General features: G+C 51.1%; 1 protein-coding gene and 15 non-coding genes across 16 annotated transcripts in view; 5 read left to right on the forward strand and 11 right to left on the reverse strand.

Annotated features, from left to right (window-relative positions):
• Window positions 1–8176: 8176 nt before the first annotated feature.
• TRNAS-UGA (transfer RNA serine (anticodon UGA)) lies at window positions 8177–8258 on the reverse strand. Its single transcript has one exon. It is a non-coding gene; the product is annotated as a tRNA-Ser (tRNA).
• Window positions 8259–24498: 16240 nt separating this feature from the next.
• Window positions 24499–24694, reverse strand: LOC127041365 (U2 spliceosomal RNA). Its single transcript, XR_007771649.1, has one exon. It is a non-coding gene; the product is annotated as a U2 spliceosomal RNA (small nuclear RNA).
• Window positions 24695–26689: 1995 nt separating this feature from the next.
• On the reverse strand, window positions 26690–26804 carry LOC127041383 (U5 spliceosomal RNA). The gene has a single exon (XR_007771667.1). It is a non-coding gene; the product is annotated as a U5 spliceosomal RNA (small nuclear RNA).
• A 5154-nt stretch (window positions 26805–31958) lies between these two features.
• On the reverse strand, window positions 31959–32032 carry TRNAN-GUU (transfer RNA asparagine (anticodon GUU)). The gene has a single exon. It is a non-coding gene; the product is annotated as a tRNA-Asn (tRNA).
• Window positions 32033–39853: 7821 nt separating this feature from the next.
• TRNAQ-CUG (transfer RNA glutamine (anticodon CUG)) lies at window positions 39854–39925 on the reverse strand. The gene has a single exon. It is a non-coding gene; the product is annotated as a tRNA-Gln (tRNA).
• Window positions 39926–42693: 2768 nt separating this feature from the next.
• TRNAF-AAA (transfer RNA phenylalanine (anticodon AAA)) lies at window positions 42694–42766 on the forward strand. The gene has a single exon. It is a non-coding gene; the product is annotated as a tRNA-Phe (tRNA).
• Window positions 42767–45175: 2409 nt separating this feature from the next.
• TRNAT-UGU (transfer RNA threonine (anticodon UGU)) lies at window positions 45176–45249 on the reverse strand. The gene has a single exon. It is a non-coding gene; the product is annotated as a tRNA-Thr (tRNA).
• Window positions 45250–45984: 735 nt separating this feature from the next.
• Window positions 45985–46058, forward strand: TRNAT-UGU (transfer RNA threonine (anticodon UGU)). The gene has a single exon. It is a non-coding gene; the product is annotated as a tRNA-Thr (tRNA).
• A 7739-nt stretch (window positions 46059–53797) lies between these two features.
• TRNAG-UCC (transfer RNA glycine (anticodon UCC)) lies at window positions 53798–53869 on the forward strand. The gene has a single exon. It is a non-coding gene; the product is annotated as a tRNA-Gly (tRNA).
• Window positions 53870–56493: 2624 nt separating this feature from the next.
• TRNAS-AGA (transfer RNA serine (anticodon AGA)) lies at window positions 56494–56575 on the forward strand. The gene has a single exon. It is a non-coding gene; the product is annotated as a tRNA-Ser (tRNA).
• An 18140-nt stretch (window positions 56576–74715) lies between these two features.
• On the reverse strand, window positions 74716–74787 carry TRNAC-GCA (transfer RNA cysteine (anticodon GCA)). Its single transcript has one exon. It is a non-coding gene; the product is annotated as a tRNA-Cys (tRNA).
• An 11398-nt stretch (window positions 74788–86185) lies between these two features.
• TRNAS-GCU (transfer RNA serine (anticodon GCU)) lies at window positions 86186–86267 on the forward strand. Its single transcript has one exon. It is a non-coding gene; the product is annotated as a tRNA-Ser (tRNA).
• A 15513-nt stretch (window positions 86268–101780) lies between these two features.
• Window positions 101781–101852, reverse strand: TRNAA-UGC (transfer RNA alanine (anticodon UGC)). Its single transcript has one exon. It is a non-coding gene; the product is annotated as a tRNA-Ala (tRNA).
• A 1264-nt stretch (window positions 101853–103116) lies between these two features.
• Window positions 103117–103188, reverse strand: TRNAE-UUC (transfer RNA glutamic acid (anticodon UUC)). The gene has a single exon. It is a non-coding gene; the product is annotated as a tRNA-Glu (tRNA).
• Window positions 103189–112322: 9134 nt separating this feature from the next.
• TRNAS-AGA (transfer RNA serine (anticodon AGA)) lies at window positions 112323–112404 on the reverse strand. Its single transcript has one exon. It is a non-coding gene; the product is annotated as a tRNA-Ser (tRNA).
• A 13156-nt stretch (window positions 112405–125560) lies between these two features.
• Window positions 125561–141040, reverse strand: part of LOC127041330 (zinc finger protein 436-like) — a 17351-nt gene continuing 1871 nt past the window's right edge. Inside the window, exons 3-7 of the mRNA XM_050935556.1 lie at window positions 140914–141029; window positions 140581–140613; window positions 136172–136260; window positions 133391–133517; window positions 125561–126759 (exon numbers count right to left, since the gene is read on the reverse strand). Of these exons, the coding sequence (XP_050791513.1) occupies window positions 125798–126759; window positions 133391–133517; window positions 136172–136260; window positions 140581–140613; window positions 140914–141029 (1327 nt within the window). The 3' untranslated portion in view covers window positions 125561–125797. The remainder of the gene's footprint in view (window positions 126760–133390; window positions 133518–136171; window positions 136261–140580; window positions 140614–140913; window positions 141030–141040) is intronic.

A 141040-nucleotide genomic window follows, 5' to 3' on the forward strand; every position in this document is an offset into this window, starting at 1 on the left:
TTTGTTCCAGCTGCTGGGTAAATACCACAACATTAAAGAAACCAACGGTACCAAGTCCTGCAGCGTCACCTGTGGGGTTTCCACAAGAGCATCCATGCTGAGGAGCCAGTCAGCATGTGACTGTGTGACCGGATCAAATGACAGCTGGCTGAGTTCCAGGAGATGAGGCTGCAGCTGGCCGATATGAGCGGGAGCACTGAGTGAAGGGAGAGGCAGCTCCCCTAACATTTTTGTTGCCTGCAGGGAATGGAGACAAAGCAGGGGGATGTGGGGACTCAGGGCAGGACCTGCGGATCTGATAGTGCAGGACCACAGTCGATGGAGGAGGAGAGAGAGTCCCGCAAGAGGAAGCTGCTAGTGGGAAGCAATAAGTGCAGGGTACAAACCAGCCAGCTGAGTGTCACAGGTGTCTAGAAAATGAAATGGCAGCAGGTCCCATGGTGTAATGGGCAGCACTCAGAACTTTGGATCCTGGAATCTGAGTTTAAATCTCAGTGGGGCCTACTGGAGCAATGCTGGTTTCCTGCAAAGCCATGGAGCTCAATGTGCTTGGCTCCCCTCTCTCATGGTGAACTGGAGTGAGTTTTTTCCCTCCTGCTGGGTGACTGATGCCCACTGGAGATAGGTCTTTGGTCCGGCCGGTTCAATGGGCTGGCTGCTATAGGTTGGGGTCCTTAACACTCTGGCTGGAGAGCCCTGCGCGTTGACCATATGGTTGTTTCTCGTTGCTTCACCTGATGTCCACAACTTTGGTCCCTGCAGCTGCCACACTCTTCCTCTTGCCCACATGGCATTCAAAGGAAGGAGTGCCAGGGCCAGGCTTCATAGTCAGGTCTAGGCAAGAGGGAGGAAGAGTCCCAGGCTGGAGCCCAACACACCTTTCCTGCTCTGGGCACCTAGAGCAGAGGCGGCTGGTGCTGACAGCTCCAAGGGAAGGCTTAAAAGCCACAGAGCAACCGAGGGCAGGGCAAGAGGAGGAGATAACCATGCCTATGTGTGGCCAGCAGACTGCCACAAAGACACCCGGCCAGCCTGCTCTCTGCCATGCCAAACCCCCACTGAAGGCCACCCACAGACCAGCATTCGTTCTGCGGCCAGCATCACAAGGTGGTTGGAAAGCAGGTGGGGCCTCTGACCGTTCCCACTCAAGGGGCTCCTTTTGGCAGTGGGGCAAGAGATATTTTCCCCAAGAGGCTCTTTCCCAGCTGCTGAGAAGCACAGAAGTACCTGGTTTTGCTCTTGCGGTGAAAGGGGTTAATACGTTTAGGTGGCCTGGCTAGCTCAGCTGGCAACACCTCTGGCTCTTACTCTGAAGGTTGAAGTTACAATTCCCTGTCTGGGTCCTTGGGGCTCCTCTTCAACAATACAACACACAATCTGCCTAAGCCCCCACCCAGTAACCTGGGGAAACTAGCCCTGGCCACTGGGTGCCTCTAAGAGGCAATACTTTCCCCATTCACAACCACTGAGTGTAGAAAAGAAACTTTAAGAAAAAGGAGGAAACTCCACCACAATGAGGATTCATAAAACAACACTATGAGCAAAACACCTGCCCCCCAGTGTGCTGGGCAGTGGCCTTTTGGCCCGGGCTCTTAAATCCAGACACCAAAAGCTCTGTGGATGTGCCCCTCCCTTCACTGCACCTCACCCACAGCTACTGTCCTGGGTCAATGAAAACCCAGAGTTCACCTCTTACCTCCTGGGAGAATAGCCCCTTTCTCCTTCCGCTGTCTGGCCACATTGCCGGTCACTTGCCGTTCCACCTTGTCACCGCTCTCCTGGCCACCCTCTCTGCTCTGAGACATCTTGTGGTCCCACCAGGAGTGGAACACGCTCCCTAAAAGCAGGGCCACCCAGAGGATTTGGGGGCCTGGGGCAAAGCGGGGTAGTGGACATAAAAAAAGGGGCCACCCCCTGTGGCTCTTGTACTTATTGGGTGGCGTCCGAGTCTTCAGTGGCATCGGGTCCTTCACTCACTCCGTGTCTTTGGCAGCACTGAAGGACCCGCCACGGAAGTGCATCCAAAGACCCGGACCACTGCCGGGTGAGTAAAATTTAAAAAGGCGCCTCTAGCCAGGGAAGGAATTCTCGGCCAGGGCTTGCGGGGCCCAGGGTCCAGGGCAAATTTGCTGTTCACGGATTTGTGCAAAGGAAATTGTGTCTCTGTGAGAAACTGAGGAGGGAAATGAAACGTCCACATGGTGGCCCAATGCTCTAGGGAATGTGGGTAAAGGACTCGGGCTGAGAAATGATTTAACAGGGGTTTGTTTCAATGTATTGCCCTGATTAAAATTTATGGCTAAAATCTATGGTTAAAAGGCAGCCATTGTTGTTAGTACTTGTATCTGTGTAAGGACACCCCAGTGGGTGTCAAGTCCATTGCCTTCACCAGGGGCAGTTGATTATTTTATCGAGGTACAAATTTCTTGGTCAAGGCCTAGACTCCAGAGAAAACAGTACACTGATGATAAGAAGAGGTATATAAAAAGATTTTGCAGCCACCATGGGCATAACTATGATGTGTCATGTTTCACTCTTTATACCTGGCGCCACCTCCTTTCCCTTTAGCCTTGTAGTTGACCAAGGGCAAAGCGAAACATCTCCTCAGATACCAGGGAGTGTTTATGTCCATCCCTGCGAGCTACACAAGGATTTGATGTTGCTGCTTTCAGTCCTCTGGCTCTGCCGGGATAAGGAACAATTCAGGCTGTCACTGAACAGAAGGAGGAAGATCAGTTTTTGTCAGGGAGAGGGACGCCTCCTCTTAAAGGTGTTTGTCTGCCTGGCAGTCAAGGTCTTGCCCGTGGGGCTCCAGCAGTTTTGGGACTGGGTCACTCCCTTGGCCCCACCTGCCACCCCCCAGGCGCTCCCCATAAGGGGCCCTGGCAGTGCAGCGAAGCTGAGCAGTGTCTGCCTGCTCGCTCCAGTGGCTGCCGGCCCCTCCCAGAGTCTGCATGCCCTCCTTCTACACCCCCTCAGCCCCCAAACTCCCTCCCACAGCCTGCACCCCCCTCCACACATGCCTGCCCCGACTCCCTCCCACAGCCTGCACCTCCTCCCTCCTTCTACACCCCCTCCTGCCTGCCCCCAAACTCCCTCCCAAAGCCTGCACCCCCACCCCTCCTCCTGTTCCCCCTGCCCCAGCCCAGAGCCTGCACCCAGCACCCAAACTCCCAGAGCCATAACAAGGAATTTTTGTGACTGAGGCAAGGGCCGCCTCCAGGCTCTTTGGTGGCAGGTCCCTGAGTCCCTGTTGGAGGGAAGGACCTGCTGCCCAATTGCCTCCTCTGCTTCATTCATCCTTTGATGGCAATTCGGCAGCGGGTCCCTGAGTCCCTCTCGGAGAGAAGGACCCACTGTCAAATTGCTACCGAAGAAGCAGTAGCGGTAGAGCTGCCACCGAAGCGCCGCTGATCGTGGTAGAGCTGTGCCCCTCCGCTTTGCGCACCCGAGACAAGTGCCTCACTCTCCTAGCCCTTGTTATAGCGCTGCAAACTCCATCCCAGAGCCTGCACCCCAGAACTCCTCCCCCACCCAAACTGTCTCCCAGAGACCAGCCTCTCACCCCTTCTGCACCCAAACTCCCCCTAGAGCCTGCATCCCTCCTGCATCCCAGTCCCCAACCCCAGCCCAGGGCCTGAACCCTGGACCTCCTCCCCACACCCAAACTCCCTCCTAGAGCCTTAGGCAGTTGAGGGGCAGAGTTTTGGGGGGCAGGTTCTGAGCGGTATGAGTGACATTATTGAACCACTGGGAGGATTGGAGGATTGGCACTGGCCCTAAGGTAAATTGAGGTTGAGGCCCTGCTTTAAGGTATTGGAGCAATGCTGGAGAGACTGACGGGCATGGAGCTGGGGAGCTGTGTGTGCTCCAAGGAGAGCTGTTGTTATGCTCTGGTGACACAGAGCGGGGGTGGGAGTTTGTAAGCTGTGGTGTTTGTATAGAGAGAAAGTTACTAACCCCCAGGTTCAAAGCTGTTCCTACTCTGAGCTATACATGACACTCTCTGTTGAGAGTATAGATCAGTGGGTGAATGTTCCTATGCAGGATAATGGCTTCCTAGTTCCCATCCAAGTTATTCCCTTGAAAAACTTTTTCGAATGAAAATCGATTTCCAGACCCATCTCCAGTATGTTCAGGAGTTTGCTGAATGGAGGCAGGGGGATTGAGATGAATTTAAACACTCAGCATTTTCCTGTTCAAATGAATAAAGACCTTGCAGAGCTGTCCTGCAGCTGAATTCAGTTCCAGTCCTCGGCGTCTCTAAGAGGGACACTGTATCTGAGGCATGTGGGACACCTCTGGGATGATGACAGGTGAAAAAATGCTGGATTCAATGAAAGATGAGACCATAGGAGAGGAAGGTGAACGACAGCACCACACAGGGTCATAACACTGAGACATGGGGCTTCACTGTCACTGCCCCTGTGTTTTCCATCATTTATATCCTAAGGAACACACCCTCCCCCTCCCCCACACACTGTCACACACAACCTTCTCCCCTTGAGCCCAATCCAACCCTCCCCTTCTCCCACACACACTCCATGGGACACAGCCTCTCGGTGACTCACCCAGATGGGGGCTTGTCTCTGCATCTCCCCAGCAGGGGAGCAGAGAGCCAAAAGGGCCCCAGGAGACCAATGGAGCTAGGCAGGACTAGAAAAGACTTCCCTTCCCTTCTCTTCTCAAGAGTCTTGTTAATCTCACCCATGGGACATTCCAGCACCAGGTGGGTTCAAAGCACCAACCTTCCTCTCAGCAATGGAAGGGGGGACCAGCTCTATCACACAGAAGGAGACTCCCCACCTCTGCTGCTGCCATTCTGCAGCCATTAATATGGATTTGTTTTAGCTAATGCAACCCCCTCAACCCCTAATCCAGCCATGAATCAAGGAGACAAGACTCTCAATCAGGCAGTAGAGGTGCAATGGGTTAGTGCGCCAGAACTAATAGTAGCAGTGCTGAGTGGAGTGATGCTGAAGCTGTGAGTTCAAACCTCCCATGGAGCACTAGCTTTCTTTAAGCAAATGGGTTCTGCCAATCAGTTTGCCCTACAGAAAATACAATTACAGCTCAGAAGACACCGAGGTCCCCTTGCTTTACAGAGAGCAGGGCAGATTCCACAGATCTACCAGGCTCTGCTCTCCACCAGCTGCCTGTGTCAGCAGGGGTCAAGCAGAGCCCAGAGCACTGCCCCTGACTCACCCTCAATCTTTGCTCCCCAAACCACCTTTGTGCTCACCCTCTTTGCTGTGAGACTCAAACTCTGCCTGGCTTTCTGTATGTTGATGTGGTTTTCGTCTGTCGTGTTGATGTGCATGTGGGTCCTGTGTGATTTTGGTGGATGCCTGGCATAGTTTTCTGAGCGTGTGTGTATGACTTTTGCATGCAGATTGGTTTTTTGCTTACTATTCTTTTGGTATGTGGGTTTTGTGCTTTCTTGTTGTGGGCTTTTGCTGTATTTTTTGGTGTGGATTTGTTCTTTCTATGTTTTGTGTGGCTTTCCCTTTTGTGTATATGGCTCTGTGCGCTGTGTGGGTTTGGTTTTTGTCATGTCTGTGTGGGTCTGTGCAGTGTGTGATTTTCTCTTTCTCTCTGTGTGTGTTTGTCTCTCTGTTTATATCTTCATGTGTAAATTCACTGGAACTTTTCAAAATCTCCACAGTTTTGCCAATTTTCACCAGGAATTTTTTTCCATTAACAAATTCTTACTTGTTCTCTACCAGTTGGTGACCATTGCCCCAGGGGCCTGTCAGTCTCAGGGTCCTGATTTCCCATTGACCCTTCCCCCTTCTATTGGGACTGGGAACGAGCCAACCAAAAACCCCACTAAGTTTTAGTAAAGAGCCAACAGTCCCTTACACGAGCCAGCCCCGTGAGGGTCACTGATGGCCAGAGAAGGCAGCATAAGCTGGTCCAATGGTGTAATAGGCAACACTCAGGACTCTAAATCCTGCAGTCTGAGTTCAAATGTCGGTGGGACCTTGTGCTGGTTTGTGGTAAAGCCCTGGAGCTCAAAGTGCTCAATTTCCCTGTCTCCAGTTGTTTAAGAGTAAGTCTTTTCCCTCCTGCTGGGTGACTCACACTCACTGGAGCCAGGTCTTTGGTTGGGATGGCTGCAATGGATTGGGGTGTAGAGGTGGCTATGGCTGCCTGTAATCCTGTGGTTTGACCTGGTTGGGATTCTTACTGCTTCACCTGATGCCCACAAGTTTGGCCCTTGTGCTTCCTGCCACACCTTTCCTCTGACCCACACGGCGCTTGAAGAAAGGAGTGCTAGGGCCGGGATTAATAGTCAGGGCTTGGCAGGAGGGAGGTGGAGCCCAGCCTGAAGCCCCTCACACCTTCCCTCCTCCGCACACCTAGAGCAGAGGCGGCTGGTGCTGACAACTCCAAGGGAAGGTTTATAAGCCACAGAGCAACTGAAGGTGGGGCAAGAGGAGGGGAGGACCATGCCTATGCATGGCCAGCAGACAGCCACAAAGACCCCCAGCCAGGCTGCTTCCTGCCATGCCAAACACCCACTGAATGCGACCCGCAGACCAGCGTGCAGGGCAGCTGCTGATGCTCTGTGGCCAACATAAGAAGAAGGTAGGAAAGCAGGACCAGTCCCCTGGTGTGGCCTCTGTCTGTTCCTACTCACAGTGCTCACTTTTGCAGTGGGGCAGGAGATTTTACCCCAAGAGGCTTTTCCCCAGCTGGCAAGACGCAGAGAAACACCCAGGCTCCCAAGATGCTATTTACCAACCCCCCTCAAGCAGAGGGACAGGCACACACTTTGAAGAGGGAAATTGCTCTACATGCTAGCCCGGGCAGCCGCCCATTTTCTTTGGCAAGTCAGGAATGGCAAAGGCTAGACTGGAAGGACTTGGGGCTCCTGCCCCAGCCTTTGTGACATCCAACCCCAACTCCTTCCCGGGGCTCTAGCTGAAGCCAGAGCATTGGCCTGAGCAGCCAAGAAGAGGTTCCAGCTCTGAAGGAAGCAGGACTTTCAGCACGAAGGTAAAACTGTAGCAACACAACCATGAAGAGACTTAACCCCTCAATCTCCTGATCTTAAGTCAGACACCTTAAGCATTAGGCCACATGGTCAGGGGAGAAAAGCCTCCTCCAAGCACTTCTTTAGAAAAGGCAGACACTGTGTTTCTCGGGTCTTCTACTGAGCGAGGCCGAGACTCTCTGGGCACAAGATGTAGAGTTCCCAGTGACACGTGAGAATTAATTCTATGGAGCCAGGTGCAGGACTTTGGCAGGGAGGCTCAGGCATGGGGGAGTGGGGTGCAGTGAACAGGCTGGCTGTCTAGGTGAGGAGATTTAGTGATCCTCAGGTGCAGGAGGTAGGAAGAGGAGGAGGAATTGGCAGTGGCCGTGGAGAAGAAGAGGAGGGGTGGAGGCTTTTAGCAAGCCTGGCTAGTTCAGTCAGTAGAGCGTCTGGCTCTTAATGGGAGAGGCCAGGGTTTGAGCTGCTGTCCAGGGAATCAGCTTTTAAGTTGCCTTGTGTGCCAGGAGCCAAATGATTCCTGATGGTGCCCAGAGCCATGGGTGGGCCAGAGAGGCTGAGACTTGTGGCACCTGCCCTGTGGCAGGGATCCTGGCAGCTCAGACTCAGGGAAGGCTTCTGCACTCAGAGCCGCTGACTTTGAGAGTTCCCGGGCAGTGCTCAATGCCTGCTTCACCTCAAGCCTTGCCCGCAAACCATCAAATCTCTTCCCAACCCACCCTGCCCCACTTCTTTCTCTCCTCACTCCTCCAGCACACCCCATCAATGGCCGGCGGGAGGCACTGAAGGAGAAGAGGAGGAGCTTGTCAGCCAGGCCTGCTAACAGGTGGGAGGTGCAGGGGCAGTGGTGTTTGCTGGGCACCTTTTTTTTTAACTCTGTTGGTTCTGCAGCCCTGTAGCACCCATGGAGTCGCTGACTTGGCTCCTTTCACACGCTAGAGAGAGGAGCAAAATCAGGGCTATGGCTGATCTATGGGGCATCAGGTGAGCAGCAGCATAGGCTTCAGGTGCTGAGAGTTTGCCTGACACCTCAGGGACACAGTGCAAGGTGGTGTCCCAGGGATCTCTATGAAAGGAGTAGAACAGGACTCACTTGGTTGGGGAGAGAATTGAGAGTGCCTCAGGAGGTTGTAGAGAGGTATTGCCCGGGTTAGAGACGGGCTAAAATACTGGCCTTGCTGTGAGCAGGATTTGAACCTGCACAGGTGAACCTTATTAGATTTCAATTCCAACACCTTAACCACTCAGCCATCATAGCTGTGAGTACAAAACTGCCCCACTGCCAGAGAAACTGGTAAAGAAGCACAATGCTCAGGCGTGAAGTCATCTGAACTACAGAATTCCCACCGCAAACCTGGCTCCCAAAGCACAGGGGGGATTTTGGGTTTGTTCTCCTTGCTTAGCCATGTGCAGTCACACAGAGAACACGTTTAAAAGTCTCCCCTCCCACAAAGCGGGAATGGGAAATGATTCTCAACTTGAAGCTTAATGTGAATGAGGATGTCTGGGCCACAGGGCCAGGGACTGGCCTTTGCTATAGAAACCAGTGACATGTGGAACCAGGCTAAGGAAAATGTTTCCTGGAGTCAGTAACTGGAATAGCAGCAGTATTGTGCAGAGAAATGTCTCACAATAGGAGTCAGCGCACTAGTGGTTCAGTAGCAGAAGTCACAGATACAGAGCAGGGAGGTCTGTGGATCGGGAGTGAGGGGCACTGGCAGAGCAGTGAGAGGGGAGCCCAGGGCTGGGATAACAGGGGCTGTGGGTCAGGACAGGCAGTTCTGCGCAGAGTGTTCAGAGGCGCCCTGTATCTGCCCTTTCTCTGCACCGTCCCTGCTCCCAGAATGCACCAGGCCCTGGACTGAACTCTTCTCCGGCACGCTGAGCTGGTTTCGTTTGCTGTGATCCTGTTGGATGGGTGGGGGGGAAGTGACAGTCCCAGCCCAGAGCCAACGCCCCCCTGTCACCGAGCACCCTTGGCCCCGGATCCACCCAGCCTAGTAGAGAACTCAGCAGGGCAGGTCAGCCAGGAGCTGTGCCCTGCCAGGCACTCAGGGGCATCTACCCTGCAGCTGGGGGATCTCCCCAGCGTGGCCATGGGAGCTCACGCACTAATGGGGTAGCGGCAGCAGCCACGTGGTGGGTTGGGCTGGTGACCCGGGTCCATCTCCTGGGGTTGGCTGGGTTCATGCTCAGGCGACTGGCCCCAGTCACCGGCCGAGCCCCCCAGCCACGCTGCTGCTGTTAGCGCTCTAGCCTTGGGTGGAAGCTGCTGGCTGGCTGGACTCTGAGGTTGTATCCCGCACTAGGGGAAACCCTCCGGCCTGGAGATTCGTTGCCGAGATTTCTGGGAGCTGCCCATCCCCATGGCTTGTGTGGCTGCCCCCCGGGGCCCAGCAATGGCTCTGGAGGGCGAGTCGTGTCACCTGGGGGGAGGTGATCCAAGCAGTGGGCAGCCGGGGGGTCTGACTTACTGATAAAATTGGTCTCTTCACTCCATGGTGCTCGGCGGCCTGAGTCCATACTGACACCTCCCAGGAACAGGTCAGGGTTGAATGGGGTTAGAATTTCCCTCCAAAGTGATCTTAGGATCTGATCCTGCAAGTCCCCCATGTACCTAGTACAGAATGGGTCCAGGCACCTCACCCACTCCAGTGCTGGTGTGTACAGCAGAGAATTGGAAGCGGCAAATCAGGGGGTCATATAAAGAGACTAGAAATACAAGAAGTTACTTTTGAAAGGAGAAAAGAAAAAGATGACATTCCCGAGCTGTTTAATAGGGCGAACTGCCCCTTGCAGGCTGCGAAGGGAAATCTCAGGGGTTGTGTTCACCTGTTCCCAGGGCTGTGTCCTCAAGACAGATTTGTGGGAGAAAGGAAATCACCATCGAGAGAGGAGTTGGGCTCAGTGTGGATTTTTGTGCTTTGGCAGGAAATTTAGGACCTGGGACTGGAGCCTTAAAGAGGGAGCGGGTGAAGGCTCCCCTCTGCTTTCAGGCTGAAGGAATACTGGGTTTGGTCAGTCCATCCGGGGGGTCATATCGCTCCCAGGCAAAGAGAGGAGGAGAACTTCCCCCACAATGACACATGCGGATCCTGGAGAAGAAGAAAGAGACAAGAGACCAGCAGCAGGTGAAGGTGACTGAGGAGGGGAATCCCTTGTGCATGTTACAGAGCACTTGGGAAGCTGTGGCCATTCAAACACACTGAGCTTTACTAATGAGCAATGCCAGACTGCTGTGACTCGGAGAAGGGTTTAGGTGTCATAATGGACAAACAACTCAGCATGAAATCCCCGTGCGATGCTGTGGTTGTCCTTCGATGTACAGACAGGAGAACAGTGACTAGATATCGGGCACTAGTGTTATCTCTGTGTACAACATTGTTCAGACCAACACTGGACTCTTGCACACAGTCATCTTGGCCACATTTTAAGATGAAGAATGAAAAATTGGATGAGGGGCAGAGAAGAGAAAAAAAAGTGCTGAAAAGTTGCCTTCCAGTGCAAGATAAGAGCTCAGTCTGCTCAGTTTATCACAGAGAAGACCAAGAGATCACTTGATGACAGTGTGTAAATCCCCTCCCAAAGAGAAAATTCTTGGTACTGAAGGGTTCTTTAACCTAGCAGCAAAAGGCAGAACAAGAACCAGTGGCTGGAAGTTAATGGCAGAGAAATTAAAATGAGAAATAAGGGACACATTTGCAATCTGGTGGTTAAACATTGGAACAAAGTACCCAGGGCTATGATGGATTCTCCACCCCACATGGGAGTGGCAAGAGGGGACGGGAGGGCTGAAGAAAGTGCTCTCGGGTGAGAGAGAACACCATTTGTCTCCGGTGCTTGGCTGGTGGCCTTGCTCTCATGCTCAGGGTCTCCCTGATTTCCATTGCTGGGGTCAGGAAGAAATTTCCCCCAGCTCACACTGGCAGGGATGTTGGAGTTTTTGTCATCCTCTGTGGCATGGGGCACAAGTCACTTGCCCAGATCAGCTGGGTACATCTCACCAAATCCATTCCAGTGCAGGGGCCTCCAGTATTGGTACCCCCTGCCTCTCCTATGCTCCGTCTGTGGCACACAACAGGATATTTTCCTAAGGGCTGGAATATTTTGGTTTAATCCCGGTGGTTGGGCTCAGTGCAGGGGTGACTTTGTGGCCTGTCACGTGCATGGGGGTTAGACAGGATTATTTAGTTGTCTTGACTGGCCTTAAAATCTAGACATGGATGTTCTGGCTACAATGTTGCAGTGTCTGACTCGTGGTCTATCCAGCTCCCAGGGGCCTCGTTCCAATCGAATTCCAGGCCAGGATTCAGAGACTGGCAGCTGCAGGGCAAGGCAATGGGGGCTGGTGGGAGTCACTTTGGGGCTGTCACTAGCCACAGAAAACAAAACCTCTCCCAAAATCCCGACTGCTGCCCATCAGGGCATCTGGCCATAGAGAAGCCGGGTCAGCGCCCCCCGTGGAAGGAATCGGGGGGATGGAAACCCCCAGGATGGGGAGTTGTGTGTTTCAGCCGTGTTAGTATCACTCAAACACATGCACAGTACCCACACGCAGAGCCAGTTCATGCTGTAAAACCCCCAGACCCACGAGGGACGTGTTAATCTCAGCACAAGTTCTGCTTTAACCCATTAGAAATAACCCTGTAATTATTGTGGCGTCTCAGTGCCAGAGGAAGCCAAACCCCTGAGCTGTCAGTAGAGGGCCAGGTGTAGCTTCACTGGACACTGTCAGTGCTTCGGCAGCGAGGCCTTGTACGTGCTGGCCCTGGTAGCTCAGACACATGGCTAGGGAAAGGGGAAGGTTACACACATCCCCAGCCGGAGCCCTCACCCCTTCCTGCACCCCAACCCCCTGCCCAGCCTGGAGCCCCTTCCTGTACCCTGAACCCCTCATTTCTGCCCTTCATCCCCTGTTAGAGCCCTCACTCCCACCCGCATCCTTACCCCCCTGCCCCAGCCCAGAGCCCCTTCCCATGCCCTGAACCCCTCACTCCTGGCCTTCACCCCCCTTTAGAGCTGCTGTGTCACTCTACTGGCTCTTTACCTCCAGCACCCACACTTGCCTTGCGAGCTCTAGCGCTGGCAGGCAGATGCGCACGCTGCTAGGCAGCAACCTTGGTAACAGCAGACATGTGTCTCTGTGGCGCAATAGGTCTTTGTGTTTTGCTGTTAATCGAAAGGATGGTGGTTTGAGCTCCCCTAGGGATGGCGGTAACCCCTTGCTCCTCAAGACCTGCTGGGAGCCTCAAAGGCCACCTTAAACCCATCTCTCTTGGCCTCAGTGGTTTCAGCTCAGGCCCAAAGACTGTGCTGGATGCAACTCAGAAATCCATCTCCCAGCACCCATGCCGGAGGCTCAGGCTTAATCCTCAAAGTTGAACGCAAAACCTTCAGCCAGGCGTGTTTTGCTCCATTCTTGCCTCCGCCCAAGAGGCAATGGAGAAATGTAGGAGAAATGCCTGCTAGAAGACGCCTCCCTCCCACTTCTCTGTAGGCTGTGACATTATTAATATCAACTGGGACCATATAGATCATTGCTGCCACCACTATTATATATTTTCAACAAATATTGTGCAAAAGTTGTCATGTGAGGTGTCTGTGACAAGGTTATGATTTGCTGGTTATAATTATACTAGCTGTATGTGTGTACCATTTTTGTATCTGAAGTTATGAATATGGGCTATGTACTTGTATCTCAAATGGATTTGATTTCAAGTAGCCTCAGTGATGCATTTGGTCAGCTTGTTGAAAAAGGACTATTCTCAGTAAGTGCCCAATCAAGAAACGCTTCACTGACAATGGACTTTGGAAAATGCCAATCCACATCTGAGCTTTCCTGGGAACATTCAAACTAACATGTAAACAATGGCGACGGCCTGCAAATTGAATCATGCATGGACATGTGACCTGCCCATGTGACTCCAGACTCCATCTTGCTGCTTTCTTTTTCCTATGTCAGCCCTAGGACCAATTCTATTCAACTTATTCATAAATGATTTGGAGAAAGGGGTAAACAGTGAGGTGGCAAAGTTCACAGACGATACTAAACTGCTCAAGATAGTTAAGACCAAAGCAGACTGCGAAGAACTTCAAAAAGATCTCAGAAAACTAAGTGATTGGGCAATAAAATGGCAAATGAAATTTAAGGTGGATAAATGTCACGTTGGGAAAACATAACCCCAACTATACATACAATATGATGGGGGCTAATTTAGCTACAACTAATCAGGAAAGAGATCTTGGAGTCATCATGGATAGTTCTCTGAAGACGTAGCAATGAATTGACACATATGACCCCAAGATGAGATCATTAATACACTAACCTGAGGAGAAGGACACTCCAACACTAGTAGGGAGAGGAAATACAAAAAGGGAAGAGGGGAGAAACCCCTACTGAACATGCATTACACCTAGCGATGGCAGCAGAACAGATTATCGGCTACACAACCCAAGAACGGGATCTGCATGTTGCTGCAGACAGATCAGTGAAAAGCTCCCCTCAACTCACAGCTGCCAGCAAAAAAGTTAACATCAAGTTAGTATTCATAAGGAATGGGCTGGAGAATAACACCAAGTATTGATGTAAGCAGAGTCAGGATGAGTGCTACCCTGACATCTGGTGGTGAATTGTAGGGAATGTGGAAAGAATTCCAAGAATTTCAAAGAATGGGGAAAGATTTGCATTGGCATCCACCCTCCACTTAGCATAAGCCCACAGCAGACTGGGATGGTTATTTTAACAGCTCTGGGATCTCCAATTTCTTTGTTATTGGGGCAGGAAAAAAAAAGTTTGTCACCCTGATTGTGAATGGGGAGCTGTGGGACTGCTTTCTGCTTTGAGAGATGACTCAACCTCAGTTGGGTGGTACTTGCTAAACATGGGACATGGATTCCAAGTCCCCATGATGGAGAGAGATTGGGGAGTGGTGTGGGTTCACTTGTGAGGGTCTGGCACACCAATTTGCACATCCTCTTTTCTCCACTGTGGAATGTCAGAGTTGATGTTTTATTCCCTTAAGAATCTGGATACAGGTTACTGAGCTGAATTCACTTTTGGCTAATAGTGCATTAGCACTGGGGCTTCTCTACTATGAACTGAAATTACTGAATGGACAGTACTGAGTACTGTGCTAACTAGTGGGGGAGCCTGAAGCTATACTGTGGAACAGAGCAGCTGGTGGAGTGGAGCAATTTGTGGGGATGGTTAGAGCTGATCACAGGACAGCTGGTGGCGTAGCTGTGGGATGGGTGGAGTGGCCCACAGAGCGAGCGGAGCTGAGCAGTTTGCAGGGAGAACTGGAGCAGCTCATGGAGCAGAGCAGCTGGTGGAGCGAAGCAGTTTGTGAAGATGGCTGGCGGAGCAGAGTGGAGCGGCTGGTAAAGCGGAGCAGTTCGTGGAGAAGGCGGGAGCAGAACCCACGGAAAGGCAGGGCAGTTGGCCCCGGACCACGTAAGGTGCCCCTTTCTACCCAGGCTGGGGGGAGGGACCTCTGCAGATAGACTCTCGAACTTTGGGGCTGCACTGACCCAGGACAGAGACTTTTGGATTGTGGGACTTTTGGGACTGTGGGTGATTTTGGGGTTGCTGGACTCAAGGGCCCAGGAAAGAGGACACAGCCCAATTTCCTGGGGTGGGTCTTTGCTCACGGTTTGGTCTATGAACTCTAGTTGAGGTGTTTTCCCAATTTAGTGTTTGTTGTTTATCTCATGTATTAAACCTTTTCTGCTACACTGAGACTCTGTGCTTGCGAGAGGGGAAGCATTGCCTCTTTGAGGCACCTAGGGGTGTGTGTAAGATTTTCCCAGGTCACTGGGTGGGGGCTCGAGCTGGTTTGGCATTGGGTTATTGAAACGGAACCCCTGGATACTGAACGCGGCCCTTGTTGCTGCCAACTCAGAGGGGTAGCAGGGTTACATATACAAACCAAGGGGGAAGCCTCCAATACCCTGGGACCACCCTGCCTACTACAGCGCTGCACACAGGATATTTTATATGTATCTTTGAGAACTGGGGAAGAAATGGGTCTAAAAAGAAACATTTGCTAATGAGAGAAAACCACCCGAACATAAAGATATTTTATGTTAAGTGAGAGTAATTGGACAGTGGAAGTTCAATTAACAGACAGCAATAATTCCCCTTCCCACCCCCACCCACCCACCATTCACATGGCAGCAGGGAGCCCTTTGAGGAGGTGCTTTAAGAGGGTATGTGAGGGGAGTGTGGAGCAGGAAAACTTCCTGGCAGTGGGAAGGAGGCAGAAGCAGGGGCAGGCAGGTGACTGGCACTTGGGGGTAGCAGTAGCCAGGACTGCATAAGCTTGTGCTGGACAGTCTCCACTGCGGCCTTTTTCCTCCTGTCCCCTTCCTCGCCAGCAGAGAATGGCCACCCCAGCCCACCCTAGAGGCAGCTGTGTCTGAGGGCTCTGCAAACTGCATCCATTAAGCCCCTTCTCCTTTGGGGAATGATTCAGGACAATTTCTCAAAGAAAGGAAGAAAATTTGCTGCAGGACAAACGGGTGTGAAAATATCCCAAATCTGAGATTGTTAAATTAACATTGGAGAATTAAAGAGAAAATGGGGCAAAATCTGTAAAGGAGACTAGAGAAAGTGTCAATAATTTCTCCAGCAGCACCGACCCCTCATAGAGCCCTTGCTGCGAAACTTCCTCTCTCTGACGCCTGGCCATGGTGGAACTGGTGACCCAGTGAAGCTGACTTGAGGCTGATGCAAGGTAAGCAAAGCTGAACCAGCTGCCCAGGGTACGGGGTTGGAAGTCAGAATGGGGGGGTGGGCCTGGGTTCCCCTACGTCAGTGGTTCTCAAACAGGGGTACATGTACCCCGAGGGTACGCAGAGAACTTCCATCAACGCATCTAGTTAATTGCCTCATTTTACCACAGGCTACAGAAAAAGCACCAGCAAAGTCTGTATGAACTGACATCCCCGCACAGAGTGACTCGTACACATGGCTCTGTGCCCCAGTCACTGACAGGGGAGCGCAGGGCTCACACCCCTGGGGTGTATGGATAATTCTCAGGTACAAGCAGACGGTTGCCAGCCACGCGCAGTCCCCGGGCGTGGGGACAGGCAGCTGTTTCCAGATCGGACACTCGGGGCCCACAAGTGACCTGCTGCCGGACACCAGCTCCTGGACTTGCCCCTTGGGCAGGAGACCCCCCCCAGCCCCTCCCCCACTCTACCCCCTAATCTCCCCTGGCTGGGGGGAGAACCCAGGAGTCCTGGCTCCCAGCCCTGCCCACCCCCGTGTTTCCATAGGGCTCCACCCAACGCCCCCCCCCGAGCGGGGCAGCCCCCGCGGGGCACATCGGGGCGGCACAGACGAGCCCAGGGGAGGAGCAGGCGCCCGGCAGCCCCCACCGCACTGGGGGGCGCCGCGCTACGGGGGGCGGGGCCAGGCCGAGACCCCGCGACACGAGAGTTCGTGTCAGGAGCCGGAGCTTGGGGAGGGCGGGGCCGGGGATCTCTGGGGGGCGGGGCGGGAGGTGTCCGATTGACCCAGGGACCCGCCCTCTCCTGGGCTCGAGGGGACGGAAGCACCCCGGGGCAGGCTGGGAGTTGTAGTTCCTGGCTCGTCTCAGAGCGGAAGTGACGAACGGTTGCTCAGGCAATGTGCCCCCTCCCGGTGCGCACTGGGAAGCGTAGTTCTCCCTCTCACACGCGGCCTCTATTGGAGGAGGGGCCGTAGCTCGTCAGTTCGCCGCGCCCCTCCCCGCTCCCTTATTGGCGGAGAGAGCGCGGGACAGAGACTCGGCGCGTGGGGTGCGGGCCTGGTTCCCTCGCCCTGAGGCTTCGCTGCCCCCGCCCCCTCCCACGGGGAGCCGGGGGGGGGCACCAGTGGGACCCGCCCCGGCGCTGCGGGGGGGACGCGGGCTCGGGGGCAGCCGGCGGGCGGGGCCGGGCCGAGGGGCGCTGAGGCGGGACGGGGAGAGGCGGCTCCGCACGGGGGGGCCGGGGGCTCAGACACCCAGTTCCAGGCGCCAGGCCCAGCCCCTGCCCCGGGAGCAGCCCGGGCCCGTGGGAGCCGGGCGGGGGGGGGCACAGGGCAGAGGCACCGCGGAGTGAAAGGGCTTCACCCCCCCCCGCTGGGCCTGGGGGGCAACGGGGGGGGGCTGAGCTGCCTGGGAGCAGCCCCACAAGCGGCAGCCTGGGGCCGCGGGGCCTTCAACCTCCCCCAACCTGCCCCCCAGTGTCCCCTCCCGTCCGCTGTGACTCTCCTGCCAGCACCGCCCCCTCCTCTCCCTCTGTAGGGCCCCAGCAGCCCCTTCAAGCCCCCACAACCTGCCCCCCCCAGTGTCCCCTCATCTGTTGTGACCCTCTCGCCAGCCCCACCCCCATCTGTGAGGATCCCTCAGCCCCCAGCATCCCCTCCCCCTTCATGTACACTCTACCTGCCCTTTCCCTTTGCCCCGACCTCCTCCTCCCCCTCTGTCCTCAGGACCCCGACACTGACCTCCTCCTCTCGCCCCACCCCCAACATCCTCCTTCCCGTCCTCAGCACCCCGCTCCCCCTTCCTCCTCCTCCCCCCCATCCCCGTCCTCAGCAACCCCCCCATCCCCGTCCTCAGCACCCCGCCCCCCCTTCCTCCTCCTCCCCCCATCCCTGTTCTCAGCGCCCCACCCCTAATTGCCTCCAACCCATTTCTCATTGCTGGGCCCCACTTTCCCATCCTCCCACTCCCCCAGATCATCCCCAGGGTGTGAGGTTCCTCATCTTCAATCTCTGCTACACCCAAACCTGCCAGGTTCCCCTTTTCAACCACTGTGGGGTTGTCCAACCCGCTGACACCCATCCACTCTGGGCTCTGTAAATCCCACATTCCCACAATGCACCTTGGTAACCCCTCCCTCTTCTATCTCTAATCCCCCTATTCCCTTCCCTTAAGTCCTCCTGAACACCCCAGCCCACAGTCAGGCCTCCACATACATCCCAGTCATTCTCATGCTGAGCTAGTTCTTCAGGGACCCCCACAGCCCAGCAAACTTCTCCATCCATGAGCCCCATGGACCTGTGGCCGGGAAGGTGAGGAAGCTCCCACTTTGACTGGGCTGGCTGTGGGTGTTAATCTTTTCCTGTCTTGTGTGTGCTGTGCTCACAAAGGCTTTTTGCTCCCTCGGGGTGAGGTGTGGTTTTGGCCGAAGATGAGGTGTTTTGGTAGCCCTGTGGATGCTGTGTGGTGTCTGGAATGGAGTGTGTGTGTTCCCATCATGCCCCTTCCCCTCTGCCTGCAGAGCTGAGGACAGACAGGTCTGAGGAGCAGAGCAGGAGCTCTGGGAAGGAGAAGAGCAATATGAAGATGGAGTGTAAGATGAGGCCAGATAACTTCTGTGGAGGGAGACATACTGGACAGGGCCTAGGATTGAGGAGACAACCAGGTGTGAGCCCCGGGTTCAGATTTCTAATTGTAGCTGTGATGGCAGAATGGGAGGAGGGTTGAAGCCGAAGCCCTGGGGTGCGGGAGTAGCGAGAAGAGGAGCCTCACCACCATTGCTTTTTCTTTTCCTCTTGTGTTGTGTTTCATACCAAGGGAAAAGAAGTCGCAGGAATGGAGTCCAGCCCTGAGGTGAGATGGAAAGTGATCGAGAGCAGTGACAGCGTGAATCCTGTTGATGTCAGGCAAGAGCTGCCCAACTGCAACGAGAGTAACCGTCTCTGTCGGTGAGATGTGTATCTGGTTTGGGAAGGGCTCTGGTCACAGCTGTCCTGGCTCCAGGCAGGGACTTCTTGTTACCTGGGTGTTGGTTTCCGGACTAGCTTTGGCTTCAGGGGAGATGATGTTGCCATTTGCGAGAGCTGATCATCTCTCTGGCCAGTTGGATCCATGAGGGTGACTCTCTGTTGTGAATTTCTTTCGTCCTCCTAGGTTTCTCTCTCTGTGTTGGCCAGCTTTCACTCAAACTCTTTCTCTTTCCTTTCATGGACACCTGTCATGTTCAGTTGCCTGCATTCTCTTCCTCTGCTCCCGCTTCCCCAGTCTCCTATGGACTCAGCTGGGTCTATCTGCCCATGGGCAGGGTCTCTGCCATACTGGGAAGGATGTGTCCTGCCTGCTAGGATTGAGGGTTGCTCCTCCCACCTCCTATCTTCGGGAAGACCTCATTGCTGTAACTAGGTCACAGTGTGAGTGGCCGTTCATGTATTTGGGGCTGTGAGGTCTGAGACTGAGAGGGGTGGGCTCACGGTCATGGCTTTGGGCAGAGGAGAAGTGGGGCTGGGATTAGAGATGCCCCTTTCACCTGCTAGCTCCATTACTGCATCACCCAAAAGCCTCGCTCAGGGTCCACTATGCTTCCTTGTGCTAGGCACTGCAGGGACAATCAGAGGGACAGCAGGATGCAAGAGGAAATAGATGAGTGTGTGTGGCGATGGATGAAGGGGTGTATGTGGCATACGTTGGGGATGGATGAGGGGTTGAGGGTTGGACGGACAGCGGGACAGATGGAGAGCTGCAGGGACGGATGGTGATGTCACAGGCTGGACTTATGATGGGATCAGCTCATGGCCGCTGGCTCTGTCATGTCCTTCCCCCATCTGCCCGTCTGACTGGCCTTGTCTCTCACAGGCAGCACTCAGCAGAGTCTGGCCCTGTTGTTACACTGGTGCCTACATCCAGCGCACACCTGTACGTAATGTGCTCCTGGAGAGCTCAGGCAGGGAGAAGCGTGGGGCTTACGGCTGCTGAACCTGCTACTCCAAAGAGTGCCGCAGATCTCCCCTTCCTTGGGCAGCAAGACCCTGGGCAGGGGGTTCCCTGTCCCTCCTCGCTGCCAAAGCAGCCTGCTCAGCGCAGAAACCGAGGTCACCTGTCTCCACCCAGCCTCTAGCTGGAGCTGCTCCAGCCCCGAATTGCCGGTATCGAGCCTGGCTGGAGTTGGTGCGATGTCCTAGTGGAGTCCATTCTTTCTCCCCGGTAGATTATGATTTTCCCCACTGCAGTTAGTTGCTCTTTCTCAGCTTCCCCATAGCCCCTCCCCAGTGATAGTGACCTCTGCTGGCCAGGCACGGGAGTGTCCTGTAGGTGCCTTCTTGTAGGAGCAGTGACTCCTGGTGGCGAGGGGCAGCAATGCCTGGCATGTATCCCCCCTTAGCATTGCTGCAGTGACCCCTGGTGGCAACTGAGGTCAGTTGTCTGTGTGACCCCACTACTGCCATTGTGCCTGTTAGCGCTGGTGCGTAGGTGAGGCAGGGCCTTGTATGTATATCAGCCATTGGGGCAGGGCCCTCTGCGTATCTCACTCTCATCTCGTTGACACGTCTTCCCCAGGTGGGGCAGTCCCCTGTGTATATTTACTCCTCCCCAACCCCTATATTGGGCATGTGACCACTAATAGCCAGAGGAGTCAGTGCCCAAGGTGTATTCTTCACCTTCCCCAAGGTGGCAGGGTGCCTGGGTGGCTGTGTCAGGCAGTGCCCTGGGTATCTTCCAACCCCTTTGTGGCAGTGAGCCCTGCTTCTGGTGTGTATCACTCCCCCACTAGGGATGTGCACTGTAGGGCCAGTATGGCAGTGCCCTTTGTGTAGCCCCTCCCTCCCCCGCCCCCAGGGTGACCAGATAGAAAGTGTGAAGAATCGGGACAGGGTGGAGGATAATAGGCACCTACATAAGAAAAAGTCCCGAATATCGAGACTGTCCCTATAAAATCGGGACATCTGGTCACCCTATCCCCTCTACCCGTGTGCCAGGTATGGCAGGCACTGATCCCTGGCATTCCCATGGGGCAGTACCCTCTGTGTATCCCCCAATTGGGGCAGTGACCCCTGCTGGTCAGGTGGGGCAGTGCCCTGTGTGTGTGTGTCCCCTATTTAGGTAGTGACCCCGATGGCTAAGTGAGGCAGTGGCCTTTGATTTCCTCTTCTCTCCCCAGCCCCCCCTCTCTCTAGGGTAGGGCCCCCAGTTGGGGCACTACCCGATGTGTATCTCTATTAATTGGAGCAGTGACCTCCCTGTGGTGCCCTGGTGTGGCAGTGCCCTATTGGTATCTCCCTCCCCCTCTCCCCACGCCATTGTGGTAGTGGCCACTTCAGGCAGTGGCCTGTTTATCATCTCCACCGCACCAGCACCATTGCAGCAGTGCCACCTGGTGACCATGTGCGGCAGTGCCCCGCCTGTATCCCCCCCAACCATTGCTGCAGTGACCCCAGGTGCCCAGTTTGAGTAGTAGCCTGTGTTTACCTCACCTCTTGGGGCAGTAACATGTGGGGCCAGCTAAGACAGTGCACAGTCTGTGACGTCTGGTGGCCACGTAGGGCAGTGGCCTGTATGTACCATCTCCTCTGGAGCGGTGACCACTGGTGTCTTGGTGCTAAGATGCAGCCACCTTTGGGTTACGTGGTGGGGCTGTTGACAGGACAGGGGGGACTGCCGCCCCATTCCAGAAAGTAGGGGAAAGTCTGGTGTTCGGGGCAGAGTGTTCCACCTTCTGTTGAACTGTGATGCTCTGAGCACCTTTCCCTTCCATGAAGAAGACCTTGTGTGACTCCAAAGCTGGTCCAGTAACAGGTATCACCTCACCTGCCTTGTCTCTCTGGTATTCTGGCCAGTGTCCAACTTCCCCTTCACTGTTGGTCTTCAAACTTCCTCCAAGCCTCCCCACCCAGTCCCTTAAGATGCCAAACCTCCCCTGGAGCCCAACCCTGGGGAGGGCACCCCATCTGAAAACCCTACGGCACCATGGGGGTGGTAGTGTCCACTGCCTCCATCTCCCACCAGCCAGGATGTGCCCCACAGCACAATGGGAGTGGTTGTGTCTCCTGGTTCCATTTCCTGACAGCTGCTGCCAGGCCCGGCCCAAACTTCCCATTTCCGGTGCGAGTCTGGAACCAGGTGCTGCCGGGAAGGGTGGTGCTGGTGTCAGGAGAAAGCAGGAGGAGTAAGTGGGTCTGTGCTACTGTGGGGAGGTGCTGCCGTTGCTGTGAAAGGGTCCCGCTATTAGACGAGATGTCATCTCCCTGCCCTGCCACGCTCTGCACCAGCCCCTGCTTGTCACAGGAGCAGGGCTGGCTCCAGGCACCAGCGTAGCAAGCAGGTGCTTGGAGCAGCCAATTCAAAGTGGCGGCCTGTCTGGTATCGGGTCAGCATGTCTGGTCTTTGGCAGAAATTCGGCGGCGGGTTCCCCATTTCCTGTCTTAGTCTTTGAGCTGCCACCAAATGTCTACCAAAGAGGAAGGGAGGGAGGACTCGCTGCCGAACTGCCGCAGAAGAAGCAGTGTGGTTGAGCTGCCCTCAAAGAGCCACAGCTTTTTTTTTCTTTTATATTTACTTTCTCCACACCAGTCATGGTTTTATAGACCTCCGTTGTATCCCCCTTTAGTCGTCTCTTTTCCAAGATGAAAAGTCCCAATCTTATGAATCTCTTCTTAGACAGAAGCTGATCCATATCCCCACATCATCTTTGTTGTCCTTTTCTGAATCTTTCCCATTCCAATAGATCTTTTTTGAGATTGGGGCGACTGCATCAGCACACAGTATTCAAGATGTGGACGTATCATGGATTGATATTGAAGCGATATGATAGTTTCTGTCTTCTTACCTATCCCTTTCGTAATGATTCCCAACACTCCGCTGCACATTGAGTGGATGTTTTCAAAGAACTATCCACAACGACTCCCAGATCTCTTTCTCAAGTGGTAACAGCTAATTTAGACCCCATCGTTTTATAGGGATAGTTGGGATTCTGTTTTCCAACGTGCATTACTTTGCACTTAACAGCGCCGATGTTCATCTGCCATTTGGTTGTCCCGTCACCCAGTTGTGTCAGATCTCTTTGTGGCTCTTCGCAGTCTGCCTGGGACTTAACTATCTTGAGCAATTTTGTATCATCTGCAAATTTTGCCACCTCACCATTTACCCCTTTCCCCAGATCATTTATGAATAAGTTGAACAGTACTGCTCCCAGTACAGACACCTTGGGATAAGAGAGGGAAGATCCTCTTCTGACACTGGCAGACCAGGTGCCAGCTCACGCCAAGGCCCCTAGGCCTTACTGAAAAGTGACAAACGCATGGCTGGAAACTAATCTTGCTCACCTGTTTGTTAGTGTTGTTAAAACAGGCATTAGATTCATAAAAATGTGTTTAGAGTTTATGACTAGCTTGTCAGTTGCTGCATGCATTCTTCTCACCTATAATAGCCATAGCCCATGTTGTAAGGTGATATATAAGTGTTGGCACTAAAGCTGTAAACCCCCTTGCTGCCACTCCGCCACCAGTCAGGAGAGAAGCATTACCAAGTGTGAAATGCTAGTTTACCAGAAGAAGCGTCATCTCCTTTCCAACAAGAGAAGGCCCTGACTGAGACATCAGACAGGCCACTGTGGATCATCCATGGACAAAAGACCTGGTTGATTGCTCCCCCTCACACACCCACGAGGAGGCAGAGACCTGCACAAACACTTGCCCCCATCAGCTTGAGCTCTGGGGGAATAGAATAAAAATCTCTGTCAGGAAGAAACTGTTGTCCCCACCCCCGATGCTGCTTGGACTTCAGGGAGATGGCATGCCTTCTAAGCATAAGCAAGGGATCCCGGCTGTTTGGCTAGGGTTAACCCTAAAGGACATACAGAGTTTGAGTGTTACAGCAGCTTCTACTACACCTGGGTTGCAAGCTAGAGTCAGGGTGCCCAAGGGGGCTATCTGTGACTCCATGTTAAGGCTGTTCTAGTGCCTGAGGAGATCACACTTGATGCTTGGTGGGTGAGATCAAAGTGTGTGTGGAATACACAACCGTGAGGAACCCCACTGCCTGCCAGCCCCAGGCGCCGGGGGCTCCTGCTCTCTGGAGCTCTGGCTGGACTAGAAAAGTAAGTTTCAAGCTTGCCTGGTTCAGAAAACTGGAAGGGAAAGATAGAGAACCCACATTACATTTTTTAAACAAAGAATTCTCATGATTTGTAAGTCACTGTTGTGATTTTGGGGATTTTCCAATAGTGAGGGTGGCAATAATGAGAAGTTAAGGGTTATTATTTAGCATTTAGATTACAGTCAGTTTGGGGGGAAAAAAATCAGGCTTGGGGCCCTTGTGTGCCGGATGCAGCACGACACCTAGTGCCTTGTCTCGATCTTACGAACCAAGATACATAGAACGTATGTCTGGTAGGGAGAAGTCTGTGTAACTCATGCAGTTGTTGATGTACACGTAATCTCAAATATTACCAAGCCCCCACCCCTAGAAAAACAAAAACAAAAAAAAACCATCTCCCCAACAGACCCAGAGTCCAGAAAGCATTTGTCCCTCATACTGTTGAAAAGACTCACAGCAGAAAGAAGGAGTCCAGCCTCTTAAATAATTCTCTAGCAAAACAAAGAAGAACCTCTCACATCTGCAGACTCACAAAACACTTCCAAGAAAGTGTAACTGTATTGTGTTTATCATAAAGAAACAAAAACACTAAAGATACCACATTTTTCTGCTATTTCAAAAAAAAATCTGCTTGAAAAAAAGATCATCACAGTTTAACTTTTTTCTGTTTTTCTAACCAGAAGATACACTGTTCCTGGAAGCACTGCAATACCAGATCCATGCATAGGGTAGACAAAGCAAGCTCCTGTTTTCACTAATCCTCTTCTTTCAAAAATCAAGCTAATATACAGTGCTCACCTCAAAGACATATCACAGACTGCAGCAATAACACCCACTATGCTTTCATCTTAGCTCCAAAGAGCCAAGAAACAATGCTACTACTCTGCCACGCACGCACACCCCTGCGCCCACCCATTTCTACCTCACCAGGATGAGCTCCCAGACATGCAACAAACACCATAACTAGGGAACTCTACGGGAGACTGACTCACTTCCCCAAAATGACTCCAGTGGAAGAATTGAAAGCAAGAACCCTTAACACACAATTCTGTTCAAAGACAGACAAGTCTTGCAGATGCCTTCCTCTCCCTGGTTTCCCCTCTAGATTCCTAATTTCCATAAACCCACCCACTGACCTGTGACTACCAATCTCTCACTGTTAACTCTTACAGGAAACCAGGGCAAAGAAAGACTATGCAAGCGCTATTCCGCAGCCCCAGTGCTCTTTTCTGCTCCTTCCCACGCAACTATCTCAAACATAGGGCTTGTCTACATCACAAAGTTGCAGCGCTGGTGAGGGGGTTACAGCGCTGCAACTTAGGAGGTGTACACATCTGCAGGGCATCACCAGCGCTGCAACTCCCTGTTTGTAGCGCTGGCCGTACTCCCGTTTTGTCTCGGGTGTAGAGGATCCAGCGCTGGTGATCCAGCGCTGGTAATCAAGTGTAGACACTTACCAGCGCTTTTCTTGACCTCCGTGGAATAAGCAGGTATCCCAGCATACCTGAGGAAGCCTCTGGTAATCAAGCAGGTCTCCTTCCCTGCGGTTTGCTCTCGCGTTCCCCGAACCCCCGAGCAAGCAGGTCTCCTTCCCTGCGGTTTGCTCTCGCGTTCCCCGAACCCCCGAGCAAGCAGGTCTCCTTCCCTGCGGTTTGCAGGGGGGTTCGGGGAACGCGAGAGCAAACCGCGGCGAAGCTGGTCTCCTTCCCCGGTTTGCTCTCGCGTTCCCCGAACCCCCGAGCAAGCAGGTCTCCTTCCCTGCGGTTTGCAGGGGGGTTCGGGGAACGCGAGAGCAAACCGCGGCGAAGCTGGTCTCCTTCCCCGGTTTGCTCTCGCGTTCCCCGAACCCCCGAGCAAGCAGGTCTCCTTCCCTGCGGTTTGCAGGGGGGTTCGGGGAACGCGAGAGCAAACCGCGGCGAAGCTGGTCTCCTTCCCCGGTTTGCTCTCGCGTTCCCCAAACCCCCCTTGAAGCCGCCCAACAGCGCTGCAGTGTGGCCACATCTAACACCACTTGCAGCGCTGGTTGCTGTAAGTGTGGCCACTCTGCAGCGCTGGCCCTATACAGCTGTACTAATACAGCTGTAACAACCAGCGCTGCAAAATTGTAGATGTAGACATACCCATACAGTCAATTGCATCAAAGCAGTTCCTCGCTCTTTGGAGCATTGGTGCCCCTTAGTCCCTCTGAGGTGATCGGCTGGTTCCTTCTGGCCTTAAACGCTAGAAATCTGACTCAAATGGCCACAAACTTCCTCCTCTTCTGCTCCTATGAACTATCCCTCATCTGGGCAAAACATTTAAAAACACTGGTGTTTTCCCAACAGGAAAGGGATGGACAATTTCTCTTCTGTGGGGAGACGAGGGAAACCATGCAATCACCTTCTGGAAGGTATATTAAGGAGGGCGGCGTAAGAACCCTCATGGACTAGATTAAGAAAGCAGCTCTTTAACTGACCTTCCAACAATGACAAACTGAAATCCGCAAGAGCAGCCTTTCAACTCAGGGACCCAAAAATAAGCTGTTGACAATAACTAACCCAAGAGTTACAAATGACTCCAAACCATACACTCTTAGGACAGACCAAACGTTAACACAAACAACAACGCAATTCTTTGCTGCTCTTTAATTGTGATAACCAAAAACTTATGAAACCAAAGAGCCAGCAAAATACACATCACAAAACAGTCCCCTGTTAGCTAGGAAGCCATCTCACTAAGACGATGAGCTCAAAAAAAAAAAAAAAGAAGGGCAAAAAATCCCACACAGTCATTTTCAGAGCTCTCAGTTGTTTTCATACACTAATAGAAAAGCTTGAGTTACTGACACTAGCTGAGATAGTATCCTTCTGTTTTTTTCACAACAGGGAACAGCCTTACCAAAACAAAGCCTCAAAAAAATTGGATACAAACTCATAAATGCTCCTCTCCACAAAAATCTTTAGTAAAAGGCAAAAGATTTATACAAACTGGGAAGGGAAGAGAAGAAGAAGAAAAAGAAGGAAAAAAAAAAAGCAGAGTCTCTGCAGGAGCAACCGCGTATGCTACCACAAGTCAGGGTGACTACTCTCACAGCCCGCTAAACTGCTAGGGAGCAAAACCAGCCCCTTGACCAGGGACTCGCTTCACTGCAGGCAACGCACTGTGGGTATGCAAATAAGATGCTCCGGCCATCTCCAGCGCTCAAAGGAGTCTTTTCTCCGAGCTGCCTCTGCTCCTTCCCCAGCTAGGCGGAGATTGGGATGCAGCGAGGGTGGGGAAGCTGCTCTCCTGAGACAGTCCCGCTGATGGCCAGGCACATGGAGGACGGAGCCTGGACGAGAAGCCAGAGGGCACTTGGCCCACAGCTAAAATCTGGAGCAAAAGCACACACTTTGCAAAGGAACAGGAGCCGGGATCTCAGACATGAGATTCTATCTGCCGGCCGGGGTGCGACCCCGTGTTGTACTTGCTGCTTGGTCTGCCTCTCCTGCAAAGTAGCTGGCCTCAGATCATTGGGGTTCGCTGAGCTGCAGCTCATCTTGATACACGGGAACATCTTAAAAATCATGGCCTCTCAGGGTTGGAAGGGACCTCAGGAGGACATCTAGTCCAACCCAATCCCCAACTAAATCATCCCAGCCAGGGCTTTGTCAAACCTGACCTTAAAAACCTCTAAGGAAGGAGATTCCACCACCTCCCTAGGGAACCTATTCCAATGCTTCACTACCCTCCTCATGAAAAAGGGTTTTCCTAATATCCAACCTAAACCTTCCCCACCGCAACTTGGGACCATTGCTCCTTGTTCCGTCATCTGGTACCACTGAGAACAGTCTAGATCCATCCTCTTTGGAACCCCCTTTCAGGTAGTTGAAAGCAGCGATCAATCCCCCCTCATTCTTCTCTTCTGCAGAATAAACAATCCCAGTTCCCTCAGCCTCTCCTCATAAGTCATGTCTTCCAGCCCCCTAATCATTTTTGTTGCCCTAGGCTGGACTCTTTTCAGTTTTTCCACATCCTTCTTGGAGTGTGGGGCCAAAAACTGGACACGGTACTCCAGATGAGGCCTCACCAATGTCAAATAGAAGGGAACGATCACGTCCCTCCATCTGCTGGCAATGCCCCTACGTATGCAGTCCAAAATGCCGTTAGCCTTCTTGGCAACAAGGGCACACTGTCGACTCATATCCAGCTTTTCATCCACTGTAACCCCTAGGCCCTTTTCTGCAGAACTGCTGCCTAGCCATTCGGTCCCTAGTCTGGAGCAGTGCATGGGATTCTTCCGTCCTAAGTGTAGGACTGGGCACTTGTCCTTGCTGAACCTCATCAGGTTTCTTTCAGCCCAATCCTCTAATTTTTCTAGGTCCCTCTGTATCCTATCCCTACCCTCCAGTGTATCGACCGCTCCTCCCAGTTTAGTGTCATCTGCAAACTTGCTGAGAGTGCAGTCCAAGCCATCCTCCAGATCATTAATGAAGATGTTGAACACAACCGGCCCCAGGACGGACCCTTGGGGCACGCCGCTTGATATCGGCTGCCAATTAGACGTGGAGCCATTGATCACTACCCGCTGAACCCGACGACCTAGCCAGCTTTCTGTCCACTTTATAATCTATTCATCCAGCCCATACTTTTTGAACTTGCCGACAAGAATACTGTGGGAGATTGTATCAAAAGCTTTGGTAAAGTCAAGGAGTAACACCTCCATTGCTTTCCCCTCATCCGCAGACCCAGTTATTTCCTCACAGAAGGCAATTAGGTTAGTCAGGCGTGACTTGTCCTTGCTGAATCCATGCTGACTGCTCCTGATCACTTGCCTCTTCTCTGAGTGCTTCAGAATTGATTCCTCGAGGACCTGCTCCATGATTTTTCCAGGGACTGAGGTGAGGCTGACTGGCCTGTAATTCCCCTGATCCTCCTTCTTTCTTCCCTCTTTGAAAGATGGGCACTACATTAGCCTTTTTCCAGTCATCTGGGACCTCCCCTGATCACCATGACTTTTCAAAGATGCTATGCTGCCCAGTGCAGCAGTCTGGGAGATGATTTTGTTTGTGAAGATGGGGGCAGGGGGAAGCATCAAGTACATTAGTTTTTTCCACATCCTCTGTCACTAGGTTGCCTCCCTCATTGAGGAAGGGGCCCACATTTTCCTTGACTTTCTTTTTGTTGCTAACATACCTGAAGAAACCCTTCTTGTTGTTACTCTTAACATCTCTTGCTAGCTGCAACTCCAAGCCTGAGTTGCCCTTCCTGATTTCACTCCTGCCTGCCTGAGCAATATCTTTATACTCCTCCCTGGTCATTTGTCCAATCTGCCTGGCTGGGGGGAGGATGTAAGCAGGGTGAGAATGAACTCTAACCTGCCATCTGTTGGTGATCTGTTGTAAAGGCCTTTTGAGGCTGCTGTCATTTGCATGGTTCCACCCACCCCGGATTGCATGATGGGGGTGCTTGTCCAAAGGATCATTTCGGCTGCTGTGGGATCCTCAGTCTCTTTCTTATTAGGGCAGTGGTAATAAAGTGCAGTTATTCCGGTGATATGAATCAAGGACAGTAGAACGGAACTTAGCGGTTCATGATTTCGGAACTCACCCGAACCTACATATATCTCGTTAGGCAAGGGACATGGGTTCCAAAACAAAGTGAAATAAGAAACATTGAAAAAGAGTATTTGCACTTAGTGCTATGGATTTCTAGTAGAATCTTTAAATGCACATTTTATGCCCTTTGTGTCTCTCTCGTTTAAAAATAGAATGTTTTACATTTCTAACCCATGTTTAGAACTAGCCATGGATAAAAAGTGGTTAGTGACTAAATGTAGTTTTCCAGTATTTCTAAAGTACTAGGCTGTGATCTCTTTTTCACACTAGAAGTTGAAAACAACTCTATAGTGGGGGAAAAGGCTCCCCACCACTTAAAGAACAAGAAAATTTTGCAGATTGCATTCTGAGAGTTAAGCTGTGGGACACAGCTTTTGTGACACACTCTGAAACCAGATTCTTAATAACAGGTCAATGGGTAGGTTTACACTAATTCTGGCCTCTGGGACCAGAGCTGGGGGGGGACCCCCACAACTTTCATGGCACATGCACCACCTCTGCAAATCAACCTTTGCTACCTCACTCCATAACACCACAAACACAGCAACTGCCTTTTACCTCTCAGGACCAAAACACACCCTGAAAAAGATCAAACAGCATAAGCTTAAGGCCAACAACTGCACCACTAACAACAACTCAAACAGATTCAAAAACACCTCTGTCTTTACACACCACCAACAACAGGAACAAAACCAGCACGCACCGGCTGCCAAAAGCCAAACAAACATCCATTCCAGCCTCCCACAAGCCTTGGCCCTTAATGATGAGTACTTTTCAGGAGAGGGTGAAGCTCTCAGGCCTCAAATGCCAGCTACAGTTACTCTCTCCTTGATCCAAAACGAACAGCAAAATACACTGCATTACTCCTGCCCCAATAACAAAGAGACTGGGGATCCCACAGCAGCTGAAATGACCGTTTGGACAAGCACTCCCATCATGCAATCCGGGGTGGGTGGAACCATGCAAATGACAGCAGCCTCAAAAGGCCTTTACAACAGATCACCAACAGATGGCAGGGTAGAGTTCATAGCGACCCTGCTTAAACAAGATTGTGGAAAAGATTAAAAAACACTGAATGTTCAAACTCACCAAATGCGGGTCAATCCATCCTCATCGTCCTATCCGCTCTTTATACTCCACACCTGAACTTAGCCCTCACATGGACAACATACCCTCCTAACTCAGTGTCTGTACATTAACCTTTTACCCCCAGTCGGGGCTATTGCACATTATGTATTCCTTATGCCACCCGATCTTAAACCGAACTTCGCACCCCCGGGTAATCTGTACGTTGTTCCCTGATCACCAGAAACTTCTGCTCCTAAACGCTGTACCGTACCCGTTTTTTTTTCTTTGAACGTCATCTTAATAAAATGTTGACATTTGTTCGAGATCCCGGCTCCTCTTCCTTTGCAAGGCTTGTGCGTTTGCTCCGGGTTTTAGTCTGCTAAGACAGCGAGGGGGGCCGATTGAGCCAGAGGCGCTTGCCTGCTGCAGACAGGGATCCAAGGCTGAACCATGTCCCCCACCAGCTGAAGGCTTAACTGAGAACAGTTTAAGAACTGCTCCCGTCTCCGGCACTCAGCTACCCAGCTCCCAGTGGGGTCCAAACCCCAAAGAGATCCCTTTTACCCTGCAGATGCTGTAAAATCCTGTGACCAGGGCAGCTGCCAGCAGCCTGCGCATCCGCCTGCCAGCACGAGAGCGCGTAAGGCCCTAATCTGGATAGTGCCGGCTGGGTGGCAGGGCTGTGAAGAGCCAGCAGAGTGGCGCAGCGGAAGCGTGCTGGGCCCATAACCCAGAGGTCGAGGGATCGAAACCATTCTCTGCTACGTGTGTGTGTGTGTGTTTGTTTCTTTTCCCTCTGGGCCTTCCAGCGAGGCGGTGACCAGCAGAGCTGCAAGAGGTGGCTGAGGCGGTGGCCTGCCAGAGAGCTCCCTGGCTACCTGGGCTGAAGGCAAGAGGGAGGTCTGGGTGTGGCAAGGGCCTCCTGTCCCAGAATGAGGCTGCAGTGCTTCCTGGTCCCCTTTTCCCACCCACCCCGGCGGGCTGCGGGAGAACACGAGGGAGGCTCTCGGGGCGCTAGACAGTGCTGTGTGGCTGTCAGGGGAAAGAGCCGAGGCTACCGACTCGACCTGCCATTGACTCACGTGGCTCTGTGCGCCGTCAGCCGAGGCGGGCCTGGCTGCGCACGTGACTCAGGCTTGGGCAGCATGGCTGCTCTTTCCTGACGAGGCATGAGGCAGGCCAACAGCTTTGCACAGCCTACAGGGAAGTGGGAGGGAGGCGTCTCTGAGCAGGCGTGTCTCGTCCCCTTCTCCCTTGCCGCTTTGGCGAAGGCGGGAAGGGAGCAAAATGTTCCCGGCTGAAAGTTTTTGTGCTCGGCCTCGAGGATTAAGCCTGAGCCTCCGGCACGGCTGCTGGGAGACGGGTTTCTGAATGGCATCCAGCACGCTCTTTGGGCCACCAGCTGAAAGCACTGAGGCCAAGAGGCAGCAAAAGGGGACTTTGGAGGCTCCCTGCAGGCCTCGGGGAAGCAAGGAAGTAGCACGGGCTCATCGCCGTCCCCGGGTGGGCTCGAACCACCATCCTTTCGGTTAACAGCCGAACGCGCTAACCCATTGCGCCACAGAGACACAGACAGGCAAGGCTGTATGGAGCACAAAAGTCGGGAATCAGCACAGGGTACGGTCTAGCATATGCATGCAGTTCTTAGACAAGCAACAGCAAGGGACTGGACTGGTATGCAGTTTAAGTTCTGTGGGAAGGAACTGAAAAGAGCACGGGGGCTGCAGTACAGTGCTTGCGTACACTTTCTTTGGCCTGTTTTGCTGGAAGAGTTAGCAGGGCAAAATTCCTAGTCAGAGGTCAGCAGGTGGGTTAATGCAAATTCTGGCCTCTGGGACCAGAGCTGGGGGTGGGCTCCCACAACTTTTGTGGCACATGCACCACATCTGCAAATCAACCTTTGCCACCTCACTCCATTACACCACACACGCAGCAGCTGCCTTTTACCTCTCAGAACCAAAACACACCCTGAAAGAGATCAAAAGACATAAGCTTAAGGCCAGTGACTGCACCACTAACAACAACTCAAACAGATTCAAAAACATCTCTGTCTTTACACACCACCGACAGCAGAAATGAAAGCAGCACACACCAGCTGCCAAAAGCCAAACAAACATCCATTCCAGCATTCCACAAACCTTGGGCTTTGGGAACCCAGACCCCTTAATGATGAGTACTTTTCAGGAGAGGGTGAAGCTCTCAGGCCTCAAATGCCAGCTACAGTTACTCTCTCCTTGATCCAAAACGAACAGCAAAATACACTGCATTACTCCTGCCCCAATAACAAAGAGACTGGGGATCCCACAGCAGCTGAAATGACCGTTTGGACAAGCACTCCCATCATGCAATCCGGGGTGGGTGGAACCATGCAAATGACATCAGCCTCAAAAGGCCTTTACAACACATCACCAACAGATGGCAGGGTAGGGTTCATAGCGACCCTGCTTACATCCTCCCGCCAGCCAAGAATTGGTGGTCCTGATAAATCACATTCCCTATTATACTAACTCATTGGTATTGAATGCGAAGTTATGGCTAGCAAAAGTAGCCACCCATCTCTGCCTTGTAGCATCCAGCTTAGTCCTTGTTAACACATAAGTCAGTGGATTGTTCTCTGTCCACACCTGAAACTGAGCACCACACAAGCAGTCTCGAAATTTCTCAGTGATGGCCCATTTCAAGACCAAGATCTGTTGCTGGTGGATGGGATAGCGAGTTTCGCTATCAGACAGTCCTCAGCTGGCAAAGCCTACAGATTTACATTTCCTTCCACTCCCTGGTACGGGACTGCTCCCAGACCCTCCAAACTGGCATCAGCATGCAGGATAAACCATTTGTTTGTGTTAAGAAGGACTAGGACTTGCACATGAATCAGTCAAATAATTATTTCCCATAAAGCCCTGTCACTTCTGTTATCCCGTCATGTCCCAAATGGAGAAGAGAGGAGCGCCTCCCGTGTCCCAGGCCAGGAACACCAGATTGGATGTGGGGAGGTGTTCATGACTCAGTCCACGTTTGCTAGTGCTGCAAAGGAGAAGATTTCCTTCCTCAGTCCAGGTCAACTGGAATTGTTGTTGTAGTGGGAGAGAGATGTCTCTCATCTGGTTCTTAGATGCTTTGGTGAGAGGGGATAGGCAGAGGTTTTTTTTTCCCCTTTGCAGCTCACATGGCATATTTCTTCTCTGGTTTTTGCTCTAGCTTGATTTCTCTCTTGCATCTCAGTTTTCTCTTTCTTGGCCTCATTCCAGACCATTCACAGCCCAATTCTCTATCCTAACCCTGAGTCCTCTACTGCACTCTGAATGTCTCATTCTAACCCCACCTCAGAGTCAGCACCTCTAGAACCAGTGCCTTCATCCCTCTGCACTCCAACTCTCTGTCCCATGTACCGTGATTTAGGGTGTACTAATAATATTAATTTGGATAATTTGATGAAAATTTAATTGATTAGCTTACATGTTATTTAATTTAATTGACTTACAAAGTTACATTTGCATTACTGCTATTCAAAAGATACATATGGCATTATATGCAACAAAGATTTGGTTAATATACTCACAGCCTTCCTTGATAACCTGGTGGTAAGAGACACAGGACCAGCCTTGCAGTTCAGGTTTCTCAATTCTTAAATGAAAGATGCAGTGCTTAGAAAATGCTAGTGTTACTTAGGGTTTACTTGAATATGTTAAACTTAAAATCAAAACCTAATAAACAAAGACTAAAAACGTAGGGAAACCGAACTTAACCTAGTTCCCTTGAAACTTAAAATTTAAGAAAAAGTACAGCCTACTGATAGTACATAGAGAGAGAGTGGAGGAATTAAGTCACAATGATAGAGCAAAGTGCTCTAGTGAGGTGGGTTACCTCTTTTATAGGGCACAAGGGCTGGAAATCCTTCCTCCTATGCTCAAATTTCATTCCTCACCCACAAAAAATTAGGGTACATTTACTTCATAGGCTAGTATGTTTGTGCTTGCTGATGACATGTACATGTGCACATAAGTTACCTTGTAGTGTACCTGTTAAATCTGTGGGTACAACACTGAATAAAACCCTATGCTATTCTCCATTGTCGATTGGTCTAGGTAAAGGTCTTGGACAGGTATGGGTACTTATCTTTTTAAGTAACGTGATAAAGGTCGATTTTCCTCTCTGAGTAAAAGGTCACAATATACATATGCTAACTTTGCCTTAGCTTAACATACAGGATATGGCCTGTAGGTTCTCGTAAGTCATGTGTCTCAGTCCCCTAATCATTTTTATTGCCCTCTTCTGGACTCTCTCCAGTTTGTCCACATCCCTTCTCATGTGGGTCCCAACCCCAAAAGTACTCACATTTTACCCCATTGGCCCCAAAATGCCGTCTTTTAACATGTAAATAGGGTGCTGCCATGGTCAAGTCACTCCCGAGCTCTCCAGTGGAGCCTGCTGGCGGAGAACAAGGTGAATATTAGCCAGGATGTCACTCAGTCAAATCCCTCTGCTCCCCGCAGGTGGTATCGGAAAGCTCCAAGATGGCTCATTTCCCTTTCTCTCATCAGCTTCAGGCCCCAGGGTTACAAATGCACAAACCAGTTGGGATTCTCCCCTGGCCTCAGGGTGTGGGGCTGCTCTGAGAGGATGGACTTGCACACTTGGGATATTAGTGCAAAGATACAATTTCAATTTCTCTTAGAGAAATTGGAGGGCAATTTATATTTGGTACAAATCTTATTTAGTGAAAGGAAAGCTGCAGTGACAGCCTGGCTACTGGGGTGCAAAACACCTTCCTCCTGGGAGACACAAGAAGTTAGAAATAGAAATTTACATCGTTTGTTCCAATGTTGGTACAGGTTTAATTTTGCTTCTGTGTAGGTTTGTTTCAGGCTGTGACCATTTTGGTTTATTGGGTTGTTTTGGTTTTTTTAGTTGGAATGGAGCTTTTAATTGACATTTGCTGGATTGAAATGGCTGACTTGCAACACTAGTTTTGACATAGTTCTGCATATTTTATTACGATTTGACCAGTATTCAAGGATTCAATTCCTTTATAGGAGGTTTTAGTGGTCATGCTTATTTATTTGATGTTATTTTATCATTCTGCTGTAGCAGACTTTTTTGATAAAATGTTGAAATTATTAATTTACAGCATTTGTTAGTTTTTATTTTTACAAACAAAGTTTTTCTTAATGTTTGGGTTTTAAATTAAGCCTTGTTTTTGGTTTCAATTTTTCATTTAGGTTTTGGTTACTGATGGGATCTTTAAGAGAACTTTGGATTCAGTACTAAAATTTGGACAGATTTAGAATATTTTAAGTAAACCCTGTTTACTATTTTATTTTAATAAAGTTTGTATTGCTGTAAACCCTATCCCGGGGAAGAGGAGATGAGCCTGGCCTTTAACTGAGAAGGAACAGAGGCTTGGCCCCCGTGAAGGGTGAGGCCAGGTGATGAGGGGCACAGTTCCCCAATTTTTTTTGTCTAGCCCATCTCAGGCCTGGTCTACACTATGCTGTTAAACTGATTTTAACAGCGTTAAATTGATTTAACGCTGCACCCGTCCACACTACACTGCTCTTTATATCAATTTAAAGGTCTCTTTAAATCGATTTCTGTACTCCTACAAAATGAGAGGAGTAACGCTAAAATCGATATTACTATATCGGATTAGGATTAGTGTGGACGCAAATTGACGTTATTGGCCTCATTATTTTACAGTAGCTACCCACAGTGCACCGCTCCAGAAATTGACGCTAGCCTCGGACCATGGACGCACACCACCGAATTCATGTGCCTAGTGTGGAGGCTCACAATCGGCTTTATAATATCTGTTTTATAAAATCGGTTTAAGCTAATTCGAATTTATCCTGTAGTGTAGATGTAGCCTCAGTCCCCCACTAAAGGAGAAGAGTCTGATGCCACCCCTGCTGGTCACTGAGTGTCACTGCTGCTCCATGGGAAACATGCTCTGTGCCTTACCCAGATTGGTGGGAAACACACTCTGTGTATTACCGTGACTGGTCCGTGGGTGTCACTGCTCGTAGAGCGCAGACACACGCTGTGCATTACGCCACCTGACCAGTGGGTGTCACTACTGTAACAAGGGAAACACCTTCTGTGCATTACCTGGAATGACCACGAGGTGCCACTGCTGCTCCTAGGGATACATACTCTGTGTGCTACCCTGATTGGCCATTGAGTGTCACTGCTGCGCCAAGGAAAACACCTTCTGTGCATTACTCTGACTGCCCACTGGGTGTCACTGCTGCTCCAAGGGAGACATAAGAACGGCCAGACTGGTTCAGACGCAAAGTCCATCTAGCCCAGTATCCTCCTGTCTGCTGACAGTGGCCAGTGCCAGGTGCCCCAGAGGGACTGAACAGAGCAGGGAATCATCAAGTGATCCGTCCCCTATTGCCCATTCCCAGCTTCTGGCAAACAGAGGCTACAGGCAGCATCCCTGCCCACCCTGGCTAATAGCCCTTGATGGACCTATCCACTGTAAACTAATCTAGTTCTTTTTTGAACCCTGTTTTAGTCTTGGCCTTCACAACATGCTCTTGCAAGGAGTTCCACAGGTTAACTATGCAACTGCCCTGAGTTTACCCCTCCCTCCCCTGGCCAGGTTGTACATGGAAAAGAGGATGAGGATGAGGAGAGCCATGATGTGTCTATCAGTTGCTGGTGCCTCAGTTTCCTCTAGGCAGCAGTGCTGCAGGCTCCTTTGGTCTGTGCCCATGCAACTGTGTCTGGGGAAGGAGGAGTAAAGGCTCATGCTTCCCAGCCCCACGCCCCACCCCTAGCAGCTGGGGAATCCAGGCCAAATTTAACCCTGGTAGCTGGGCCGGGATTTGCCTGGGCTGGGGTAGGGCTGGGGAGGAATTGGGAGGGAGACAGACGCACCTGCTGTGAGGGAATATCCTCCCATTCCCTGCCAACTCCCTTCAGTCCTTGCAGCACAGCACCCCCTAGCATTTCTTTCTCTGTCATGGGAGCTGTCTGCTGCTTGCTTCTCCCTTAGCATCATCTCTCCCCATCCTGGAGCACTGGCATTGCCCATCCTGTGCAAACAAGAAGGCCCCAGTGTGCCCTGTGGCACTGCCCTGCAATTGTGGGGGCAGCTGTTGGATGGAGCCATATCAAAATATGGGGGTGGGCAAGGCTGGGACCAGGACTCCTGGGTTCTCCCCTCAAATGTGGGAGGAGAGTGGAGATTAGGGGGTAGAGTGCGGGAGGGGCAGGGCTGGGATCCAGGGATACTGCTTTTTCTGGTTTTCTCCACCTACTGCAGCTGCCTTGGTCCTTTCAATGTGTTTCTTGTTCCATATTCATTTGCTGACTTGTGTAACTCACCCCAGAGGTGGCTGCATCTCAGTGTTGGGTGAGGCACCCTTGGCTGCATCACCTCCTAACCACATCTCTCTCCCCCTTCGGGTGACCCTGCAGCACTCAGCAAACATCCACAAGATCATGGGGCACTTTGAGCATTGGGCTGGCAGGGGCCAGGCACCCAGCCCTCCCTCCAGAGAATGGGACCCAGCACTCCCTACTTTTTACAGGGATTAAAAAGGGGCAAAGGGGGGCAAATCAGAGGAGTGGGTGGCCAGGGTCTGAGCAGGGGGTGGAAATTGACTGGTCAGGGGGTCAAGCAGCTGGAGGCAGAGTTAGGAGAGAGACTGAAGGCAAAGTCAGGGAGGGGGGAAGGAGCCAGAGTTAAGCCCAGAGGGAGGCGCTACCAGAGGGTTAAACCCTGGCACAGGCAGGGGCAGAGGGGTAACAGTTATCCCGGTGGGCTGAGACTCCAGTGTTTGCAAACATGGGTGGGGGGAGCAGAGGGCTTTTTTACTTCCCCTCTCACAGGCAGCACCTCTCAGCATGGGCTTCCCAGGGCTGGGCTCTTAAAGGCACAGGCATCCCACTGCCTAGACACTGCAGCTCCTTTCTGATGTAACCAACTGAGGTGCTGCAGTAGGAGACTCAATTCAGTGAAACTGGGCATTCCCTATACGCCCCCCAATCAGGGGGCTGTGCACCCCCTTCCCCGAATTTCCCCAACAGCCCCTCCCTCAGTGGTCAGGTAGTTACATGCAGCGTTGCCAATGTTGTCATTGGTTGCAAATTTGAATGGAAATTGAAACGTTAACACACTTTAAAAGCAGATACAACGTATGAAAACTACTTGTACCTGAGAAAGTAAAATAGGTTTGGAAAGTCTGGACAAAGCCAGGTTTCCTCACACAGCTGTTGTGTTTGCTGACAATGTCGGTGCATTGGCTTCGGCAGTGTTGGCCAACCTTAGAATTTCAAATGATGATTTGTAAGCGAGGTGTGAATGAGCTCTCCCCTGGCAGCTACTGATGACCAGGGTTGAGAGGAGGCTTTGGGACCAGACTGTATTTACATGAACTCACCTACACTGCTGAGGTATCCAGCAGACAGAGCTGGGCTGCCTCTGCTCTAGGTGCCCAGAGGAGGGAAGGTGTGTGGGGCTCCAGTCTGGGAGTCTTCCTCCTGCCAAGCCCTGACTATTAATCCCAGCCCTGTCACTCCTTTCTTCAAGCGCCATATGGGCCAGAGGAAAAGTGTGGTAGGAAGCAAAAGGGCCAAGCTTGTGAACATCAGGTGCAGCAGCAAGAATCCCAACTATCAGGGTAACAAGTTCTAGAGCCCTGACCCATTGTGGCCATCCCAGCCAAAGACCTGGCTCTAGGAGGTGTGAGACACCCAGCAGGAGGGGAAAGATTCACTCTTACACAGCTGGAGACAGGGAAGTTAAGCTCTGGGGTGTTACCATAAGCATCGGTGGCAAGTTTGTAGAAATTTTGGTGGTGCCCAGAACCTGCCCCCAAACTCCACCTCCACCTGCCTAAGGCTCTGGGAGGGGATTTAGGCAGGAAGTCTGGGCTTCAGATCCTGGGCTGGGGATTAGGGTGCAGGAGGGGTGCAGTAGGCTTTAGGATGGAGTTTGGGTGCTGGGTGCAGGCTCCGGCAGGGTTGAGAGGTGCAGGCTCTGGGGATGGGAAGGAGTGCACCCTCTGGGAGGGAGCATAGGGCTGAGGATGAGGGATTCATGATGCAGGAGGGGCTCAGGACTGGGGCAGAGTATCAGGCTTCAGAGGGAGCTCAGGGTTGGGGGTGTTGGAGAGGCTCCAGGCAGCCTGCACTAGGACTCTGGGGCAGCAGTTCTACCCAGAATCCCTGTACTCCAGCAACAGGAGCAGGCAGGAGACAGGCCCCTGCTGCTTTTTGTCAGGCAGGGACGCACCACAGCAGGGGGAGGGGTGCCAGGGCCCAGGGGAAGAGACCCAACTCCAAATATTGCCAGAGCAGGGCCCCCAGCCCTGAATATTCCTGGAGCCCGAGCACCGCAAATGTATATAACCTGCTGCCTATGACCACAAGCCAACACAAGGTCCCACTGAGATTTGAACTCAGATTACAGGATTCAGAGTCCTGAGTGCTGCCCATTACACCATGGGACCAGCTTGTGCTGCCTTCTCTGCACATTGGTGAACCTCATGGGGCTGGCTTGTGTAAGGGGGCTCTTGGCTCTATACTAAAACTTAGTGTGTGTTTGGGGTGGGGGTTGGTTGGCTAGTTCCCAGCACCAATAGAAGGGGGAAGGATCAATGGGAAATCAGGACCCTGAGACTGACAGTCCCCAGGGACAATGGGGAGAGGCCAAAGCTACAAGTTAGCTGCACTGACAGGCCAGGCAGTGTAATGAGGGAGTCACCAGGCCAGGGGGTCCCATCCTCCATGTGAGCTGGAACTGCCTGGGTGAGAGTGGGGCAGAGCTAAGGAGAGAGCAGGAGCCCGAGAAGAGCCGGGGAGCAGAGCTGCGCAGGTGTAGTGCCAGAAACTGCTACATGTAGGAATTTGCAACCTGTAGCAGTTACTGATACCTGAAGTTGTTCTTATTTGCTGACTTATCCTAACTGGCTAAAACTTGACAGTGGTTTCTCTAGCAAAGGCCAGTCCCTGGCCCCTTGGTCCAGACTTCCTCCTTTATATCAGGCTAGGGTGACCAGATGTCAAAGATGAAATATCAGGACATGAGGGGCGGAGCAAAAAAAAAAAACCAGAGGGCCGCCCCGCCACCAAGCGGCAGTGGCACAGCCCCATCTCCAACCAACTCTCGGCTCTGACCCCCGATACACCCCCAGCTCCCCCATCCCCTCACTCCTGGGCCCAGCCTGGGCTCCGAGCTCTGCAGCCGAGCCATGACCCGGGCCCTTCCTGCAGCTCCCGGGCAAGGGGTGAACCAGGCAGCTCCCGGCAGGAGTGTGTCAGCCCCACGTGTGTCTCTGCCCCCCGCCCACCTGGGCCCTGCCTGCTCCACGCTGCCCCCAGCCCCATTGCGCTGCCCCGCAGGCTGCAGGGCTGGAGCAGCTTCCGCGCTGCGCTCCCGGCCATGGGCATGGCCCGTGTGCAAACCTGGGAGGGAGGAAGAATGCTGTGTGCTTGGGAAAGAGGCAGAGCCAGGGCAAGGATTTGGGGATGGATCCAATGGGGGAATGAGGGGGCGGAGTTGGGGGGGGGCAAGTATCCCTCCAGACTATGCCTGTGTGTCGGAGCAGAGGACAAAGTTATTTGTTTGTCCAGGGTCCCGACCAAACATCGGTCGGGACGCGGGACAAACAAGGAAATATCAGGACAGTCCCGATAAAATCAGGACGTCTGGTCACCCTACATCGGGCTTCAAGTTGAGAATCATTTCCTATTCCCGCTCTGCAGGAGGGGAGACTTTTAAACGCGCTGTCTGTGTGACTGCACATGGCTAAGCAAAGAGAACAAACCCCAATCCCCCCCGTGCTTTGGGAGCCAGGTTTGTGGTGGGAATTTTGTGGTTCAGATGACTTCACACCTGGGCATTGTGATTTTTTACCAGTCTCTCTGGCATTGGGGCATTTTTGTGTTCACAGCTGTGATGGCCGAGTGGTTAAGATGTGGGAGTTGAAATCCAATAGGGTTCTCCTGTGCAGGTTTAAATCCTGCTCCCAGTGAGGCCTGTGTTTTAGCCAGTCTCTAACCCCGGCAACACCTCTGTACAACCCCCTGAGACACTCTCAATTCTCTCCCCACCCCAAGTAAATCCTGTTCTGCTCCTTTCATAGAGATCCCTGGGGCACCACCTCACACTGTGTCCCTGAGGGGTCAGGCAAACTCTCAGCACCTGAAGCCGCTGGCACTCACCTGATGCCCCATAGATCAGCCATAGCCCTGGTTCTGCTCCTCTCTCTAGAGTGCGAAAAGAGCCAAGTCAGCGACTCCATGGGAGCTATGGGGCTGCAGAATCAACAGAGAAAAAATAGGTGCTCAGCGCCCATTGACAGCCAGCTCCTCCTCCACACTACAGGCCTTGCTGACAAGCTCCTCCTCTTCCCTTTCAGTGCCTCTCACTTGCCAGTGATCAGCTGTTCAGTGGGGTGCAGGAGGCACTGGGTGGGGAGGGGAAGGAGCAGGGACAGGAAGAGCTGGGGGTGGGAGAGGAATGGGTCAGGAAGGTGCAGGAAGGGAAGAGATGGGACAGGATGGGGTGGGGACTTGGGGGAAGTGGTGTAGTGGGGGCAGGGCCTGGGGAGGAAAGGGGGGGATTTGTCCCATACCCCAGACCCCTCTAGGGCCGGCCCTGAAGGGAAGCACTGACTATTACAGTGGTAATAAAACTGACCAGCATTGCGGGGGAGGCTGAGGGAGATCCGCACTCATCAGGTCTCTTCTCTCCCCCACGGTGAGCCAGACACTGCTCTCTCCTGACTCTCACTCTAGCAGCTGGACGTCAAGGAACCATATCCCCACAGGAAGTTCATTGAGTGTCCCTGTGGTGCTGGGGGGGCTGGTGCTTCTGCTGGCTCTGGGGCTGGCAGGGGGGTTGATGTCTGCACACTCGCAGCTGCCAGGCCGGAGGGGGCACTTGGGACCTTACCAGACTGGCTCAGTGAAGACGGGGGGTTGACAGAGCAATACAGACGCTCTCCAGAGCACGGAGCCGCATCCGCCCATGCAGCCAGGCAATGAGCATTTCCCACAGCCTGGAGCCGAGGAGGAGGCAGCAGCTGCTGTTCCAGCTCCTGAAGGACAGGCCCTGTCAGCCAACAGACACTTCTTACTCACCTCAGCTAATGGTGCCGGGTTCCTCCAGTGGGGGTGTGGAGCAGCCGTTTGTTTTCCTGTCCCTTTTGTGTGCAACTGCTGACAAAAACATTCCAGATAGGGAAGCAACTGGCCAAAATGTTTTCACGCAGGTGCCAAAGTAGCTCAGTTGGGTGAGCGTTAAACCAAAGCTCTAAAGGTCCCTGGTTCAATCCCTGGGTTTGGCAGGCCTTATCATCCCTCTTTATGCAGGGGATGTTTTCTGGGAGCACAGCAGTGCCTGCACCCAAGGTGAGTTCCTGAGCTTGGGTTCTGCAGTAGGAAAACAAAGAACAGGCTTCTGCCCCTAGATGGCCCACCTCACCTTTAATAATGAGAACTGTCTTTCCCAACATGGTAGGAAGAAAGTGAGGCAGGGTAGCCCTCAGGAATGGTGCCAGAGGGCTGCTGGGCAGTGACAGGCAGGGATTGGGGATGGAAGCTCCTCTGTGCAGCTGAGCAATGGCAGTACCAGGGAAGGGGCATCTGTTAAACTGACCCAGCACACCTCTCCTCCTCTGGGCACCTAGAGCAGAAGCAGCTAGTGCTGATGGCTCCAAGGGCAGGCTTAAAAGCCACAGAGCAACTGAGGTCACAGCTAGAGGAGGGCAGGACCATGCCTTTGTGTGGCCTTCAGACAGGCACAAAAACACTTAGCCAGGCTGCTCCCTGCCATACCAAACACCCACTGAAGGTCACCAGCATGCGGGGCAGCTGCTGATGCTCTGTGGATAACATCATAAATTGGTAGGAAAGCAGGGCCAGCCCCCATGGTGAGACCTCTGACTGGTCCCACTCAAGGTGCTCACTTTTGCAGTGGGGCAGGAGATTTTACCCCAAGAGGCTTTTCCCAAGCTGGCGAGAAGCAGAGAAACACCCAGGCTCCAAAGACGCTATATAGTAAGTACCCTCCAACATAGGGTCAGGTGCACACGCCAGCCCGGGCAGTCACCCACTTTCTTTGACAAGTCAGGAAGGGCAAAGGCTAGACTGGAAGCACCTGGGTCTCATGTCCCAGCCTTTGTGACACCCAACCCCCAACTCCTTCCCGGGGCTCTAGCTGAAGCCAGAGCATTGGCCTGAGCAGCCAAGAAGAAGTTCCAGCCCTGAAGGGAACAGGACTTTCAGCACAATGGTAAAACTGCAGAAACACAACCACCAAGGGACTCCAACCCTCAATCTTTTGATCCACACTCAGATACCTTATCCATTAGGCCACATGAGGGTTCCCTAGGACTTTTTTTGCCTCTCTTTTGCCTACCTGCTCGCTCTTGTGGTGAATGGTGAAGATGGTTTCAACAAGCCCAGGCAGCTCAGTTGGTAAAGCATCAGGCTCTTAATCTGAAGGTTCAAGCCCCTCTCTGGGTGCTCAGGTTTTAAGTGGCCTTGTGTGCCAGGAGCCAAATGATTCCTGGTGCTGTCCACCAGCCACATGCAGATTCCCAGAATCCATGGCCATTTCCTGGAAAGGTTCCTTTCCTCAGGAATCAGGAGAGAGGCCACATCTACAGGAGCAGGCCTAGAACAAGCAGTCTCTGGCTGGCAGGAAGCGCTGTGGGGCCAGGTGCTGAGAAAGCTCAGAGGGAGACCAGCAGAGATGAGGGGAAGAGAGACAGAGAAGCAATGAGTACAGAGGGCAAGTGTACAGGGGGTTCAGGTCCGGCTATTGTGGGGAACTTCCCTGGTTTATACATGACCCTGGTGCAATTGGCCAGAGAAAGGATCTCAGTCCCCACCCCCTTACCAGAGGCCTGCCTGACCCCAAGGATGCTCTTTCTACTCTCATGTGTGGTAGAGTCCTCATAACCCCAACAAGGCTGGGCCCAGGAATCCTGCTGAGAAACCAATACTAGTCTGGCAGGGGAATTTGGTTTGAATGTATTATTAGTATTCTCTTCTGATTTCTGAATCAGTTCAGCTCAGTCTTTGTCCTCCAGGTGTGTTTCCAGCTGTTGAGTTATGGGGGAGAGAGGCCAAATCATGGTGTCTCTACCCTTCTTTCATGTTTTCATCCAGCTTGTTAGGAAGCTCCTTTGCTAGGATGTGAATCAAGCAGTGTCCATCCTCACAAGGCAGACTTGTACAAACCATATGATCATTATATGAGAGTGGTGAATATGGGGCTTCCAGGGCGCTGCTTTGAGCACAGCGTGCCACACCTGGGCTTCCATGGCAATGGAGACGTACCCTTACAGTCCATCTCTCCTGGGATAAAGATGGCAGCAGGGCTGGCCTGGCTCATCTGACTTGGGCTCATGGACGTAAAGCTGAGGGGCTAAAAACTGTGGTGCAGCTATTTGTGTTCACACTGAAGCCTGGGTTCAAAAACTCCCACCCCTCGTGGGGCCTCAGAGGTTGGGCTCAAGCCCATATGTCTGCACTGTAATTTTATAGAGGTTTGGAGGGAGTTTAGCAAGTGGAAATAGTAAAACTGCATTGAGGGGAGTGGACCACTGACCTATCGGCTCTTAACACCCAAACTTTTAGTAACTCTATTATCAGTGCCTGTGCGTGTAATTTAAACCATAGGTCCATCTAGTTCTGAATCTTGTCTTCTATCAGTAGCCAATGCCAGGTGCCCCAAAAGCCACTCCCCAAGGCACCACTGGGAGTTGAATCCAGGATCTCCTGTTTACAAAACAGGTACTTTAACCACCTAAGCCATGGTACCTGCTGTTACTTAAAGCATTGTGTCTGCCCACACCTGACTGTCTGCCAATCCCCACTGGGCCCTGACAAACGTTGCCTGTGTTTGGGTTCTGTAAAGCAGAGGAGCAGGTGAAGTTTTGCTCCCAAGGTGTGTGTGTGATTCTTTGGACAGGTCTACACTACAAAATTAGGTTGGTGTAATTACGTTACTTAGGCTGGCAATGCAGTATATCAACCTAATCCCAGGGCAGATAGCGGCTCAGCTGTCAGAACTTTCTGGAGCTATGGAGGGGCCCAGCCCCTGTAGCAGGAATGCAGGGCAGGTGAGTTCACAGTGGGCATTATGGGATACTGGTGCAGGCCAGTTATGGTGATATAATGACCAGCAGCATTTACACTGACAATTTGTCACCTTAAGTTTGCTGCACAAAGCTCTAGGCCTCTCGTCGAGGTGGTTTTATTTTGTCACCAAAACAGGGCAGTTTTGTCGCCAGATGTGGCATTGCAGTGTGTGCACGAGCCAAAAGCTGCTGAACGAGGGAGCATTGTGTGTTTTTCACACACCTGAGCAATATAATGATGCTGAAATAACTCTGTAGTGCAGACCTGGCCAAAGATTCACACACACACAGCTTGCAAGGAAAAGCTCACCTGCTTCTCTGCTTTGCAGAATCCAAACACAAGCAAAGCTTGTCAGGCCCCAGTGAGGATGGCAGGGAGTCAGGTGTGGGCAGACACTGTAGTTAAGCCACAGGTGGGCACCATGGCTTAGCTGGTTAAAGCCCCTGCCTTGTAAGCAGGAGATCCTGGGTTCAACTCCCAGTGGTGCCTTGTTGATTAACTCTTGGGGCACCTGGTATTGGCTGCTGTCAATGGACAAAACACAGAGCTACATGGGCCTTTGGTCCAGCATGGCAGTTTTAATTATACTCACAGGCACTGATAACAGAATTACTGAAAGTTTGGGAGTTAAGAGCTGATAGGTCAGTGGTCCAGCCTCTCACAGATGACCCCCCTCCCTTTGGGACAGGGGCAGATCTGGGCTCTCACACCAATTGCTCATTGTGGCTTCCAGAATCTGTGAGCAGCTCATTTAGTTTGCACCAAGGGTTGAGCCCTGCTTCATGCACCGTGTGTGAGAATGAAAATCCTAAACCACCCTTTGAAATAACAAATGCAGCAGGACGTGTTATTGTCCCTGCCCCAAAGCAGACAGACCAATGGAGAAATGCCATTGAGTCCAGGGTATTACTCCACTGCCATTTTACATTTTTTGCTTGCTAAACTCCCTCCCAACCTTGAGGGCTCCCAGAGCCCAATATTGAGCTTGAGCTGAGATGTCTACAGTGCAAATTTACCACCCCACGGCCAAAGCCTTGGGAGCCCAGCCTCTGAGACCCCATGAGGGGTGAGGGTTTCCAAGCCTGGGCTCCAGTTCCATTCCCAGGAGCCCAAATCAGATCATCCAGGCCAGCGGGATTTTATCACAGTATAGATGCCCTCTTAGGATATGTCTACATTGCAATGTAAGCCCAAGGTTAGCAGAAGTCATGTCAGCAGCCCCAACACATAAACATAAACCACGAGGAAAAGACCCACTCCCAAATAAGCTGGGCAGTGTCCTTTTCCCTACGGTTTGTAAATCCAGCAACCAAAAGTCCTTAAACATGAGCCCCCCCTTGCACCCCACTCACAGCTGTTGTCCTTAGTCAGTGCAAGCCCAGAGGTGCCTCTGTAGAGTTCACCTGCCATCCTGGGTGGAAAATGGGGAAAATAAGAAGGCACCGTATTCACTGTGTTGTCTAGGAACTCACTCAACCCTCCACTGCCACCCTGTCCTAAAGCTGGTTTAACACCTAAATTTTAGTATTGGGACCCCAGCCCACTTGGCCTTGGAACCCTTGTCCCCTGCCTAGCAAGTGCTATTGAATTGAAGGTGAGTCCCTCAGTCGAGGTCTGCCAAGCACAGTTGTGCTGCCCTTGATTCACACAACAAGGATAACAACCCTTTATTTCTCCTGTCCCAATAACAAGGAGACTGGGAATCCAACAAAAGCCAAAAGTGATCATTTTGGCAAGCAACGCAACATATTTCCAATGCACTGTAAAATCCACATGCAGACTCATACACGAAACCTTGCAAGAAAATCTTCCTGAGGGAGTCTGAGGCACCTGCTGCTGGAGGGAAGGAGGGAGCAGTGGTTTGGGATTGAGGGGCACTGGGAATAGGAGGGACCTGTGCTTTGGGATTGAGGAGCAGTGTAAAAAGGAGGGGGCTGTGGGTTGGGACAGAGGAGAAGGGTGAAGAGGAGTAGGTTCTGGTTGGGAGTGAGGAGCAGTATGCACAGGAGGGGCACTGGATTGGGACTGAGGGGCACTGAGAGTAGAGAGGACATGGGTTTAGGCTGAAGAGCATCATCATTTGGGGATCCAGCATGATAGAGGAAGGCAGCAGGTGATTCTAATTCCTTAGGGATATTCTGTTGTGTTTTCTGTGTGTGCGTGTGCATGCAGGGGAGGAACATGCTGTATGCCCAGAGGCCTTTATTCCTCCAGGCTGTAAGGACAGAGAGGATGTCAGGAAGTTGCCCCTTCAAACCCACACACACAAAGGCCCCTCTTAGGAAAGGCACAGTCTTGAAGACAAAAAGTAACACCAAAGAGGACATCAGAAGAACAATTTTTAAAGGTATAGTAAGTAGTTTATTACCTGACCATGGTCTTGAACCCTGGACCATCAGATTAAAAGTCTGACATTCTACCAGCTGAGTTAGCCAATCTCACGGCAAAACAAGTACAAGTTATGCAGAGGAGAAACTAGTCAAGAAAAAGGGAAATGGATACAATATGGGAAACCTGCTGCTCTGTCTCTCTTCCCAGCCCTGGCCTGGCCTGGTATTAGTGCAGGTTAAAAAGACAGGGAAATATTGGCATCTACCAGCCTTTCATAGCTGTACAAGACTCAGGCACAGAACAGAGGTGCCCATCAAAGAGATAATGATAATGATGGGAAGGTTCACAATTGACTCAGTAATTGAATACAAAGGTGCACGTTTGGCAGTTACATTGGGAAATTCTGGCTCCTTCTCAGGCTCAGATTGGCCACCCCGGTCTAGGTGTAGAAGTTACAACATTGAAACTTGAAAGAGGGGCCAATTTCCCCATCATTTCCCACCTTCACATCCAAACACGATGACTTTCTGAATGAACCCGCCTCGTTCAGCCAGAAGATCTTGGGGTGGGTGTAGGAGTCACTGGATAAAATTCTCTGCACTCTGTTCTGGATCAGGTCAGAGCAGAGGTACCTAGTGATCTAGTCTGGCTGTAAAATCTATATATCAAGCCCAATTATGGTGTGAAATTAATCCTCAGGAATGGCTGTTCCCCACCCAGACCCCAGCAAAGGGCTCTCCAAGGAAGGGGGCTTTTGAGGAAGGAAAGAAGAAAGATGTCCTTCTCTCCCTGGAGGAACTGGGCTCTGCGCTTTGGACAGAAAGGAGAGGAAGGAAATGGCCACATGATGGCAGTGGAACCTAAGAAATGAAACACAACAGGCTTCTCTGCACATTGATTCTGCACAGTGAACGAACCTGACTCCTGTATCCTGAAAAGCCAAAAAGCCATTTCTTTGTACGACAGGGAGAAAAGAGTTCCAATCATTCCTGCCCATTTACTTTTGAATTACTTTACATTATAAATAAAATTGTAACAAAATTATTCTGAACTTGAGCTGCCTGTTATTAAAAGCCTGTTCCCCAATTCAGTTCCAACTGCCCTGCTAGAAACACCCCCAGGTCCCTGCTCACCCCAGGAAGAGGAAAAAGAGAACCCCCCACTGGGCACTGCCCTTGGCTCCAGGCTGCTGTCCCAGGGTGTGTGTGGGGACTGATTGTTTGCTGCTGAGGAGGGAGCCAGTACAGGGCTCTGGTGCTCTGCTCCTAGCATCTGCCCAGCCCAGGCTGTCCTCTGCCTCAGCTGCTGCTCCCAGCCTGCTCTAGAGTAAAACAAGCAGGGCTCCCAGGGGAACAGAGGCTGGGACAGGGCAGCAGCCTGGGTTGGGCTGAGAAGATGCTAGGAGTTCTCGTTCCCTGAGAACTGGCCTGGCTCGCTTCTCAATAGCAAACAAACCAATTCCACATCCCCTCCCCAGAAAAATCAGCCTGAAGCCAAGGGCAGCAGGGGACAATTGCCTTTAGTTCCCACCAAGGCAGGAGAGAACCCAGGGCCTTTCTAGCAGAGCTTATGGAACTGACGTGGGGAAACCAGCCTTTAATAACAGGCAGCTCAAGTTGAAACTAAGTGTTTTTAATGATTTCTACAACATTGAATAACCCTGCGATCATAGTGTCATCATCCGTAAAATTGCTTCAGCCTTACAGGTTCTCAAGTACGAAACTAAACATCTCTTCAAATCCAAGGAAGTGGAGATCAGTCAATCTTCAGAGTCATCCCACATAAAATAATCATGTTGTGGTACATACTGGCCCATCATGTGGCCATCGCTTTTCCCTCCTCTCTGTTAAAAGTTTTAGTATTTTGCACAGACTTTCTTCCCTCAGAAGAGACCTGGGAACCAGGGCTGCCAGCCAGACAAACACCTTTAAGAGGAGGCGTAATCTGTCAAAAAATGATCTCCCTCCTTCAATTCAGTGACACCGTGAAACGTTACTTATCAGGGCAGAGCCGGAGGATTGAAAGCAGCTACATCAAGCCCCTGTGTAACTCACAGGAATGAACACAAACACTCCCTTGTATCTGAAGAGATGTTTAGTTTTACCCTTGGCAAACTACAAGGCTAAAGGGAAAGGTGATGGTGGTGTCAGATATAAAGAGTGAAACATGAAACAATCATCATAGTTATGCCCATAGCAACTGTAAATATTTCTATATTCTTCTTATTATCATCAGTGTATTATTTTCTCTGTCATCTAGACATTGACTAGATCTTGACCAAGAAATTTGGATCTTGACAAAATAATCAACTACCTCTCGTTAAGGTAATGGACTTGACACCCACTCGAATGTCTCCACGCAGGTTCAAATACTAACAACAGTGGCGCCTTACAGCCATAGCTTTTAATCAGGGCAATACATTGATACAAATTCCTGTTAAATCATTTCTCAGCCAGAGTCCATCGCCCACATTCCTTAAGACACTGGGCCACCATGTGGACGTTTCATTTCCCTCCCCAATTTCACACAGAGGCACAATTTCCTTTGCACAGATCCAATAACAGTAAAACCTCCCTGTGTCTCTTGTCTGAGCCAGGGCATTCGATTCCAGTGAACCCTTCTCTCCTGCAATGGCAATGGTCAGACAGAGGGGACGTGGTCACCTGCATCCCTGCCAGGGAGATATTGGCTCAGCTCTTTCTTTCTGCTGCTGTTAGTCCATGAAACATCAGGGATGGAATGCAAGGCTGAGCTCACACACCAACCCCTGAAACATTTCAGTGCCCCAGAGAAATCCTGCCCCCGGCTATTGGAATGATATGGTGGAGATTCGAATAGGAAAGGGACTGTCTGAATTGTCAGTGTGAGGAATGAACAACAATCTATAGCAATGTCGTTAGCCACAAACACACTAATCATGTTCCAGCTGGAAGGGAAATGGGCAGGAACTCTTGCTGTTCCCCATGGGCACAATTACACTAATGCACAGCCGTGAGTGTGCTGGGGGAGCTGGTCTGAGCCATTTGAAGTGACAAGTCTGTGAGAACAGAACCATTGTGTAGTGCAGTAGCTGTATATCAACTGGTTGTAGCCGAGTGGTTAAGGTGATAGACTAAAAATCCATTGGGGTCTCCCCATGCAGGTTTGAATCCTGCTAACTACGGAAGCATTAGTGTGTTGTCATTGCTGCTGTCTTAGTGCCTGAGCATCCATGGAGCCAGATCTGGTCTCCCTCTGAGGCTGGCTATCCTTAAAATACTGCTGTAGCCCTGTGGAGTAGACAGCTGCTACAGTGAGGGGTGGGGTTTTCCATCCCTGTAATAGCTGCATTGGCAAAACAATCTTTCCTTTCATTTAGCACTATCTAACCATGGCTTAGGTCAGCTTAATTATACTGGTTCTGGGGAGTTTCACACCCTGAAAGACATACTTGTTAGAGGGTTTGTCCCAATTATAGGCCTGTTACCTTGACGTCTGTAGTATGTAAGGTCTTGGAAAAAATTTTAAGGGAGAAAGTAGTTAAGGACATAGAGGTCAATGGTAATTGGGACAAATTGCAACATGGATTTACTAAAGGTAGATCGTTTCAAACCAATCTGATCTCCTTCTTTGAGAAGGTGACGGATTACTTAGATAAAGGAAATGAGGTAGATATAATTTACCTAGATTTCAGTAAGGCGTTTGACATGGTTCCGCATGGGGAACTGTTAGTTAAATTGGAAAAGATGGGGATGAATATGAAAGTTGTAAGGTGGATAAGGAACTGGTTAAAGGGGAGACTCCAGCAGGTTGTATTGAAGGGTGAACTGTCAGGCTGGAAGGAGGTCACTAGTGGAGTCCCTCAAGAATCAGTTTTGGGACTGATCTTATTTAACCTTTTTATTACTGACCTTGGCACAAAGAGCGGGAATGTGCTAATAAAGTTTGCGGATGACACAAAGCTGGGGGGTATTGCTAACACGGAGAAGGACAGGGATACTATTCAGGAAGATCTGGACCACCTTGTAAACTGGAGTAATAGTAATAGGATGAAATACAATAGTGAAAAGTGCAAGGTCATGCACTTAGGGATTAATAATAAGAATTTTAGATATATGTTGGGGGCGCATCAGTTGGAAGCGACAGAGGAGGAGAAGGACCTTGGGATATTGGTTGATAGCAGGATGACTATGAGTCGCCAATGTGATACGGCTGTTAAAAAAGCAAATGCGATTTTAGGATGCATCAGGCGAGGTATTTCCAGCAAGGATAAGGAGGTGTTAGTACCGTTATATAAGGCGCTGGTGAGACCCCATCTGGAATACTGTGTGCAGTTCTGGTGTCCCATGTTCAAGAATGATGAATTCAAACTGGAACAGGTTCAGAGACGGGCTACTAGGATGATCCGAGGAATGGAAAACCTGCCTTATGAAAGGAGACTCAAAGAGCTTGGCTTGTTTAGCCTGGCCAAAAGAAGGCTGCGGGGGGATATGCTTGCTCTATATAAATATATCAGGGGGGTTAACGTTAGGGAGGGAGAGGAATTATTTAAGTTTAGTACTAATGTAGGCACGAGGACGAATGGGTATAAACTGGATATTAGGAAGTTTAGACTTGAAATTAGGCGAAGGTTTCTGACCATTAGGGGAGTGAAGTTCTGGAACAGCCTTCCGAGGGAAGTAGTGGGGGCAAAAGACTTTTCTGGCTTTAAGACAAAGCTTGATAAGTATATGGAGGGGATGTTATGATAGGATCATTAATTTGGGCAATTGGATTACCACCAGATAGGTCTGCTCAATGGTCTGCAGGGAGATGTTGGATGGGATGGGAACAGAGTTACTGCAGAGAACTCCTTCTTGGGTGCTGGCTGGTGAGTCTTGCCCACATGCTCAGGGTTTAGCTGATCGCCATATTTGGGGTCGGGAAGGAATTTTCCTCCAGGGCGGATTGGCAGGGGCCCTGGAGGTTTTTTGCCTTCCCCTGCAGCGTGGGGCACGGGTCGCTTGCTGGTGGATTCTCTGCAGCTTGAGGTCTTCAAACCAATTTTGAGGATTTCAATAACTCGCTCCTGGGTTAGGGGTTGTTATAAAAGTGGATGGGTAGGGTTCTGTGGCCTGCCTTGTGCAGGAGGTCAGACTAGATGATCATATTGGTCCCTTCTGACCTATGAGTCTATGAGTCTATGAACCCTGTAATATTTACATCTTGAAGTTACAGAGCTAATTCTTTACTTTTTCCTTTCTTTTATTAAAAGATTTCTTTTTTTAGAGAACCTGATTGATTTTTTTTCCTTGTTTCCCTTGTGTTATTCCAGGGGATTGGGATAACTCACCAGAACAGGTGGGGGGGAGACGGGAGGGGGAGAGAAAGAATCTCTCTTTGTTTTCCTTGAATCTGTTTGCCTCTTTGTGGAAAGGAAGGGAGATGCTTCTCTGTATGGTGATTTAAGAGGTTGGATCAGTATCTCTCAGGATAGCCCAGGGAGGGAAACTCTAGGAGGGGGAAAGGTGGGGGAATGGTTTATTACTCCTTGTTTTAAGAACCCAAGGGATCTGGGTTCTTGGGGTCCCCAGAGAAGGCTGGGGAGGTCAGAGTGCTCCAAAACACTATATTTTTAGGTGGTGGCAGCGCTATCAAATCTAAGCTGGTAATTAAGCTTAGAGGATTCAGATGCTAGTATCTCATTTTCTGAACTCTAAGGTTCAGATCTGAGAAGGAATGCTGTGATACTCGTAGTGTAGACATCCCCTGTGATTAACAGCTTTGGTGGCTAATTGAAAGGCTGATGGTTCAAACTCAAGTGAAGATGGAGGTGTTTTTTTTCAGTGATGAGAATCCAGTACATTTTAACAGGCTGAAAATCTCCTCAATGCTGCTCTAGCCTCATTGGTCAAGCATAAGTGACCCTTTCACCAGAGGCATTGGTGGTATAGTGGTGAGCATAGCTGCCTTCCAAGCAGTTGACCTAGGTTCAATTCCCAGCCAATGCAATGATGTGATGTTCTCTCCCCTGGGAATTGGTTTAATTACAGTCACATTGTATCAGTTTAGCAATGGAATGAGAGAATCAATGTCCTGCAGGGCGTTCAACACACAATGGAGGAAGAAAGGGGTGGGACTAGACAATGAGCAGGTGGAGTTATCCTGGTATTACAATGTTTGGTTTATTTTTTTTTTTTAAACTTCCTTTACTTTCCTCTCCCTTTTAGACTTGGAGCCTTTAAGGTCAGAAGGGAGCAATGTGATCATCTAGTCCGACCTGCTGCACGTTACAGGCCAAAAGACCCCCCCTCCCCTCCTGTAATAGACCCGGGAGGGGAGGCAGCTCTGTGCACTGCCCCTACCCCAGGCAGCACATGGAGGCCCTCTGCCACACAGCATGCCCCAAGAGGGAGTGGGGGGCCAAGCAGATGATCCAGCATGAGGGGATCATTCTCATTCGTAGCTGTCCAGCTGTATGGGGCAGGAGGTCCTTGTATTTGGAGCAGTGGGAGTGAACTGCGTGCACTTGTGTCTCTGAGCACAATTTTGTGACTAGTATGGTGTGTGTAGGGGGGGTGAGTGTGAGTGTGGCTGCGGGTGTGATTATTTCTTTCTTTGGGGGTTGGACTAACATGTCCCTCTGGGTGTGTTGTGTGTGAGCGTTCTTGGGATTGTGTGAGTCCCTTTGTGTGTGTGTGTGTGTGTGTGTCACTTACTGCAGAGTACAAAATCCTGCAAAGCCATTTCTTACTGGTTAGCCCAGCAACACACTGATACAAACAGTGTCGCAGACTCACACACACAGAGCAGGGCTCAGCAGAGGGCAGCAGGGACACACATGTCTCCCCTGGGCCAGCTTGGACAATTTCCCATCATGACTCGGCACAATGCTGGTGCCCCCACACGGGGGTGGGCAGTGACTGGGCAGCGGGGGCAGATGTGCTGGATCTGTAAAAGCAGCAAAGAGTCCTGTGGCACCTTATAGACCAACAGACGTATTGGAGCATGAGCTTTTGTGGGTGAATCCCCACTTCGTCGGCTAGATTCAGAAGGAAGCACTTTGGGAAAATCAGTCAAGGCCCTTGGCAGAGCTGGGACACAGACCCAGTGACCCCTGCACCACCCTGGGAGGGCAGTGGGGTTTAGTGGTCAGAGCAGGGAGAGGCTGGACACCAGGACCCCTGGGTTCTATCCTTGGCTCTGGAAGTGGAAGGGGTCTAGAGCAGGGGGACTGGGATCCAGGACTCCTGGGTTCCATAGGGGAGACTGTTTTTCCCTGTGCTTCCCTCCCTAGAGATCCCAGCCCAGCCCCCTAGTGGAGACTGAGCAGGAGTGGGGGGAGTTGTTCTCCCACTTTGGAGTTATCATTCAAACTCCTCCCCCAGGGACTGTGACATCACAGAATCTGCCCCCCCCCCAACACAGAGAAAACTAGTGGGGTTAGGAGGGTTCTAGCTGCACCCACCAGACAACCCTGGTCATTGCAAGAAACCCCCAAAGCTACTTGCACCCACAAAACACCCTCTCAGGGTATACACCCCCTGCTAGGACAGGACCTCTTGCTCCCACCCCTTTTCTTATCACCACAAGCTGCTCCCAGCCAGGCACCACACCCCATTCACACACCTTTTGTCAGTACATAGCTCAGTGGCAATCACTGCCCCAAAGTGACTCCGGTGCAGGCACTCCCCACACGAACTCCCCACACCGGATTCTGTCCACACACAGAGAATTCTCTCTGCCCGGCTCCTTCGGTTCATCTCACTGCTCTCCCTACTGCCGCCAGACACTACTTATCTGCATAACCCCGCATTGTTTGGTTCTTGCTGGCCCGTGCTTGTGCCTGCTGGTTTCCTTCCTGCTGTCCCTGGTGTGTAAAGACAGAAGCATTTTTGAATCTCTTTGAGTTGTTGTTAGTGCTTCAGTTGTTTGCCTTAATCTTATGCCGTTGGATCTCTTTCAGGGTGTGTTTTGGTTCTGAGAAGTAAAAGGCTGCTCTGTGTGTGTGTGGTGTTATGGAGCGAGGTAGCAAAGGTTGGTTGCAGAGGTGGTGCATGTGCCACGAAAATTGTTTCTTGTTTCTCCCAGGAGGAAGGTGTTTTGCACCCCAGTAACCAGGCTGTCACTGCAGCTTTCCTTTCATTAAATAAGATTTTTACCAAGTATAAATTGCCCTCCAATTTCACTAAGAGAAGTTGAAATTGTATCTTTGTACTAATATCCCAAGTGTGCAAGTCCATCCCCTCAGAGCAGCCCCACACCCTGAGGCCAGGGGAGAATCCCAGCTGGTTTGTGCATTTCTAACCCTGGGGCCTGAAGCTGATGAGAGAAAGGGAAGTGAGCCATCTTGGAGCTTTCTGATACCACCTGCGGGGAGCACAGGAATTTGACTGAGTGACATCCTGGCTAATTTTCACCTTGTTCTCCGCCAGCAGGATCCACTGGAGAGTTCAGGAGTGACTTGACCATGGCAGCACCCTATTTACATATTAAAAGCTGGCATTTTGGGGCCAATGGGGTGAAATGTGAGTACTTTTGGGGTTGGGACCCACATGAGAAGGGATATGGACAAACTGGAGAGAGTCCAGCAGAGGGCAATAAAAATGATTAGGGGACTGAGACAGTATATCAACTAGTTGTGGCCGAGTGGTTAAGGTGATGGACTAGAAATCCATTGGGGTTTCCCCACGCAGGTTCAAATGTTGCCAACTACAGAAGCATTAGTGTATTGTCATTGCTGGTGTCTTAGTGTTTGAGCATCCATGGAGCCAGATCTGGTCTCACTCTGAGGCTGTCTACACTTAAAATACTGCTGTAGCACTGGGGAGTAGACAGCTGCTACAGTGAGGGGAGGGGTTTTCCATCCCTGTAATAGCTACATTGACAGAACAATCTTTCCTTTCATTTAGCACTATCTAACCATGGCTTAGGTCAGCTTAATTATACTGGCTCTGGGGTTTTTTACACCCTGAAAAACGTACTAGTTAGAGGGTTTATCCCATCACCCTCCCATTCCCTGGCCCTTCTTGCATGACTAGAGAGCAGCAATACCCGAAGTTCAAAGGTGCAAACAATTCAATGTTTATTGGGGTAAACTTCCAGCAAGCAATGATTCCAGTTTCCTTCCTCTGTATCCCCCTTCCCAGCTCTGACACCACAGAGGCTTGTCTGTGTCCTTGTTCCCATTCCCCTCTTAGCAAAACATAATTCCAGTTCCCCTACCCCATTCCCATTCCCCCCCTTTACTTTCTGATTGACTGCAGACTATATAGTAAAACTGGAGTTCTGCTTAGCTATACCTTAGCCAATCATTTTACTGAAATGTAACTAACCAATCCTAACATACTGTAACATGATTATCTAGCCAATTATACCCCACTGCCTTAATTGGTTTACTCCCAACATATTAATTATACAGCAGACAGAAACAATCACAGAACCAGACAGAGATTATACAGACAAGCAATAGGAAAGTGGGGACTACAGTGACAGAACAACAAAGAAATGAGGATTTCACACCCCAGCTATTGAGCAGTGAGTTGTTGCCAGATGGGATGCTATCATGGCAGAGGTTATGGGTGCTGATTGCTTAACTGTCTGGCCCACAGGGCAGGATTTTGAGGTTCACCATTACTGTCTCAGAATGCTAGCACCCATCTTTTGTTCACTTAAAATGCGAGCAGGGAGATTATAACACCACAGAACTCATGGAGCTCCAGGAAACTTGTAACTTTAGGTCCAGGTGAGTGTGTTTAAAAATCAGCTGTGCTGTGGAAGGTCTCTAGGAGTTGAAAGAGATGTGCCATCTCAACCTCCCTAAAGAGTTCATCAACTATTAATGAAAACTAGGGTTGATAAGTCACATTCTTTGTAGTATCAGGATGGTGGATGGGTCTAAAGCGCTAGTTATGAGACTCATTTTTTCTAATCCTTTGGGTGTTCTGGTCTCTGCATGGAAACGTGGTTTCAAATCCCACTCCTGATATTACCATTTAATTATATCTGGAGAAAATGGCCTCACTTCAATCTTCTTTGGAACAATAGAACCCTATTTGCTTAGCTTTTCTATTCCAGTAGCTGTGAGAGAAGCTCCAAACCAGGGGGAAACAGGGCCTCTTCTCTCGACCGATCAATTTTTGTCTTTCTTCATTCCAAGCCATTTTCTGAGATACATCCATATTTCCCACACTATTGTGTTTAGAGTTCTTTGCTTTTATGAAACTTTAGAATCATCATTTAATTGCCACACAACTGTACTTCTGAAGTGAAGTGAAACAATATTATTTGGATATTCTTGCAGAAGAGTTTTGCTTTCTGACCTGGAAATGAACAGGGCCTACCTGAGGGGCACAATGCTACTCCCTTTTCTTGGCTCATCCAAAAAACATACGTTCTTGATGGCCTTTGTTTTCCTGTTCTTCAAAGGGAAATCAGCTGGTGTAGCAGCTACTGAGAAAGCCTTAGAAAAGGGCTCCAGGTTTCACAGTAGCTGGTTTCTGTTGTGTAGTGGTTATCACATTTGCTTTATATGCAAAATGTCCCTGGTTCAGAAACAGTGCTGCTTTCTCTCTCTTGGTTTCTTATTGCTCCAAGTCTTTTCTCAAATACATCCATAGCTTTTATGATTTCTTCCTCATTATTTTTTTTCCTTTCATGGAGCTTTAAATTCAAAAGGAGAGGTTTAGCTGGCATTTTGAGGGAAGGAACAGACCATCATTTGGGAGACCGCCAGCTCCATAACAAATCTGAGCATAGAAGAATCCCAACCCATTGTCCAGCATATTTAGCTCCCAGCCAGCAGTTTTTCTCTTGTCTTTTTTTTTTTGAGCTAACCTTGAGTCCAGGGCGCACACACTCTCTGCCCCACACATCAAATATGGCCCTGCTGCAAAGTGACCCCTAAGAACCAGCAACCTGCATGAGAGCATGACTGGGGGGAAAGGGTTTCCCATGAAGCGTATAAGCCACTGGATGCGTTGGAAAGAGGCAGCTCTGAGTGTAACAGTCAGCAAAGAAGGTCTGTTTGGGGATGTGGCTCAGTGGTACAGTGCCTGCTTTGCATGTATCAGGCCCTGAGCTCACTCCCCACATTTGCCTTTCACCTCTGCTGCTTTGCTCATGCCCAGCTGGCATGTGGCCCAGCCAGTCTCCCTGCACAAGTTTCAGTCCTGAGCAGTGAGGGCAAAGTGCCAATTGCATGGAAGCTCTGTAGGGGTTTCTGCTCCTAAAGCACCATGGTGACCCTAAGATTCCCATCCACTGAGCTGCTTGATGAGGAAGGACTGGAGAGAAGGGTCCCATCAGCACCAAGGGAGGGACAAGGACATGGAGGAGCAGTCAGTGCTGAGAGAGGAAAGAGGTCAGTGATTTACACAAGACAGGGGACACTGGTTTTTGGAGGGGAAAGGAGGTGAGGCCAGCTTGTTTACAATGATGCTGATGATGAATAGAGAAAAAAGGCTGGAGTCAATGAAACATGAGAGCATAGAAGGAGAAGGGCAGCTCCACAGAGGGCCCTGGGTGCTCATACACCCCAGTTCATAAGTATACAACATCAGACTGGCCACACTGGGTCAAATCAAAGGTCCATCTAGCCTAGTAGCCTGTCTTCTTACAGTGGCCGACCCAAGGTGCCCCAGGGTTCCACAGGTTGACTGTGTGTTATGTGAAGAAATATTTCCTTTTGTTTGGTTTAAATCTGCTGCCTCTTCATTTCATTTGGTGAGCCCTAGTTCTTGTGTCTAGAGGAGTAAATAACGCTTCCTTATTTACTTTCTCCAACCCAATCATTGTTTTATAGACCTATATCATCTCTTTTCCAAGCTGAAAATCTCAGTTTTATTAATCACTCTTCATATGAAAGCTGCTGCATATCCCTAATCATTTTTGTTGCCCTTTTCTGAACCTTTTCCAATTACAATATATCTTTTATCAAGTGGGGTGACAACATCTGCACGCAGTATTCAAGATGTGGGTGTGCCATGGATTTCTGTAGAGGCGCCCTGGCTTGTCCTAGATAGCGAGAATAGACAAACAGGGACCCAGCCCCCTACAGTGATCCCATGGACAAGAATGTGGTTGGTAGTGGGGCGAAGGTTTCCTCTGGACAAAGGGGAGCTGAAATCCCTCAGTGTCCTGGAACTTAAGTAATGAAAGCTTCAAACCCCTCATAGCCGTGCGTTGAGATGCATCAGTAGAAGGCTGGGCTGGAGCAGGGGTCGGCAACCTATGCCAATTTTTAATGGCACGCTGGGGCCTGCCGGGACTCCAGTATGCCATTAGAAATCCTGCCGGCATGGCAACCCGCTGGCCCCTTCCTCGCCTTCCCCCCGAGCCCTGCCGCCGCGCGTGCAGCACTCTGGGGGACAGGGGTCTGCACTCCCGCGGGGCAGCATTTGGCTCTGCAGGGAGCGAAAGATGATCCGCGCTCATCCGGTGCCCTGCCACCCTGCGCGCAGCACTTTGGGGGTGGGGCTGCACGCGTGGCAGCAGGGCTCCGACTGAGCGGGAAGCATCATGGTAAGGGGGCCGGGGTTGGGGGGGGTGGAGTCAGCAGGGGGCAATCAGAGGACAGGGAGCAGGGTAGGTTGGATGGGGGGTGGGATACCGGGGGGGTGGTTGTAGCGGAGGTCTCTGGAGGGGGCAGTCAGGGAGCGGGGGGGTGGATGGGGCTTGGGAGTCCCAGGGTCTGTTAAGGGGTGGGGGGTGGATAGGAGACAGGGCAGTCAGGGAACAGGGAGCAAGGAGGGTCCTGGGGGCACAGTTAGGGGTCTCGGGGGGGGTCAGGGAACAAGGAGCTGGGTGGGTTGGATGAGTCAGGAGTTTGGGGGGGCTGTCAGGAGGTAGGGGTGTGGAGAGTGGTTGTGGCAGGCACAGAGCGGGGGGGTGTATGGGTCCAGAGTTCTGGGGCTCCTGTCAGGGGGTGGGGAGTGGTTAGATAGGCACGGGAGTCCGGGAGGTTCTGTCTGGGTGCGGGGGTGTGGATAAGGGTTGGGGCAGTCAGATACACTCAGCCTTCTCCCCTGCATTGGGTGGGTGGTGCTGCCACTGCCTGCTGGAAAGTCATGAGGGTGGTGGGGCTCTGTGAACAGCTCAGTCCCTGACCCTGGTGGCAGAAATGATGAGATGGAGGCTCCAGCTGTTTCTAGGATTTACTATTTCCACTTGCCTGTGAAGTCCAGCTTTCCCCAGCACATTCACTGTGGTGCAGTTGGGTCACTGTTTCCATGGCTGCACAGCAAAGAATCACTCCCAGTTTCCCTTTTATCTGCAGCAGGGTTAGTCTGTGTTGGTGGTTAACGAGGTGGATCTAGTTGTAAATTGTTATTCATTCCCCACCTTCACAATTCACATAGTCCCTTTCTCATGCAGATTCCCAGCACCTCAGTGATTCTGGTAGCAGGGGTTGGGGCCTGAGATTTTCAGAGTTCCTTTACCCTCCACTTGGAGTGAACTCAATTTTTTTACCATCCCAGAAATTCCATGAAATAACAACAGGGGCATAAAGAAAGAGGGGAGAGAATATTGATCCAGCCTCTGGGGGTTTGGGCTGCTTTAACTCTTGGTAAAAATATGAACTTGATTCCAAGAAGGGAGAGAGGAGAAGCCTGAAGCTGACTTTAGTCCCAGGCTGGGGTCTCCTGAAGGGTAGGAAACATCCTTGGCTGTCACCCAAGGACAGTAGGCTACTGGCAACATACCAGGGCTGGGATGAGAGGGGAGTGTTACATAGACTTTATCACACAGGCCCCATCCTGCTCCTCAGAGCCCACAGGTGAGAATCTAGAGAAGGGTGAGTCATTTCTCAGCTGCATTCTCAGGAGTAGTCAGTAGCCGTCCTTGATCAGAGACCCAGGGGAGCAACCACAGCAGTTCTGCGGAGAGCTTTGGCTGCCAGGGGATCCAGCTCGGAGAGGGAGTGCTGGGGATCTGGAGGGCCAGTCCAATAGGGCTGTCTCAGGAGTCAGAGGTGGCTTTGCCAGTGGGAAGGCGCTAGGCCAGATGTTGGTGGGATGGGGAAGTAGGGAATACAGGATATGAAGCTGGCTAAAATGAAACTGCACAAAAAACCCTTCCTCTTTGCTCCAGCTAAAGGCCCTACTTTGGCCTCTCCCCTTTCATAAAAATCTCCATATCTACCCCAACTGTCAGAAACCCCCTTTCTCCCATGGGTATTTTCACAGTTTCTTCCTTTTTTCATGGTCTCGTACAAATATTTTTGCTCTGGAAATGATCAAGTACATTTAACATGAGAAAAACAATCAAACAACACATCTGTATCTCCTTCTCCAAGCATGGTGTGTCTCAGTTTAGCTACTGAAAAGTCTAGGCAGGCAGAGTCACCTCTGCATTATTTAGCGAAGGGATAGCTCAGTGGTTTGTGCATTATCTTACTAAATGCAGGGTTGTGAGTTCAATTATTGAGGGGGCCACTCAAGAATCTGGGGCAAAATCAGTACTCAGTCCTGCTAGCGAAGGCAGGGGGCTGGACTGAATGGTCCCTTCTAGTTCTAGGAAATAGGGTACCTCCATTATCTATTTTTTCTTACTTCACATCAGACCCAGGACTTGCACCCAGCAGTTCTTGGGGCCCTGGGACAGAACTGAGCTTCACTGGCAGCAGTGAGGGAGAACGGTTGGGACTGAACTATCTGGGGAATATTTTAATCCTTATCTAATTTTCAGAGGATTAAATCAATGCAGCTTCCACTTCTCCGTCTCTCCCAAGGAAATAACGTTTCCGTGTGAAGTACCCAAACCTTTTAACAATAAGAAGTGAAATGAAATGGCCACATGATGGCAACAGACCCTAGGAAATTTCTTAGTCTCTAGGGTGCCACACGTCCTCTTGTTCTGTTTGAGGATACAGACTAACACAGCTGCTCCTCTGAAACCTATGAGCAGGGCCGGTGCAACCATTTAGGCGGACTAGGCGGTTGCCTAGGGCACCAAGATTTGGGGGCGCCCAAAAGTGGCACTCCCCAATTTTTTTTAAATGGTTGAGCAGCCGCTGCTGCTGGGACAGAGAGGGAGTCTGAGCTGCTGGCCTGGGTCAGGACGCTGCCGCGGCAGCTGGCAGCCCAGGGCCCCCCCGGGTCAGGGCGCCGCCCCGGCAGCTGACAGCCCAAGGGGTCCCCTGGGTCAGCGCGCCGCCCCGGCAGCCGGCAGCTCAGGGCCCGCCCCCGGGTCAGGGCACCACCGGGGCAGCCGGCAGACCAGGGCCCCCCTGGGTCAGGGCGCCGACGGGGCAGCCGGCAGCCCACGGCCCCCCCGGGTCAGGGCGCCGACGGGGCAGCCGGTAGCCCAGGGGGTCCCCTGGGTCAGGGCGCCGCCGCAGCAGCTGGGAGCCCAGGGGGTCCCCTGGGTCAGCGCGTCACAGAGGCAGCCGGCAGCCCAGGCCCCCCCCTGGTTAGGGCATCGCTACGGCAGCCGGCAGCCCAGGGGGTCCCCTGGGTCAGCGCACCAGCAGCAGCCGGCAGCCCAGGCCCCCCCTGGATCAGGGCACCACCGCGGCAGCCCAGAGGTTCTGGCTGCCTGCGGCGCGCTGACCCAAGGGAATCCCTGGGCTGCAGGCAGAGGCTCAGAATCCCTCTCCCTCCCAGAGCAGGAGATCCAGCCTGTGCCATTTTTTTCGTTGCTGGCGGGGGCGCCGGCGGCTGGGCAGAGCTGCACAGCTCTGCTTAGGGCACGTGGCAGGAGCCCTGCGAGGGCAGCACAACACCAGGGCTTCTTGAGGAAAGTGGGGGCTGCCCCCTGGCTCAGCCTCCACGTCAGCCCAGCGAGGGGCATGGAGAAGAAAAGAGACTCAGCCGGGGTCTGCTGGAGCGGGGGAAGAACGAGGTCCCCGATGCTCATGCGCTGGGCAAGGTGAGCAAGTGATTCCCCACAGCTTGGCCTCAGGTGCCTGTGCTCCTGCCCCCTTGGTCCTTGGCTGGGCCCTGCTGCTGCTCCCCTTGTGCCTGCACGGCTGGAGAGAACAGCAGCCTGCAGAGCTGAGCTGCCCCAGTGCCCCCAGGCACCCCCTGACCCCATCCCCCCCACGGCCCTGACCCCCAGCTCCGAGCCCAGCCCCTCTGAGACGGAAACCCCCTGACCCCATCCCCCCCACAGTCCTGACCCCAGCTCCGAGCCCAGCCCCTCTGAGCTGGAAACCCCCGTGACCCCATCCCCCCAACAGCCCTGACCCCAGCTCCAAACCCAGTCCCTCTGAGCTGGAAACCCCCTGACCCCATCCCCCCCATGGCCCTGACCACCAGCTCCGAGCCCAGCCCCTCTGAGCTGGAAACCCCCTGACCCCATCGCCCCTACAGCCCTGACCCCCACCTCCGAGCCCAGCCCCTCTGAGCTGGAAACCCCCTCGACCCCATCCCCCCACAGCCCTGACCCCCAGCTCCGAGCCCAGCCCCTCTCAGCTGGAAACCCCCTCGACTCCATCCCCCCCACAGCCCTGACCTCCAGCTCTGAGCCCAGTCTCTCTGAGATGGAAACCCCCTCGACCCTATCCCCCACACAGCCCTGACCCCCAGCTCTGAGCCCAGTCCCTCTGAGCTGGATACCCCCTCGACCCCATTCCCCCCAGAGTCCTGACCCCCAGCTCCGAGCCCAGCCCCTCTGAGCTGGATACCCCCTCGATCCCATCCCTCCCGAGCCCTGACCCCCAGCTCAGAGCCCAGCCCCTTTGAGCTGGAAGCCCCCTCGAGCCCATCCCCCCACTGCCCTGACACCCAGCTCCGAGCCCAGCCCCTCTGAGCTGGAAACCTCCTGACCCCATCCCCCCCACAGCCCTGACCCCCAGCTCCGAGCCCAGCCCCTCTGAGCTGGATACACCCTCGCGCCCATCCCCCCACTGCCCTGACCCCCAGCTCCGAGCCCAGCCCCTCTGAGCTGGAATCCCCCTCGCGCCCATCCCCCCACTGCCCTGACCCCCAGCTCCGAGCCCAGCCCCTCTGAGCTGGAATCCCCCTCGCGCCCATCCCCCCACTGCCCTGACCCCCAGCTCCGAGCCCAGTCCCTCTGAGCTGTAAACCCCCTCGACCCCATCCCCCCCACAGCCCTGACCCCCAGCTCCAAGCCCAGCCCCTCTGAGCTGGAAACCCACTCGACCACATCCCCCCACAGCCCTGACCTCCAGCTCCGAGCCCAGCCCCTCTGAGCTGGAAACCCCCTCGACACCATCCCCCCCACAGCCCTGACCCCCAGCTCCGAGCCCAGTCCCTCTGAGCTGTAAACCCCCTCGACCCTATCCCCCACACAGCCCTGACCCCCAGCTCTGAGCCCAGTCCCTCTGAGCTGGATACCCCCTCGACCCCATCCCCCCCAGAGTCCTGACCCCCAGCTCCGAGCCCAGCCCCTCTGAGCTGGATACCCCCTCGATCCCATCCCTCCCGAGCCCTGACTCCCAGCTCAGAGCCCAGCCCCTTTGAGCTGGAAGCCCCCTCGAGCCCATCCCCCCACTGCCCTGACCCCCAGCTCCGAGCCCAGTCCTTCTGAGCTGGATACCCCCTGACGCCATCCCCCGCACAGCCCTGACCCCCAGCTCTGAGCCCAGTCTCTCTGAGCTGGATACCCCCTCGACCCCATCCCCCCCAGAGCCCTGACCCCCAGCTCCGAGCCCAGCCCCTCTGAGCTGGATACACCCTCGATCCCATCCCCCCCAGCCCTGACCCCCAGCTCCGAGCCCAGCCCCTCTGAGCTGGATACACCCTCGATCCCATCCCTCCCCAGCCCTGACCCCCAGCTCCGAGCCCAGTCCCTCTGAGCTGGAAACCCCCTGACCCCATCCCCCTCACAGCCCTGACCCCCAGCTCCGAGTCCAGTCCCTCTGAGATGGAAACCCCCTCGACCCCATCCCCCACACAGCCCTGATCCCCAGCTCCGAGCCCAGTCCCTCTGAGTTGTAAACCCCCTCGATCCCATCCCCCCCACAGCCCTGACCCCCAGCTCCAAGCCCAGCACCTCTGAGCTGGAAACCCCCTCGACCCCATCCCCCCACAGCGCTGACCCCCAGCTCCGAGCCCAGCCCCTCTGAGCTGGAAACCCCCTCGATCCCATGCCCCCCATAGCCCGGACCCCCAGCTCCGAGCCCACTCCCTCTGAGCTAGAAACCCCCTCGACCCCATCCCCCCCACAGTCCTGACCCCCAGCTCCGAGCCCAGTCCCTCTGAGCTGGAAAACCCCTGACCCCATCCCCCCTACAGCCCTGACCCCCAGCTCTGAGCCCAGCCCCTCTGAGCTGGAAACCCCCTCGACCCCATCCCCCCACAGCTCTCACCCCCAGCTCCGAGCCCAGCCCCTCTCAGCTGGAAACCCCCTCGACCCCATCCCTCCCACAACCCTGACCCCCAGCTCCGAGCCCAGTCCCCTTGAGCTGGAAACCCCCTCGACCCCATTCCCCCCACATCCCTGACCCCCAGCTCCGAGTCCAATCCCTCTGAGATGGAAACCCCCTCGACAATATCCCCCACACAGCCCTGATCCCCAGCTCTGAGCCCAGTCCCTCTGAGCTGGATACCCCCTCGACCCCATCCCCCCACAGCCCTGACCCCCAGCTCCGAGCCCAGTCCCTTTGACCTTGAAACCCCCTGACCCCATTCCCCCCCACAGCCCTGACCCCCAGCTCCGAGCCCAGTACCTCTGAGCTGGAAACCCCCTGACCCCATCCCCCTCACAGCCCTGACCCCCAGCTCCGAGTCCAGTCCCTCTGAGATGGAAACCCCCTCGACCCCATCCCACACACAGCCCTGACCCCCAGCTCTGAGTCCAGTCCCTCTGAGCTGGATACGCCCTCGACCCCATCCCCCACACAGCCCTGATCCCCAGCTCCGAGCCCAGTCCCTCTGAGTTGTAAACCCCCTCGATCCCATCCCCCCCACAGCCCTGACCCCCAGCTCCAAGCCCAGCACCTCTGAGCTGGAAGCCCCCTCGACCCCATCCCCCCACAGCCCTGACCCCCAGCTCCGAGCCCAATCCCTCTGAGCTGGAAACCCCCTCGACACCATCCCCCCCACAGCCCTGACCCCCAGCTCCGAGCCCAGTCCCCTTGAGTTGGAAACCCCCTCGACCCCATTCCCCCCACATCCCTGACCCCCAGCTCCGAGCCCAATCCCTCTGAGCTGGAAACCCCCTCGACTCCATCCCCCCCACAGCCCTGACCTCCAGCTCTGAGCCCAGTCTCTCTGAGATGGAAACCCCCTCGACCCTATCACCCACACAGCCCTGACCCCCAGCTCCGAGCCCAGCCCCTCTGAGCTGGATACCCCCTCGATCCCATCCCTCCACAGCCCTGACCCCCAGCTCCGAGCCCAGCCCCTTTGAGCTGGAAGCCCCCTCAAGCCCATCCCCCCTCTGCCCTGACCCCCAGCTCCGAGCCCAGTCTGTCTGAGCTGGAAACCCCCTGACGCCATCCCCCGCACAGCCCTGACCCCCAGCTCTGAGCCCAGTCCCTCTGAGCTGGATAACCCCTCGACCCCATCCCCCCCACAGCCCTGACCCCCAGCTCCGAGCCCAGTCTCTCTGAGCTGGAAACCCCCTGACCCCATCGTCCCTACAGCCCTGACCCCCACCTCTGAACCCAGCCCCTCTGAGCTGGAAACCCCCTCGACCCCATCCCCCCACAGCCCTGACCCCCAGCTCCGAGCCCATCCCCTCTCAGCTGGAAACCCAATCGACCCCATTCCCCCCACATCCCTGACCCCCAGCTCCAAGCCCAATCCCTCTGAGCTGGAAACCCCCCTCGACTCCATCCCCCCCACAGCCCTGACCTCCAGCTCTGAGCCCAGTCCCTCTGAGCTGGAAACCCCCTGACCCCATCCCCCACACAGCCCTGACACCCAGCTCTGAGCCCAGCCCCTTTGAGCTGGAAGCCCCCTCGAGCCCATCCCCCCACTGCCCTGACCCCCAGCTCCGAGCCCAGTCCTTCTGAGCTGGAAACACCCTCGACCCCATCCCTACACAGCCCTGACCCCCAGCTCCGAGCCCAGCCCCTTTGAGTTGGAAGCCCCCTCGAGCCCATCCCTCCACTGCCCTGACCCACAGCTCCGAGCCCAGTCCGTCTGAGCTGGAAACCCCCTGACGCCATCCCCCGCACAGCCCTGACCCCCAGCTCTGAGCCCAGTCCCTCTGAGCTGGATACCCCCTCGACCCCATCCCCCCCACAGCCCTGACCCCCAGCTCCGAGCCCAGCCCCTCTCAGCTGGAAACCCCCTCGACCCCATCCCCCCACAGCCCTGACCCCCAGCTCCGAGCCCAGTCCCCTTGAGCTGGAAACCCCCTCGACCCCATTCCCCCCACATCCCTGACCCCCAGCTCCGAGCCCAATCCCTCTGAGCTGGAAGCCCCCTGACGCCATCCCCCGCACAGCCCTGACCCCCAGCTCTGAGCCCAGTCTCTCTGAGCTGGATACCCCCTCGACCCCATCCCCCCACAGCCCTCACCCCCAGCTCCGAGCCCAGTCCCCTTGAGCTGGAAACCCCCTGACGCCATCCCCCGCACAGCCCTGACCCCCAGCTCTGAGCCCAGTCTCTCTGAGCTGGAAACCCCCTCGACCCCATTCCCCCCACAGCCCTGACCCCCAGCTCCGAGCCCAATCCCTCTGAGCTGGAAACCCCCTGACGCCATCCCCCGCACAGCCCTGACCCCCAGCTCTGAGCCCAGTCTCTCTGAGCTGGATACCCCCTCGACCCCATCCCCCCACAGCCCTCACCCCCAGCTCCGAGCCCAATCCCTCTGAGCTGGAAACCCCCTGACGCCATCCCCCGCACAGCCCTGACCCCCAGCTCTGAGCCCAGTCTCTCTGAGCTGGATACCCCCTCGACCCCATCCCCCCACAGCCCTGACCCCCAGCTCCGAGCCCAGTCCCTCTGAGCTGGATATCCCCTCGACCCCATCCCCCCCACAGCCCTGACCCCCAGCTCCGAGCCCAGTACCTCTGAGCTGGAAACCCCCTGACCCCATCCCCCCTACAGCCCTGACCCCCAGCTCCGAGCCCAGCTCCTCTGAGCTGGAAACCCCCTCGACCCCATCCCCCCACAGCCCTGACCCCCAGCTCCGAGCCCAGCCCCTCTCAGCTGGAAACCCCCTCGACCCCATCCCCCCCACAGCCCTGACTCCCAGCTCCGAGCCCAGTCCCCTTGAGCTGGAAACCCCCTCGACCCCATTCCCCCCACATCCCTGACCCCCAGCTCCGAGCCCAATCCCTCTGAGCTGGAAACCCCCTCGACTCCATCCCCCCCACAGCCCTGACTTCCAGCTCTGAGCCCAGTCCCTCTGAGCTGGATACCCCCTCGACCCCATCCCCCCCAGAGCCCTGACCCCCAGCTCCGAGCCCAGCCCCTCTGAGCTGGATACCCCCTCGATCCCATCCCTCCACAGCCCTGACCCCCAGCTCCGAGCCCAGCCCCTCTGAGCTGGAAACCCCCTCGACCCCATCCCCCCACAGCCCTGACCCCCAGCTCCGAGCCCAGTACCTCTGAGCTGGAAACCCCCTGACCCCATCCCCCCTACAGCCCTGACCCCCAGCTCCGAGCCCAGCCCCTCTGAGCTGGAAACCCCCTCGACCCCATCCCCCCACAGCCCTGACCCCCAGCTCCGAGCCCAATCCCTCTGAGCTGGAAACCCCCTCGATCCCATCCCTCCCCAGCCCTGACCCCCAGCTCCGAGCCCAGCCCCTCTGAGCTGGATACCCCCTCGATCCCATCCCTCCCCAGCCCTGACCCCCAGCTCCGAGCCCAGCCCCTTTGAGCTGGAAGCCCCCTCGAGCCCATCCCCTCACTGCCCTGACCCCCAGCTCCGAGCCCAGTCCGTCTGAGCTGGAAACCCCCTGACGCCATCCCCCGCACAGCCCTGACCCCCAGCTCTGAGCCCAGTCTCTCTGAGCTGGATACCCCCTCGACCCCATCCCCCCCAGAGCCCTGACCCCCAGCTCCGAGCCCAGCCCCTCTGAGCTGGATACACCCTCGATCCCATCCCTCCCCAGCCCTGACCCCCAGCTCCGAGCCCAGCCCCTCTGAGCTGGAATCCTCCTCGAGCCCTGACATAACCTTATTCCCAGTTTTGGACCTTAGCGTCCAAAATATGGGGGTTAGCATGAAAACCTCCAAGCTTAGCCACCAGCCTGGACCTGGTACCTGCTGCCACCACCCAAAAATTAGAGTGTTTTGGGGCACTCTGGTCCCTCTGAAAAACCTTCCCTGGGGACCCCAAGACCCAAATCCCTTGAGTCTCACAACAAAGGGAAATAATCCTTTTTCCCTTCCCCCCTCCAGGTGCTCCTGGAGAGATACACAGACACGAGCTCTGTGAATCCAAACAGAGTGAATCTCCCTCTCTGTTCCCACTCCTGGAAACAAAAAGTACTTTCCTATTCCCCCAGAGGGAATGCAAAATTAGGCTAGCAATCCAACACACAGATCTCCCTTTGATTTCTTCCTCCCACCAATTCCCTGGTGAGTACAGACTCAATTTCCCTGAAGTAAAGAAAAACTCCAACAGGTCTTAAAAGAAAGCTTTATATAAAAAGAAAGAAAAATACATCCAAATGTTCTCTCTGTATTAGATGATACAACACAGGGTCAATTGCTTAAAAGAATATTGAATAAACAGCCTTATTCAAAAAGAATACAACTCAAAGCACTCCAGCACTTATATTCATGCAAATACCAAAGAAAAGAAACCATAGAACTTACTATCTGATCTCTTTGTCCTTACACTTAGAAACAGAAGACTAGAAAGTAGAACTACTTCTCCAAAGCTCAGAGAAAGCAGGCAGCCAGAAAACAAAGACTCAGACACACAATTTCCTCCACCCAAAGTTGAAAAAATCCGGTTTCCTGATTGGTCCTCTGGTCAGGTGCTTCAGGTGAAAGAGACATTAACCCTTAGCTATCACCCTTAGCTATCTGTTTATGACAAGCCCATCCCCCCACTGCCCTGAGCCCCAGCTCCGAGCCCAGTCCCTCTGAGCTGGAAACCCCCTCGATCCCATGCCCCCCACAGCCCGGACCCCCAGCTCCGAGCCCAGTCCCTCTGAGCTGGAAACCCCCTCGACCCCATCCCCCCCACAGCCCTGACCCCCAGCTCCGAGCCCAGTCCCTCTGAGCTGGAAACCCCCTCGACCCCATCCCCCCCACAGCCCTGACCCCCAGCTCCGAGCCCAATCCCTCTGAGCTCGAAACCCCCTCGACTCCATCCCCCCCACAGCCCTGACCCCCAGCTCTGAGCCTAGTCCCTCTGAGATGGAAACCCCCTCGACCCTATCCCCCACACAGCCCTGACCCCCAGCTCCGAGCCCAGCCCCTCTGAGCTGGATACCCCCTCGATCCCATTCCTCCACAGCCCTGACCCCCAGCTCCGAGCCCAGCCCCTTTGAGCTGGAAGCCCCCTCGAGCCCATCCCCCCACTGCCCTGACCCCCAGCTCCGAGCCCAGTCCGTCTGAGCTGGAAACCCCCTGACGCCATCCCCCGCACAGCCCTGACCCCCAGCTCTGAGCCCAGTCCCTCTGAGCTGGATACCCCCTTGACCCCATCCCCCCCCACAGCCCTGACCCCCAGCTCCGAGCCCAGTACCTCTGAGCTGGAAACCCCCTGACCCCATCCCCCCTACAGCCCTGACCCCCAGCTCCGAGCCCAGCCCCTCTGAGCTGGAAACCCCCTCGACCCCATCCCCCCACAGCCCTGACCCCCAGCTCCGAGCCCAGCCCCTCTCAGCTGGAAACCCCCTCGACCCCATTCCCCCCACATCCCTGACCCCCAGCTCCGAGCCCAATCCCTCTGAGCTGGAAACCCCCTCGACTCCATCCCCCCCACAGCCCTGACCTCCAGCTCCGAGCCCAGTCCCTCTGAGCTGGATACCCCCTCGACCCCATCCCCCCCAGAGCCCTGACCCCCAGGTCCGAGCCCAGCCCCTCTGAGCTGGATACCCGCTCGATCCCATCCCTCCCCAGCCCTGACCCCCAGCTCCGAGCCCAGTCCCTTTGAGCTGGAAGCCCCCTCGAGCCCATCTCCCCACTGCCCTGACCCCCAGCTCCGAGCCCAGTCTGTCTGAGCTTGAAACCCCCTGACGCCATCCCCCGCACAGGCCTGACCCCCAGCTCTGAGCCCAGCCCCTCTGAGCTGGAATCCTCCTCGAGCCCATCCCCCCACTGCCCTGACCCCCAGCTCCGAGCCCAGTCCCTCTGAGCTGGAAACCCCCTCGATCCCATGCCCCCCACAGCCCGGACCCCCAGCTCCGAGCCCAGTCCCTCTGAGCTGGAAACCCCCTCGACCCCATCCCCCCCACAGCCCTGACCCCCAGCTCCGAGCCCAGTCCCTCTGAGCTGGAAACCCCCTGACCCCATCCCCCCTACAGCCCTGACCCCCAGCTCTGAGCCCAGCCCCTCTGAGCTGGAAACCCCCTCGACCCCATCCCCCCACAGCCCTCACCCCCAGCTCCGAGCCCAGCCCCTCTCAGCTGGAAACCCCCTCGACCCCATCCCCCCCACAGCCCTGACCCCCAGCTCCGAGCCCAGTCCCCTTGAGCTGGAAACCCCCTCGACCCCATTCCCCCCACATCCCTGACCCCCAGCTCCAAGCCCAATCCCTCTGAGCTGGAAACCCCCTCGACTCCATCCCCCCCACAGCCCTGACCCCCAGCTCTGAGCCCAGTCCCTCTGAGATGGAAACCCTCTCGACCCTATCCCCCACACAGCCCTGACCCCCAGCTCTGAGCCCAGCCCCTCTGAGCTGGAAACCCCCTCGACCCCATCCCCCCACAGCCCTGACCCCCAGCTCCGAGCCCAGTCCCTTTGAGCTGGAAACCCCCTCGACCCCATCCCCCCCACAGCCCTGACCCCCAGCTCCGAGCCCAGTCCCTCTGAGCTGGAAACCCCCTTGACTCCATCCCCCCCACAGCCCTGACCCCCAGCACCGAGCCCAGCCCCTCTGAGCTGGAAACCCCCTTGACTCCATCCCCCCCACAGCCCTGACCCCCAGCACCGAGCCCAGCCCCTCTGAGCTGGAAACCCCCTTGACTCCATCCACCCCACAGCCCTGACCCCCAGCTCCGAGCCCAGTCCCTCTGAGCTGGAAACCCCCTGACCCCATCCCCCCCACAGCCCTGACCCCCAGCTCTGAGCCCAGTCCCTCTGAGCTGAAAACCCTCTGACCCCATCCCCTTCACAGCTCTGACCCCCAGCTCCGAGCCCAGTCCCCCTGAGCTGGAAACGCCCTTAGCCAATCCCCCCCACAGCCCTGACCCCTGGTCAGACCCCAGTCCTTCTGAGCTGGAAACCCCCTCGACACCATCCCCCCCACAGCCCTGACCCCCAGCTCCGAGCCCAGTCCCTCTGAGCTGGAAACCTCCTCGACCCCATCCCCCCTACAGTCCTGACCCTCAGGTCCGAGCCCAGTCCCTCTGATCTGGAAACCCCTTGACCTCATCCCCCCCACAGCCCTGATCCCCAGCTCTGAGCCCAGTCCCTCTGAGCTGGAAACCCCTTGACGCCATCCCCCCCACAGCCCTGACCCCCAGCTGACAGATAGTGTCCCTAACACAGTTATTGCTGTTCGCATCCTCTTGACTCTCCTAGTTTCTGTGGCCAGTGGTGAGCGAAGCTTCTCGAAGCTCAAATTGATAAAAACATACATGCGAACATCAATGTTGCAACAAAGACTTGTTGGGCTATCTACCTTGTCACTAGAACATGACTTTGCTCACAGCATTGACTTGGAGGAACTTGTTTTTAAATTTGCTAAACTTAAAGCGCAGAAACATGAATTCTAAATTATAACATGTTACTCCGTGACTGTGTATTGTCTATAATGTATGTGATTTTTTTGTGGGGGGAGGCGCAAGTTGAAAGTTTCGCGTAGGGCACAAAATATGCTTGCACTGGCCCTGCCTATGAGATGAGAAGCCATGTTTTTGTTCAATGAGCATTGAAGCTGAAAAGGGAGATGTTTTCCTCGTTGATTTCTAGGCCCCCACTCTAATGCCCTAAACACCCCTTTCCTCCCACAGCCAGGAATAGAACCCCACGGTCATGACTACTGGCCTCCCTGACCCTGCTCCCTGTGACAAAGGAAAAACCTCTGAAACTCCTGTACTGGCCCCTCACCTCCCTACTTGAGCTGCACTTGAAACCCAATGAGGTTTCCTTGGGCAGTTTTGACACTCCCAGGAAGGGTGTAATTTTAGGAGCAGGTTCCAAATAGTGCAATTAACCAGCTAGAAGGGGCAGCAGGTGTCAGCACAGGAGCCATTGAAATAACTCCGCACTTACTTAGACGCAGACATAACAAGCTCTATGGCTGGTAAACGTACAGAGACTGCTCCTGCTCATGAACTAGCAGCCCATAACCTGTAAACAGCTGCCATTTGAATGCATCTGAAAGTTACACAGAACAACGATCTGTGTTAAAGGAAGGCTGCCATTTATTAGAGCCCCAATTGATGCCGTGTGCACAAAGAGAGGTTTCAATGTGTAACCGGGAGTTTGGTAAATTTTGGTTATTTTATTTTTCTAAGAGGTTCCTGTCCACCTCCAGTAGAGTTTTCAGTCCCAATGGCAACTTAGGAAATGTAATACAGACTAGTCCATTCCTCCCAAGTGGATGTGGTTCTTGTTCGTCTGCACATTGTAGCCCATGGAGGCTAAGGACCTGAAAATGTGTTTTCACGTGCCTTTGTTTAATTGATGAAAACAAACCTAGACACTTAGAGGATTGGAAGTGATTTCAGCTGGGGGACACGTTTGCTAGGTTTTTATGCATTTGCACAGGAAAACATTGAGGGTGCACATGTATTTCAGGGACCCCCATTTAGTGGAGCTCCTGAATATATTGGAAATAGAATCATCTTTACTGAAGAAACAGGTTTGTGAGGGAGCACTTGGATTTGAACTAAGGACCACTTGATTTGCAGTCAAACACTTTCCCACTGAGCTATACCCCCATGATATTTGCATAGGCAAATCAGTGATCTTAAGGATTTTGAAGGACAGGCTCTGCCTCAGAGAGCTCCTTTTCTATTCCCAGACCACAGGGGTTTTAAAAATGGGGTTTGATTAAATTTTATATACACATGTAGACACCACAGCTTCCACATACACCAGCATAGCTTCCCCCCACTGACATAGCTACCACCTCTCGAGGAGATGGATTAACTGCACGGACGGGACAGCTCTCTCCCCTCCACTTAGAGCATCTTCATTATTTATGAATAGGTGGGAAATAACCTCCTGAATGGAAAGGAACCAATTTATCAAATATTGCTGTGTCTGCATTCAATATGGGGAATTGGTCATATTGGGCTGGATTAATAGGAACATTGCAAGCAGATAGAGGGAAGTGATTATTCCCCTCCATTCAGCACTGGTGAGGCCACATCTGGAGCATAGCATCCAGTTTTCACACCCCCCCCCCACTACAGAAACAAATTGGAGAGAGTTTAGGGGAGGGCAACAAAAATGATTAGGAGGCAGGGGACTTACGAGGAGAGGCTGAGGGCAGCGCTGCCCAGAGGGAGGGCAGGTGGGGCAATTTGCCCCAGGCCCCGCAGGGGCCCCTATGATCATATAGTATTCTATAGTATTGCAACTTTTTTTTATGGAAGGGGCCCCTGAAATTGTTTTGCCCCAGGCCCCCTGAATCCTGTGGGCAGCCCTGCCCAGCCTGTGGTGCTGTCCCCCCACTCCACTCATTCTCCTCCTTCTGAGGCCCCACTTGTGCTCTGCCCTCAATCCCATTTGGCCACTTCCCACACCTGCTCTTTGGCTGAGGCCTGCTGGTCCACCTTTCGCTCGCTCCTCTCCTCCCCCAAGACCTCCTCGCGCCACTCCACCCTCTACCCCAAGGTCTGCCTGCTGCCCACACCTCTCTGCCCCCTCCCCTGAGACTCACCCTGCCCATTGCCCACACCTCTCTGCCCCCTCCCCGAGACTCACCCTGCCCATTCCCCACACCTCTCTGAGCCCTCCCTTGAGACTCACCCTGCCCATTGCCCACACCTCTCTGCCCCCTCCCCTGAGACTCACCCTGCTCATCACCCACACCTCTCTGAGCCCTCCCCGAGACTCACCCTGCTCATTGACCACAGCTCTCTGAGCCCTCCCCTGAGACCTGCCCTGCCCACTGCTCGTACCTCTCTGCCCCCTCGCCTGAGACTCACCCTGCCCATCACCCACACCTCTCTGAGCCCTCCCCTGAGACCCACCCTGCCCATCACTCACACCTCTTTGTCCCCTCCCCTCTCTCTGCCCCCTCCCCTAAGACCAGCCCTGCCCACACCTCTCTGCCACCTCCCCTGAGACCAGTCCTGCCCACACCTCTCTGCCCTCTCCCCTAGACCGGCCTTGCCCACCACTTCCATCTCTCTGACCTTCCCCTGAGACCTGCCCTGCCCACTGCTTGTACCTCTCTGACCCTCCCCTGAGACCTGCCCTGCCCACTGCTTGTACGCCTCTGACCCCTTCTCTGAGACCTGCCTTGCCCACCTCCCACATCTCTCTGCCCCCTCCCCTGACCTGACCTGCCCACCGCCCACACCTCTCTGCCCCTCCCCTGAGACCCACCCTGTCCACCTCTTTCTTTGGTCATCTGTTGTTATTCCTTGAAACAACAAGGATGGAATAAAAAGCTGAGTTTACTCCAGGGTGAGTAAAGAAAGGAGCCATCAACCCCCTGGCAAAGCTCAGTGCCCCAGAGAAAACCTGCCCCCTGCTATTGCAATCACTGATATGCTGGGGATATGACAGGAAAGGGACTGTCTGAATGAGCAAGGCAAGAAATGGACAACAAGCTACAGCTATGTCATTAACCACAAACAGGGCAGCCCGGGGGGGTGGGGGGCAAGTGGGGCAATTTGTCCCAGGCCTCGGGCCCCGCAGGGGCCCCCACAAGAGTTTTTTGGGGCCCCTGGAGCGGGGTCCTTCACTCGCTCTGGGAGCCCCAGAAAACTCTTGCGGGGCCCGGGCCCCCGCAGCTTCTTCCGCTCCTGGTCTTTGCCCTGAAGACCTAGCTGCACTTCGGCGGTGGGTCCCGTTTCGGTGGCAATTCAGCTGCAGGGGCCCCCACTGTGAGTCTTCGGGGCACTTCGGCAGCGGATCCAGGAGCAGAAGGACCCCGTGCTGCCGAATTACCGCTGAAGCGGAGGCACCCTGCTGCCGAAGACCCCAGGCCACCAGAATCCTCTGGGCGGCCCTGACCACAAACGCACTCGCCTCATGCTCCAGCCAGAAGGGAAAGGAGCAGGAATTCTTGCTATTCAGCCATGGACACACTTACACAATGGCACAGCAGTGTGTGTGTTGTGGAAGCTGGTCTGAGGAAACAACTGGAATTGATCACTCAGTGAGAGCAGAACTAGAGGACAGTGAGAACCCCAAATCAAGCAAGTAGTTGTGGCTGAGTAGTTAAGTCGGTGGGCTAGAAATCCATTGGGGTCTCCCTGTGCAGGTTCAAATCCTGCCAATTATGGAGGAAATTATGGTTCTTCAGTTTTGATGAAGCTGAGTCTTGTCTCATTCTTAAGCTATGTCTAGATGAAAGAGTAACATGGCTTTAGTTAAAGTGTTTTAATTGAACAGCTGTTGCATGTCCACCCTATGCCCTGTGTCACCAGAGCACATCCATGCTAGCATCTCTTGGATGGCCACAGAGAGCAGTGCATTGTGGTAGCTATCCCACTGTGCAACTGGCTGCAGGGTGCTTTGGGAAGGGTTTGCAATGCCTCACGGGCTAGTACAGCATCAAATGATACAGTTTTCTATCCCATTGTTCCATGGGCATCCTACTAGATTGCCAGCTGCTTTTCAAATGCAGTGTGCTTGGTGGGGGAAAGACAGTGTGTGCATTGCAGAAGAGTGAGTGTGTCGGCACACTGTCTCTAAGTTCAGACAGCTGCTGGAAGCAACCAATCCTGAGGCAGGGGACAGCCCCGACATCAGCCCCGCTTCTCTCACTGGCTCAGCTCAGCACAGCCCAGCACTCTCTGTCACACACACACACATACACGTACACACTGCTGCCTGCTTAGCTCTGTGTCAGGGGTGCTGGAACAGGGGGGTTAGAGGACCATGGCCCCACCACTCTTTACTGGCTGTTAGGACAAATGATGGGGGAGGGGGAAGGGTGCAGTCTTGGGGAAGAGGCGTTCTGTGGGTGTGGCCTCGAGGGGAGAAGTGCTGTGAGTGGGGGTCCTTAAGGAAGGAGTGTCATGGGGGTGCCACAGTTCGGATAACAGTGCCCCCCCACTGTAAGGAAGCTTCTGCTGCCCCTGCTCTGTGTTCGCAGAGCGGGAGAGAGCAGCATCCACGACAGTGATTTGCTCCCCAGGTCTCCGGCAGGGGGGCTCGGGAGGTGATTTAAAGGGCCTGGGGTCCAACTGCAGCAGGGAGGCATGGGTCTTTTAAATCACCAGCCTGGGGAAGACGGGCCGGGCTAGCACAGCGTACTGGCTCTTGCCAGTACCCCATACCGTAACATACCGGCTTACTTTCACCACCGGAAGGTCCTCATGTGGATAAATAACTGGTTAAAAGATAGGAAACAAAGGATAGGACTAAATGGTCAGTTTTCAGGATGGAAACAGGTATCTCGTGGTGTCTGTACTAGGACCAGGACTAGTCAACATATTAATAAATGATCTGCTGAACAGTGTGTCACGGAGTCCCCGGGCGATGCTCCGGAACTGCTCCCCACCAAGCCAGTCAGGACTTTGGGGAGCCTCCTCTCCCTTGGAGCAGACTTGTTCAGGGCAAGAAGCTCACACGTCTTCACCTCCTGGGTCTCTCCTTGGAGCATTCAGCATCCTCTGCCCCTCCGTGTGCTTCCCACAGCGAGTCCACCCCAGCGGGGTCCTGGGGAAGCCACCGGGTCCTGCACCCCCACTTTGCAGTCAGACGTGACTCTTAGCCAGCCAGTAACACAGAGGTTTATTCGATGACAGGAACAGGGTCTAAAACAGAGCTTGTAGATACAGCGAACCGGACCCCTCGGCTGGGTCCATTCTGGGGGGCAGAGAGCCAGACCCCCAGGTCTGCCCTCCACCCTTGGCCCCAGCCAGCTCCAGACTAACCACCCCTCCCAGCCCCTCCTCTCTCCTCAGCCCCTTTCCCGGGCCAGGAGGTCACCTGATCCCTTTGTCTCCAACACCTTCAGCTGGCACCTTTGCAGAGGAGGGGCCCAGGCCATCAGTTGCTAGGAGACAGAGTGTCAGGCATTTAGGTGCACTGGCCCTTTGCTCTGCCAGATACTTAAGAACTGCCATGGGGACACTGAGGCACCAACACAGTACTCAGAGAAAACATTAAGAACTTTCCCAGTTCGTCACATCTCTCCCCCCTTCGAGACCGAACTGAGCGAGGTCACTTCAGCCAGTGACCTGGGGAAGTTCGAACCCACCAAGGTTCCCATGGATGCCCCAGCGTCTCTCCCATTCCTTGGTGTGAGTTACACCAGTACAGTCCAGTCTCACGCCCTCCCTTAGGTCGAGTGTGCTTGATGGCACTTGCAGGCCGCATGTGGGAAGGTTTGTGCAGCCCACACCCTTTGCCACCCCAGTACCCCTGCGGTTCAAACTGGGATGGGTCTTCCCCCAGCACTCTGGGCTGCTTTCCCAGTGACTCTGAATGGGGAACACCTGATGGGGAGATTGGCTCCCACCTCAGGGAAGAGATCCCCCTGGGGGTCTTCCCCCTTCTCCATCCAATCCTCCCTCTTCAGGTCCAGGGGTCCCCTCACTCTCCTCCCATCCAGCAGCTCGAACGGGAAGAACCTTGTGGATTCCTGGGGTATCACCAGCTGCCTCCCGATTCCCCCCAGTTCTACTTCCCCTTGGGGAGCCCATTCCCGGTACAGGAAACCCTTCTCCTGCAGGACTCTGTCCCTGCAGCCTTCCCCAAGGGGGTTTGCAGCGCTGTGGCCAGCAAGTTCCCTCAGCTTCTCCAAGGAGGGATCCCTCTGCAGCTCGGTCTGGGATTCAGCAGCTGGGGCAGGGAGTGGGACCTGCTCCCTCTCGCTGGCTGGGCCTGGGGTCACAGCCCCCCTGAGCCCTGTCCCTGGTAGCTCCCTCCCTGCTGTGTAATCACTTCCCAGCAGCACGTCTGGACCAGGCAAACCTGTTTGGCAGCTGACCTGCCCTGCCTGGGTGTTCCCACACTCAGCTGGGGTCTCAGCTTCCCCTGTGCTCAGCACTGCCCTTGCAGTCCCAGTGGGGGCAGGCAGCGAGCTCTCTGCTCTGGTCACAGCATCAGAGCCAGCGTGAGCCCCGTCTCCGGTGTGCAGGGGGGCAGGGAGCATCTCTCCCTCCCACTCAGCCCCAGGGGGCTGGTTACAGGTAGGCAGGTGTCCTGAGCCCAGCAGCCCCTCCCCCCTGCCAGCCAGGTCATTTGCATTTTCACTGACCATTTCCATCCTAGCCAATTGGTTCCCTGGATTTGAATTCAAACCCTCGGCCGTTACAGGAGCGGGGCCTGGATCCTGTCCCATGGGGAGACAGTCACCCCCCAACAGGGCCTCCCAGCCGACATCCTGGAGAACCCCAACTACCAGCCAGCCTGACTCCTCCTGCGACTGCACAGGGATCTGGGCCATAGGCAGGGCGAGGGGCCTCACCCCAGGGACCTTCACCCAGGTCCCACAGTCCCTCAGCATCTGGGGCTGCACCACCACAGTTCTCTCTGTCCCAGGGTCTCACCCCCGCAGGCGTGTTTCCCCACTAACCCCTGGGCAGCCCCCTATGTCTCTCTGATCCACCATCACCAGTCCACGCTGCTGCTGCTTCTCCTGCAGCTTTTCCTCGGGCTCTTGCTCTCTCTCACGGTCCTCTCGCTCTCTCGGGCTCTGCTCCCATCCCATCCGTCTCCAATCTCCTGATGGGGAACCCAATCGTGAAGACCCTCGTCTGATTGGGGACCAGACTCCCGGGGATGCCTGGCTGATGCTCCAGCTGCTCTCAGATCCTCTTGTAGCCCCATCTGGGCCAGGAATCTGCTCCTCAGAGCGGTACTTCTCCTCCAACTGCACGATTAACTGTGCCTTGGTGAATTTCCCCATGTGTAACCCTCTCTTTGTGCACAGGATCACAATGTCCTTCTCAAGGAGATGGTGATAGGCCATCACTTCACCATTGCCAAGTGGCTCTGGACTCACAGGCCTGTGTGCTCTTGGCTCCCCCATGGTTTCCAGGAAGAACCCCTGGGGTGCCAGCCCTTCTCGTGATCACCACCTCTTTGCCAGGGTCGAGCTGCAGACTCCTCCGCCCCTGGGACTGCTCCTGCAATCCCCCGGGGAACCCTGCTACTGCAAAAATCCTTCTCTCTCCCAGGGTCGAGCGGCAAGCTCTTCCGCCCCTGAGACTGCTGGCTGCAGTCCTCAGGGGGACCCTGTTACTCCAACAGTCCTTCTCGCTGGTCACACACTCCCAGAGGTTAACTGCCCCCTGAAACCGTCCCACTCTGAGCCTTCAGCATGCCTGGTCCTCATTATCCCTCCTTTGTTTTACTGCTCCCCAGTCACTTACTGCAAGCAGCGCCATTCACGGGGTGCAGTACGTCCCGCCGCTGCCACCAGTTGTCACGGAGTCCCCGGGCGATGCTCCGGAACTGCTCCCCACCAAGCCAGTCAGGACTTTGGGGAGCCTCCTCTCCCTTGGAGCAGACTTGTTCAGGGCAAGAAGCTCACACGTCTTCACCTCCTGGGTCTCTCCTTGGAGCATTCAGCATCCTCTGCCCCTCCGTGTGCTTCCCACAGCGAGTCCACCCCAGCGGGGTCCTGGGGAAGCCACCGGGTCCTGCACCCCCACTTTGCAGTCAGACGTGACTCTTAGCCAGCCAGTAACACAGAGGTTTATTCGATGACAGGAACAGGTTCTAAAACAGAGCTTGTAGATACAGCGAACCGGACCCCTCGGCTGGGTCCATTCTGGGGGGCAGAGAGCCAGACCCCCAGGTCTGCCCTCCACCCTTGGCCCCAGCCAGCTCCAGACTAACAACCCCTCCCAGCCCCTGCTCTCTCCTCAGCCCCTTTCCTGGGCCAGGAGGTCACCTGATCCCTTTGTCTCCAACACCTTCAGCTGGCACCTTTGCAGAGGAGGGGCCCAGGCCATCAGTTGCTAGGAGACAGAGTGTCAGGCATTTAGGTGCACTGGCCCTTTGCTCTGCCAGATACTTAAGAACTGCCATGGGGACACTGAGGCACCAACACAGTAATCAGAGAAAACATTAAGAACTTTCCCAGTTCGTCACACAGTGAGGTGACAAAATTTGCAGATGATCCAAAACTACTGGCTTGCTTCCTAGAACGAACGCTCCTTGAGTGGGGTGATCCACAGGGAGTAGCTCAAACCTCCAAAGTGCCTGGCCAGGGGCAGGACATTAGCACAGCAAGGGAGGGGTGTGGCAGTGACATCACAAAAGCCCTTTGCAGGACCTCAGACTATTGGTCAAAGGTGGTGGGGAGGTGATGACCTCACAGTGAGATGCTGACATCAGCCAGGCAGGAGAGGGGTGAGGGGCCAGGGAAACCTCAAAGACCCCTGTGGCTTTGCTTCAGCAAGTCTCCTTCTCCAGGTCTCTCTTTGAGGACTGAGAGAGTATTCGGGTTCACAGACGTGAGTGCCAGGAGAAATCTCTTTCAAGTTTTCTCCTTCCCTTTGCCTGATTTTATGAAAAAACAGCCATCCCTGTTTAGAAGGTAAGAGCCTCCTCGAGGTTTGAAACCTGTTCAGTCTGATCCATCTGGTGACAGCTGAATGCTAGGCATGGAAAACACGAGGTTAAGGAGGCAGAATTTTATTCCACACCTGAGATTTTGTCCCTTAGAATCACTGGGGACATTAGGGTTTGTCCTTTTTGTTTCACCTTTTCCTCTATCCATCCCTTCCTCCTTTCTCTTTGTCTTTTGCTTTTGTCCTTTCACCTGTTCCCCTCCCAACACCAAGAGTGAGGTTTGTCTGTGTGTGTGTGTGTTGTGGGGGAATGATCTGTAGCTCCCACTCTGGGAGGTCCACCCAAAAATGTGCAGCTGAGATAATGCTTGGGCAGTGATCCCCACCGGTGACCTGGGCTATCCTTTGGGCTCTGTGGTGAGAACCCTCAGCCTCCCATCCTGAGTATCTATCCTGATTGGTTGAGCAGGGGGTTATTGACAAGAAGGAGACTCAGGTCCTTGTTCTTCTCTTTTACGACCAAGTAAATAAGTCATAACCAGTCATATGTTTGAAGAATCTTGCTGCTTCTCTGCATTAATGGTCTCTGAGCAGTTCGTGATTCTCTCTAACATTGCAGTTCTCCTCAGATACTTGCTGAATAATTACTGTGCACTGTTGTTGGTCTTGAACTCTTGTGAGAGCACTTTACTCAGGTCATTCCATGTATGAAATTCAAGATCTGATGGTTAGTTTCAAAATCAGGGCTTTTGAGTCCTTTTCCCAACTCTGCCACTGACTGGCTGTGTGACCTAAGACAAGTTAATTCTCCTTTCTCAGCCTTAGCTTCTCCCTCTTTCAAGTAGGGATAATAATGATCCGGTCTTACCTACCTCAACACACACACTGTCTCTCCCCGCACACAAACAGTCTCCACACTGCAGTTGAAAGGCAGCTGGCAATCTAGTAGGATGCCCGTGGAACAATGGGATAGAGAAACCTGCATCACTGAAAGTACAGCCATGAAGACAATACACACCAGCCTTTCCTAGCTGGCAAAAATCAAACCTCCACAAAGACCGCTATGGTGTCATACTACAGCTCCCTAAGCACTCAGCCATAACCACTTAACACAGGGGCCTTTCTACACTCTGGTTCTGTTCTCACTGAAGGGGCATTTCCAATTGTTTGCTCAGACCAGCTTCCCCAGCACACTCACTGCTGTGCAGCTCTGTACGTGTGGCCATGGCTGAACAGCAAGAATTCCTGCCCATTTCCCTACTGGCTGGATCATGGTTAGAGTGTGTTTGTGGTTAATGATGTCGCTGTAGATTGTTCGTTTCCTGTTTTGGGCATTCAGACAGTCCCTTCCCCAACATATCTCCAGCACATCAGTCCCTGGCTGGGTCTCCTAGGTAGTGGAAAACATCCCTTGTTTGGTGCTGCCAAGGGGAACATGCAGAGCTGAGATGTCCCTCGGCTTGGATCAAAGGGGGATGTTGGATGGAATTTATCACACAACGCTCCCTGCTCCCCAGAGCCCCATGGGGAGAATCTAGAGAAGGGGGAGTCATTTCTCCCCTGCACTCCCAGAAGAGCTGCTAGGACTCCTTCCTGCCAGCTACTCACCCCTGGATTCATCCTCAGCTTCTGGGATCTTTCTGCTCCAAAGGCTCCAGAGGCCTGGGGTGGGGAGGGCGTCACTGCACAGTCTGAAACACAAGGGAGGTTTCTGGAATTGAAAGAAGGAGCAGAAAATGGAGAGGAAAGAAACAGAGAGAAAACGCCTCATCCCTCTCTCCTCCCCCTCCCCCTCCCAGCAAGAAATGTTATCAAGGATCAGCGTTAGGGGAAATGGTTCCCTGGGCAAAACTTGTACTTTAGCACTTCCCCATCGCCCCTGGACCATCCCCGTCCCCCTTTCCCCCCAGCTCCTGCACTCAAAACCCTTGCACCTCCTTCACCCCTATCTCCTGCCCCCTCCTGTGCCCTAACCCCTACACTGTGTCCCCTTTGCCCTTAAGTCCCACACTCCCTTCCTGTGCTACCAGCCACTGCCCCCTGCTGCACCCCCTTCACCCCTAATCTCTGCACCCCCTTCTGCACCCATATGGGGAGAGTGACCTGTGAGCATGGAGCAGCTCACGTTGCTGCTCGCTCCTCCCTGGAAGGCTGCTCCTCCGGGCACTCCTAGGAGCTGTGGGGGTGGGGTGCGGGGGCAAGAAGCAACATCACCTGAGTTCCCTGCATCCGGGTCACTTTCCTCAGCCAGGCTGCATAAGGGGAGGGCAGAGAGCAGCAGCTTCTGATGCTCCCCTCACAGCACAGCCCCGGTGGGGAAAGTGACCAGGACGCATGGAGCACATAGTGTTGCTCCTCTCTCCCTCCAATCCTCTATGGGGCCATGGAGGAGCACTGGGGCAGGGGAAAGCAGTGAGCACCTTTGCACTGGCACACAGTGCCCTTTGACCCCCTGAAGTCCTGGGCGGCTGCCGGAGGGCCCCAACCCTAAGGCCAGCCAGGCTCCCCAGCACAAACAGCAGAGAACACAGAGAGACTGGCCACACACTGAGCAGCGGTAGCCTGGGCAGCACATAATGGAGGCTCGGGGAGGCTCAGCCTCCCCAAACCTTGTGTCACCAAGAGGCAGTGGAGCCCATGACTAGGGGCCCTGGAGAAATTAGGTCCCCCTGGAAAAGTCTCCCCCATGTCAGCCCCAGGGTTGGAGGAGCTCTCACTCCGTGCTACGGCCCGGGGGCTGCAGCAGGGGCACAGAGCTTCTCTGGTCTTGGGGACAGAGCGGGGCAGGGGTAAAGGAGTGACAGGGTGGGGCTAGTGGGGGAAGTGGTGGAACAGAGGTGACATAGTGGATGGGGCCGTGGGTGGAAGGTGTGGCAGGGGGCAGAGCCACAGACAGAAGTGAGGGGGCCTAGTTCCAGTTCTGGGGCCCCTGCACTTGTTCTCCCTTTCCCTGGGCTTTGGCATCACTAGCCCCTGCTTAACATGTAGGGTTCAGTGCTCCCCAAAATGTGGGGTGTGACTCCTAGGGGGACACAGAGCAACATTCATGGGGGTACCTCGGGCTGAGCCAACCCCCATGGAGGGAGCACCAGTCAGCCCGACTCTGTCCTAGCTCTTTTCCAACCCCACCCTCAGCCTGGGCCCCTGACTGCCAGCTTGGCCTCGACCCCCTTACCCCTGTCTGCACCCCTCTCTTCAGCAAGCAACATCCCACTCCCAGCCCCAGTTTTCAACTGCGGCTCCGAGGGCCCACAGCCATGGATAAGAGGGCACAGTGTGAAATGTTTGGGGACCACTGCTTTAGGGTGACGTTCTGAATCACTTCTATGCAGTTCAATAAAAGCTATTCCTCACGCATCAGGACTGACTAAGTATGTTCTGCTGCCCTTCACTTATGCAGGAAGGATAATAACATTTCATACCACTCAGTGCTAAAGTGATTTGTGACCATCACCCGCTAAAACTGGTCATTTTGGGGAAGCGGCCCCATGATGCTGCATACCTAGGCAGAGTAGGTGTGTCTATGCAAACACGGTCTGTTCCTGAAGCCTTTCCCACAGCTGGTCACTAGGTGTGAGGGGGGAGCTCATTCAGCCCCTGCTTCCGCTTAGTATTTAAAAACACCTTAGTGTCCCTGTCTCTGCTGGCCTTAGATTTCTCATCCTGTCCATTTCCTAACATCTCAGATGAGGTGGCTGAGTGGTTAAGGCGATGGACTGCTAATCCATTGTGCTCTGCACGCATGGGTTCAAATCCTCTCCTCATTGGATGCATTTAGTCTTCACTCCTCCTTTCTAGACCACCATCTCCCCTTTGGTACAATGACAGACAAAACAATGTTGCTTCCTGCCAACAAAACCCTGCTCAGAAACCCCCTTGCTTTAAATAAAATGTCTAAATCTCAGATTTCTAAAAATAAAATTCTCAAGCCCTGTATGTCTTAGCTTTTATATCAAAAGGTAACAGCCTCATAATCTCCCCCAAACACCCTGAGATTTCCCCAAATTATTAAAATACCCCAGTTCTCAGCAAGGCCATGACAGTGACTCACAGCTAGAGTGTCTAGGCTAAGCTGTTCTGAAGGAGGCAACTTAAACATTTTCTCCCTGCTTCCCTTGGCAAGGTCTGATTGGGAAAACAAAATTCCCCAAACTGAAAATTTTCAGCTGAAAAACCAGTACTAGCTATTTGAGGACCTTGGTTTGAATGTATTGTTATTGTTCTCTTCTGATTTATGAATCAGTTTTGTCATCCAGGTGTGTTTCCAGCTGTTGATTTGTGGGGGAGAGATGCCAAGTCATAATGTCTCTTCCTCTCTTTCATAGTTTCTTCCAACTTTCTAGAAAGCTCCTTTGCTACGATGTGAGTCAAGCAGTGTCCATTGTTGCTGTATTATCTCGGTGAAGTCTGCATCGTACAAGGTTCCTGGGATAGTCCTTGGGAGTGTAGAAACCTTCAATGGGCCAGCAGTGAGTCTGGCTCCTCCCTTGTCGCACCTGAAAGGCTGGTGGGGGGCATTTCCCAACCTCATAACATATTTCTGTAATGCACACAGAGCAAACTTCATAACTTCCCAAACCAATGTGAGCACACATAGAATGCAAGAAGACATTAAGGTTCAACAGATGAACAGTTCAAGATTTTTGAAATGATACCTCACCAGGCAGACTGTGTTCAAATGTATCATCACTATATGAGAGTGGTGAATATGGGGCTTGCAGTGTGCTGCTCTGAGCACAGCGTGCCACACCTGGGCTTCCATTGCAATGGGAGCGTACCCGTAGAATCCATCTCTCCCGGGATAAAGATGGCAGGATGGCTGGCCTGGGTCATCTGACTTAGGCTCATGGAGCTAAAGCTGAGAGGTTAAAAACAGTGGTGCAGATATTTGTGTTCACACTGAAGCCTGGGTTCAGAAACCCTCACCCCTCGTGGGGTCTCAGAGGTTGGGTTCAAGTCCATATGTCTGCACTGTCATTTTATAGTCTTGCAGTCCAAGTCCCATAACCCTGAGTCAGCTGACCTGGGCTTTGAAACAGGTGACCTGGGTGTTTTAATCATAGTGTTGACATAACACTAGGATAGGTCTAGGAGCCCAGAAGGTTGGGAGGGAGTTTAGCAAGTGCAAATGGTAAAACCGCAGGGAAGTATTACCCTGGACTCATGGCAGTTCTCCATTGGTCTGTCTGCTTTTGAGGCAGGGATAATAACTGCCAGTGGTGACCTGTTGAGTGTCTTTTGGGGCACCTGCTCTTGGCTGTTGTCAGAAGAACCTTTGGTCTAGCCCAGTGTGGTTTTTTTATGGTTTAAATTACACACACAGGCACTGATAACAGAGTTACTGAACGTTTGGGAGTTAGGAGCTGGTAGGTCAGTGATCCAGTCCCCTCATGGATGACCCCCTCTCTCTGGGACAGGGGCAGGTCTGAGCTCTCACACCAAATGCTCATTGTGGTTGCCAGAATCTGTGGGCAGCTCACCTAGTTTATGCTGAGGGTTGAGTCCTGCTTTGTGCCCAGTGTCTGAGAATGAAAATCCTAAACCACCCTATGAAATAATGAATGCAGCAGGATGTGCTATTGTCCCTGCCCCAAAGCAGGCAGACCAATGGAGAAATGCCATTGAGTCCAGGGTAATACTTCATTGCGGTTTTACCTTTTTTGCTTGCTAAACTCCCTCCCAACTTTGAGGGGGCCCAGAGTCCAGTATTGAGCCTGAGCTGAGACATCTACACTGCAAATTTACCACCCCAAGGCCAAAGCCTCGAGAGCCTGAATTGGCATTGGGCAGCCCTGGGTGTTTCATTGCAGCATGGACATAGCGTAGTATTATGTCTGCACTGTCATAAACACACCCAAGTCACTATTCTGAAACCCTGGGTCAGTTGATTCAGGCTTGTGGGACTTTTGCTACAGGATTATAAAATTACAGTGTAGACACTTGGGCTTGAGCCCAGCCTCCGAGACCCCACAAGGGGTGAGGGTCTCTGAACCTGGGCTCTAGTCTGAGCCTAAATGTCTACACTGCAGTTTTTAGCCTCACAACCTGAGCCCCAGGAGTCCAAGTCAGATGATCCAGGCCAGCCGGACCACATTGCTTTTATCACATTATTGATGCCCTCTCAGGGTATGTCTACATTGCAATGTAAGCCCAGGGTTAGCAGAAGTCATGTCAGCAGCCCCAATGCATAAACATAAACCACGAGGAAAAGACCCACCCACAAATAAGCTGGGCAGTGTCCTTCTCCTTACGGTTCATAAGTCCAGCAACCAAAAGTCCTTTAACATGAGCCATCCCTTCCCTGCACCCCACTCACTGCTGTTGTCCTTAGTCAGTGCAAGCCCAGAGGTGCCTCTGTAGAGTTCACTCATAGACTCATAGATTCTAGGGTCAGAAGGGACAAATGTGATCATCTAGTCCAACCCCCGGCACAAAGCAGGCCACAGAACCCTACCCTTCCACTTCTATAACAAACCCCTAACCTATGTCTGAGTTATTGAAGTCTTCAAATTGTGGTTTGAAGACCTCAAGCTGCAGAGAATCCACCAGCAAGTGAGCCATGCCCCATGCTGCAGAGGAAGGCGAAAAACCTCCAGGGCCTCTGCCAATGTGCCCCGGAGGAAAATTCCTTCCCGACCCCATATATGGCGATCAGCTAAACCCTGAGCATGTGGGCAAGACTTACCAGCCAGCACTCAGAAAAGAATTCTCTACAGTAACCAAGATCCCATCCCATCCAACATCCCATCACCGACCAACGGGTATACTTATCTGCTGATAATCAAAGATCGGTTGCCAAAATTAGGCTATCCCATCATACCATCCCTTCCATAAACTTATCAAGCTTAGTCTTAAAGCCAGATATGTCTTTTGCCCCAGTACTCCCCTTGGAAGGCTGTTCCAGAACTTCACTCCTCTAATGGTTAGAAACCTTCGTCTAATTTCAAGTCTAAACTTCCTAGTGTCCAGTTTATACCCATTTGTTCTTGTATCTACATTGGTACTAAGCTTAAATAATTCCTCTCCCTCCCTAATATTAATCCCTCTGATATATTTATAAAGAGCAAGCATATCCCCCCTCAGCCTTCTTTTGGCTAGACTAAACAAGCCAAGCTCTTTGAGTCTCCTTTCATATGACAGGTTTTTCATTCTTCGGATCATCCTAGTAGCCCGTCTCTGAACCTGTTCCAGTTTGAATTCATCCTTCTTAAATATGGGAGACCAGAACTGCACACAGTATTCCAGGTGGGGTATCACCAGTGCCTTATATAACAGTACTAACACTTCCTTATCTTTGCTGGAAATACCTCGCCTGATGCATCCTAAAACCGCATTAGCTTTTTTAACGGCCATATCACATTGGCGGCTCATAGTCATACTGTGATCAACCAATACCCCAAGGTCCTTCTCCTCCTCTGTTGCTTCCAACTGATGCGCCCCCAATGTATATCTAAAGTTCTTATTATTAATCCCTAAGTGCATGACCTTGCACTTTTCACTATTAAATTTCATCCTATTACTATTACTCCAGTTTACAAGGTCATCCAGATCTTCCTGTATGATATCCCGGTTCTTCTCCGTGTTAGCAATACCCCCCAGCTTTGTGTCATCCACAGACTTTATTAGCACATTCCCGCTTTTTGTGCCAAGGCCAGTAATAAAAAGGTTAAATGGTTTCACCTGCCATACTGGGTGGAAAGGGGAAAATAAGAAGGCACTATACTCACTATGTTGTCTAGGGACTCACTCATTCCTCCACAGCCACCCTGTCCTAACACTGATCTAACCCCTAAATTTTAGTATTAGGACCCAGGCGCGGGCCCATTTGGCTTTCGAACCCCTGTTCCCTGCCTAGTAAGTGCTATTGAATTAAGGGTGAGTCCCTCAGTCGGGGTCTGCCGAGCACAGTTGTGCTGCCCTCAATTTACACAACAAGGATAACAACGCTTTATTTCTCCTGCCCCAAAAACAAGGAGGCTGGGAATCCAACACCAGGCAAAAGTGATCATTTCGGCAAGCAATCCAACATATTTCCAACATACTGTAAAATCCACATGCAGACTCATACACGAAACCTTGCAAGAAAATCTTCCTGAGGAGGTCTGAAGCACCTGCTGCTGGAGGGAAGCAGGGAACTGTGGGTTGGGATTGAGGGGCACCGGGAATAGGAGGGGCCTATGAGTTGGGATTGAGGAGCAGCGTGAGGAGGAGGGGCCTGTGGGTTGGGATTGAGGGGCACTGGGAATAGAAGGGGGCTGTGGGTTGGGATTCAGAGGGCTGTGGTTAGGGACAGAGGAGAAGGGTGAAGAGGAGTAGGCTCTGGCTGGGAGTGAGAAGCAGTGTGCATAGGAGGGACTGAGGATTGGGATTGAGGGGCACTGAGAAAAGAGGGGACATGGGTTTAGGCTGAAGAGCATCCTTGTTTGGAGATCCAGCAGGAAAGGGGAAAGCAGCAGGTGATTCTAATTCCTAGGGATATTCTGTGTGTTTGTATGTGTGTGTGTGTGCAGGGAAGGAACATGCTATATGCCCAGTGGCCTTTATTCCTCCAGGCTGCAAGGACAGATAGGTTGTCAGAAATTGCCCCTTCAAATCCACACACAAAAAGGCCCTTCTGAGGAAAGGGAAAATCCTGAAGAGAAAAAATAATGTTAAAGAGGACTCCAAAGAGACAGTTTAAGATCTTGGGGAGTAGTTTATCACCTGACCAGTGACTTGACCCCTGGACCTACAGATTAAAAGTCTGATGTTCTACCAACTGAGCTTGCCAGAGTTACAACGTGAAAGAGCAACTTGGTGCAGAGGAGAACTAGTAAAGAAAACAAGAGTGGGAAACAGTAGGGAAAACCTGCTGCTCTCTCTGGCCTGGTCAACACTACAAGTTTATATCTAATTTAACAGCATTAAATAGCATTAACCCTGCACCCGTCCACACAATGAAGCCCTTTATATCGATATAAAGGGCTCTTAATACCGATATCTGTACTCCTCCCCGACGAGGGGAGTATTGCTGAAATCGGTACTTGCCATGTTGGATTAGGATTAGTGTGGCCACAATTCAGCGGTATTGGCCCCCTTTGAGCTCTTCTTGCAGAGGCAATAAAGTCAGTGTTGTTTCAAATTAATGCATTTTTTATTACTTCGTCACACAAACAAGGGGACACTGCCACAGTAGCCCAGGAGGGGTGGGGGAGGAGGGAAGCAACGGGTGGGGTTGTTGCAGGGGCACCCCCTGGAATGGCATGCAGCTCATCATTTCTGCTGGATGTCTAGGGCTCTGACCGGGAGCGGCCGTTTGCCTCTCTGGTTCTTTAGCAGGCTTGCCTGATAGTCTAGACAGGACTGACTCTCCTTTTAGACAAAACACAAAGAAGGGAATGACCTGGGGAGTCATTCTCATTTTTGTCCATGCGCCCCAGGCCAACCTCACCGAGGCCGGCCAGGAGCACCCATGACAGCAGCAGACGGTACAGTATAACTGGTAACTGTCATTGTCAACTTGCAAAGCAGCAGATGGGATGGTATGGCTGGTAACCATCTTTGCTAATTTGAAAAGGCAAGGGGATGCTGCTGTGTAGTGCTGCAGTACCGCGTCTATCAGCATCATCCAGTAGTCATACGGTGACGGTGAAAAAAGGCTGAATGGGCTCCATGGTTGCCGTGCTATGGCGTCTGCCCAGGCAATCCAGGGAAAAGGGCGCGAAATGATTGTCTGCCATTGCTTTCACGGAGGAAGGACTGAGTGACGACATTTACCCAGAATCACCCACGACACTGTTTTTGCCCCATCAGGCATTGGGACCTCAACCTAGAATTCCAATGGCTGGGAGATACTGCAGAAACTATGGGATAGCTATGGGATAGCTACCCACAGTGCAACGCTCCAGAAATTGACACTCGCCTCGGTATATGGACGCACACTGCCGAACTAATGTGCTTAGTGTGTCCGTGTGCACTCGACTTTATACAATCTGTTTCCAAAAACTGGTTTCTGTAAAATCAGAATAATCCCGTAGTGTAGACATACCCTGTGATTAACGACTTTGGGGGCTAATTGAAAGGCTGATGGTTCAAACCCAAGTGAAGATGGAGATGGTTTTTTTTAGTGATGAGAATCCAGTTCATTTTAATGGGCAGAAAATCTCCTCAATGCTTGTCTAGCCTCATTGGGCAAGCATAAGTGATACTTTCACCAGGTGCATTGGCGGTATAGTGGTGAGCATATCTCTCTTCCAAGCAGTTGACGTGGGTTTAATTCCCAACCAGTGCAGTGATATGATGTTTTCTCTGCTGGGAATTAGTTTAATTTCAGTCACATTGTATCAGTTTAGCAATGGAATGAAAGAATCAATGTCCTGCAGGTCATTCAACACACAATGGAGGAAGAAAGGGGTGAGACTATACAATGAGCAGGTGGAGTTATCCTGGTATTACAATATTTGGTTCATTTTTTTTAAAAACTTCCTTTACTTCCCTCTCCCTTTTAGACTCAGAGTCTTTAAGATCAGAAAGGACCAATGTGATCATCTAGTCCGACCTGCTGCACCTTACAGGCCAAAAGACCCCCCTCCCCTCCTGTAATAGACCCAGTAGGGGAGGCAGCACTGTGCACTGCCCCTACCCCAGGCAGCAAATGGACGACCTCTGCCCCCCTCCCCTAATGGGTGTGCAGAGATGTGCCAGCAGCACTAAGGTGGCTCCCTGCCCACTCTGTCTTCGTCCCTCCCTGTCACTCCCAGAAATGGCCAGCATGTCCCGGCATCCCCTGGGGCGGGGGGAGTGTCTCCATTCATTGCCCCTGCCCCAAGTACCAACTCCACAGCCCCCATTGGACAGGAACTGCAGCCAATTGGAGCTCTGGGGGCACCGCCTGCAGGCAGCGGCACACAGAGACCCCCTGGCACGGCCCACCTAGGACCTGCTGCCGCTGGGTTGTGTGAACCAGTCACTTTGGGAGCTGCAGTGCCCGGGGTAAGCGCCACCCCTCCTGCACGCCAACCCGCTCCCCCAGCGCAGATCCCGCATCCCACACCCAAATTTCCTCCCAGAGCTTTGCTTGTTTTCCTTTCACCCAGAACCATCCTTCTTCTCCTGCGATGCAAGTAGCCATCCCTGGGAAGCCAAGAGGTAGGCACAGGATTCTACCTCCCAGCAGCCAACGTCACCTCCCCAGGCTTTTCAGGCTTTGCAGAACAAATGGGCTTAGCTTCTGCCCTGCCTTCCTCAGCTAGACTTTCCTCTTTTGCCCCATTCCTGCCTCACTCCCTCCTTTGGCAAATCACACAAAGGAAGCCAGCAGGAAGAGCCCGCCGCCATAGGCCAACCTCCAAGGGCAGAGGAGACCAAGCCACAAGGCTTCAAAAGGTGACTGGCCAAGGTACTCTAGCTTTCACCTGCTGATGCTAAGGCTTTTTCCCAGCTCATTTCACCACCCTCTGTCCTGCAGAGGTTGAGCTTATCACAGCTGTTACCCATTACTGGGCCAGCTAGTAAGCGTAGGGAGGACTAATGACCCACCAGAGTTTGGCAGAAAGCAGCACATTTATTATACTGACAGCTAAGTTCAAAAGAAGAAGCGGGGGTGTCACACTCACACTTGCATACTCATGCTCCCAGGACAGGCACAGCACTGGAGATGTCAGGATTCTGCAAGGTCAGTCTCCCACAGTGCAGCTATGGACGGTGCGATGAAGGTAAGTCTTCCTGAGGCACAATGAAATACAACGCAGAGAACCACTGGCCAGGCGGTCAGGCAAAGGGCATTCACTGGAGGTACAAGCTTGTGAGTGACTCCTGAGCACGTGGCCCCTTCTCCTTTTAAGGACCTGCACCTAATGGCCTGCGACTAGAGATGACTTGGCTGCATCTGGTTGGTCATGCTCCACTTTGGGCAGTGTCCATGCTCTGGGTGTGTGAGTGCTGCCTAATTAGAGTCCCAAACACCTTGTCTACCTGGAAGCTCTTCTGCCCTTCTAGCTGTTCAACCAGCCCATTCATCCCACAAGCATTCCAGGAGTGGGAGGGGGAAAACCACTTCACAGATATTCAGAGAGGGAGAGGAGACAAAAGCAGGAGGGAGGGAAGTATAGCACACCTATTGAGCATACAGGTTATACATTGCATAGAAATCACTGCTGCTCCTACAACAGCAGGGACAGGCCAGTAGGAGCTGGGAAAAGGAAGCCATCATGTTTCTGCCTGGTTTTAAACCAGAGACCTTTTGTGTGTTAAGCAAACATGATAACCACTACACTACAGAAACTCTGTTGCAGTGTTTTGCCCCTCCCTTCATAAGAACATAAGAATGGCCATACTGTTGTAATATTGTGACTTTTAGGTCTGTAATCAAGTGACCAGGAAGATTGAAGTGTTCTCTGACTGGTTTTTGAATGTTATAATTCTTGATGTCTGATTTTTGTCCTTTTATGCTTTTATGTAGAGACTGACTGGTTTGGCCAATGAACATGGCAGAGAGGCATTGCAGGCACATGATGGCATATATCACATTGGTAGATATGCAGGTGAATGAGCCTCTGATAGTGTGGCTGATGTGATTAGGTCCTATGATGGTGTCTCCTGAATAGATATGTGGACAGAGTTGGCAACGGGCTTTATTGCAAGGATAGGTTCCTGGATTAGTGTTTATGTTGTTTGGTTGCTGGTAAGTATTTGCTTCAGGTTGGGGGGCTGTCCATAAGCAAGGACTGGCCTGTCTCCCAAGATCTGCGACATTGAGGGATCATCCTTCACGATAGGTTGTAGATCCTGGATGATGCACTGGAGAGGTTTTAGTTGGGGGGCTGAAGGTGACGGCTAGTGGGGTTGTATTACTTTCTTCGTTGGACCTGTCCTGTAGTAGGTGACTTCTGGGTACTCTTCTGGCTCTGTCAATCTGTTTCTTCACTTCAGCAGGTGGGTAGTGTACTTGTAAGAACGCTTGATAGAGATCTTGTAGGTGTTTGTCTCTGTCTGAGGGGTTGGAGCAAATGTGGTATCTTAGAGCTTGGCTGTAGACAATGGATTGTGTGATGTGGTCTGGGTGAAAGCTGGAGGCACGTAGGTAAATATAGCGGTCAGTATGTTTCCAGTATAGGGTGGTGTTTATGTGACCATTGCTTATTAGCACTGTAGTGTCCAGGAAGTGGATCTCTTGTGTGGACTGGTCCAGGCTGACATTGTAGGTGGGATGGAAATTGTTGAAATCATGGTGGAATTCCTCAAGGGTTTTCTTTTCCATGAGTCCAGAAGATGAAGATGTCATCAGTGTAGGGCAAGTAGAGTGGGGGCATAAGGGGATGAGAGCTGAGGAAGCATTGTTCTAAGTCAGCCATAAAAATGTTGGCATGCTATGTGGCAATGCAAGTACCGATAGCAATGCTGCTGACTTGAAGGTATACATTGTCCCCAAATGTGAAATAGTTGTAGGTGAGGACAAAGTCACAAAGTTCAGCCACTAGGTTTGCTGTGACATTATCGGGGATACTGTTCCTGACAGCTTGTAGTCCATCTTTGTGTGAAATGTTGGTGTAGAGGGCTTCTACCTCCATACTGGCCAGGATGGTGTTTTCTGGAAGATCATCAATGGATTGTAGTTTCCTCAGGAAGTCAGTGGCATCTCGAAGATAGCTGGGAGTGCTGTTAGCATAGGGCCTGAGGAGGGAGTCTACACAGCCAGACTATCCTGCTGTCCGGGTGTCATTGCCTGAAATGATGGGGCATCCAGGATTTCCAGGTTTATGGATCTTGGATAGCAGACAGAATACCCCTGCTGCTTTTTTGGCCTGCTGCTTCTCTGTCTGGGATGTTTTTATCAGCCCTGGCACACAAAAATGGCATCATTGTGAGCGCCCACGAAGGCAAGATGAATTTTGGCTGCCTTGCTCAGCTTGACTTGCTTCCTCACCCCATTCCTGCCTTAGATCCTGGGTCACCTGGTGGCTGAAGATGGTCCATTGTCTCAAGCGGTGCAAGAGCCTGACATAGTGCCCCTGGGCAGCCTTTGCTCTGCACATGCCGGCCATGTACATTTGCAAATACTTTAAAGTGCCTGTCAGTAAGTTCTGGGGACAGTTGCTCACCTTCAGAGGAAGCTCCCTAAAATTGGCCTGTCTCACCCAGTGGTACATTGATCTCTGTTCAGATTGAGCCAAAGTGGAGGGGGAGCCTAGCTGCTGTGGCCGCCGCTGCTGTGAGGGCAGCCACTGTTGCGGATGAAGCCATCCTACAAGCACCTTCCACCAAGCCACCCACTGAAAATCCTGTAGGGTGTAAGGTGAGAGTAGAGGAACACTAGAGGTGGGAGCCTCCCTCTTCCCTCATCATCGGCCATCCCATACCCGGTGCTGCACCCAGTGGGGTAAAAATAATACAGCCATATCGCAAGAGACAGTTGCGTTCTTTGTGGTTGCCCCACCATTTCCCTTGGGTCTGACCTGCCTTCCAGCTCAGCCACCACTGAAAATTGAAACACAAAAAAGTAGAGCCGTACAAGGCTTCAAAGCCCACTAAACCCAACCCCGCTTCTAATATGGCAGAAAAGCCACATGTCTCTTGACTAGGAAGGGACGTCCTATTGCCCCACAGGAAGTGGAGGGCCCTGGTGTTCGGTCTCAGCAGCACTCATGGAGCAGGGGGAAACACATGGCTGAGGAAATTCCTCACAGCCAAAAGATAGGTCTTGAGCATCACAACTTTGTAGGCTAATGACAAGGTCCACTTATGCCACTGGCTGAGCCTTTCCTCACAGGCCAGCAACCGCTTCTCCCAGTTCGCGTTCCCCACATCGTCCCCACCCGAATGGTAGAAGGCCCAGCTCATCAACCTGTCCACTCTTGCAGCCCTCCTCTTCCACCCTGACTGATAGGAAGGAGTATTGAGCCTCCCTCCCTTAGGCTCTTCAGCATTCCTGGGGACACCAACACTGCACAAGTGACTTTGGGCCAGTAGGTGAACCAATAGGGCTGCCTCCTAGGCCAGGCTGCAGCCCAGCTTCAGGACTCAGAGGAAATGCAGCTCGCATCCCTACCTACAGGACTCCAGGCACAGCCAGGCTTCTGGATCAAACATCCCCTCTTGTGCTCAAGTCACAACAGCTAGCGCGCAAAAGACAGACTTTCATGGCCTTTGAGAAAGCAAGACAGAGCCTTGGAAGACCCAGTAGGGTTAGGTGCCACAGGAATTGCTCTCAGATCCCACTGAGACTTCAACTCAGATAGCAGGATTCAAAATCCTGAGTGCTGGACCTTACACCATGGGAGCAATAGGGAACACCCAGACCTCTGCTGAGTTCTGATGAGGATGACCCTGTGTGGGCAACCCTGCATTTGCTCATCAAGTTGTCATGCAGCAGTTTGCTGCAGCTCCCAGAGGCCTTTCTTAATCCAGACTGAGAGGCCAGTGAGCATGTGATGAAGTTCCCCCTTCAGTCCTATGCAATACATGGCCCTTCCTAGGAAAGGCCAAGTAATGAAAAGGAGAAGCTGAAGTCAAGGAGCGTCCTCAAGAGATGCCTTCTGAAGATCTTGGAAGATATTACAGGGAGAACTATCTTTTTCACTGACCTGAACCGTAGACCCTCATATTAAAAGCCTGATGCTCTACCAACTGAACTAGCCAGGTTCACATGTACAAATGGCAAATTTCATGCAGAAGAGAAATTAGTCATACAAATGAGGGCAGGAAACAATACAGAAAACTTGCTACTCTTGCTTTCTTAGCAGTCCTAGCCCCAGCCTGCTCCTCCATCTGGCGCCCTGAGGCCTTATTCTTTCTTTAGTTAAATATCAAATCCAGGAGAAAACACAGTTATACAGAAATGTCATTGGAAATACAAAAATTAAAAAGGAAAATGCAATTCCCATCACTGTAGCATATCTGGGCCATTCCTGTATCAAGAGCACCCACTAAGGTCCCTGTGTGCTTACAAGAAACCTGGAGGAACTCATACCACAGCCTGAACATGAAACTCAACTGCTCCCAGGTGCTGCAGTAAAACCCTTTCCCAGCTGTGAAGTTGCACCCATAGGATTTTATGAAAATATGCTAATGAGTGTGAATATAAAGTAACTGAAATATGCTTCATGCAAAAGGTCTCTTGTAAGGTATCATTACAAAGCTTATAATCTACTATGTGCGTTCATCCTATTTGTACGAACCGATAATTCCTGTATCTGAAACTAGAAATATGAAATATAACTCTGAGGTCCTCTTGTAATGATGCAAAGTGTGGGCCATTAATAGTGGTTTGGACTCTTGATGGCTCCCATTAACCAGGACAATTGACTGGAGATGGCTCTGTCCTGCACCATCTGTGAGTCAGGCCAGGAAGAATGAAGGCTTGGGGTCTCCCAGGACATGTGACCATGTCACCTGGTACAGGAATCCATCTTAAACCTGGGGCTTTTCCCCAGGAGAGAGACAAAAGTTTCCTGCCTCGTAGCAAAGCTGTATAAGGGGATGGAACAGAAGAAAGGTGAGTGCAGTCATGAGAAATCCCCTAGCTACCTTGAGCTGGAACAAGGACTATACCTGGTGAAAAGATTGTGACCAGACAAGAAATAAGTCTAGTCTGCAAAAGAAGAGTATTGGAAGATCTCTGAGGGTGAGACTTGATCTGTATTGAGTTTCATGCTGTATTAGGCTTGGACTTGCATGTTTTTGTTTTATTTTGCTCTATGGAGAATACAAATGGCACAGAGAAGGAAAAGATAATACCATAGAAAAGTCTCTGTGTGCGTGTGTTAGATGGGTGGAGGGTGTCTAGAAACCACTCCCCTCTAGTTTCTTTTCTCTGTTTTCCTTTGGAGAATCTGAAGCAGGGAACAGAAGCCATTGCTACCACCTCTGAGGCTTGAACTCATAATCTTCAGATTATGAGACTGACACACTGTCAACTGCACTAAGCAGACTTGGTAAAGCTTTAGGCTCTGTGCATGTAGGACCCTCCTACATCGGTGACTGGGGCAGGGAAGGAGCCAGGGGTGTGCTGGAAGAAGCAGGGAGCTCTGGTGCCCACAGACCTGTCCTGGCAGCTTTCTCAGCAGCAGAGAAATCAATTTGCCCTGCCAGTGAACAATCTCCTGGAACTAATGGCAGCACAGGGGGGATGTTTCCAAGCTGTGCACCTACTGCCACATTTTGGAACTTACTCTCCTTTTCCTAGCAGGGCACTTTCCATGGGAATTAGGCAAAGCAAACTACACAGGTAAGAGGAACAAGCTGGGGAAGGTACATGGGGAACAGAATCCAGGGCTCCAGATAAGGCCTGAATTTATAATCCCAGCAGCTTGCCCTTCTGCACTAACCAATTGCACCACTGCAGATGCTGTTTAGATGGATTTGGGAAGCAGGCAGTTCCCAGTCTCTGTGGTTCACACCTTTGCTGGTAATTGAAAAGCAGCTGGTTCAAACCTAATACAAGATGCGGCTTTTCAGTGATGAGACTCCAGTACGTTTTAACAGGAAGAAAATCTCCTCTCTTCTGGTTTAGCCCCATTTGACTCCTTCTGCCCATCTTCTCCGCGCCCCCCAGTCTCTTTCCTTCCCCACTGGGGCCATGCAGAGAGGAGCCGCAGTCAGTCTCTGTCACAGAGAGTCTGTATCCTAGAAACGGAGGGAGGGGTCACTCTAAAACATTGATAATGGGGAGGAGAGGGGTGTGCGTGGTTAGGAGGAGAAAGGATGGAGACCTAACAGTGGGGCCAAGAGAGATTCCTCCAAACAGGGGAGATCCCCTGCTGCCCCCCATCTGCGGGAAGAACAACTGTGTGTGGGGGGTCTCCACATTCTGTTCCCGCCCCAAGAGCCAACTGTGGCAATGGGAGCTGCAGGGCTGGAGTCTGTGGGCAGCAGTGCTCAGAGATGCCCCCAGCCATCCCACTTAGGGGCTGCTGCCAGAGGGGGGTGCAGGTTTCTTTCGAGAGCTGCCCGAGGTAAATGCTGCACCCTTCATCCTCTCCTGTACTCTCAACCCCCTGCCCCAACCCAGACCCCACACCTGCACCCAAACTCCTTCCAGGACCCTGCTCCTTGCACACTCTCCTGCACCTCAACCCCCTGACTGAGCCCAGACTCTGAACCCAAACTCTCTCCCAGATCCCAGCCCCTCTCCCTCCCACACCCAAACTCCCTCCCAGAGCCTTAGGCAAGTGTGGGGAGGTGGGGCAGGACTTGGTCCCATTCTGGGCACCACCAAAAATTATACAAACCTGCCGCCTCTGTCCAGCCCAACCTTCTGCTGATACACCTCAGCCCACAGCCGTGCAGGGTTTGAAGCTTCCATTGCTTAAATTCCAGGACACTGAGGGATTTCAGCTCCACTTTGCCCAGAAGGAATCTTCACCCCACTAACAACCAGGTTCTTGTCCATGGGATCACTGTTAGGGGGACTGGGTCCCTCGGTGTCTTTTCTCTCTCTATGACAGGCCAGGGTGCAATAACTGGGGCATCAGAGCACCCAGGACCTTCTGTGGGGCTGCCATTCCCCTTCCCCTTCTCTGGTCTCATCTGTCATTGACTCCAGCCTTTTCTCTATCCATCGTCAGTACTTCCCAAGCAAGCTGCACTCACCTCAAAAAGACATAAAGTCCTGTGGCACCTTATAGACTAACAGACGTATTGGAGCATAAGCTTTCGCAGGTGAATACCTGCTTCGTCAGATGAACGTGGCGGAAATTTGCAGGAGCAGCTATAAATATGCAGGTACGAATCAGTCTAGAGATAAGGAGGTTAGTTCAATCAGGGAGGATGAGGCCCTCTTCTAGCAGCTGAGGTGTGAACGCCAAGGGAGGAGAAATTGCTTTTGTAGTTGGCTCGCCAGGCACAGAATTCCCACCGCATTCATCCGATGAAGTGGGGATTCACCCCTCAAAGCTTATGCTCCTGTACATCTGTTAGTCTATAAGGTGCCACAGGACTCTCGCTTTTTAAAAATCCTGGTTAACGCAGCTACCCCTGTGATACTCAAAAAGACAGTGTCCGATGTTGGGTGTACATCACTGACCTCTCTCCTTTCAAAGCACTGACTGCCCCTCTGTTTCCTTGCCTCTCAGTCTGAGCAGATGGGACCTTTCCCTCCAGTGCTGGAGGATTCGCCCTTCTCATCTACCCTTGTCCCAAGCAGCACAGTGAGAGGGAATCTTAAATGTACCAAGGTGACTTTGGAGCAGAAACCCCCCAGACCTTCCATGCAATTGGCACTTGCCCCTCACTGAGCAGGACTGAAACTGGTGGGCCACATCCCCTCTGGGCATGAGCAAAGCATCAAGGTGAAAAAATGAACCTGGAGATGCTGGGGAGTGAACCCAGGATCTCATACATGCAAAGCATGTGCTCTACCACTAAGCTACATCCCCAGATGGGCTGTGTTTGCTATGGGTTATACTCAAAGCCTTCCTGTCCTCACTCCATCCAGTGACCTATAAGCTTCACAAGAAGCCCATTCCCCTCTCTGAGGACCAGGCCTGCTCTCCTGGAGGTTACTTGTTCATAGGAGTCACTTTGCAGCAGGGCAAGATTCTATGTGTGGGGCAGAGAGAGTTTGTGCCCTGGACTCAGGGGGCAGAGATACAGTCAGCCCTCTCCCCTGCATTGGGTGGTGGAGGTGCTGCAATCCCCTGCTGTAAGATCATTGTGGGGTATGCTGTGAGCAGCTCAACACCTCACCCTGGTGGCAGAAGTGGGGTGGGGAGTTCTAGGTGTTTCCACCTGCCTGTGAAGTCCAACTTTCCCCAGCACATTCACTGCGGTGCAATTGGGTCACTGTTTCCATGGCTGAACAGCAAAGAATCACTCCCAGTTTCCCTTCTAGCCGCAGCAGGATTAGCCTGTGTCAGTGGTTAATGAGGTGGATCTGGTTGTAGATTGTTATTCATTCCCCACCTTGACAATTCACACAGTCCCTTTCCTAATCAAATCCCCAGCACCTCAGTGATCCTGGTAGCAGGGGTTGGGTCCTGAGACTTTGAGGGTCCTTTTTTCCCTTCACCTGGAGTGAACTCAGCTTTTCCCCCATCCCAGACAATCCATTAAATAACAACAGGGGCATACAGAAAGAGGGGAGGGAACATCTCACTGCCAGGGCTGGATGTGCCCAGGGCCCCAACTCTTCCATTGTCTCCATGGAATTTGGCCCCCTGCTTTGCACAAGGGACAGAGAAAGATCTTGCTGTTTCTGTGGCTGTGCAAGGAAAATTGTGCTTCTCTATGAAAGAGAGGAGGGAAATGGCCCCATGATGGGATAATATCCTCAGGATTAAGACCTAAGGACTCAGGCTGAGAACTGATAGAACTCCACTCATCTGGGATTTAACAAATTGTCTTCCATGGAGCAGGGCCAGATCCAGCATTTTTGCCACCCCAGGAGAAGAAAAAAATAAAAAAGCTGCAATCAGCAGCAGCTCTACCTCTGCCACTTTTGGCAGTGAGTCTTTCCCTCCAAGGGGGACTGAGAGGACCCAATAGCCACAGAAGCCTCCCCATTCCATTGGTCATCTCTAGTGCCTGGAGCCAGCCCTGCCATGGAGACACTGGGAAGATGGAGAAATCAGGAAACAGCCACAGATTTATTTACATTGCAAGTGAAAAATAACTGAAGCGTTTTTTTAATTGAAGTCACTTTTCCCTGACTGGGAATTGAACCCAGGCCTTGGCAGTGAAAGTGCCAAATCCTAACCACTAGACCACCAGGGAGCTGATAATGTTGCTTTTTTTCTCACTTATGCTACACTTTCTTAGTCTACTTTCTATCCACTTTCTGAAACCACTCCATTGTCCACTCCCTGAGGGGTTAAGAACAGAGAGTACAGGAACCCCTGTACTCTGGGTCACAACCTCAGCCCAACACAAGCCACTGAAATAAACTCTAAGGATGCTTCCTCCAGCAGGATCACAGAGCCACGCAAAAAAAACCCAGGAGGAACAATCCTCCTCTGTCTTCATTTACCCCATCGCAACCCTCTCAGCAGCCGACTCTTGCAGGAAGGACACTCAGATGATAGGAGCTCTGGCATAGAGACCAAGGGAGGGGTGTTGCTTCCTCTCACTGTGAGCTGATCGCAGTCTGACTCCGTGGAACAGGGCTCTGAACTTTGCCATCTTGCGTGTTCCGAGAGCAGAGCTCCCTGGACCCTTCTGCTGAGAGCATGGTGATTGCACAACAGCTGCAAGGCCTTTTTCCCTCTCCTTGTCCTCCTTGGCTTCCCCAGACTTTCCTCACAAATGGTTCTATAAGGTGCTGAAGGGATCTAAGGACCTGCAGGTTTCCCTCACCCATCTCTTAAAGCAAACAGTGATTCCCTTCTCTGACACTCCTGGGTCTGGGCTTCTTTTGAGTTTTTCCCAAGGGGGGGCCTGATTCCCTGTGAAAATGTGTGTGTGGCACCAGCTTGTCTGCCCCCTCTCTGGGAACCAAGAAACTTTTTCAGACTCTCCCCCACTAGATGAGTCCAACAACACCTCCCCTTGGTGGGAGAATCCTAAATTCTGACCTCCAGCCCTGGTTGCTCTGACCAGCTGATGGCGGCAGCATGTTAAATCAACCCCAGCTCACTGGGCTAGAAAGCAGCATCTAAACAGCCTAGTGACAGCTTTGGTTTGCTCGCTGGAGACATAACAAACCAGGAAAGAAGGCAAATGTCAGGCTACGTCTACACTACAGGATAAATTCGAATTAGCTTAAACTGATTTTATAAAACAGATATTATAAAGTGGATTGTGCGCGTCCACACTAGGAACATTAATTCAGTGGTGTGCGTCCATGGTCCGAGGCTAGCGTCGATTTCTGGAGCAGTGCACTGTGGGTAGTTACTGTAAAATAATGACGCCAATAACGTCGATTTGCGTCCACACTAACCCTAATCCGATATAGAAATATCGATTTTAGCGTTACTCCTCTCGTTTTGTAGGAGTACAGAAATTGATTTAAAGAGCCCTTTAAATTGATATAAAGAGCAGTGTAGTGTGGACGGGTGCAGCGTTAAATCGATTAAACGCTGTTAAAATCGGTTTAACAGCGTATCGTAGACCAGGCCTCAGACAGGGAACCTCAGTTCACACATAAACACCTTCAGGGCACCTTCTACATTGCGACTGGGCAGTTGACTGACTTTAAATCTAGTTAGCTCTGTTGGTAGAGCATGATACTCTTAATCCCACCGTCATAAATTCAAGCCCCATGGTAGGCGGTTGCAACAAACCTTAGGTGTCACTCTTCTGCTAATACTCACAGATCAAAATGAAACAAACTCTCTGTTCTCTTCGGCAGGTCATGTTTCTTCCTCTCTCTTAGCTTCAGTAAAACATGAAGAGAGACCAAACTGACATTTGCATCCTATGTTAAGAGGGTATTTTCTCCTCTTCCATTGTACCCTAGGCAAGAAGAGAGGATAGTAACCATTTAACGGATGATTGCAGAGGGAAAAGTTTGGTCTTTATAAATAGGACAATGATCAATTGGTCTCTATGTCCACTGATGGTAGGACAAGAAGTAATGGGCTTAATCTGCAGCCAGCGAGATTCACGTTAGATGTTAGGAACAGCTTTCTAACTCTGAGGGTAGTTAAGCTCTGGAATAGGCTCCCAAGGGTGTCTGTGGAGTCTCTGTCCTAGGAGGTTTTTAAGAACAGGTTGAACAAACCTCTGTCAAGGATACTCTGCATATACTTGGTCCCATAGACAACCTGCTCTGGCTCTGGTTCCCTCCTTCTGCTCCCTGCCTGGGCCGACTGCTGTGGGCACTTGATCCCACATGCCCCCAATGCATCATCTCTGCTTGACCCTGCTTCAGCAGAGAGGGCTGGATTTCATGACCTCTCCAGGGCCCTTGCAGCCGTACAGCTCTATAATTCGATGCCATCGCAATACAATACAAACAACAACAAAAGTGGAAACACCCCAATCTAACATCTAACAATTCAGCGTGAACTGACATTCCACAGCACAAAGTGACAACACGTAGGAGTGCAAAGCCCGACAATTCAGCATCATGCAAATGAACACCCCATGGGGCAAAATGACGCACTGCAAAAGAGCTCAGCTCAAACCAGTGCAACACAAGCCAGTGCAAAAACCATACAACATGAAACAGTGCATCAGAGTGCAAAGTGACACTGTGCAAAACAGCTCAGCGTGGAACAACGACACAGCACAAACCCACACAACAGAATCATATAGAAAGGTAGGGCAGGGAGGGACCCTGAGAGTCAGGACCAAGTCTCCCTAGGCCACACTGACAAGTGTTTGAAGAACAGGGAAACAAAGGGCACCACGAACTTCTGTTTTTTGGATGAGTCAAGAAAAGGGAGCAGCATTGTCCCCCTCGGGTAGCCCCTGTTCAATTCCAGGTCAGAAAACAAAACTCTTCTGCAAGAATATCCAAAAAATGTTGTGTTTCACTTCACTTCAGAAGTACAGTTGTGTGGCAATTAAATGATGACCCTAAAGTTTCATAAAAGTGTGGGAAATACGGATGTATTTGAGAAAATGGCTTGGAATGAAGGAAGACAAAAAATTGATGGGTCGAGAGAACAGGCCCTGTTTCCCCCTGGTTTGGAGCTTCTCTCACAACTACTGGAAGAGAAAAGCTAAGCAAATGGTGTTCTATTGTTCCAAAGGAGATTGAAGTGAGGCCATTTTCTCTAGATAGAATTAATGGTAATATCAGGAGTGGGATGTGAAATCACATCTCTATGCACAGACCAGAACAGCCAAGGGATCGGAAAAAATTTTTTTTATAACTAGCACTTTAGACCAGTCCATCATCCTTATACTACAAAGAATATGACTTATCAACCCTAGTTTTCATTAATAGTTGATGAACTCTTTAGGGCGGTCGAGATGGCACATCTCTTTCAACTCCTAGAGACCTTCTACAGCACAGCTGATTTTTAGACACACTCACCCGGACCTAAAGTTACACATTTCCTGGAGCTCCATGAGTTCTGTGGTGTTGTAATCTCCCTGCTCACGTTTTAAGTGAACAAACGATGGGTGCTGGCATTCTGAGAGAGTAATGGTGAACCTCAAAATCCTGCCCTGGGGGCCAGACAGTTAAGCAAGCAGCACCCACAACCTCTACCATGATAGCATCCTGTCTGGGAATAATTCACTTACCAATAGCTGAGGTGTGAAATCCTCATTTCTTTGTTGTTCTATCACTGTAGTCCCCACTTTCCTATTGCTTGTCTGTATAATCTCTGTCTGGTTCTGTGACTATTTCTATCTGCTGTATAATTAATGTGTTGGGTGTAAACCAATTAAGGTGGTGGGGTATAATTGGTTAGATAATCATGTTACACTATGTTAGGATTGGTTAGTTAAATTTCTGTAAAATGATTGGTTAGGGTATAGCTAAGCAGAACTCAAGTTTTACTATATAGTCTGCAGTCAGTTAGGAAGTAAGAGGGGGAATGGGAATTGGGGTAGGGGAATTGGAATTATGTTTTGCTAAGGGGGGGAATAGGAACAGGGAAGGGGAACAGGGACACAGGCAAGCCTCTGTGGTGTCAGAGCTGGAAAGGGGGTGTCATAAACAGATAGCTAAGGGTTAATGTCTCTTTCACCTGAAGCACCTGACCAGAGGACCAATCAGGAAACCGGATTTTTTCAACTTTGGGTGAAGGGAATTGAGTGTCTAAGTCTTTTGTGAGTCTTCCTGCTTTCTCTGAGCTTTGGAGAAGTAGTTCTACTTTCTAACCTTCTGTTTCTAAGTGTAAGGACAAAGAGGTAGGGTGGGGTTCTGATTGGGTGAGCATTACCTGTATCAATGGAGTGGTATGCCCGTTCAGGCCATCCTGGGGTGGCTGAGAACAATGGGGCGAAGCTAGTGCACAGCTCCTTGATTTGTTGCCGCTGCAGACGTTCCAGGGTGGTTGAGAGGTTTACCTCTTCCACGCCACCGTCTTTTTTCCCGTCGTAGTAGACACCGTCAGGCCACTCAGCATCATCTCCCTGGACTGTAAACTGACAAACCTGTAAGTCTCTGGAATAAAAAGGCTTGAGAGAATTAACATGGTACACTTTAGGCTTTAGGGAGGAATTGGGAAATGCTATGAGGTAGTTTACAGCTCCCAGGCGCTCTTGGACCGTGAATGGCCCTTCCCATGATGCTTCCATCTTATGGGCCTGTTGTGCCTTTAAGACCATAACCTGGTCTCCTACCTTGAAGGACCGATCTTTGGCATGTCTGTCATACCAGGCCTTTTGCTCTTCTTGAGCATCCTTTAGGTTCTCTCTAGCAAGGGCTAAAGAGTGTCGGAGGGTGCTTTGTAGGTTGCTTACAAAGTCCAGAATGTTAGTTCCTGGAGAAGGCGTAAACCCCTCCCATTGCTGCTTTACCAACTGTAATGGCCCCTTAACCTCGTGACCATACACAAGTTCAAATGGTGAAAACCCTAAACTGGGATGTGGTACAGCCCTGTAGGCAAACAGCAACTGCTGCAACACTAGGTCCCAATTATTGGAGAATTCGTTGATGAATTTTCGTATCATGGCCCCCAAAGTTCCATTGAACCTTTCCACCAGGCCATTGGTTTGATGGTGGTACGGGGTGGCAACCAAGTGATTCACCCCATGAGTTTCCCACAGTTTTTCCATGGTCCCTGCCAGGAAATTAGACCCTGAATCTGTAAGGATGTCGCAGGGCCAACCTACCCTGGCAAAGATGTCTGTTAAGGCCAGGCACACAGTGTTAGCCCTGGTGTTGCCTAGAGCTACTGCTTCCGGCCATCGGGTAGCAAAGTCCACTAAAGTCAGTACGTACTGCTTTCCTCTGGGCGTCTTTTTTGGGAAAGGGCCCAGAATATCCACAGCTACTCGCTGAAATGGGACCTCAATTATGGGGAGTGGCTGGAGAGGGGCCTTGACCTGGTCTTGAGGCTTTCCCACTCTTTGGCATACCTCACAAGACCGGACATACTTGGCAACGTCCTTGCCCATCCCCTCCCAGTGGAAGGACTTCCCCAACCGGTCCTTGGTTCTGTTCACCCCAGCATGGCCACTGGGATGATCATGGGCTAAGCTTAAGAGCTTCCCCCGGTACTTAGTTGGAACCACCAACTGTTTTTGCGGCTGCCATTCTTCCCGGTGTCCACCAGAAAGAATTTCCTTGTATAAAAGTCCTTGGTCTATAACAAACCGGGATCGATTAGAAGAGCTGAGAGGCGGTGGGGTGCTCCGTGCCGCCGCCCACGCTTTCTGAAGGCTGTCATCCGCTTCCTGCTCAGCCTGGAACTGTTCCCTTGAGGCTGGGGTCACCAGTTCTTCCTCAGACTGTGGACTTGGGCTTGGTCCCTCTGGAAGCGATGTAGGTGATGGGGTTGTTTCCGTTGCTGGTGAACCGCTCTCCGCTGGTGCACCTGAGGGTATTTCAGGCTCTGGCTGAGCCTTTTGGGTATGGCTGTCTGTTGCTTCTGCCAGTTTTGGCTCGCTGGCGCCCTCTGGCGTTGAGTTTGAAGATGGGGTTGCAATGACTGGTGCTGGTTGCTGTTCCAGTTCCGGGCCTGGGACTGGAGGTGCTGTGGCTGTTTCAGTGGTTGGCATGGAATCCGGGTCCACTACCTCTGTCTGGGTCTCTGGTAACACAGACGGGGCCTCTGTGGACGGCTCAGGAACAGGAATGGGTCTGGAAGCTTGCCTGGTTTGGCTACGTGTAACCATTCCCACTCTCTTGGCCCGCCTCACCTGGTTGGCCAAGTCTTCCCCCAGTAGCATGGGAATAGGATAATTGTCATAGACTGCAAAAGTCCACATTCCTGACCAGCCTTTGTACTGGACAGGCAGTTGAGCTGTAGGCAAGTCTACAGCTTGTGACATGAAGGGGTAAATTGTAACTTTGGCCTTTGGGTTGATGAATTTGGGGTCAACGAAGGATTGGTGGATAGCTGACACTTGTGCCCCCGTGTCTCTCCACGCAGTAACCTTCTTTCCGCCCACTCTCAAATTTTCCCTTCGCTCCAAGGGTATTTGAGAGGCATCCGGGCCTGGGGATCTTTGGGGTGATGGTGGTGTAATGAATTGCACTCGCATGGTGTTCTTGGGACACTTGGCCTTGATATGTCCCAGTTCATTACACTTAAAGCATCTTCCATCTGATGGGTCACTGGGCCGAGGTGAGTTACTGGAGACTGGTGAGGTTGAAGGGTAGGGTATCTGTGGCTTTACTTGGGTGGTATGTGGGGTCTTTGGCTGTCCTCGGTTGTAGGGTTTATGGTCTGTGTGCCCCCTGGGGTAATCGTTCCCCTTGACAGTAGCTTTCTTGCTTTCTGCCAGTTCCATCCATTTGGCTCCAATCTCCCCCGCCTCAGCGATATCTTTGGGATTTCCATCTTGTATGTACCGTGTGATGTCTTCAGGAACACCATCCAAGAACTGCTCCATTTGTATGAGGAGGTTCAGTTCTTCCAAGGTTTGAATGTTGTTTCCTGTTATCCAGGCCTCATAGTTTTTTGCAATGTAGTAGGCGTGTTTTGGAAATGACACCTTGGGTTTCCACTTTTGGGTTCTGAAGCGCCGACGGGCATGATCTGGGGTTATCCCCATTCGGTATCTGGCCTTGGTTTGAAAAAGTTTATAGTCATTCATTTGCAGCTTAGGCATTTCAGCTGCCACCTCTGCTAAAGGTCCACTGAGCTGTGACCTCAATTCTACCATGTACTGGTCTTCGGGGATGTTGTACCCAAGACAGGCTCTTTCAAAATTTTCCAAGAAGGCCTCGGTATCATCACCTGCCTTGTAGGTGGGAAATTTCCTGTGCTGTGGAGCAATAATGGGCGCCGGGTTGTTAGGGTTGGCTGGCACAGGCAGCCCAGCTTTTGCCAACTCCAGTTCATGTTTTCTCTGTTTTTCCTTCTCTTCATTTTCTTTTTGTTGTTTTTCCAGTTCTCGGTGGTGGGCCGCCTCCTCTTCTTCTTGCTTCCTTCTGTGGGCCAACTCTTCTTCTGCTTGTTTCCTTCGGTAGGCTACCTCTTCTTCTTCTAGTTTTCTTTTGTGTGCTGCCTCTTGGGCTGCCTGTTCTCTTTGGAAGGCTGCCAGTTTCATGCTTTCTTCCTTTTCTTTCATCTCCATCTCTCGCCTGTGTTCAGCTTCTTTGATTTGTTCTTCGGCCTCAATTTTTGCCTTAGAAGTCATGGTTCCTGTTTTCTTGTGTTGGGGTGCCCTCCGGTGTTTATCTTCTGAACTGCAGGCTCTGTTGCCTCCTGAAGTCTGCCTAGCAACAGTGCTTTTTTCCTTTTCTCTCTCTAGCTAATGTTCAATGAAGGGAAACCAGAAAAACCACTTTATTTACATGCATATAAGTGCTGGTACTTGCCTCCTAATGGGAGGGCTATTGCATGACAAAAGACCCTTAACAGTTTGGTAATGGCTTCTTGCTTATTATGCAAGCCACAAACTGCCAGAGAGAGCAGAAAAAAAAATTCTCTCTGGTTCCCTTTTAAAACCAACTGTTTCTCTCTGCTAAAAAGCCCTTAGCAGAGAAAAGAAAAATATAATATTCCTACTGGCTTCTGGATTCTGTCTATATCCCACCGCTGACACCATATCATAACCTTAGTCCCAGATCTGGACCTTAGCGTCCAAAATATGGGGGTTAGTATGAAAACCTCCAAGCTTAGTTACCAGCTTGGACCTGGTACCTGCTGCCACCACCCAAAAAATTAGAGTGTTTTGGGGCACTCTGGTCCCCCTGAAAAACCTTCCCTGGGACCCCAAGACACAAATCCCTTGAGTCTCACAACAAAGGGAAATAATCCTTTTTCCCTTCCCCCCTCCAGGTGCTCCTGAAGAGATACACAGACACAAGCTCTGTGAAACTACACAGAGAGACTCCCCCTCTCTGTTCCCAATCCTGGAAACAAAAAGTACTTTCCTATTCCCCCAGAGGGAATGCAAAATCAGGCTAGCAATCCAACACACAGATCTCCCCTTGATTTCTTCCTCCCACCAATTCCCTGGTGAGTACAGACTCAATTTCCCTGAAGTAAAGAAAAACTTCAACAGGTCTTAAAAGAAAGCTTTATATAAAAAGAAAGAAAAATACATACAAATGTTCTCTCTGTATTAAGATGATACAATACAGGGTAAATTGCTTAAAAGAATATTGAATAAACAGCCTTATTCAAAAAGAATACAAATCAAAGCCCTCCAGCACTTATATTCATGCAAATACCAAAGAAAAGAAACCATATAACTTACTATCTGATCTCTTTGTCCTTACACTTAGAAACAGAAGATTAGAAAGTAGAACTACTTCTCCAAAGCTCAGAGAAAGCAGGAAGACTCACAAAAGACTTAGACACTCAATTCCCTCCACCCAAAGTTGAAAAAATCCGGTTTCCTGATTGGTCCTCTGGTCAGGTGCTTCAGGTGAAAGAGACATTAACCCTTAGCTATCTGTTTACGACAGGGGGACACTGAGGAAGGAAACTGGAATCATTGCTTGCTGGAAGTTTACCCCAATAAACATTGAATTGTTTGCACCTTTGAACTTCGTGCATTGCTGCTCTCTGGTCATGCAAGAAGGACCAGGGAATGGGAGGGTGATGGGATAAACCCTGTAACAAGTACGTCTTTCAGGGTGTTAAAAACCCCAGAACCAGTATAATTAAGCTGACCTAAGCCATGGTTAGATAGTGCTAAACAAAAGGAAAGATTGTTCTGTCAATGTAGCTATTACAGGGATGGAAAACCCCTCCCCTCACTGTAGCAACTGTCTACTCTGCAGTGCTAGAGCAGTGTCATAGCAGCATTTTAAGTGCAGACAGCCTTAGAGTGAGACCAGATCTGGCTCCAGCATTAAGACAACAGCACTGACAACACACTAATGCCACCATAGTTAGCAGGATTCAAACCTGCGTGGGGAGACCCCAATAGATTTCTAGTCCATCACCTTAACCACTCAGCCACAACTACTTGATGTACAGCTCCTGCACTACACAATGATTCTGTTCTCACAGACTTGTCACTTCAAATGGCTCAGACCAGCTCCCCCAGCACACTCACTGCTGTGCATTAGTGTAAGTGTGTCCATGGTGAACAGCAAGAGTTCCCGCCCATTTCCCTTCCAGCTGGAGCATGATTAGTGTGTTTGTGGCTAACGACATTGCTATAGATTGTTGTTCATTCCTCACACTGACAATTCAGACAGTCCCTTTCCAATTCGAATCTCTACCACATCATTCCAATAGCCGGGGGCAGGATTTCTCTGGGGCACTGAAATGTTTCAGGGGATTGGTGTGTGAGCTCAGCCTTGCATTCCATCCCTGATGTTCATGGACTAACAACAGCAGCAGAAAGAAAGAGCCGAGCCAATATCTCCCTGGCAGGGATGCAGGTGACCACGTCCCCTCTGTCTGACCATTGCCATTGCAGGAGAGAAGGGTTCACTGGAATCGAATGCCCTGGCTCAGACAAGAGACACAGGGAGGTTTTACTGTTATTGGATCTGTGCAAAGGAAATTGTGCCTCTGTGTGAAATTGAGGAGGGAAATGAAACGTCCACATGGTGGCCCAGTGCCTTAAGGAATGTGGGCGATGGATTCTGGCTGAGAAATGATTTAACAGGAATTTGTATCAATGTGTTGCCCTGATTAAAAGCTATGGCTGTAAGGTGTCACTGTTGTTAGTACTTGCACCTGCGTGGAGAAACCCGAGTGGGTGTCAAGTCCATTATCTTAATGAGGGCTAGTTGATTATTTTGTCAAGATCCAAATTTCTTGGTCAAGGTCTAGTCAATGTCTAGATGACAGAGAAAATAATACACTGATGATAATAAGAAGAATTTAGAAATATTTACAGTTGCTATGGGCATAACTATGATGATTGTTTCATGTTTCACTCTTTATATCTGACACCACCATCACCTTTCCCTTTAGCCTTGTAGTTTACCAAGGGTAAAACTAAACATCTTTTCAGATACAAGGGAGTGTTTGTGTTCATTCCTGTTAGCTACACAGCGGTTTGATGTAGCTGCTTTCAGTCCTCTGGCTCTGCCCTGATAAGTAACATTTCAGGGTGTCACTGAACTGAAGGAGGGAAATCATTTTTTGACACATTACGCCTCCTCTTAAAGGTGTTTGTCTGGCTGGCAGCCCTGGTTCCCAGGTCTCTCCTGAGGGAAGAAAGTTTCTGTGCAAAATACTAAAACTTTTAACAGAGAGGAGGGAAAGGCGACGACCACATGATGGGGCCAGTATGTACCACAACATGGTTCTTTTATGTGGGATGACTCTGAACATTGACTGATCTCCACTCCCTTGGATTTGAAGAGATGTTTAGCTGTGCACTTAGGAACCTATAAGGCTGAAGCAATTTTATGGGTGGTGACACTGCGATGGAAAGGTTTTTTAATGTTGTAGAAATTGTTAAAAACACTTAGCTTAAACTGGAACTGCCTGTTATTAAAGGCTGGTTTCCCCACGTCAGTTCCATAAGCTCTCCTAGAAACACCCTGGGTTCTCTCCTGCCTCGGTGGGAACTAGAGGGAATCGTCCCCAGCTGCCCTTGGCTCTAGGCTGATTTTTCTGGGGAGGGGACGTGGAATTGATTTGTTTGCTGTTGAGAAGGGAGCCGGGCCAGTTCTCAGGGAACCAGAACTCCCAGCATCTTCCCAGCCCAACCCAGGCTGCTGCCCCGTCCCAGTCTCTGTTCCTCTGGGAGCCCTCCATGTTTGACTCTAGAGCAGGCTGGGAGCAGCAGCTGAGGCAGAGGACAGCCTGGGCCAGGCAGATAAGGAGTTTAGCAAGCAAAACATGTAAAACGGCAGTGGATTATTACCTTGGACTTGACGGCATTTCTCCATTGGTCTGTCTGCCTTGGGGCAGGGACAATAACACGTCCTGCTGCATTCGTTATTTCAAGAGGCAGTTTAGGATTTTCATTCTCACACACAGTGCACAAAGCAGGACTCAACCTTTGGCATAAACTAAACAAGCTGCTCACAGATTCTGACAGCCACAATGAGCGTTCGGGTGAGAGCTCAGACCTGCCCCTGTCCCAGAGGGAGAGTGTCATCTGTGTGGGGACTGGAGCACTGACCTACCCGCTGCTAACTCCCAAACTTTCAGTAACTCTATTATCAGTGCCTGTGAGTGTTATTTAAACCATAAGAAAAACCACACTGGGCTAGACCAAAGGCCCATCTAGCTCTGAATCCTCTCTTCTGACAGTAGCCAATAGCAGGTGCCCCAACAACCAGTCAGCAAGGCATCACCAGGAGTTGAACCCAGGATCTCCTGTTTACAAAACAGATGCTTTAGCCAGCTAACCCATGGGTGGCTAAAACACAGTGCTTGCCCACACCTGACTCCCTGCCATCACCACTGGGGCCTGACAAGCTTTGCTTGTATTTGGATTCTGCAAAGCAGAGGAGCAGGTGACGTTTTCCTTACAAGTTGTTTGTGAGTGAATCTTTGGCCAGGTCTGCACTACAAAGTTGTTTCAGCAGAATTATGTTGCTCAGGTGTGTGAAAAACACACAACACTACCTCAGTCGGCAGCTTGTGGCTGGTGCACACACTGCAATGCCACATCTGGCGACAAAACTGCCCTGTTTTGCTGACAAAATAAAACAACTTCGATGAGAGGTCTAGAGCGTTTTGAAGCAAACTTAAAGTGACAGAGTAGACGCTGCTGTTCATTATATCACCATAACTGGCCTCCTCCAGTATCCCACAATGCCCGCCGTGAACTCGCCTGCCCTGCATTCCTGCTACAGAGCCATGGGCCCCTCCCCTTTCATTGCTATGGGAAGTTCTGACAGCTGAGCCTGCTGCTCTGCTCTGGCAGCCAGGAGCAAATCACTGCCGTGGATGCTGCTCTCTCCCGCACCGCGAACACAGAGCAGGGTGGCGGGAGCTTCCTTACAGTGTGGGGAGGCCACTGGCACCCGAACTGTGACACGCCCAGGACATCCCTTCCCTCGAGGAGGCTCTTACCTTCTAAACAGGGACGGCTGTTTTCTAGTAAAATCAGGAAAAGGGAAGGAGAAAACTCAAAAGAGGTTCCTCCTGGTGCTCACATACGTGAACCCAAATACTCTCTCAGTCCTCAAAGAGAGACCTGGAGAAGGAGACTTGCTGAAGCAAAGCCACAGGGGTCTCTGAGGTTTCCTTGGCTCCTCGCCCCTGTCCTGCCTGGCTGATGTCAGCATCTTTCTGTGAGGTCATCACCTCCCCACCACCTTTGACCAATAGTCTGAGGTCCTGCAAAAGGCCTTTGTGATGTCACTGCCACACCCCTCCCTTGCTGTGCTAATGTCCCGCCCCTGCCCAGGCACTTTGGAGGTTTGAGCTACTCCTTAGGCAGGGTGATGACACTGGGTGATCGGCTGTTTGGGAAAACAAGAGTCTGTCTTTTTGCCAGGGAAAGGAGAAACTTGGCCAGCAGCAGGGGGTGCAGAACATCACCCTAGCGTGGGGGTGACAGCGCCTCTGGGATCCTGAAATCCCAGCACTTTACACACCTTCATGGAGCCTCCCAACCCCCCTGGGCTGTTGGAACTGCGACCTCAACCCTACTGATGAGAAACAGGCCTGGGGAGGGGAAGCTACTGGCTCAGGGTCACACCAAGTGTCAGAAGGATGGATGGGACCCAGCAGTCCTTCTTTCCAGGCCCCTTTGCTAACCACTGCTGCACACTCCCTCTCACAGCTGGCAATTACAAGCAGGCCCTCATGGCCGCTCCCCCTGCCTTTGAGAGGGAGTGTGCTCTGCTGGAGTTAATGGAGCAGGGGACTGGGAGTCAAGACTCCTGAGTTTCATTGATGGGGATTTCATACTTTCTCGCTATTGGAAATTGCTGGGAGAATCCCCCAGCCAAAGCTGCTCTGACAGTGCTAAGTAACATCTGACCATTCAAGGGCGAGCGCACTGTCCAGGAAGAGGAGTGTTTGGCTCTGGGGTTTCACTTCATCCCAGTTTAGAGAGAGGGGCCCAGCTATGGAGTTTGGCTCAAGAAGACCAATTCTCCAATTTGTTAAAGGCGTTTTGAATTCCAGTCCTGTGCTCCAAAGTGCTTGGTGTCATTTGCAAATTTTAGAAGCATGCTCTCCACTCCATTTTCCAAATCAGTAATGAAAATATTGAATAGTACCCGACCCTGGACTGATCCCTGCCGGATCCACTAGGTACACCCTCTCTGTTGGACAGCCAGACATGGAGAAGGGCTCTTGGAATCTAAGCTTTCAACAGCTCTGCACCCACATCACACTGATTGCATCTAGACCACATTTCCCTCGTTTACTTGTGAGAATGTCCTACGGGACTCTGTCAAAAGCCTTAATAACACCGAGCTAGATCCCATCTACTGTTTACCGGCCTCCGCTAGGCCCGGAGCCCTGCCAAAGAAGGAAAGAGGATTGGTTTGGAATGATTTGTTCTTGACAAATCCACGCTCACTAATCCTAAGAACCAAAGTATCCTGAAGATGCTACTGACAAACTGATTGTTTAAGAATGTATTCCAGTATCTCTCAAGCTATGGAAGTAAGGCTAGCTAGTCTGTAAGTCTCAGGGGTCTCTTTGTTCCCCTTTCTAAGATAGGTCCTGTCCCGTTCATGGATGGGAAGATGTTCTTTTTCAGGTATCTCAGAGGAGACCTGGGGCACAACACCTGGTTTGTTTAGGCCACAAAAACAGAGGCAGGAACCTCTTCTCTCCTGCTGGCAAGGAACCCCAGGTACCTAAGAGACAGGGACTCACATCCCTGAATGGACTTAAAAAAGGCAGTGGTTAAAAAGTTTGGTCCCGACCATTTCTTGTTTCCACAGACTAGACCTTTTAGCAAACTTTAGAATTCCTTGGTGCTAAACACCGTGAAACTCCCCTTTCTCCTTCACAGAGGGTTTTAATGCCCCTTATCTCACTCAAGCTCATGACTGCCCAGAGTTTGAGAATTGTCCCTGTTCCCATTGGACAGATGGGGAGGAGCCTGAGGTACAGAGAAGGGAAGTGACCTACCCAAGGGCCTACACAGCAAGGCGGTGGCAGAGTCAGAAAGAGAAGCCACCAGTCCTGACTCCTGTTCTAACAAACAGCAAACCCCCCCAGAGGCAGGGATAGAGCCCAGGAATCGAGATGGTGGGGAAATTTCATTGAAACCATTTTTGTCACAAAATCCCCTTCAGACTAAACCAGTTTGTTTCTCAAAATCAAAACAAGTGGGATGAAAGTTCTTTGCAAAAATATTTTGTTGCAAAACAAAAGCATCTCCTGTTTGTCAGAGTGTGTTAAATTGTCTCGTCGCACACAAAGAGGAGACACTTAGATCACAAACATTAGCTAAGATGCTTCGATCTGAGCTAAGTAGTTGATGCTCTTAATAATTTCAAAATAAAAAAATACAAATATAATAGACTATTTCAGCTAGTCTATTATGTCATAATCTGCTCTGAGTAAATGTGATAGGACACCTCATATTATGCACTAGAAGGTGCTAGGACAGCAGGAATTAAAAAGTTGAGGACAATGCCTTATCACCCACAAGGTGAACCTCAACCCGAAAGGTTCAACCAAATCCTATTAGATATGTTAGGGACTTTGCGGCCAGAGCAGAAGGCAACCGGAAGCCAACATGTCGCATTTCTGGTGCACGCCTACAACGCCACAAAGAACGATGCTACGGGAGTCACCCCATATCTCTTGATGTTTGGGCGAGAAGCAAGATTACCCATATACCTGTGCTTTGGTGTACCAGAGGATGGCGACAGCTATGAAACTCATCAGCAATATGTATCCCGACTACGAGAAAAGCTGCGGGATGCTTATCACTTAGCTATATCTGCAGCCTGGAAGAACACATACTGCAACAAACATCAACATGATGCTAGGGTGTGTCTGCAAGATGGAAGGCAATACCTTACTTGCTGATGGAAAAGCTAGACCTGCCGGTCTACAAGATCAAACCTGAAGAGGGTCCAGAGCAGACAAAGACCGTTCATAGAAACCTTTTGCTCCCTGTGGGGGAATTGTTAGGCACCCCTTATGAGATGGGCCACAAGAGGGCAACTGGGCAGAACGAAGGTGCTGTACCAAAGCCGCCTTCCAACGTGACAGATGGCCCCTGCAGCTAACCTACACCTACTCAGCACATCTGAGAGTGAGTCTGAGGAGGAAGACACAACAGTGGTGTAACCTGGGATGAAGACAAGATTTCAGTCTCGATAAGCTGAATCAAAAGAGAGCACCTCCTCTTCCACCCTAAACCCCATGGCAGAAGTATTTAGGCCCATTCCTGACACTCCTGAGCCACTGGTGGGACCCCCGTGTGATGACATACACAGGTTATTGGACAGTGGCGACATACAGATGGAGGATGTCCTGAGCACTTTTGACCCTCCACTGTTAGAACTAGAAATGAAGGGGCCTATGCCAGTATCTGAGGGGACCTCAGGGGAAACCTCTCCATCCGTCACTCAAGAGGATGTCCCCCCTATCACATCAACAGGGATTCTCAATAGGCGAGACAGGGTAATAAGACCAGTGAAACGGTTAACTTACGATGCACCTGGGGTGACTAGTGAAGAGCCAATACATTTAGCACACAGGTTTGTGGAAGCTAAAGTGGGCTATCTGAGGCCCTTTGGAGGGGACCAGTGAGTTGGTATATTAGGGAATGTGATTTGTCGGGATGACAAATTCTCGACTGGGGGGAGGAAGTGAGCAGAGTCAGGATGAGATCTACCCTGACATCTGGTGGTGAACTACAGGGAGTGTGGAAAGAATTTCAGGGAGTGTGGAAAGGAATTTCAGGTGTTTGCATTGGCACACCCACTCTGCCTAGCATAGCCCATGGCAGCCTGAGATGGTTATTTTGACAGCTCTAAGATCCCCAATTTCTTCATTACTGGGGCAGGAGGAATAAAGTGTTGTCACCCTGATTACGTGAACTATGAGACTGCTTTATGACAGAAAGTCTCAACATCAATTAAGTAGCACTCGCTAGACAAGGGACACGGATGCCAAAACCCAGTGAATTGAGAGAGGTTGGGGATAGGTATGTGTACCTGATGGTATGGGGCACCTTTGAGTGCCTGGCATACCAATTGCACCTCCTTCTCTCTGGAACCTAGCTAGAGGCTGCTGAGCTGAATTCACTTTGCACCAGCACTGGGGCTCCACTACTACAAGCTGAAATCAGTAAGAGCTGAGATCACTGAGTGCTGTGTTAACTAGTGGGGGACCTTAAGAGATATATTGCTAAGTGGCTGGCAGAGCAGTTTGCAGGATGGTTGGAGTGGCCTAGTGCAGCAGAGAAGAACTGAGCAATGTGTGGGGACAGCTGGAGTAGTTCATGGGACGGCTGGTGGAGTGGAGCATATGGTGGAGCGGAGCAGTGTGTGGAACGGTTGGAGCGGCTTGTTGAACAGCAAGTGGAGCAGAGCAGTTTGCAGGATGGTTGGAGTGGCCTAGTGCAGCAGAGAAGAACTGAGCAATGTGTAGGGCCAGCTGGAGTAGTTCATGGGACAGCTGGTGGAGTGGAGCATATGGAGGAGCAGCTTGTGGAACAGCAAGTGGAGCAGAGCAGTTTGCGGGGATGGCTGGAGGAGCAGAGCAGAGCTGATCGTGGTGAAGGCTGCAGCAGATCTCCACGGAGAGGCGGGGCAGTCGGCCTCGGCCCACGTAAGGTGCCCCTTTTACACCCTGTGTGCCCCCCGCATTTCCACCCAGGCTGGGGGTGGGGCAGAACCCTGCAGATGAACTTTTGAACTCTGAGGTGATTTGGATTTTAGACATTGCCAAATGTACTTCGAGGTGGGGTTTTTTGCTCATGGTTTGTGTTATCCTGTTTGTGGTGTTTCTCCAATGGGATGCTGCACTGTTTCTCTCCTTTATTAAAAGGATTTTGCTACACTCGGACTCCGTGCTTGCGAGTGGGGAAGTATTGCCTCCTAGAGGCACCCAGGGGGGGTGGTATGTAATTGTCCCAGGTCACTGGGTGGGGGCTCGAGCCGGTTATGCATTGTGTTATTGAAACTGAACCCCTGGATACTGAACTCGGCCCTTGTTGCTGCCAACTCAGAGGGGCAGAAGGGTTACACTAGTGACACTCTCCAATGGATCCCCGCACTTCACCCACCGTGAGGTAGGTAGGAGCGGATCATTATTATCCCTACTTGAGAGAGGGAGAAGCTAATGCTGAGAAAGAAGAATTGACTTGTCTTAGGTCACACAGCCGGTCACTGGCAGAGTTAGGAATAGGACCCAAGAGGGAATAGGACCCCTGATTCACAAACTAACCATCGGATCTTGAATTTCAGACATTGAACAACCTGAATAAAGTGTTCTCGAATGAGCTGCATACCAACAACAGTGCATACTAATTATTCAGCAAGTATTTTAGGAGAACTGCAATGTTAGAGAGAATCATGAACTGCTCAGAGACCATTAATGCAGAGAAGCAGCAAAATTCATCAAACATATAAGTGGTTATGACTTATTTACTTGGTCTTAAAAGAGAACAACGAGGACTTGAGTCTCCTCCCTGTCAATAATCCCCTGCTCAGCCAGTCAGGGTAGAGACTGAGGACGGGAGGCTGAGGGTTCTCACCAGAGAGCCCAAAGGATGGCCCAGGTCACCGGTGGGGATCACTGCCCGAGCACTATTTCAGCCCCTCATTTTTGGGTGGACGTCCCACAGTGGGAGCTGCAGAGCACTCCCCCGCAACACACAAACACACACCTCACTCTTGGTGTTGGGAGGGGAACAGGTGAAAGGACACTAGAAGCAAGAGACAAAGAGAAAGGAGGAAGGCATGGATGGAGAAAAAGGTGAAACAAAAAGGACAAACCCTAATGTCCCCAGTGATTCTGAGGGACAAAATCCCAGGTGCAGAATAAAATTCTGCCTCCTTAAGCTCGTGTTTTCCATGCCTAGAATTCAACTGTCACCTGATGGATCAGACTGAACAGGTTTCAAACCTTGAGGAAGCTCTTACCTTCTAAACAGGGACAGTTGTTTTCTAGTAAAATCACTAAAAGGTGTCATAAAAAGATAGTTAAGGGTTAATAGAACAGGAGTACTTCATGTCTCTTTTGCCTGTAAAGGGTTAACAAGCTCAGTGAGCCTGGCTGTCACCTGACCAGAAGACCAATCAGGGGACAGGACACTTTCAAATCTTGATGGAGGGAAGTTTTTGTGCTGTGCTGTTAGTGTTTGGTTCTTGTTCACTCTGGGGGCTCAGAGGGACCAGACGTGCAACCAGGTTTCTCTCCAATCTCTCTGATACAGTCTCTTCTGGTCAATTTAGTAAGTACCAGTTAGAAAGACGGTTTAGTATTTTGTTTTCTTTATTTGCAAATGTGTATTTTGCTGAAAGGACTGTATCTCTGTTTGCTGCAACTTGTATTTGTGCTGGGGGAAGGATTCTCTCTGGTGTCTATAAGCTGAGAGACCCTGTAACATTTTCCATCTTGATTTTACACAGATAATTTTTACTTTTTTTCTTTCTTTAATTAAAAGTTTTTCCCTTTTTAAGAACCTGATTGTTTTTTCTATTCTTGTGTGAGACCCCAGAGGATGGGGTCTGGACTCACCAGGGAATTGGTGGGAGAAAGAAGAGAAGGGGGGAGGAAAAGCCTGATTTCTCTCTGTGTTAGGATCACTGTCTCTCTCTCAGGGAGAGTCTGGGATGGGGAGAGAAGGAGGGGGAAGGTGAATTTCCTCTCTGTTTTTGGATTCAAGGAGTTTGAATCACAGTGATCTCCCAGTGTAACCCAGGGAGGGGTGAATCTGGGAAGAAGAAAGGAGGGAATTGGTTTATTTCCCTTTGTTTTGAGATCAAAGGAGTTTGGGGTCTTGGGGTCCCCAGGGTTTGGGGGCCAGAAAGTGTCCCAAAACACTATATTTTTGGGGGTGGCAGCTCTACCATTTCTAAGCTAGTAATTAAGCTTAGGGGGGTTTATGCAGGTACCCCATCTTTTGGACGCTAAGGTTCAGAGTGGGGAATCATACCTTGACAAAAGGGAAGGAGAAAATTTAAAAGAGGTTCCTCCTGGCGCTCACATCCGTGGACCCGAATACTCTCTCAGTCCTCAAAGAGAGACCTGGAGAAGGAGACTTGCTGAAGCAAAGCCACAGGGGTCTCTGAGGTTTCCCTGGCCCCTTGCCTCTGTCCTGCCTGGCTGATATCAGCATCTCTCTGTGAGGTCACCACCTCCCCACCACCTTTGACCAATAGTCTGAGGTCTTGCAAAAGGCCTTTGTGATGTCACTGCCACACCCCTCCCTTGCTGTGCTAATGTCCTGCCCCTGGCCAGGCACTTTGGAGGTTTGAGCTACTCCCTGTGGATCACTCCACTCAAGGAGCATTCGTTCTAGGAAGCAAGCTGGCTAGACAGGAAAACATCAGACGCTGCTCTCAATGCTACACTCAGTTTTCTCAGACATTAGTCAACTTTATGGCCAGAAGAGACCATTAGAGTATCTAATCTGATCCCCTGCATATCGCAGGCCTCCTGTATGACACAAGAGCTACTTTGGGGGCAAACACATTCCAGAAGGCATCTAGTCTTCATTAAATGACATCAGGAGATGGCAAATCCACCACTTTCCTTGGTAGCTTGTTCCTGTGGTGAATCATCCTCGCTGTTGACTATTTATGCCTTATTTGTAATATGAACCCTTGCTCTGGCTCCCAGCCCCCCTACAAGGGTTGCAGCTGTCTGGAAGTGCTGCCTTCCATGCCTTTCTCATTCACACCTCATTCATTCAACAGGGCAACTGATTACCAAGTGGAGGAAAGATCTTATTCTACTTCTAGCAAAGAGACATTTTTCTTTTACTTTAATTATACTACCTTAGGGGCTCGCTATAACATACTACCAAGCTTCAATGCAAAGTGATATACAAGTTATACAAAAATAGATAATGCAGAGATGTATCTACAACTGCATTGATTGACTGCTGTGTGCAGTAATATAGTGATCCCTGGGTCTTTGAATGAGGCTTTATACTTCGGGGGGGGGGGGGCGAGCTGGGGTGAGCAGCAAGTCGGAGGCGGGCGAGTGGGCAAAGAGGCGAGCAGTGAGGCAGCAGGGATTCTAGGGGCGGGCATGGGGGTTTCTGGCAGGGGAGAGAGGAGGTGAAAAGAGGTGAGTGGGGCACTGACTAGGAGGGACGCAGCAAGCCAGCGGGGGGTTAGGGAGTGAAGAGGGATGTGATGGTGGGGTTGAGAGGGGAGGGGGTGGGTCCTATTTTACTGCTGTGATCTGGTCACCCTAAGCGCGCTGTTTCTTTCCCCCTCTACAGGCTTCCACACACAGTCAGTGCCTTGCTAGTGGGCCATGCACCGTGAGAGAGCTCTTCTCTTTGTGTGTGACTGTGAGTGTTTCCCTTGTGCGTGAATTTATTCAATAAAAGCTTGAGCTTCATAATGGCTACCACGAGTGAAAAGAAAAAGAGAAAAAGAGAATCAGAGCACAGCGTCTTCAACACTGAATGGACGAAGAAATACGTACATACTGAGAATGATACAGTTACTAAAGTAAGCTTTCAAATGTCTAAGGAAATTGCTGCTGTTGGGAAATGCTTCACAGAAGGTGAGTTTTTAAAAAAGTGTATCTTGATTGCTGTATCTGAGTTATGTCCAGAAAAGAGGGAAATATTTGAGAATGTCAGTCTAGCACGCATGACTGTACAGAGAAGAATAGCTGACATTTCTACCAATCTAAGTGATCAGTTAAAGCAGAGAGTCAGTGAATTCTGCTTTTACTCCCTAGCTAGGGATGAAAGCACCGATTTAAAAGACACCGCCCAACTTCTTATTCTTATTAGAGGTATTGATAATAACTTTGAAATTACTGAAGAACTTGCTGGCATGTGCTCCATGACAGGTCACACAACCGGAAAAGAAATCTCCAGTGAAGTGATAAAGTGCATGAATGATAAGTCAGGATTAGATTTCACAAACTTGATGGCCATTTGTACTGATAGTGCCCCAGCTATGTGTGGAAAAAAATGTTGGAGCAGTTACTCTTCTTGAAGAATGTATTGGGAGACAAATAACCAAACATCACTGCATTTACATCAGCAGGTTTTGTGTAGAAAGTCTTAAAATCTGAGCATGTAACGTCAGTGACAGTTTCCATTGTAAACTACACCCGTTCTAGAGGACTAAAACACAGGACATTCCGAGCCCTTCTTGAAGGGGTAAACACTGAGTGCAGTCATACGGAAGTGAGGTGGTTGAGTCGAGGAAAAGTGCTCCGACGTTTCATTCCTTTGAAAGAGGAGGTAGCAAAATTCGTAGAAAATGGGCCAATAAAATTCCCAGAGCTTGAAAATGAGTCCTGGAATCAAGATCTCTTTTTCTTTTGTGATATTACAGCACACCTGAATGATCTCAACATTCAACTTCAGAGGGAAAAAATCAACTTATATTTCAAATGTGTGCAGCAGTGAAAGCTTTCAAAATGAAATTGAAACTTTTCAGAAGTCGGCTGTCAAAAGGTGAAATGTGTCACTTTCCCACTTGTGCACAGAGTATCCCTCAGCACAAACACGCTGAGTTAGGAGAAAAATATGCAAAGCACATCTATCTTTTGATTGAAGAATTTGACAGAAGACTTACTTTGTCTAAAGACGACGATGTCCAGTTGAAGCTGATTGAAGATCCCTTTTCTGTGGATCCAGAGGAAGTGCCAGTAGATTTGCATTTGGAGGTTACTGAACTTCAATGTTCGGCAGTTTACCGATATAAGCACAGAGAAAGCAGCCTGTGGGACTTCTACAAAAGTCTGCATGATGAAAAATACAAGAATCTTATTGAAGTTGCACTGAAAACATTCAGCATTTTCGGAAGCACCTACATATGTGAAAAATCATTTTCCACCACGAACATGAATAAAAACAAGCAATGTTCTTCTCTGACTGACGACCATTTGGAAGACATAATGAAAATACCCACTTCAGATATGACCCCTGAATACGACAAGCTTGTTGCCCAAAAGAGATGTAATATCTCTCATTACATTTGCAAGGTAATTATGAAAAGTACAAAATTTTCTTTCAACAAAACAGGTGTTTTTCATTTTTCCCTGATTCATTAAAATTAAAAAATAGTTTGCTTTAATTGAAAAATTCTTAATAAAGTATCCCCCCCAATCTTCCTTTTTGGCCCACAGCTGTTTCAGCGGGGTGGCACTGGGGAAGGAGGGTTTGTTTCCACAGTGCAGGCAGCACTGGGTGTGTGTTTGTTTTGGTGGGGGTGGTGTTCTGTCGGTGCTGGGCGGGGAGGGGAGTTCAGCCTTCAGATGTTTTCTTTGGAGTAATATGGCCCTCACTGCTTTACGAGTTGTGCAGCCCTGCCCTAGAGGTTTTTATGGTGTTGAGCTCCCTGGCAGATTCTCTGATGACTAACATGGGCTGAGTGCCAAGCGAAGGTTTTCCCACACTCACTGCATTCATGAGGTCGCTCTCCTGTGTGGATTCTCTGATGAGTAATAAGGTTTGAGCTCCGATTGAAAGTTTTCCCACACTCGTTGCATTCATACGGCCTCTCCCCTGTGTGGATTCTCTGATGTTCAGAAAGGCCTGATCTGTGAGTGAAGTTTTTCCCACACTCACTACATTCATAGGGCCTCTGCCCTGAGTGGATTCTCTGATGTTTAGAAAGAGTTGAGGTGTTAATGAAGCATTTTCCACACTCATGGCATTTAAAGGGCCTTTCCCCCATGTGGATTCTCTGATGATTAATAAGGCTGAATCTGTGAGTGAAATTTTTCCCATACTCATTGCATTCATAGGGCCGCTCCCCTGTGTGGATTCTCTGATGGGAAATAAGGTGTGAGCTGCGGCTGAAGGTTTTCCCACACTCACTGCATCCATGGGGCTTCTCCCCTGTGTGGATTCTCTGATGGGAAATAAGATGTGAGCTGTGCTTGAAGGTTTTCCCACACTCACTGCATTCATACGGTTTCTCACTTGTGTGGATTCTATGATGCTCTTCACGGGCTGAATAATCACGTAAGTTTTTCCCACACACAGTGCATGTATTTTTGCTCTTTCCCATAAGGATTTCCTGCTGTGTTGTGGTTTCCTTGAGGTCCTTCTGAGTTCCTTCTCGTGAAATTAATTTACCCACTTTCTCCCCTTGCTGGTTTCCCTGCTCTTTTTCTGGTCGGTGCTGACTCTCACAGGAGTTTCCCTGCTCATGACTCCTGGACACATTCCTTTTCGATCTTTGTGATAATTCTCTGTGTTTATCCACTTGCTCAACATTTTCCTGCAGAGAATTCTGCTCCTCTTTCTCACGTACCATTGCATCACCTGCTGTGATAGAGACAGAAACCTCAGACAGGGATGGAAGGGAGAAGGCCAAACCAAAACAAGTACTGGAGAGAGGTCAAATAAAAATCAGGAACTGAACTCCCCCAAACTCTTCCCCCAAATGTTGTAGTAGGATTTTATGTTTGTATTTTATATAATTTGGAATGAAGGATAACTAACAATTATGCAGCAATGCATTAAGTGTATTGGTGTATGATCTGAGCACATCCTGCCAGCCACCCTTTTTGAGTAACAGATAGGAATGGCTAATGGGCCAGTGGGTAGAGATACATCAGCCAGAATCTGTGTCTGGGCTGATTTCAAGGCAGTAACAGACCTTTGAGGGTCACCAATTTGTTGTAGGTTTAGCATTTTAAAATAAGTAAAAGAATGCCAGGGTTGTTTTCTTTTGCATGGCAATTTGATGTTCCTGTGTAAAATGTTCTGTGTAAATTAATTCTGTTTTATGTTTGAATAAGGAATGTACATGTTAAGAGATAAGTGTGAAGGTCATCGCTGAACCATATGTATGAGGGAAGAACTGAAGAAAGACGCAAGGACACCAGGAGGCTGCAACACGCTCCTATTGAAATGTCAGAGGAGGGCAGACTGATGATTTTAAAGATGAGACAGGCACCTATCAGTGAGGACAAGATAGCTGTGATCAAAACCAGCCTGGGAGAACTCCCTGAGGGACTTAATGAAAGAATAAGATAAAGGATGAGAAGGACAATTTAAGATAACAAGCACCGTCAAACAATTGAATACAGCATGACAGTGCAAAACTCATTGGTCCCAATGAAGGAAAATCACTATATAAACAAGGTGCCTTGCCATGAAACTTTGGGTTCATCCTGCCAAGACTTCCCCGGAGCATCGTGTCATGACCAACGGAACCCAGCTCCTCCTACCCATGATCAACCTAGCTGGCCACTAGGTTGCTCTAGACTGGTAACTGTAACACTGACTGGCAGGACAGTGTGTGTGTGTGTGTGTGGTGTGTGACTGAACACATATGCGAATTGTTCTATTTTCAATAAATGCGGCGTATTGCCTTTTCCCCTGTAAAAGATGCTGTATGCTTCTTATAAGCATAACAGGGTAATGCCCACAAGGCAGCTAGCTAGCACATCTTGGAGGGACTTTCAAATTAAGTGGTTCATCAAGACACACTTGGTTGACAGCGGATCGTGGGAGAAGCTCATCTACACTGAGTGGACCATCATGGAAATGTGCTGTCTGGAATCTAGGTAATGGCCTCCTGCAATGACTGAGGGAAACTGGGCATGAACATGTGACTTGCCCATGTGACTCCAAACTCCATCCTGTTGTTCTAATTTTCCACAATAAGAACCATGGGATGCCTTCCACACGGCAAAAGCTATAAAAGGTCCTGGAAACACCTCCATTTTGTCTTCAATCCTGCTTCTTACCTCTGGAAGAACTTTGCTACAGACTGAAGCTCTGAGCAAAGGACTGAATGACCCATCGCAGCTGTGCATGTACTCCAGAGACTTGACTTAAGCCAACAATTTATTCCACCACTGCTATAAGCCTGAACCAAGAACTTTGCCATTACTGGATGTAATTGATTCCCTTAGCCAATTCTAACTCCCACCTTTCTTTCTTTTTATGAATAAACCTTTAGATATTACATACTAAAGATTGGCACCAGCATGATTTTTGGGTGAGTTTTAAGTTGTATATTGACCTGGGAGTGGCTGGCCCTTTGGGATCAGAAGAAACTATCATTTAATGACACTGGTTGTAAAGAACCACTCATCTCTGAATCCAGTGTGTTTGGTGGTGTTATAAGAACCAGAATGCCTGAGAAAACTGCCTTTATGTTTTCTTGTTAGCCAGTGTGGTGAAACAGAAGTTACTTTTGTGGCTGGTTTGATCTATCTTATAAAAGGAGTACTTGTGGCACCTTAGAGACTAAGAAATTTATTTAAGCATACGCTTTCATAGGCTATAGCCCACTTTATCGGATGCATGCTTATGCTCAAATAAATGTTAGTTTCTTAGGTGCCACAAGTACTCCTGTTCTTTTTGTGGATACAGACTAACACGGCTGCTACTCTGAAACTTATAAAAGAATAACCACCAGTTTTGGGTTGTGTTTGCCCTATTTCTCAGCAGTTCGTCCTGAATTTGGCATCCTCAGTTGTGACTCGCTAAGGCTCGGTGACAGGGTGCCAAGGGAGGGGGCTGGGTCATGGATTTACAGGGTTAGGTGACCCAACGTTCATACAGTCTCCCTTTGGACCGCCCTCTTTAGGATACGTCTAAGGTGCATCAGGGAGTCGGCTGCCTTCCAGGCTGAGTCTCACGCTAGTGCATTAAAAATGGCTGTGGAGACATTGCTTTGATGTTAGCGCTCTGCTTGGAGTTCAGACCATCCAGCCCACCCACCCCCCTCAACCTCTGGCTTTAGAACCCAAGCTACAACACAACCAACAGCGACTACATCGTTATTTGTAGTGAGTCAGCATGGACTCTGGCTGGGAAGCAGCTTCCAGACGCAGTGCAGACATACCCTTAATGAGTGACACGCTCGCTTTAGCTTTTTCCAAGGGTGAACCCCGGTTCCCCTCTAGAACCATAGAGTTAAAAGGGACCGCAAAGGTCATCTAGTCTAACCCCCTGCCAAGGTGCAGGATTTGCTGTGACTAAACCAGCCTCCTTTTGAAAGCCTCCAGTGAATAACTATCCACCACCGCACTAGGCGTCTGTTCCATAGTCCTACTGTTCTTCCAGTTAGGAAGTTGTTCCTGAGATTTAATCTAAATCTGCTGTGCTGTAGTTTGAACCCCCTGCTTCTTCTCCTGCCCTCTGTGACAAGAAAGAAGAACTGTTCTCCATCCTCTGTATGGCAGCCTGTAGCGGGGAAGACCAGCAGGGACCACAACCTGCCTGTTGGGCTACAGAGCCAGGAAAGCCACCTCTACCCCTCTGGAAGATGAGGACAGAAAGCAGAAGTACAAGAGGGGGCCCTGCAGCTCAGTTGGGCTGGAGCTGCCAAAGGAGACAGACGCTTATCACCCGCTGCCAGAGTGGGACACTGAGGACCCACTAGGGCTGCCACCAGAGGACTGGCCAAAGCTCCCAGGATCACCAGCCAGTCGAGGTGCCAATGAGCTGATGGGGCTGCCACAGACCACCAATCGCTGGGGAAATGAAGGACAGAGGTACCAAACCTTGGGGAATGTAGGAAGTAGCCCAGGGAAATTAGACCATCGTCTGGCTGAGCGTTGGCCTGACACTAAGTAAGGGTGTTGTGGTGGACCCCTCCTGATCCAGTGGCAGATTACACTGCCACTGTTAGGACCAGGGGCTGGGACCCAGTGAAGTCAGGTGGGGCAGGGTCCCCCTACCTCCTGTCACCCCGCCTTTGGCCAGGAGGCCTGTGTTGGTCGACTGGCCGCCAAGCAAGGATGCTAGACTGTTTGGTGCTTGACCTGGGCAACGCCTCTAATTGTTTGCTATCCCACCCTGTCTGAGGGCCTGGGCTTGGAGACTTTGCAGCTCTGTCCTGAGACAGATCAGGAGGAACGGCCACACACGCTCACACAGCCTTTTGAGTATTTGAAGATCGCTGATTAACTCATTTCCAAACTAAACACATCCAATTCCATCAGCCTTTGCTCACTGGTTTGTGTTCCATCCCTTTGATCATCTTTGTCATTTGCCTCTGGATTCTTTCCAGTTTCTCTACATCCTGTCTAGTCACTGGTGACCAAAACTGGATGCAGGACGCCCCCTGAGGCCTAACCAGTGCTGAGCAGAGCAGTACTATCACCACCTGTGATTTGCATGCTATGTTTCTCTTAATGCATTTGCTTCTTTTTGCATTACCATCACGCTGTTGACTTCATGTTGAGGCTGTGATCCACCACAACTTCCAGATCCTTCTCAGTGGTGCTGCTGCCATGCCAGTTATCTCCCAGTCAGGATTTGTGCACTGGGTTTTTCTTCCCGAAGTGTAGCACCTTACACTTGTCTTTGTTGAATGTCATTGACGTCTATAGCCCAGGTCACCAATTTATCACAATCTCTTTCAAGTTTTGCACTATCCTCCAAAGTGTTGACAACCGCCCACCCAGCTTAGTGTCATCTGCAAATTTGATCAGTATGCTCTCTATTCCTACATCCAGGTCATTAATGAAGATGTTAAATAGCAACAGACACAAAACAGATCCCTGTGAAACCCCATTTGAGAAATCCCTGCAATGTGACATCATTCCAATAATAGTTATTCTTTGTTTGCGGTTGTGTAACCAATTATTTATCCACTTAATGGGAGTTCTGTTGAGCCTGCATTTCTCCAGCTTACTCATGGGACTGTGTCAAAAGCCTTTCTGAAGTCCAGGTCCATTTTAGCCACCAAACCAGTTGCCCTATCAAAGAAGGATATCAGGCTGGTTTGTCATGCTATGTTCCTAGTAAATCCATGCTGGCTGCTATCGGTTACCCCTTCATCCTCTGGGTATTCGCAAACTGAATGTTTTATACATTGCTCTAGTAGCTTCCCTGGTACTGAGGTCAGGCTGACTAGGCTCCAGCTTCTCCTTTTTCCCCTTTGTAAAGATGGGCACTATGTTAACCCTTCTCCAGTCTTCTGGGACCCCTTCTGTCATCTGAGTTTGCAAATATTGCCAGAGGCTCTGAGATTTCGTCAGCTAATTCTAGGCTGAACAGCAAGAAAGGAGATGGGGGGCTGGCTTGGGGGATTAAGAGCTCTGTTATCAACATTTGATGAGCTGTTGAGCTTGAGTTGATGGCTAGCCATCCATGAGGAGTCATCAGAGAGAGGCGGAGATTTCAGTTTGGACAGAGGAAGACAGGTCTGGAGTAGAGCGGTAGATCTGTGATTCATCAGCATACGGACAGTAGCTGAATTTGTATTTGGAGGTGAGATTTCCCAGAGATAAAGTACAGAGGAAGTGACCAAGGACTGAGCCCTGTAGAACCCCCACAGAAAAATGGAGTGGGGGTGAGGACGATCTTCCTAAGGACACGCTGAAGTAGTGGTTACAGAGGTAGGAGGAGAACCAGGAAGCAGACAAGATGTCAAGACGACGACCATGGTCAGTGGTATTAAAGGCGGCTGACGGGTCAAGAAGAATAAGGGTGGAGCATAGGTTCTGAGCTTTGCTTAGGGAGAGGTCATTAGAGACTATGGCAAAAGCATTCTCAGTGGAAGGCCCCAAATCTCTGCCTCCCTGACACCTTCCCTTCCCACTGCCACCAGATCCTTCCTGCTCCTTGGATCAAACACTCCCCATCCTCTTCCCACTATCCTCAGTCTTTTCCACTTCCAAGTATCCCACATCTCCTACCCAATACCCCCAACTCCAACAGCACCACTGCTGGGACCTCCATCACCTTTCTCCATTCCCAGGCTCCCACTCCCCCAAACTACCACACTCCCTGTTCCTAGGAGATTCTGTCTCTGATTCCTCACCTCTGCTTCCTTCCATGGTACCCATCCCTCCCTGATTCCCTGTAGTCTTCCACGTACCTATCCCTTTCCTCCCACTACACTCAGCCTTCCCTACCTTGTGGCACCCCACAAGCACTAGCTCCCATCATCTTCTCCACTCCCACTGCTCCCTGCTCTCCTTTCCCCTACCCCCCAAGAACTCTTGAATAGGAACCTCACACTGCTCTCATAGTCATTGGTTGGTTGGGTCAAGAGGACATGCTGTGGCCACTGCCTCTGAGCTACACCCATTCATCTGAGTCGGAGCCGTACCACTGTTTACTTTCAGACTAAGTGTATTGTGCATTTTGTTTGCATTCTGAAGGAGTTCCTCTTAGACGTTTCCCCTGATTAAAATATTGCTCTCAGCCCTGAAATTTTGGAAAGTGTTTTAAAATCCACTCTGGCCTCTTCTGAGCTGCAAAGTTTTGTCAGCATAGATCTGTTTGTTAGGGATGCAAAAGAACACATCCTTAATTGATATAATTATGCTGGAAAACTCTCTCATGGAGACCATACACATCACCCCTAAAATGCAACCTTAACTCTGCCCCTGGCCCTGCAGCTGGTACTAGCCACTAGGAATGGCTCAGTAAGTCTGGTGCAAAGGTTAACAAACTAACAAAGGAAGTGGAGGTTTCTCCATTTCTTGAAGTCTTCAAGTCGCAGTGGATGCCTTTCTGGGGGCGGATTGAGTCCAACACAAGGTATTCAGCTCAGTACAGCAGTAACTAGATGAAATTCTATGACCTGGTTTTACAGGAGGTCAGATTAGATGACTTAATAGTCCTTTCTGGCCATAAAATCTATGATTCCAATATAGCTATGGAGGACTAAGAACGTGCCATTGTTTGTGTTGTGTTCACAGATGGGAATCCCAGCATTTCTCCACATCCTCCAGCCGTGTGCACTGGGTCAGCCGTAGCTGTAACTGGATGGTGAAGGGAGGAGTTGGAGCAGCTTGGCAGAGGTGTCACTGTGATATGAAGGAAGGTGCATAGGAACCTTGAGAGACCTAGTCTGCCCCATTTCAATACACTCAGTGGGCTGTTGCTGAGACAGGGAAGAGCAGAGGAGGCATTGTGGGGGTGGCGTGAACCTTAACTCTTCATTTCCCGTTCTAAAAACGGAGGGGATTGGAATCCTTACCCAGCGAGGTCACATTCTCACAGTTCTCCTGCATGACGTCTCTGCAGAGGGCTCTTTGACGGGGGTCCAGCAGAGCCCACTCTTCCCTGGTGAAATACACAGCCACCTCCTCGAAGGTCACCGGCCCCTGAAAGAGCAAGAGCCCTCCACTCACAACCTGCTGCCCCACTCACAGCCCCACTATTCATGGGGGAGAGGAGCCAATCAAATGGAAGCTCTGAGAGAGAGACAGTCAGCAGGGTCCCACCCCCACCCTGCTCAGAGCAGCCAGGAGGCAAAACAGGAGGGGAGATAGAGATCCCCTCACCCCCCCCAGCAGACAGAGGGGGAAGGGTCTTCTCATCCATCACACACCTACAAGCCAGAGGCTGATGTGGGGGATGGGGCCCCCAGCAGGCTCCAGAGTCAGCTCCCCAGTAGGAATCCCAACAGATTTCCCATTGCCGGCAGCTGGAAGGAAGGGGAGGGGTTATCTACTCTAAGCCTCACTGGTGGGTCACCTCCCACCCCTCCTTCCAATCTCATAGACTCATAGACTGGAAGGGACCTCGAGAGGTCATCGAGTCCAGTCCCCTGCCCTCATGGCAGGACCAAATACTGTCTAGACCATCCCTAATAGATATTTATCTAACCTACTCTTAAATATCTCCAGAGATGGAGATTCCACAACTTCCCTAGGCAATCTATTCCAGTATTTAACTACCCTGACAGTTAGGAACTTTCTCCTAATGTCCAACCTAAATCTCCCTTGCTGCAGTTTAAGCCCATTGCTTCTTGTTCTATCATTGGAGGCTAAGGTGAACAAGTTTTCTCCCTCCTCCTGATGACAACACCCTTTTAGATACCTGAAAACTGCTATTATGTCCCCTCTCAGTCTTCTCTTTTCCAAACTAAACAAGCTCAATTCCTTCAGCCTTCCTTCATAGGTCATGTTCTCAAGACCTTTAATCATTCTCGTTGCTCTTCTCTGGACCCTCTCCAATTTCTCCACATCTTTTTTGAAATGTGGTGCCCAGAACTGGACACAATACTCTAGCTGAGGCCTGACCAGCGCAGAGGAAAGCGGAAGAATGACTTCTCGTGTCTTGTTTACAATACACCTGTTAATGCATCCCAGAATCACGTTTGCTTTTTTTCCCAACAGTATCGCACTGTTGACTCATATTAAGATTGTGGTCCACTATGACCCCTAGATCTCTTTCTGCCATACCCCTTCCTAGACAGTCTCCTCCCATTCTGTATGTGTGAAACTGATTGTTCGTTCCTAAGTGGAGCACTTTGCATTTATCTTTATTGAACTTCATCCTGTTTACCTCAGACCATTTCTCCAATTTGTCCAGATCGTTTTGAATTTTGACCCTGTCCTCCAAAGCAGTTGCAATCCCTCCCTGTTTGGTATCGTCCGCAAACTTAATAAGCGTACTTTCTATGCCAACATCTAAATCGTTGATGAAGATATTGAACAGAACCGGTCCCAAAACAGAACCCTGCGGAACCCCACTTGTTATACCTTTCCAGCAGGATTGGGAGCCATTAACAACTATTCTCTGAGTATGGTTATCCAGCCAGTTATGCACCCACCTTATCGTAGCCCCATCTAAATTGTACTTTCCTAGTTTATCTATAAGAATATCATGCGAGACCGATCAAATGCCTTACTAAAGTCTAGGTATATCACATCCACCGCTTCTCCCTTATCCACAAGGCTCGTTATCCTATCAAAGAATGCGATCAGATTAGTTTGACACGATTTGTTCTTTAAAAATCCATGCTGGCTATTCCCTATCACCTTACCACCTTCCAAGTGTTTGCAGATGATTTCTTTAATTATCTGCTCCATTATCTTCCCTGGCACAGAAGTTAAACTAACTGGTCTGTAGTTTCCTGGGTTGTTTTTATTTCCCTTTTTATAGATGGGCACTATATTTGACCTCTTCCAGTCTTCTGGAATCTCCTGTCTCCCATGATTTCCCAAAGATAATAGCTAGAGGCTCAGATACCTCCTCTATTAACTCCTTGAGTATTCTAGGATGCATTTCATCAGGCCCTGGTGACTTGCAGGCATCTAACTTTTCTAAGTGATATTTTACTTGCTCTTTTTTTATCTTATCTTCTAAACCTATCCTCTTCCCGTAAGCATTCACTATATTAGACATTCCTTCTGACTTCTCAGTGAAGACCGTCACAAAGAAGTCAGTAAGCATCTCTGCCATTTCCAAGTCTCCCATTACTGTTTCCCCCTTTCACTGAGCAGTGGGCCTACCCTGTCCTTGGTCTTCCTCTTGCTTCTAATGTATTGATAAAAAGTCTTCTTGTTTCCCTTTATTCCCATAGCTAGTTTGAGCTCATTTTGTGCCTTTGCCTTTCTAATCTTGCCTCTGCATTCCTGTGTTATTTGCCTTTATTCATCCTTTGTAATCTGACCTAGTTTCCATTTTTTATATCTCCTAGCAGCCTCTGGCCAGTAGGTTCATGTTCTTGCACTGGGAATCTGATACGTTTTCCCCAGCGCTGTCCAGGATTCCCCCACCAGCCCCATTCCACAAATAGGGTAATTTCCTCCCCCAAACCCCATGGGTCTGTTCCTAGAATCCAGGACTTGGGTTAAACAATTCCCAGAAAGTTTGTCACATGCCTTGACCCCCTCCCTTTCTCCACCCTGAGTATTTCCTGCCCCCATCCCACCTCCACACTGAGCTTCCCCAAAGATCCCAGCCCTCAGTATTTCCTGCCCCTCCCCCTCCAGCAGGAACCCACTAGCCACCCCGCAATAATCCCTACCTGGACTGGCTCCACTACAGTCAGTTCCCTTCCCTGTCCCGTGGGAGGCTGGGACAATCTGGAGCCAAAGGTGGGCGTTACTCTGCCGCCTGTCAGGGTGAGAAGGGTGACAGAGAAGATTTCAGAAGGACCTTTAGTTCTTGTCACATCATGATCTTCCCTGGCCCTTTCCCTGCACAAGATGTTTCTGACTCACATGCTGGGAAAACAGTCCATCACTTTATCACAGCCCAGACCCGGCCCTTTCCACCAGTGCTAAACCCACTGCGCTAGTTTTAAAACCCTGAGGGCAACTCCCCCAACGGTGGGGAGCAGGCGGAGGCAGGGACAGGACAAAGTCTGCCCAGTGTAGGTGCAGTAAATTAAATGAAGTTTGCTGGTGATAGCTGGAAGGCTTGGTCAATAGAGACAAATAGTGGACCATGAAGTGGGCCTCACTTCCATTTTATGTATTATGTTCCTCACCCTCATGCTTCAGAGTTTCACCCATAACTGCTAGGGGTCAGGAAGGGATTTTTCCCCCCTATATATTTTTGGAGGGTTCTTTTATCTCTTTCTTCTGAAGCTTCAGGAACAGCCAGAGAAGAAGACAGGATATTGGGCAGGGTGAATCTCTCTCTCTCTCTTTGTGCTCCCATGCTCAGAGTCTAACTGATCATTATAGGTGGGATGGGGAAGAAATTTCCCCCTTGGGTCAGGTTGTAGGTGATCTGGGGGTTTTTCCATCTTCCTCTGCAGCGTGGGGTGTGGGGCACTCACTAGGATCACCCAGAAATATCTCACTTAATCATTTCCCTGCCACTGCAGGGGTCTGGGGCACTGAGGCACCTCGGTCCCTCCTATTCTCTGCCTGGGGCATATAACAGTCTAGTCTCCTCTGGGCTGCAAGACTTTGGTCTCACTCCAGCTGTTGAGTTTAGTGGGCGGGTACTGGGGGGTGTTGGCAGCCAGTGCTAGACAGGAGGTCAGACCAGATGATCCAGTGGTCCCTTCTGGCCTTAGACTTTATGACTCTGTCATAAACAGATAGTTAACGGTTAACAGAACAGGAGTATTTCATGTCTCTTTTGCCTGTAAAGGGTTAACAAGTTCAGTGAGCCTGGCTGCCACCTGACCAGAGGACCAATCAGGGGACAGGATACTTTCAAATCTTGAGGGAGGGAAGTTTTTGTGTGTGCTGTTAGTGTTTGGTTCTTGTTCTCTCTGGGTTCTGAGAGTGACCAGACGAGCAACCAGGTTTCTCTCCAATCTCCCTGATACAGTCTCTTATATGTGCTCAGAATAGTAAGTACTAGGTAGATAAGGTGAGTTAGGCTTATGTTTGTTTTCTTTATTTGCAAATGTGTATTTGGCTGGAAGGAGTTCAAATGTGTATTTGGCTGAACGGATTTTAATTTGTACTTGTATACTTAGGCTGGGAGGGTATCCCAGTGTCTATAGCTGAGAGACCCTGTACCTATTCCATTTTAAATTTACAAAGATAATTTTTACTGTTTTTCTTTCTTTAATTAAAAGCTTTTCTTGTTGAAGAACCTGATTGTTTTCTTTTATTCTGGTGTGAGACCGCAGTGGACTGGGTCTGGCTTCACCAGGGAATTGGGTGGGGAAAGGAGGGAAGGGGGGAAAAGAGGTTAATTTCTCTCTGTGTTAAGATTACTTTCTCTCTCAGGGAGAGTCTGGGAGGGGAGAGAGAAGGAGGAGGAAGGTGAATTTTCCTCTCTATTTTAAGATTCAAGGAGTTTGAATCACAGTGATCTTCCAGGGTAATCCAGGGAGGGGAAGTCTGGGAGAGGCAACGGTGGGGGAAAGGGTTTACTTTCCTTGTGTTAAGATCCAGAGGGACTGGTCTTGGGGGTCCCTGGCAAGGTTCTGGGGGGACCAGAGTGTACCAGGCACTGGAATTCCTGGTTGGTGGCAGCGCTACAAGTACTAAGCTGGTAATTGAGCTTAGAGGAATTCATACTGGTACCCCATCTTTTGGACGCTAAGCTTCAGAGTGGGGATTTATCCCATGACAGACTCTATGACTGGATGTGCGCAGGTTTGGGAGCTTGTGAACTTCCAACCCCCTACTTATTTCTCCTTCATTTTCTGTCTTCTCTTTCCCTCACTCCCCTCCCTCTGCCTGGGAGACTTAGTGACCAACGATCCCTGGGTTCCTTTGCTCTCCTGCGATCGCTGACCGCACTCAATGCTGGTTTGCATCAAAACTTTCTGCTTCGTCCCCATTTCTACTAACCACCGCAGGGCTTTCAGTCTCGCTGGCTGGGATACAGGCAATGAAAGGGTTACTGTGCACAGCTGCAAACTGCCTCATTTCACAGCTGAGATAAGTAAGCAAGCACCACTTATTGGAAGCCAAATCTTTTCTGACCCCTGAACATTTACTATAAAAGTAAGAATACAACATGTATCCGTGCTGAGTCTATATATAACTTGTATATTTCAAGAGGCTGACAGAGAACACTGGTCACAATGAACAGGGGAGTGCAGGAGTGGGGGAGTGAGATTTTCTTTGCTTTAGATCATAATGAAATACTCAACATCTCACAGCCTCCTGACTGCCTTTCCTGAGCCCCCCGGGGGTCACAAACCACCAGCTGAGAAACACAAGCCTAGAGCATTCTTTTGTATCGGCATTGACTACGCAACGCATGGGAAGAGAGTGCTACATGGTACCCGGACAAAGCGTGAATGAGCCCAGTGCAATGGCATACATGGACCAACCCTGGGAACTGTTAATTCCAGTAACACCCACGTTTTGAACTCTCTGCCTTACTTCACTGTAAAAAGACGACAAAAGTTCATAAGATCTTACAATACCCTATAGCAACAAGTTGATGAAAAGTAGGTTAAATTCTTTTCAGCCATGACTGCCATGCACAGGTGCAAGACGACCAACTACAGAAAATTAAATTAGTCCAAACAAAAGGGGGCTAATGATGTAGTTCAGGGCCAGTACTAAGCCCTCTGCTTGGTAAACAAGAAAATGTGGCAACGAAGTTACCTAGGCCAAATTTGGCCTTAGGGACATGGATTTAATTAGTAAACAAAATAATAAAAAATTAACTATGCCACCTACTTTTATTCCTTTTGGGACTTTTAAAAAGCGATGGGGTGGGGGGAGAAAATCATCTCCCACCTCACCCCTGACATGGCAACACTGCTACTAAACTGATAACAGTTCCTTTCTGAGAGGCTGTGTTTTCATTATATTTTAATTTGTGTTTCCTTCTCTTTCTCCTCGTGATGCACATTCATTAGTTTGCACTTCATTTTGACCATAGTTCTATCCTGTTTCTCAGAAAGGCTCTAAGGGCTTGTCAGTTAAAATATGTTCCAAAGGGACCCATTGCTCTCGTGATTAGTGACTTTCTTAAAGTCTCTCAGTGCTTGTAAGTTAAACTAGTTTTCTAAAAAGAGCCTCTTTTTAAGAGCAGGATTAGTAATGAAACTTACCCTCTTTCCCACAAGCCACTGCCTCTGTGGCTTTACTGTCTGGTACAACACCTTCAAATAATTCTGCTGAGGATGTTTCCCAGAAATTAATTATCATCGGATGGCTAGAAATGTATTGGAGAAAAAAAATTAAGATTCTATCTTAAATGAATAAAATCATTCCAAGAATATAAATTAATGTAAGCATAAAAAAAAAGGTTAGAGCAAAAAGTTAATTAACAGAACCAAACAAACGTTGCATTCTTAAAGTAGTGCAGGTTATGCCAATATTTATATATATATTGAATTGCTGTTTTAACCAAATTAGATGCTAATAGCTGTTTTATTTATTTAAAGTGTAAAAATCAGCTACAACCTGTCTCACAAGAGGTAAATAGTGCACTAAAATAATTATAGGTTAAAAATGTGAATACATTACCAATTTAGAGTCACAACAAAAAAAGTCTGTATTTTTTTTAAAAACTCTAACTATACTAACAAACTTTCAAATAAATATGTTTAAAAAAACCTCAGCCTTTGTATTTTTTTTCAAAAAGTGTCAAGCAACCACTCAAACACAGGAAAAGTTGTCAAAGACCTTAGTGGTCTCTAAAAAAAGCTTTAAAATCAGACTATGTAAACTTAATTAAAAACACTATTAATATTACTGCAATTAAAACTGCAAAATAAAATTCTTAAATTTAATGTAGTGTAAAAATGCAATAATTAAAGAAAGCAAGGCAAAAAAATTAGTACTAAAAAAAACTGCAAAACACTTTAAATGCTTATGTGATATTGTTGAGCTAAAATATTTAAGAGACAAGTCAGTTGAAAATATAGTGGTGCAAGAAGAAAGTAACATCTCTTCCCATTGTTACACAGCTTCCAGGTGCTGGAGGCTGTGATTCCCTGTCGTTAATATGGTTATTGGTCTGAAATCTCCCCATGGCCAGTCAGAGACAGACACGTACCTGTGTCGCTCCCCAGCCCCCGTCGCAGCGTCTCTAGGGGAAGGAGAAGATGGGAGAGGTGAGAATTCAGGCCCTCGCATTCATGGAGAAATCCCCATTGCTTATTAATGGAACTGCTGTTAACTACGAGATGGTGACAGAGATCAGAGGCCAACAAGGCAGCCACTGCAGACAGAGCCAGCCTCCCAGGGCTGCTCCATGGGGAAGGGTGACTCGCTGAGCTGGGCTGTGAGATGGAGCCGAGGATCAGTGACATCACTAGAGTCCCCAGCTCCTCCCAAGGGCCAGGGTCGCTCTAACCAGAGGAGACGCCACCCCCAGACTCCAATTCACCTTTGAATCTCAGCACCACCTCCTGCAGCATGGCACTTTTCAGAGAAAAATCGCTGAGTCTTTTCTCCAGCTCTGCAAACGACGGCTCTAGCTTCCGAAATGTCCTGTCCTCCCTGCTGGGGAAAGG

This window comes from Gopherus flavomarginatus (genome assembly GCF_025201925.1).
Source record: "Gopherus flavomarginatus isolate rGopFla2 chromosome 13 unlocalized genomic scaffold, rGopFla2.mat.asm SUPER_13_unloc_2, whole genome shotgun sequence".
In the NCBI taxonomy this organism is placed as follows: Eukaryota; Metazoa; Chordata; order Testudines; family Testudinidae; genus Gopherus; species Gopherus flavomarginatus.